Raw genomic sequence first — 144179 nt, 5'->3', positions numbered from 1 at the left:
TTTATGTTCTCCATAGTTCATGGTGAAAAAATGGAAAATGTTTTGGACAAAACAGAACAGGCAAAACCCAAGGCAGCTGACTAGCTCAGCTGGTAGCATGTGGGACTCTTGCTCTCAGGAGTGTGGGTTTGAGCCCTATGCTGGGCACCAGCTCCAGCCAGTGGGGGAGCACAGGGTAGTGCACTCTCAGTGCCAGTCCCAAGCCTGGAGAAATGGCGAGGGTTGCTTGTGATAATGAAGGAAGTTTAGTAAAACTTACCACACTAGATGTCTTTAAATTAAACATCTTAATCTTTTTTCATTTTGTTCTAAGTGGATGCAAACTTTTATACATGTCTGTATAAGCAGTGGCTATTAGAGCTTAAGTCATAAGGCATATGGGAAACCTTTTAGGGTATTTCTTCAGACATCCACGTAAGCACCTGTTGCTTTTATCCGGAAAGGATCTAGTGAAATAGTAATTTGTCTCACAGAGGAAAATGTGATATGCTCTTCTTCAGGTGGAAGAAAGAGGGGAAAAAGCCCTGGAAAGAGGGTTGTGGTATATTCTATTTATCTTGTGTGTAGAGGAAATCCTGGATAAAGGGTCTCCCTCCCTAGGGAAATCTGCTCTCAGTTCGGTGGCTGAAATCTTCTTTGTTTGTGTTCTCTCTGCTTGTCTGCTGATGAGAAAACCAGCTAACCTCTTCGTGAAAAATTGAGCACTGGTGAAGGAAGTTTTACAGATGTTATACAAGCTTTATACGTCATCTATGAATGATTATTAATCATGGCATTTCAAATCCTAATATGTCAATCTTCAGTCATATTTTGATTAATTGATGTACTGAGAGTGACTGAGATTTCCTGAGCGTATGAATTTTTAAGAAAACTTTAAACGGAACAAATTCACATGGAATAAAGTGTTCCATGACTGGATGTGCAGAGACATTCGGACATCCGGACCCTTACATAAGGTCATTTCCTGACATGATAAATGAAGTCTGTTGAACAATAATGGATTCTGTCTACATGCTTCCTGAGAAATCCCAAACACATGCCTTTAGGCTGTTGAGTCCTTTTCACCATGGCCGCCTTCCATATGGAACAGGTTACCTGACACATAACAGAGGTGTTTCAGTTAGCATTACCTTTCTATCCCTCACACCCTTGTCCTCTCTCTCTCTCTTTCTCTCTCTTTCTCTCTCTCTGACTACTGTAGATACAGTGGATTATTTGTTACAAGATGAAAGACAGTGAAATCGCCAGGGCTGAGCCATCAAGACTGTGAAATAGGACTTCCTGTTAAGATTGCTGCTCTGTTCAATTTCACCGGCATTGCAATGGCGAAGAACGTTCTGTAAAAATTTATCCAAGTGGAATTGTATACAAAAGTTTTATAACCACATTAAAAAGCTGTCTGGAAAAATAATAGCTGAAGGAAGTTTTAGCACTTCTAAGAGGATTAAACTGTTTACTGCATTTCTATTGTTAGAAAGCTTTAGTGTGTTTTAAGTAAGGAACAATAGAAAAATAACCAACAACAGGATGGTGTGATGGGAAGCCCATAATTACATGTTATATTTATTAAAGAATAACAAATTGTAATGTTGTGAACATCTAAAGTTAGTTCCTGTTATCGCTTATGTAGCAGTAGGTATAAACAGCCTTTTTTTCCCCTCTCTTTGTTAAAGTTAATAAGGCAAAAGTTCAACTTTTAAAAACAAATAAAAATTCCTCTGCCCTGGAATAATCAAAGGAACAGCTTTACTTTTGACTGTTAATGACATAAATGTTGAATAAACATTCTCCTTACAGAAGGCATCAATTATATGATTTACTTTGTTGTAACGCTTAAAAAAAATTTTGTTTATTGTTGGACTTAAATTAAGTGAGCATCCACAATACAAGTCCCAATGAATTCTGAGCATCCTGAGATGCTTTTCTGTTCACCATTGTTGTAAAGAGCGATTATTTGAATTACTGTAGCCTTCTTGTCAGCTCAAAACAGTCTGACCATTCTCCTCTGAGCATGGTCAACAGGATCAGCGTCAACGTCATCAAAAACTGCCACTCACTGGATGTTTATTGTACCATTTTGTGTAATCGCTAGAGACTGTTGTTTGTGAATGAGATCATGAGATCAGCAGTTTCCGAAATACTCAAACCAGCTTACCTGGCACCAACAATTATGCCATGGTCACAGTCACTGAGATCACAGTTTTTTCCCCATTCTGATGTTTGATGTGAACATTAACTGAAGCTCTCGACCTGTATCTGCATGATTTTTTATATTGTGCTGCTGCCACATGATTGGATAACTGCATGAATGAGCAGGTGTACATGTGTTCCTAATAAAGTGGTCGGTGAGTGTATATTATGATATATTAAATTAAAACCACGTATAAACCTTTCTTCTATTCTGCATTTGCACTATTGCCAGAGCCGCTGTTCAAGAAAATTAACCAAAACCTTCCTACCAATCAGAATCGAGAATTCAACAGCACTGTGGTATAATAGACTATTCATGTTGATTTACACCATATACAGAGAGCTATAAGTCAATGTTAACAACTAGAACCATATAACTTTAGCCCATAAATGTGTTTTGCATTAAAGAAAAAGAATGTCTGGTATAGATGGTAAACATGCATTCTGTATTTCCATTAAAAAAAAAAGAAAAATGAGAAATGTCAGTAGTGGTATGGAGGAGTCATCATAAATAAATGTGAGGTGTCATAATTCAGACAAAGGCTTTTGCCTGAACCAAGACAATCTCAGCCTTAGACAAAGAAAACCCATTCACAAAGAGCACAGTAATAAACCGCAGCTCTATGTTATCCTTTCTACAACACGGTTGTAGAATTAGATCTGGCAGAATCTTAATGAAAACCTGAAATTGGACGCGATCGAATTCCCTGTCCTCCTTTCATCAAGATTAAACATGAGTGAGAAGAAGAACAGGCTGTCTGTCAGCTTTCAGGCCTTAATGACCCTCAATCAATTTACACACCCACCACTCAGCAGATAAACACATTATAGGTGTTCATTCTTGTTCATGAAGTAGGCTTTGCTCATTGCACTTGTCACTCTTGATTCATTCATCTCTCGACACTCCAGCAGCAATATATGACATGCACTTTTTATTTTATTTGCTCATATCAGCCCGTATCAGTTTACAGAATAGGACAGAAGTGTAGCTTCCATAACTATATAAATATGTGACTGATAAAATAAATAAACAGTGTGCTGCACATTATGAGTTCTGAATGGATGCACACTTCAAGAGCAAAATACAATCCTTTTTTATTTATTTATATATTTATTTTTTGGCCTTGTGTTAATATGAACTGGACTGGTTCAGATAAGGAGCTCGCTCTGGGGCTTACTGATAGCAGGTTATTAGACTTCATCCATCCTCTGAGCTGATAGGCTTTGAGTAAATGAATAAAGGACTGATAGCAGACTGATAGCAAAGACTGGGAAACATATATAGAATGAATTATTATCATCATGTAATCACTGTTAATTAAAGTGTAGGATCAGAAACTATCCTCAACAATCCTCAGCTTTTATTTAAGAAAAAGTGACCTTCATTGATTTATTTCATTCCGCCTTTGTGTTTTCATTAAAGATTATATCAGTAAATGTTGATATTAAAATGCATCTACAATACACTATGGCAGGGCTCATGCAAAATATATAAAATATAATATCTTTACATAAAAGAAAAAAAAAAAACATTATCAGTTGACTGTGATGGGTGTAGTGCTGCCTCATCTCCCGTGCTACACTTCTGAATTTAGTGCAACTCTCACCAGGATAAAGCATTCACTGAAGATGTGTGAATGAATGAATGAATGAATGAATGAGTGAATGACATTAGCTCATTTGGTTGATGCTTACAATTGAGATTTTGCTCAAGTACCCAACTATGGTAGCTCGACAATGCTGGGATTTGAACTCAGGCACAGAGCCACTACTTCCCCAATTATCAGTTGAATAACATCAGTAAGCTTTAAATGGATTTTTAAGCAAAAAGCTTACATTTCTAATGGCCACAATACAGTAGTTTCTTCAAAAATGAAATACACACTTTCTACCAATGACAATGTTTCCAGGTTTGAGTGAAAGGCAAAAGGTTCCCATATTGGTATTTATGGTGGTGCAGTGGATGTTCCTGGGTTCGATCCTGAGCTCAGGTTAGTGTTTGTGCTGAGTTTTTCATGTTCTCCCAGTGTCTGCTTGGGTTTCCTCCAGGTTCTCAGACCTTCTCAGACGTTCTTAGGTTTCTTCCAGTTTCTTAGGTTTCCTCACAAAAACATGCCTGTTGGTGGACTGGCTACTCTTAATTGTCCCTATGTGTGAATATGTGTGAATGATGCCATGCAATGGTCTGGCCGATGTCCAGACTGTATTCCCACCTCATGCCTAGTGCTCCCAGGATAGGCTCCGAATCCACCATGACCCTGACCAGGATAGAGCACTTACTGAACATGAATGAATGAATGAATGTGTAATTAGCTACTTTCTCTTTATAGGCTTTTAGTTTACTACAAATATTTGATCTTTGTCCAGCACTGGAAAAAAATGACATCTTAGCAAGTGTGTTTATTTTGAAAAAAGTAAAGTTCACCTAGAATTTCCTACTATAAAATTACAATAGATCAAAAATATGATTATTAAACCTATTTCCAAACATTTTTACTCATTTCAAGGTTGAAAGGTTGTTTTATTGACAGATAATTTTTCATTTTAAGCATTTACTACATTTCTAGAAAGAAGCAAATTTATCTAACAACAGAATAAGAAAACGTAAAGCTTGAAATGTATAAACACATCTAATAATACTGAATAGTATTATATTTGATTTATAATAATTTCATAATAAGAAATATTAGATTTTTTTTGGTGCCATTTTCACCACATTTTCACTTGCTAAGAAATCATTTTTCGCTGATGTTCCACAACATCAATGTTACTATAAATCAAAGCTGTTTGGTAGATTGCCTGTAACCACAAATCCTTCAATTGCCAATTGTCCAGATAATAGTTGGGAGGGTGGTGTGAAAGGCTCTGTCCCAAATCAATTACTAAGCAACATACCACTGAATTGGCAATCTACACTTCCTCAGAGACAGGATTATCAGCCTCTTTATGCCCTTACGACTGTTCAGATGAAGACATGATAGCTTGGGAATCTGTAAAAACACCAATATTAGAAATAGAAATAGACCAAAATTAATAAAAATTGTGTTTGACACGAAAAAGAGTAATAAATCATGCAGAAGACATGACTGATGCACAAAGCCTTGCAAGTATCTTGTCTTGTCTTTTCTGTTGACTTTATTTTGACTTGTGTTTACAGCTCCATTTCCCTTCTTCATCCTGAGAGAGTCTGGGTTTGAGAGATAGGACTGGGGCCATCCGTCACACTCAGGCGAACATTGCAGGAAACCTATACCAAATCTTTGTTAAATCTTCACTTGCTTTTGTAGGGCAAGCTGGAAATTGCATAACATTTTCATGTGGCCACTTCCTCCCACTTTCCTCCCCAACATGAGGATGGAACACAGCAGGTTATTTATTTTTACAAATAGCCATCTGCTGTGGCAGATTGTCAGATGGCTGCTTGCTAAATAACCTACCTGACCCGAACCTTGGGAACCTAGCTTAGTAAAATTGCTCATGGAGGTAGAGAACTCTTTATGTTTTGTTATATAGTAAGATATGCGAATCTAGGGGGAAAGACATTAAGTAATGCTCTGACATTTCTGTTCAGTTTTAACTCAAAAAAAGTGTAAATCTTTTATTTTGTCACATTGTTAAAGGTTCAGCGTGCTCCAGGTTTATCTCAGAGAACCAGAAATAAAAAAAAACAACATCTTGAAAGAAATAATTTAGTTTAATGTCTCTTGGACCACTGCCCCACAGCCTCTATTGCAACTTCACAGAACAGCTCCAGAGATGTGATTTAGCTGGAACTTGCAGATAACATCCTCTGAGTCACAGCTACGGCATATTTCCACTCCATATCATTTGACGAATGCTAATGATGACCCACCTAACTCCCAGAGTACCCATCTGTTGTTTGGTGAGTCCAGAGGGAGTGGCAGAAAGACAGAGAGAGCAGCAGGTAGTGAGTGAATTAGCTCTGAACCATGACCTTTGCTTGCAGCGAGGAGCCACAGGTGTGCTGGAGAGGAACGATGCCAAACCCGCTGTGTCCTCTGTAGCAGATTGCAGACTGGACGTCTATTACTCAGGCCTGATGAGAGGTGCGGCAGCTTAGACATTCTGTGTACAATGGCACTGGAAAGGAAATTGAGGAATTATTTCATTCATTCAACTAGCCTATCCAAGAATTCACCCTGGATGGGATGCCAGTCCATTGCAGGGCACCATGCATACACACACATTCACGCCTTGGGGCAATTTAGAGTAGCCAATCCACCTATCATCATGATTTTAGACAGCGGAAGAAAACTAGAGAACTCACAGGAAACCCATGCAAAACACGGAGAGAACACTCAGACAGTAACCCGAGCTCAGGATCAAACCTAAAGTTTGTAACTACACCTAAACCCTGATTTACTAAGATTTCAGATAAACAACACCTTGTTCAGTCAACTAAACTGTATGCTGGTGGGCCTGCTGGTGGTGATTTACAAAGAATTATTTGTAAAAGAGTTGTAATTATTATCTCATTGGGGTTTTGCATGTCCTAATTTTCTCAATAGCTGTGGCGAGCTCGGAAGAGTGACCTTAAACTTGCCAAACATACTGTACTGTATGCACGAATATACAGCAGTATGTCAAGTATAATGTTATAAAACTTATTGCATGCTCTCCATTTAAAATGAAGCTCAGTTTAGTGCTATTATAAGAATCCATAACTTGGAGAAACTCATTATTTTCAGATACTGGCACATTTTTATAGAAACGTAAAAAAATCATAATTTCGTACCTGCCCTCTTGGTTGTATTAATTTACACGTGCAATTAGTGTTTCTGACGTGGCTTTTACAATCACATTGCAAATGCTAAATGAATCAATTAGCATTGACATCTGTCTGAATTTTTTAGGTAGAAATAACCAAAAGTGTTAATTGTTAGGGCAAAATAGGCAAGAAGACGGTCATCTAGAATTATAAATCTGAAGAAATCCATACCACTCTGAAAGTCCCAACTCATTGCCAAAATGAATGATCTTCTGATTTTACCCTTGTTTTATTGAATCAGCCGTTAAAGTGAAGAACTACTGTATAATATTTCCTGAAATCCATCAACAGGATGTCTGGACCCCAGCGAAGAAGCAGCCAGGACTGGATTACAAAACTGTCAATCAAACCAGGATGTGAAGATGAAACATCCAAACAGATGGCTTGCCATGGTATCTTGAGAACGAAACCTCCACACCCTCCCCCAGCACCAATCCAGACAAGAATAAACCATTGGATGGATGCTGTAAGCCCCTTAGATTCGCTTAAAGTCCTTCTCCTCATCTACCTAGTATGATGAATGTGTGTAGATCATTTATTTAATGTTTGTGCTTCTAATCTGTGCAGACAGACAGATTCTTAGATATTAGATCAGGTAAACCAAGCCATTGCTTCAGGGTACTGCTTTTGGCATTTAGAATAGCAAAGACATTTACTACGTGACATTATAGAGTACATGCATATTATTCATGCATGCATGCATGGTGGAGGTTTGGGCTTGATTTTCAGAGACAGGAAACTGACCCTGTCGGCCTAAAGTAGAAAATAAGACCGGGTCTTATCCTGAGCAGGTGTCCTTGCTGACATCTGCCTCAATTCTCATCATCATCAGCGAGCAGCAAAATCCTCACAATAGACGGCACGCTTTTGTGGAACCTATCTGCATATAAAAAGGTACATTTTCATTGTTTTTAAAGGGAAATTGCTTTTTATGATAAAGCACAGGCATTCTGATGATTGAGCATTTTCCACATTTTATCTCTATTGTATAAATTCTTAGCTTTCGCAAAATTCGAATGAGCATGTTTTATGAAATACTGCTGAAATTACAAGCTTTTGACATCCTGCATGCTTTGAGCTTAAACTGTGCAGTACAATTTCTTGTCTGTGTTACACTGTTATATTAAGCCTTTATCATTTTGAAGATATGGAAATGAATTTAGTCATCAAATATTCCTTGTCATGAACCCATTTTTTCCCCTCAAACCTATCTGAGCAGAAAAATATCATTCTTTTAAAAAATATCGATCTTTTCCTGTCTAAATTTAAGCAGTGACCTACACTCATTCACCATGGAGCAGCTGGTTGCACCCTCCCCCTTGACCTGGATAATAAGATTTAAAAAAAAAAAAAATCTTTTAATCACCAGTGCATCCAAAAGTGCAGTGTGAATATTTTGAAGATGTTGGGATTCTTGTGTAGTGTGTTGGCAGCTCCATATTGACTGCACGTGACAGTTATGAATAGTGGAGCCACATTACAACTGGCGATGACAGCAAAGTAAAGAGCAGTGTGTATGGTGAAGACCATGAATACCAAGAGGATGAGATAGAAGAGGCAGAGACAATGGAAGAGCTGCTCATAACAATTCAAGGCATGCATGTATGTGATATTGAATCTGAGTCTCATGTACAGCCTATAAATAAACATCTACAGCAAACAAAGACATCGCAGTATAGATTTAAGCCGGCCGGAAAGACAGACAGTGAGGAGCAGAGGATGAGAGATTGAGGTAGATGGACTGCAATCGAACAAGGTGCTTTGGTATTCAGTGCAAACAGCTGCTCAGAGAGGGGGTTTGACTTTTTGAGATCCGTTGCACTGAGAGGGGTCACTGAAAAACCCACAGCTTCCAGATGTTCTCTTAACTGCGAGTAAGCTGTAATGAGACCAGCATACACAGACATATTCATGTGCACATGCTGATGAGAATAAATGTTCTCTTTTTGGATGTAGTCCCAAGGATTCTTTTTAATTTTGTTTGAATACCAAGTTTTTGATTTTTCAGGCTGTATTTTTTTTTTCTGGCAAGAAATCTGATCAAACCATTATGCCTCATCTTTGATTAATGCTAATGTATGAACCAGTTAGTGCCCTTGTAACTCTTAAACTCTTAAACTTTATGATTATTTCTTTTTTTTCCAACTTTGAATCTAACAAATCTTTTGTGCTTAAATGAGTAACAGGGTTGAACTTTTACATAGAATTAGCAAATACAAAAAATATAGTTAACTAGCATCCATGAACTTTATTTTATTTTTATATTTTCAGTAAATAATGTGGGTATTATTGTGGGTAAATAATGTGATTATCATTCATTATCACTGAAAATAAAGAAAAAAGAATGAGAGAACTTCTTCTTCCTATGATCTTCTGATAGAACTTATTTTTCTTCTTCCCGTGATCTTCAGGGAAATCTGGATGATGCGACCTCCTGTTGAATATGTAACTTGTAGAATTTTCCAAATATTTCCTAATAGGTGTTCAGATAACACGGTAGAGTGATATGTTATGGGACTATATATATTTTTCATAACCTGTTATAGATGACTCATGGATATTTCAATTAAATGTCCAGTATTTCAATATTAAATAAATTCACATTTAATGCAAAAAATATATTTTAAAAATATTTTAATGCTTATATATAAGGTACCGTGCAGTTATATTTGTTTAAATAGGTTTTGTTAATATTTTCAGGCATTTATCAGAAACATGCACATATGTCGTTATGAAGAAAACTTGACCTGTGTTTAAAATGCCATTAGACATGTCATCAGTACATATTCAACACATAAATGTAATATCCATGGGAGACAAATGGCACCCCAATTATGGAATCATCCAAGTAAATGACCAAATATATTAAGAGATGTATTAAATAGCTAGTCCTAGGTACAGATCTGGTCCATAGTGGACACTTTGAAATGAAGTTGTGCTGTGGTTGAGCTGGATTCAGTCTGTCTGGGCTTGGGATTACTGGTCTGAGACGGCAGAGGAGGATTTGAAGGCAATAGCCCTGAAGTCTTTTCCATGGAAAGACAGGGCATTTGTGATTAGCAACTCTTCTGGTGCCATCACTTATTGGTGAAATGCAAATGTCACTGTTTACGTGAACTAACCGACTGTGGGTTTGCAGTGATGGATTGACTCTTATGATCTGTTCATCTGAGGATTGTCCATCCCTAATGAAGTAACTCTTGAAAATTGCTGTGTGGTTTCCCATGAGTTGGACGATAGCATGCACACTAACTCAATGTAAAAATTTATCTAGTGAATATTTTGAGGTGTACCTCACCACAAGCCAGTGCATTTTCACATCACGTTTGAAAAACCTACAATTTCCTTTCATGTATGTTTAAGTCTTCAGTTTAGTTGGTTGTTTATGTTGCCGTGGAGACTGGGTGGAGATTGAAATGATGAAAGATGCTCAGGACTGGAGATTTTCAGGAATAGAAGGCTGGAGGCAAATTTGCCATTGAATTCCAGTCTTTGTAGCTTTGGAAACAGTAGCCTGCAATTTTGACTCTCATTAATATGATCTATGGGACTTCCTAACAAATACAGCCTCAGATGACCTTTTATAAGTTTATTTTAAGTTGCTTGCTTCTGGCTTGTGTAAAATCTAAATTACTGACTTGTGTTAGTAAAGTGCTGGCGCCTGATCCTGACACACTTCCACTGCTGTGGCTCGTCTTGCCCTCCAGACATACCTGATCCATCCTGATGCTCTACTTCTGCTTGAAGCTTTAGCAATTCTGACACACTTTCTTTCTTATAGATAGTCCCACCCAGATACCATAAAAATTCGAACTTCCCCAAAACAATCTCACTTTTCACACACTTTACAGTGGATAATCTCAACTGGATACTTTTGACTTGTACCTAAGAACTGCTGCTGTAATCCTAAAGACTGTCCTGTGCTCACCCCAGCTTTCTTATGTACTCACACTGAACATTCTTTCAACACACTTAGTACTGTTTGAATTTATAATATACAGTTGTAGAAGAGTAACAACTTATAATCCCACTATCTGGTATCCCCCAGAAGAGGATGGGGTCCATTTTGAGTCGGTTTCTTCTCAAGGTTTCTTTCTCATGTCATCTCTGGGAGTTTTTCCTCACCTTTGTCATCTCTGTTTTGCTCATTACGGACCTTAATCTTCCTCCAGATTTCTGTAAAGCTGTCACAAATTGAAAGTCCCTTAGCTACATTATTCTAAAAGGGGAATTTATATGCAATGCATTCTGTAAATACTATTACAAAATATTTTTTGTTGCCTGTACTTCAGTAGATTTGAAATGAAACAAATTGACATTACCATGAAAGAGCAGAATGTCTGCTTTAATTTATGGTATTTATGGTATATGTATTATGTAAACCTTTATAGGAATTGTTTTATGATACTGAACCTCATTGTCAATCATTTAGTAAGTTTTAGTAACTAAAACTTCCTGTCAGATTTACAAAAGTTTCATTAACACTGACTTTCTCTGTACATATATGTGTATGTTGATGATAAATGCCAATCGCCAGTAAATTACCAAGCGCATTCGTGGCACAGCTGATTTGCAATTAATGCCACCCACAAGACTCTATAAAAGGCAAGCTTACAGAGAGCTGAAAACAACGAAACAGCTAAATCTTCCAGTAATGCAGCTCAGCCACTGCAGACACACACTAACTCATCCTCCATTATAATGCCATTCCTTTGTCCTAACTGAATAGCTAGTCTTATTAGTTTTAATTTATGAATTTGTTTTAGATTGCTTTCTTTCAAGTCATTTCAAGTCAATATGAAATGAGTGACTGTGTTTTCCGTTAAACCTGACAGCATACTCTGTATATAAAATTGCAACAACGTGTCACCAATTATATGATTTGAAGCAGATCAGACAAGGTTTATATTAGTGAGTTTTTCTTATATGTAAATTTTGGACAAACTGAGATCATATGTTTTCATAGGGCTTCTTGGACAAATGAACATAATCTTTGTATTCTTTGCAATTCAATGATATAATGATCTATTTGAATTCACTGCATATTTTTTGCCTCATATTTAGTATTCAGTCTCACTCAGTTGCCCTCAGGTCAAGAGATTACCAAAATTTTCACTTTTCTTTTTCACTTTTCCGCACTCATAGATTTTGCACCCATAGCAGCATGTTAGACGTCCTCAGTTCTCTGCAAGGTTAAAAAGGATATAATTAAATTCAAAGCCTTTAGTTGCATCTGAGAAATTAAGATGCTTCTGTTCACTTCAGACTTCATCCCACTGCTGCTGTTGGCATAAAATCATTAAATCGACATGAGTGAGTCAGTTCTACTGGTAACCTGACATGCCCAAGTCACCATGTTTTATAGATAAGGTGGCAGGCTTTGGATAAGGAGAAATGCCTGTTTTTTCCCCACACTTCATTCTGGTACCTGTCAATGTTCTTTCATTTTGTTCATAAGTCTAAGTAGTCAATTTTGTTTAAATTAGCCTTTCTATTCTTGAAGCTTATCAGTGGTTTGAATCATGGGGTGAACCCTATATTTATGCAAATATAGATATTTTAGTCTTGTCTTTGGCACATCTCTGCCTCCATCCTGAGAAGTATTATTAACAGTTCAACAGTTGCTCTTTAAGACTGGAAGTATTCTTGTCTTCCACCACCAATGTTCTCTCCTCTGTGGTCTGCCAGGGTGTTTGCTGGTTGGGAAGATTGTCCATAAGGTTAGATGACATTACAGCTATCTGATTATCTAGCTACAATATGCTAATAACTATATGAACACACTGTTTTGGGATGACAACAAATTCAACCATAAATACAATTATGGAGGAAAAATAGCTTCATACCCAGTCTAATCATCTAAAGCTGGGTACACACTGTAGGACTTTTGGCCTGATTTTGGTGTTGTGAAGAATTCTTTGGTCGTGAGATGAGATTGGTGGTCTAAGATTATTATTATTATCTGATGTTTAGTGCCAATGCAACTAAACACAGTCAATGACACACAGTCAGTTCTGGTAGAGTCAGAATTTTTTTTTAAATTAAAGTCTGGGGGACCACTGCTATGATGTTTGTATAAAAGCCACCAATAGGAGAATGGAATAGGATTAACTCGTGAGACTCATGAGATGGTAGTGGTGTAATGGAAAAATGGAAATAAACCATACTAATGGACAGTAAAAATATCCTTTTTGCCTCAAGCTCAATTTGAAAAATGTTTCTTTTGATGCGAGCTCATTTTCTGCTGATTTTCCTTGAAGTAAGAGTTTCCTTGAATCACAGGTCTGTCATTAGAGGATCTTCACTGTATAATCTGACATGTATAACGAATGTATGTTATAGCAGCCTGTTGGAGAATTCAGTGAAGATTTTATTGGGATCATGTCATACAGTGTGACAAGTCAATCCTAAAAGACTGCTGTAATCACACAAGCTTAATTTCTTGCTTCCTTTGCTTTACTCACCATTTGGAAAACTCTTCATTGGCAAGCACCTCTACTGCATGATCAAATTACAATGTATGATTAACAACCCTATAATGTTATGTTTACGATTTAAGCCATGATCTTTACAACATGGGAATGAGCGAACTGTAATTATAATAAGATGGGACATAAAGAACTGTCACTGCACTACAAATGAGATTTTATTTTATTATTCAAAGTATCACAATTAAGTATAGGTCTGTCGTCATATTCTGTTTACTTTGCAGTTCAGTTTTCATTGGACTGATTTCAGTGAAGTGAATGAACTGTTTTTTTCTGTTCTGTAGTTTAGCCTAGAGGAACTTCGATCCAGCAACAGTGACATAAACCAGAAGAGATGAAAAAAAAAGATGGCAAGACAAATATTTAATAAGCCACAGAGCTGTCAGTTAGTGGGGAAAACTTGTGTGTGAGTATTTTTAATATATGTGACAGCATGTATAGCGTGTGTGTGTGTGTGTGTGTATGTATCTGCAGGAATGAGCAAGAGTAAATCTTATCAATACATGGTAATGCCTAAACAAAAATTTCCCTATATACATCATTCTTTTAGCATCCTAAAGGTTCTCTAAAGGATCTTCCAACTGGGAGAAACCTTGTAGCTTTCAAATAGAACCCCTTTAGGAAACTAGAATGATTAACCATTAAAAAAAAAAAAAAACAACGCATAAGGAACCATTTGTCTAAGAGTGAAAAAATAGCCTTCATGAAAGCTTTCTACAAATATGTTTTGCATAAACACTTCTTGATGCTCCAACAGCTGTGCTTCATTACTTGTGAGTTTTAGTCTATTCTTTTCACAGGGAAGAGAGGCGTAACTTACACTGGAGAAACTGGGGACATGTTGGGGACAGGGGACATTTTGATATACCTGGTTTTGTCTTTTTTTTTTTCTTCAGATGTTTAAAATGTTTTATATAATCCAAATGCTTTCTAAAATCTGTATTCACAGTTTCTCAAGGTGCCATCTGTCATAAATTATCTCCTCTGATAAGTGATAAATGATAAAACGCTCAGATCCTGCTGTCTAAAAATTTCCATTAGGTTTCTTTTTCTGTGAATCCTGATGGTTGCATCACACGTGGCGATACATAACGAATAAAACTCTCAGGGGTGTGCTGTTATAGAAAAATAATCAACAACAGGGTGGTATGATATGGCTTGATGTGATGTGGAGTTACTCTTACCACACCAAGGTTGATTATTTTCCAATAACGGTACGTCCCAAAGTGTTTATAGTTATATTTAGTGTTGTGGAACATCCAAAAAAAAGTTAGTTCCTGTTATCACTTACATTATTACACTAGCAGGCTCAGTGAAGAGAGTACAGTATGTAATAATGTAAACCATATCAACTAAATTTGAAAATACTTCCAACGAATCCATCCTTCAGTGATTACTGGAAGTGTTTAAAATACTGGTGTGGATTTCATTATTTTTTCCTTGAGCGGTGCTTGATCCTGATGACTGAAAATCACATCAGAAATGCTTTTGGTTAGTGGGTGAGAACTGGCAATGACCAAACGGTGAGAAAATAGGGAGCTGCTTTTCCTTTCCTTATTCCTGTGTCTAGTAGAGAAACATCTCAATTTTTGTCCAGTTTTTGACACACATGCAAGGGTCTACTGAGATTAGGTTTAAAAACTGTAGTATTTGCAGTACACAAGACTAAATGCAATGGAAATGAGCAGAAACGGAATGGAAAGCTCTTCATATTCTCTAAGTGACCAAATATGATGAGATTCAGCTCTCCTTTTAATACTTAATGAGCTTAACGCAAAAATAGTAGATGAGACGGAGGCTGAAACTCACTAAGGGAATCTACACACACTCCTGTGGCTCATGGACTCCTGAAGATAACAGTCAGCTTAAAACCTGAACTTAGCTGCTTCAGCAAGATGCTCACCAGAGACCGGAGGCTTTCCAAAGCATTAAACTGCATTACGCCTGCATTACCATGGTATGCGTGCAGGTTACTGTCCTCTGGGAGAAGGCTGAGGGGGTTTGTTTTAAACACGAGCCAGTGGGTATTATTACTATATCATGTTTAAAAGGTTTTCAGTGTTTGCAAACACTCAGTCGTCTCCGTCATGCTAATGATCTTCTCATTCTCCATCTCCTCTTTATTCCTGGTAATTTCTTTTTCCCTGGCATTAATGCATGAAGGAATTTTGTTTTAGTCTTTTTGATGTGTGTTTTTGGATGAGTATGAAACTCCCTCTGGAAGTAACTGTAGGACGTATACAAGTAGCAACAATTAGCCGGAAGCAACACAGCTGCATGGTAAAATATGTAAAGACCCTTTTTGGCTACACTATGATCTCTGACATATATTCTGAACCTTTGAGGCAGGTTTTAAACATTGAAAGATGTTATGATAAGATGCTGGAAGTCATATCTATTCAAATTAATAATGAATAGCAGATTTTTGCTGTGTTACATTTTGGCATCTCATTTGGACTTTGCTTTACTTTGTATTTTCATCCTCAAACCCTGCAGTTCCTTCATTTCCTCATTTATAAAGTACTACAATAAAAGCCAGTACATGGTAAATGATCAGCTTGACTGCTATTTGAAAATCAGTTCCCTTTGAAACCAGTGACAGATGCATGTAATGATATGTCGCAATGAAGCAGGAAAAAGATTGAGTTGCTTGCCTGCTTATCACACTGTAATGAACAGCCATTAGGTAGTTGAAATGGGCAGGTTAATGTGTAGTGGCTCTGTACAGCATCAGGAAAAGATGGAAGAGCAGTGACTGAAAAGCGTTTTCACTTAGTGCTCATGCTTAGCCTGAGAATCTAACCTTGTTTAAATACTGACAGAAATGTGAAGGTAAAAGGACATTTTAACATGTTACAAAAGATGCAAACAGATTTCATCCCATTTAACTATCCCATAAAGTCATTAATATGGGATATCGAGCTGGGACTGAGATACAAGAAGCAATAATCTTACTCTGTGACAGCTTGGAAAATAATGGGCCCATGAGCCACTGTTTTCTTCAGCCTCTTAACATCCAAACAACTTTTCCTGCAGATGTGGGATATCACTTGTAAGCTGATACTAATGGAATGACCATAACTGTCAGGATCATGAGGATAAATGCACTTAGAGGTGAAAGAATGACATATTTTTGTAAACAGAATGTCAATTGTGAAGAGTTTTCAACAAACTAGTTATCTATGCAATCTCTAAGCAAAGTCATCACAGGTCAATAGTGTTTACAGAAATCCAGCAGCTTGGCCAAAGTGGAGAGGGACAACTGCGCTCCATTCCAATGGCACAAAAGAGACGTTAGACTAAATAAGCATGTGCTTGTAACTGAGACCGACCTGAAGTGCATGCAGCAGCTAATGCCTGGACAAAAAGAACTGGCAGCATTCTGGTTTAAATCCCAAGTGGGGCAGTGAGACAATCTAATACCTTTGGCTTTGTCCTGACCAGTCCTTTGGACCCAAATATAGATGGCCGAGGTGGTTCCTTTAGTGCTTTGAGAGTCAGTTTTTTTAATCTATGTATTATCATCTTATCAAGTATTTATCAAAATTCTTAACTCAATTAAAAGTGTAATTATACATCTAAATAAATCATCTGGTAAAAGTTCTTCAGTACATTTAACATAGAAAACTATAAACTGTTAAATTTATGTAACGTATGAAAGTACAAGAAATTCACAAAAGAAAAAGATGTCTGCTCCAAAACACACTAATTTTACTTACTTACGGTACATGAGTGCCTCATTCATCAATAAACCAAGGAACGTGGGAATCATCAGCTTAGGTTAATTAACAACAGCTTTATTCGTAACCTCTGAAATGTTAGCATGATAATAACTCTGAATTAGCTTGCTATCACAGTGCAATCTACCATGATAAATGCAAATTGTTTGTAGCAGCAGATAGGTTACAGCGATGTGTATTAGGTCTCTTTCTTTGTCACATCTGTTAAAGTTTAGATTAGGAATTTAGGAGCTCCTTGAGGTTGCCTGATACAAAAAAAAAAAAAATAGTTGCATTATGACTTCACAAATAAATGATCAGTGAATATAGTGAGTGGAAAGTAGAGATTTTTATTTTGAAATGTATTAAGTAAAAGTCAGGTAAACAGTTGCAACAGGTGCAACAGTTGTTTTTTTTTATTTCTTACTAGCAGAAATAACCTGGAAAATATGTAGAACATGATTAAATCATAATTGTTTAAGCAATATCATCAGCACGAGTGTATTATATGGCTGAGAAAACCTGTTTGGAAATTTTAATTGTTTGAATGGCCGGCTTTACATAATGAAGCAGATACACTTGACTAACAAAGTAATCATATTTTGATATTTCCAGTCTTGGCCTATATTTAGATAGCATTGCTGCTCACATTTTGCAATCCTCTTCAGTGAAATTTCTCATTGGTCACAATCTCATTTGGCTCCCAAACTGAAGAATTTCATTTGTGTGACACATAACGGCTATGTAAAGCCACTGAATACACACCGCCCAGCTGTCCATGTGCTCCCCACTGGGCACTGGCATGAACAAAACTCATTTGGCTCCGACTCCGGTGAATCAAACACAGTGTTCATGGAGAGAGAGGTTTTCATCTTTTCACAGTCAAGTGCATTTGGCAGCCAATTACTTCCCAAACAACACCTACCACTACTTCCTCTAAAAACAAAACCAGGTAGCACCACAAGGTCCTTGGGGCTCAATTAAATACCTGTCTCCATTTTCTTGGTATCGATTGATGACTTTCAGTCTCTGCAGAGCATGAGGGTTTTTTTTTTGCTCACCTCTTTCGAGGGAACGCTGGCAGCCCGATCCTGTTTAAGATCTCTTTCTCTCTCTGAGAAAAGGAGGCACTCTGCACAAACTGGAGCACCAGCACTTTTTCAATTCTTTAAAATCAGTTTTGGTGTTAGTCATTGTTATTCATCTTGCTATGTAGCTAAAACAAGAGAACTTTCATAAAGGCATCATAAAGGCATATATTTAAAGAAATGCACTTCTAGAAATGACTACTTTCTGATAAGCTAGACAAGTTGATTAAGTTTGTTAGGTTTTGTTTGCTTTCTTTTGAAATCGACATCTGCAGAACAGCACTTTTGGTGATATTAGAAAACAGAAGTTCAGTTTAGACTTCATAATTCATTCAAATTCAATGTATATCACATAGCATTGCCATGAATCAGCTCTGGTCTTAAGTGACCATTCTAGCATTACAATTCTTTTTTCACTTTGGCAAAATGACCAAATGAGCATATGCAGGAGCAGGACCCTTCGTGGTACAAACGTGTCCTCGTGTGCTTGGCCCTGTGTTTGGCGTCTGTTCTGTTTCATTCAGTAAGTAATGCTAATGACCAGACGCTGGCTAGTCTTCACTGAAGGCCAAAATAGGATTTAGCGTGACATGGATTCATGCCCTCTTCTTAACGACAAAGGGATCCATGGCTACTCGACTTTCTTTTGGCAACCTCAAGTGGTGCAATCTGATCTGTTGCAGAATTTGCAGGAATTCTAACAAACTACTACTTCACACTCTGCCCCGAACTCTAACCCTGCTGAGTGCTGAGGCAATTTCTCAAATAAACTTATCCTTATGTCTCTCTCAGTCAATTTACCAAAATGAACAGTTTAGCACAGTTAGATATTATCTTTGACAGCACATTACATTATACAGAGCACCAAACGATACTCCTGGTGGTATATCCACCACCTGAGCATGAAAACTATCAGCTATGTTATAGTTTGGATGTAAAGACCAGTGAAACAATATATTTTAAGGCTTGTATGAGTTTCATAAAAATGTTAATATCCTGTTTCACATTCCTTTTCAAAGAGCTTCATGAAATAACATTTGCCTTGATATTTAAGAAATGTGGCGACATTTCACAACTCAGACAATGAGTCATGAGAAATGCTACAGAGACTGGACTAGGGAGTAGAAACAGAGGTGATAAAAATACTGGGTCAGGGTAGAAAAATATGTTCATATATTATAGATAGATAGATTCACGCTGGAATTTTATTTTAGTATCAGACTATATATTTACATTGCTTGGTCAATAGACAAAACATTAATCCCTGAACTCGAAAAAGTAATACTGCTAGGCCATTTAAATAATTGAAACAGACTCTAAAAGCCACCAGAGAATTTCATGTAACCCCTTTAAACTTGTGTTTTAATGACCTGAAAAAGCTGCAAGTATCCCATTTAATGATATGCCTAAAGGAACAATTCCACAGTCCCAACTGGGAGAATTATGAATTTCAAAATTACATTTACATTTATGGCATTGGGCAGATGCCCTTATCCAGAGCAACTTACAGAAGTGCTTAAAAGTCGCTATCAATAAATACATCCTGATACTGGTTCACTTTGTCACAGACTAAGAGTACTTTCAGTTTAAAAGCTCTGTTGGGGATGTAATATAGTAGAAAAAACACAGACAACACAAAGACATTTGTGATAATTTAAGTTAGTTAAATTACTAACATAGAGTATTCATTTCCAGCTTGTCATTTCCTACTCATCAGTCACAATCTGTGTTACATAAATGGTAAAATGAAGAGGTAGGAGATGTAATATCCCAATTTGTGTGAAAAAACTAATTCAGCTCAAATTTACGTTCCCATTAGACCCCCCACTTGGTGGAAAACGCTGCAGGATAAAGATTTTGCCAAGATAATACAGCTCAGGAATAACAAAGTTCTAGCCAAGATAAGAACACACTCATTATCACCTTGTTGACTCACAGGTTTATCTAATCACTTTCCCATGTGGGTCTACACGCCTTCTTGCATCTAAAGTAGGGTTGTACTGGTGAGTAGAATGCATTAACTGCAATCAAAATTGCTCACAGAAGCAGTGTTAGTTTCTTAACCAGAGGCCATGGAAACAGGTTGAGTTGTTGTTGAGTTCTCCATCAAGGTGTAGCTGAGCATAGACTTTTTTAAATCCTTTATGTCATTTCATCTACACTTACATCTACAGGGGTCCTAGGGGTCTGTCATATAGATCCAGGGGGTCCATGACTGTATTGCTTTTTTATAATCACATGACCGGGGTAGAGATTTGTATCAAATAATATCAAGGTTGTTAGGGTTATTATTTAATTGTCATAGTTATAAGTCTAATTGACTGATCAAAATGAAATGAAAGAAGTTAAACTAAAACCCAATAACTATAAAACAAGTGTATATAATGTTCATTTTAATCTAACTGCAATTTTAATAAAACCTGGAAGTGCTGGAAATTAATATTATTGTAGATATTTGCCCTACTGTTCTTAAAATTAAATCTGTGCTGTGATCATAAGGGGGTCATTAGTAATGCTTTAATTCTGGAAGGGGTTACTGCAAAAAAAAAAAAAAAAAGTTTGAGAACCCCTGCTCTAATGGGTTTTTTGACTCATAATAAGTTTCTTAAGATCTTTCAAATATGATTGCAATGGTATCAATTCTCCATGATGGAACTAGTCAAACTGAATATGGACCACTTGGCGATGAAAGATACAAGCAGTCCGACACCATTTCTTATGAAACATCTTTTGGTTATTGTGGCACTAGAGTCAAGAGTGACGATTATTGTTTGGGATTCTCAGTGTAATCTTTGGCCATTTATTGTTCCTATATGTCCTGGACTATATGTGCAAGGCTCAATTGCATGCAAATCAAGACAAGTAGGCTACATGCTTAAACATGCTTACAGCTAATGGGAAAACATTCTGGAGGAGGTCATAACTTAGTTTTTCAATAGCCGGCCACATCTCCGACTCAAGTACTGTGCAGCCATATGTCTGCCTCCAGAGGAGGGCTCTTGTAATAAATGTATCTTAAGGAGGCCCAGGCAGCCAGGGTGATTGTGGGGAGACAATCACCCAGTCAACAGCCCCCCTATTCCTTCTCTATGAGTGATGGAGAGGAGAGGTGGAGGGGAAGGATGAGGGAGGGGGCAGTAGGGTATAAGCAGAGGATAATATTTCAGGGCTTAGTGATTTAGTACCATTCACAAGCACGTAGAAATGCTTTTGCAGTGCAGGTGACTGTTTGCCAGAGGGAAAATGATTGAACCCATTCACTGGCTTATTAGGCACAGGATGCTTGGAAGACACAGGACTATCCGTCTATCCATCTGAGCTATATTACATGTCATAGAGCCCAGGTTGATGACCCGAAGCTTCTTATCTCTGAGTACACTCCAGTGGTCTAGGGGTCCAAGCAATGATTGGAGTGCTGGGCCACAATGGAAATCTACCACTCAGATGATTTTAAGTGATAGCTGCTATAAATGTGCTTGTCTTACATTTCTCTAAGGCATATGAGTCATTGAGGCTTGCAGAAGCTTTAGGTAGTGGTGTCTCAGTCTCTTAAGTCACAGTAGGACATCGGCCTTATTAGAGACACCCTGGTTTAACTTTTTATGGCAGTTTGGAAGTTTGACTCAGTCTCTGTATTGACATAATCAACAACAGTTGTATATTGGTATCCTTGAATAGCACGCAAAGCTCAATGTAATTTCCACCAAACACCACATGGAAGTGTGTACAATGTCGCCACTGCATTTTTCCTCAAAAAAAAAGAACTTTTTCACAGAGCTTGCAAGAATTAGTACGTGCTGGTGTGTGTTTTTTTGGTTGCTCTTACACCTTGAGCCTGAAACAGTGTGTTCTTTGTTTTGAATCCTGCCCAGTGGTACACACATGGGAGGTTACGGGTGGAAACCAAAACAAGAGGACCACCATGCCCATTCATTCCTCATGATACTCCTTCAGCATTTTAATGCACTGGCTCTTTTCAGTAATGGACTTTGCAGGCGTCTAAAGCTTAGACCCACAATGGGATCGGGGGTCTGCTGTGCATGTCAGTCACACACGAATGAATCATGTAAGCCTAACCCCTTTAGTCATTCTTAGTGCTTTAAAGGAAATATTAAGATAAATGGAGGGCAAAGAACAGATATGACAGACTTGTGAGAGTGAGACCAGCAGGAGGTGAGACCAGTATGGTACTTAGTGCATATAAATTTAGAGAAGTTCCACAACATTTCCTCCAAATCCCTACAGCAATTCCAGACCAAAAGATCAAATATTCATAATAGTACAGTATACTCGGACTGGACTGTTTATCAGCTTTAGAATGATGCCCAGCAGACTGATTGTCAGGTCTGATTGTTGAAGTCTGGAGACACTGAGAGAAAGATCTTAGATCTGGTCAAGGAGAGTACTGACAATTGCTAAGGCGAAAGAGAGAGCGATATGTATTCACCTCAACTGTGCTCAATCAACCTTAATTCCTGTTGCCAAGCTATCATTTACTCTGCTTTCTGTGCATTATTCATAAGCTCTTAGTCTATATTTTAGTGCCTGTCAGAGATGCCCTGATCTCTCTTTAATCCCTTAAACTCACAGGATCCTTTGATGCGTTCAGGCTCCCATTCCTCATTGTAAAGGTAACTATGTACCCTACCTATTAGTTTGATTTTGATTACAGAGTAATTCATAGTAGGAACATATGAATAGCTGCATAGTAAAGTAGTGCAGTGGGTAGCATTGCATCTCATAGCTCCAGGATCCCCCAGGTTGATCCTGAGCTCAGCTTACTGTCTGTGCAGAATTTGTAATTTTCGCCCTGTCTCTGTGTGGGTTTCCTCCAGGTTCTCTGGTTGACTCCAGCTCCCAAACACATGCGGCTGGATCAGCTATGCTAAATTGCCTCCAGGTGTGAATGTATGTGTTCACAGTAGACAGGCGTCCCATCCAGGGTGTATTCCCGCCTCACGCCCAGTGATCCTGGGCTCGGGTTTGGGTCAACCACTACCCTGATCAGAATAAAGTGCTTATAGAAGATGAATAAAAGAATGAATGAATGAATAAATGAACAGCAAGCTAGAACTTAACCTAATGTTAACCTCATGTACACTTTTGTTGGGTGGATTTTGGCAATATTTCATGCATGGCCTGCAAAACATGAGCGGTTCATTGTGCCCATTGAGCATAAATACTGTACTAGAGTCTCTTTTTATAGGTCTTTATGGTAATCCAACAACTTGGAATAACAATATTTGCTGAAGGTTATTGTGAAGGTTTTCAGTTAATCTCTCATGGTTAAATTTGCATGAACTAAACAGTCAGATATGCATTTATGAACTGAGCATTCGCAACAGTACAATAATAAGTACAACAACAATGAAGACCCAGTAGTTTGAGTGATTTTTTTTTTTTTTTTGAGAACGATAGCTGATTCAAATTGAATTTGATGATGTGTGCTGGAGCACAGTCAGAGAAATCTGTCCAGTTCAATTCCTGTTTTACAGTCACGGAGGTCTGTGAGAATAGGTGGTTATGGAGTGACGGAGACAGGCCTCGGGCAGTAACCCAGCTGGACTGTGTGTTCTGGTTTTGGGCCACCACGGAGGAGTTTCCTCCACTGTTAAGCAAACCTCAGCTTTTGAAGCTAAACACTCAATTATAGAGGCGCTCTATGAGTGTGGCATTTTGAAGGGCAAAGGTCCTGTCCTGTGCCAAGTTGATGTCATGAAATAACAAGTTGGTCATTGCAAGAAATCTTTTTTCGACTTACACATGCACTGAGAGATCCATCAACATCAGGACACAAATATATCCTGCTTTGCTATTATGGCTAGTCCATGGAGTAATGGATATGAAATAGAATTGGGTTTGTTTGGGTGCATTGTGGTTTCATACTCTTGAGAGTACTTTGCTCGAAGGTTGTTTGCCCTGGTAAGTGTGTATCTCAGATTACACTCACTTTTGGGTGCCAGCACTTTTGTGTTCCTTCCATAAAGTGATTTCACCTTCATTGAAGAAGAAAACAGCATCAGTTCTTACAATACCTGAAATATGAATGCTTAAAATATTACATTGAAGCCTCAGCCTCAGAAGAAGTGCAGGTCCTCATACTCCAGCACAAAAGATCCACCATCTGAACTGACGGCCTTCATGGAGCCAAGTGCAAAAGTAATAACACGTTGCCATGGCAACCATGCTAGGTGATATATCGCACTGTAATTGCATTAGCGACAGTATATTTTCCAAGATTGAATAACTGAATGATTTTTTTCTGCAATAAATTTTCATTTGCTCTTTTCCCCAGAGTGGGAAAAAAATTATATATCATCCTATTGGGTGTATAAAAATGAATTTGAACTGGATTTACTTCCCATACCATAGATAAAATTGCCACTGAATTTTAAACATTCACTGAAATATAAAAATTGTTTCCTCAGTACAAGATATGGGCATTTATATATGTTACTTGTGTTTGTATCTTTGCCTATGCAGGATTGTTGGTCCTGATTGACCCGTATCCTGGCACTTCCTTTTTATTATCACCTGCACCTGTTCCTTATTGACGACTCCTATACTACTTTAGCTGACAATCTGTGTTTCTGAACTGCCCTGTTTTCCTGTTTTCCCTTTGTGGTTATTTATTCACCTGCATTAACCTTGTTAATATTGTTAATACCTATATTACTTTGCCATTGTCTGGGTCTACAATGTTACATTACCAGAAATATTTATGTGGTCATAGCACTTCTTTGTGTATGTCTTGACACAGAAATGGGCACTCATTCATTCATCTTCAGTAAGTGCCTAATCTAGGTCAGGGTTGCCTTTCAGGGAACACTGGGTGTGATGTGCGAATACACCCCGGATGGGACCACAGTCCATTGCAGTACACCATGCACACACATTCAAATACAACTAGGGGAAACTTAGCATAGCCAATCCACCTACCTTGTGGAGATGGGAGGAAACCAGAGAACCCAGAGGAAACCCAGTATGGGGAGAACATGCAAAAGTTCAAGAATCAGAGACACTGGAGCTGTGATGCAGCAATGTTACCCAACTGGCAAATTTGCAGACAAAAGTACATTGATTTGTGATAAAAGTCCAATAATCCTAGCTGACAGTCCAGTTCTTGTGTTCAGTATCTGAGTCAAGTTTAGTTTTATTTTTACATCAGACTCAGTAGGGGCTATCATCTAAAAGGATGATTTCATTCTCTATAAAGATTTTATTGTGAAATATATTGCAAATTATTTTCTGAATTGGCCAGTGTAGGCTCTTTGTTTCATTCAAATGGCCCTCAACATTTTGGCACAATGAACTCCTGTGGTCTCCAGGAGATGGCTATATATTATAACATGCAGGAGGGACTTTAGCTGCTATAAATTGTTACACTTCTCAGACAAGGCTGTAACCTTTCACTGCCTTTTTCTAGTGTTCAGGGACTGAGTGACCTGGCCAGGAAGTGGTGGGAACCCAAGGTAGACGATAGCAAATCTTTGAAGTATGTCCAATGATATAGATCTGTTTTATTTATAAAGATAGACAGTACTGTGTAGGGAATAATTTATCATGAAATACAGGTATATTTGAAATTGAAGCACAGTACTCTCAGATTCACTGTTATTTGTAATCCTGTATTGCTTTAGCAAGATAGAACCAGAGATGCAGTTGTCACCTGGGATTGTAGATATTTGTGTTTGTGTCTTTAAACGCATTCAGGATAAGCAACAGCCTTGAGGAGTAAATTAACTTGACTCCCTATTACTGTACCAAAGTCTTGTCTGTAATAATTCCTCTCACGGCTCCATGCGGTCTTTTCTCTCACTACATAAACACAGCGGCAGGACTGTAAAGTGAGAGAAATTAATATATGATGCCAGCATGTGTAGCATCTCAAGAGAGCTATACAAAGAGAAAGCTCTTTTCTCATCTTTTTTTGCCACATTTTCTAACATGTTATTTAAAAAATAAAGGTTTTTTATTGAGCTGCTGCCAACAAGGAGTAGCAAAGTAGCCAAAGAATTTTTCTCAAATTTATATTTAAGCCTGGGAGCTTAATGAGGAGATCCTGTTTTTCTTCAGCTTAAGGAAATTTGAGATTAATGACTCTTGCTTAAGTGTTGCTAAGCAGCCAGAAGCCCTGTGGATGCTGGGCTAGTGCTTGGTGAACGTTTTCACTATGTACAATGGAAAAAGGAAGGAGTATGATTCAGCAGGTCTGGTTCTGGCAGGACCGTCTGTCTGAATGCCGGATAAAGAGTCATATGAGTCGGATAAAAGTCCTTACTGCCAAAACGCAAGCTGTGGTGTGGTGAAAGCCACTTTTGCAGAGTTTGAACATTCTTTATGAATTATGCTCAAGGTTTTCACCTGAACTACAGCACAGCTGAGATGTCTTTGTAATGAGCTCTCATGAGTTTTTCAGCAGATCATCATTCCCATTGTTAGCTAGTTAGCCTTGATAGCTGCAAGAAGGTTTGATGTAGGTATCTAGCATTAAATAAATTCCAATGATGGTATTTCATCCATCAAAGCATTAACATACCTGGCTCTCTGTGATAAAATAGTATCTGCTTTATTTGATATGTAAAGCCAGCCATTTGAACAGTTCAATGCATTATACATATTGCATGCACATACATATCAAGGAGGAACATTCTGTGTCCAAATTCATCTCCTTCACTAGTAATAAATTTCTTCATCTTTGAAAAATGGTAGTTTTCTAGATGAATTACATTTCTTTTTTTTCCCCCATTTTGGTCACCTGCTAATTCCCACCCACCAGCCAGTTCTCCACTATCATACGACAGCTACCAAATGGGGAGCGTGAAGTCTAACACATGCTTCCTCTGAGACGTATGAAGCCAGCCAATCATGTCTTTTCAAACTGCTGCTCATGCTGCGTCACAGGGCAGTGTAACACACTTGCTGGAAAGCGCTATCTACCCTCTTCCACATACACAATCACACAGACACCCATGATTGGCTTTTGTTGCTGTGATTGACAGGAGAGAGTATGCCATCCCACCCAGAAAGCATGGCCAGTTTTGCTCCCTTAACTCCTGGGATTCACTACATTTCTTGTCATTACGTATTTTGGAGGCGTGTTTTTTCCTGTTTTTTGCTCATGTATCTGGGCACTTATGAATTCATTTTCAAACTAACTGAGATGGGAGCAGAGTGAAGAGGTGTTGGGTCGTGTCTATAAAAACACTGACAGGAGGTCCATGTAAACACAGATAAACATTTCACACCAGAATGCAGTTTTCTCAGCCACATAACACACTTGTGCTGAAGTGAATGTTTAAACAATTGCCTTTTTTTTATCATGTTCTACATATTTTCCATGTAATTTGTACTAGTAGGAAATAAAAATAAAATAAAATAATTCATCTGTTGCACCAAAAGATTCAGAAAAGGTATGTGCTAGTAATTTACAGTGTTCTGTAGAGAATAAGCAAGAGCAAATACACATGATGAATACTCTCTAATGATAGTCTAAGATTGCATTGCAATGTATGTAATTATGCTAGGCCTATTTGTCTTTTTTTCTAATGTATGCTCCCCTGAGAAACTGTAGAGAATGTTTTTGCTCTTCAGACATCTCTGAGAATGCATGCATTTGCATTTGTGAAGGCCATTTACACGCTTTTCCCACTTTCTCTCGCACGTACATGTAATGTAGATGCATATAGATGCGAACTGGCAGAACAATGGCAAGCTGCACTGCAAAAATACTGCATACAAAGGCCATGAGGCTGGGTTGATTTTTTTTCAAGAAGCATATGTGGGTTATAAAAAATAAAGAGCAGACTCAACACTCCACGAGGCAGCCAGGACCTGGCAGGAATCTCAACTGTTCGTTTATTGTAAGTGAACATATCAGGGTTTCTACGACTACCACCTGCTTTGTAAAAGGGAAAAAAGAGCAGTTATGTGGGGGAAAAGCAAATGTAACATCACTCTGCTGGAGGTTTTACTATCACTTACAGAGTGCAAAAAAAATCCTTACTAATACAGGATTAGATGTGTAAACCATCACTGTTGGTGCGGTGGGATTTCTTAGGGATTTGTGGAGCATTACCGCTAGAAAGTGTTCAGTCGGTAATTGCACGTTGAAATTTCTCTGGAGAAAACGTAAGCACAAACAATAGCAGTGATTGGCACTTGAGGTGCCTGGAGCCAATTTTATGTTCTGAGTGAGGACATGAAGAAAGAAAGGAGGGAGTACAATAAAATGGCTGCAGGGATGGCAAAAAGGACAAGTGAAAGGCACAATGGGAGCAGTGGACACCTGGTGCTGTTCAAGCACATCTCTGTTTGCAACAAACATTGTTAACGTTTTGATGACGGGCCACAAAATGTACCACTTCTACACGGTGTGCATTTGTAAAGCAGCACACCTGCAAGACTGGTGCCTTTAAATCAGAAACCTTCGAGAGGTTAAAAAGAATTAAAAAACACACCAATTGCAATTTGTGGTACCAAGCACTGTTTTCTCTAATGTAAGTTTTCACGCATCTGATCATTTATCATATGGCAGGTTGCTCTTCTTGTCTGATTATATTTGTCCATCTTGGTGCTTGCTTTGAAAATGCCACAGCGCATTGTGCATCTTGACCTCATCTTGCATCCATCTAATGGTGCATCCATTTTGTCCATCTGCCTTCCCGTAATGAATGTTTGAAGCATCACTCACAGACTCTCTTGAAAGCACCTCATCAGATCTTCTGTGACGTTGCCTTCATTTACCCAAGGCTCCTCCTGCCCTCTCCTGTGACCCCTTTTGCCCTGCAGCTGTCCGTTTGTTTGAAGTTGCAGAACTCCTCTCTCTCCATGGCTCAGCACTGACTTAGTTATTGTGAAAGCTGCTATTAAAAAGCACAGCACAACAGATTCTGTAATTGAAGGTTTTCTTCTCCAGGGACAGACTTTCTTTATGGCTGCTATGGTAATCGTCAAGCAAAGTCATATGGAGATATACGATCAAGCCAAGCTGAGATGAAAGGTCCTGAAGGCTCCTTAGCCACCACTGCATGACCCTCAACAACCGCCTGTTCTTTGACCCTAAACCTGTAGGCAAAGGAAGACTGGTTAGAAATGCTGCCTGCACTCAGATAACAGTGAATGCCATTGAAGCTTTCAGTAATGTACTTGACATCTTATGAAAAAGGTTACAAAAATAACCTGCAACGGTTTGAAAATGTGATATAATAATAACTGATGTCACATCTTTGAAATGAAACTTCATGCTGTTTCTAAATAGCTGGCAAATAAACAAGCAGAGCATGAACTAGCTAATCACTGAGGCTATTATTTAGCTAGCTATCATCTCGCCATTATATGAACAATGTAAAGGCAGCATGACAGATAATAGAGACAAAAAGATCATAAATATCATCATTTTCCTCAAATATGCTGGTAAATTACTAAGAAAATATTCTATACCACTAAAAATATGCTGTAGTTACACCTAGACCAACTGCAAACCTAATTTCATGGGCTGTCATATTGAGAAACATTACATTACAATACATAACCTCAATACATGCAAAAATGATGACAATGCTGTTTCTAGACAAATGGGAAATAGAGAAGCAGAGCATAATAACTGAGGCTATGATAAAGCTAGATATCATGTAGCTGTTAAGTCTAGCTTTTATATGAAAGATATATAGGCAGAGTGACAGTGGAAATGCGCTAAACATTGGAAATGTAAATTTTTCTCAGATGTGTTGGTAAATTATTCAGAAACTACTCTGTAGAAATAAAAATACACTGTAATTACACCTAGCATCGAATGCAAACTGCGCTTTCATAAGCTGCTACGTTTAGAAACAACATTGTGTCACGACACTCAAGACATCGCAAATGAGTCCAAATGTTGGCCAAATGGTCATTTTTCTCAGATGTGTTGATAATATATTATGAAAATGCTCTGTAAACTAAAAAAATATGCTGTAATTATACCTAGTACTGACTGCAAACCCGAACATTTATGGCCTGCCTTACTGAGTAAAACATCATTGTGTCACAACACTCGAGAGAATGGAAAGGAGTAAAAATGTCAGAAATATCCTCCATTTTCCTAACAAGTGTTGGTAAATTATTTAAAAAAAATATATGAAACTGACACCTAGCATTGACTGCAAACCTAACGTTCATGAGCCGCCATGTTGAGAAACTACACTCGACCTCATTTGCGAAGTTGTGAAAATGCTGTTGCTAGGCAACTGGAAAATACATATGGCTAGAATAGTCTTTTATTTAGACAATGTCAAGCTATAGTGAGAGTGGAAAGAAAACAACACTGTTGGGAATATTAACAGTTTCCTCAGATATGTGGGCAAGATTTCATACGACTAAAACTACACTGTAATTACACTTCACATCAACCACAAACCAAATTTCCATTTAGCGAAACATCAACATTGTGTCACAGCTTGAACTCTGATCTATCAGAACATTTCCACTTCCTAAGTGGAGAATACCACAAAGAGAGGGAACACACAGCACTGTTTGAACACATTAACATGCATGATATGACCACTGTAAAGTAGTTGCTAGGCAACAAGGAAATATAGATGCAATATCAGCTAGCTAAGACTTTTTATAATGACAGTGTAAAGGCATGGTGACAATGGAAACAAGACGAAATCAGGAAAACATTGACTTACAAACATTCTGTTAACGTGAAAGCATAGTTTTCAACTTTTACATTAAACTCTAAGTTCGCTTTATAGTTATGATCTTTACCCCTTAAAAGTATCTATTTAAATTATTTGATATTTAATATTGAAAGGCTATTTAACAATATTTCATTATTGTTATTAGTATTACAACTATTATTAATATTACAGTGCCTTACACAGATATTCACTCCCTTGAATTTATCCATAATTTATAGTGTTACAACCTGGAATTGACTTTTTAACCATTTGCTCCAAACAATATGACTAACATTTGAAGGTGTCACAAAGATTTATTTAAAACAAAACAAACAAACAAACAAAAAAAAGACAGACATTCATTCCTTGTATAAGTATTATGCAGAACAGGGCAGTAGTTGGTAGAATTACCTTTGACTGCAGTTACAACTGGGATATACTATATCTCTAGTAGCTTTGAACATCTCAATCCTGAAATTATGCCCGTTTTTCTAGGGGAAATTGCTTTAGCTCTGTTAGACTGAATGGTGAACAGCAATTTTCAAGTTTTTGAGGAGGCCAGAAAAGCAGCCTACGTTCCAGTTCATCCCAAAGGTTGGGCTCTGCGCAGGCCACTCGAGTTCTTCTACACCAACCTTGGCAAACAATGTCTTCATGCACCTCATTTTGAAATTATAATGCTATAGGATACAAAGACACTGTATACAGTTGAGTGCTTCCAACATTGTGGCAACAGTTTGGGGAAGAACCACATATGGGTGTGATGGTCAGCTGTCCACATACTTTTGGCTATATATTGTATTTATTGTGAAGAAGCAGCAGGGTCACTTACTTAAAGAGTGTCAGTGTACAGAATGAGCTCTTTTCTGAAGTACCAAATACTCAGACACTGACCTTGGCTGCTTGTAGGTTAAATTTATTGAGTTTCTGGCTCCGTGTGTAAATCTGATCTGGTGAGATCACATAGTAGAGGCTGCGCAAGACAAGCTGTCTGGAAGCAAACGGATTTATTGTGTAAATGGTGTGGAACATAGTTATGATAAACTCAGCATCCATCATGGACCTTCATTTACTCTCTAATGTAGACATTTGGATCTGATCAGAAAGAATGAATTTGCAAATGGAAATACTCTTTAGTCAAATTTCATAGGTTTAGACTCCACGACCTTAGCTTTACTTCACACCTGATTGCAGTAAAATAGCGTATTCAATCATTTTGATGAGTTGACCTTGTCATGCTACAGTATTGTGAAGGTGAAGATGACTTTATTGTTTTTTCTCCAGTAGTTATTATTGTATATATTCTGTATAGGATATATTATCAGATAATATGCATTTGTGGAAATTAACTCCAACCCGATGTAGTTTGTATTTGCACTTGTTTATGAAGTAACCTAAAGCTAATGCCGACTTCCATTTATTGCTGAAAGGAAGGAGATCATTAAGGCTAAAATGGAATGTGATGGTGATCATTTATACTGCGTAGTCTGTGCTTTGAAATTCTCATTTATCTTCATGTTTCCATCCATTTCCATGGATGAGTACACCTCTGATGAATTTCATGTCATTAAACAGCTAACACTGCAGAAATGTATACCGGTCTTTCCAGTATATAACGTGAGAGAGATCTGAGGCTGTGTGTGTAGTAAATGATAAATGTTGGATAATCTTTTAATAATAATAATAATAATAATAATACATTATTCCTTTGATATTTTTCTTTATGTAGTGTATATCCTGCAGTGTCATTTTTCATAAAAAGTTCCACATTCCTTACAGAGTTACATAAGGGTTTAAAATTGGCCATAATTATATGGCAGAGATAGTACTGCATAAATGTTTGAATATGATAAACCCGCTCAAATTAATTTAAAAAATTGGATAAGAGTCAAGAGTTATTCACAGAACACCAACTGCTACCTAACCAAACACTGCCAAGTTGCAGGTCTTCAGAGATAAGCTATATTTGCATGTGTGCTGTGTATGCAAGCATGCTCTAGTATGTGTGCATTTATGTGTGAATACACACACTCTGTGTGTGTGTGTGTGTGTGTGTGTGTGTGTGTGTGTGTGTGTGTGTGTGTGCGCAGCAGAGAGAGAGAAAAAGAGAGCTGCCAGTCCTGGTTGGTGGTGCTGAGGCGTGACTTGTCCTCTATTTAACACCCTGCAGGATTACTGACACAGGGATGGTGATGTGCAGATGAAAGGAAGTGGTGATAAGCAGCAGAACGAGAGAGGATGGGAGGTCAGGATTGTGGGAAAAAGAAATAGATGGAGAGAGAGAGAGAGAGAGAGAGAGAGAGCATACCAACATGGCTTTGCCAAGCAAGGAATTTTCATTCGAAATTTCAGAGGAGGGATGAGAAAAAAATGAAGGAAAGATGAAGACACTCTGAATGACAAGCTATTATATTGAAAAATGACATTTCAGGGAATTGAGGTCATTCCAGTTGGCAAAAGAGGTTATCATAAATGCATTTATGGGGTTAATTTTTAGTCTTGACGTTATAAATGCTTGAATATACAAATTTTGAAACTCCTTTGTTCACTATGTGGTATATCATAATTCTCTTCAAGTACATATTTGCATTTACATTTATGGCATTTGTCAGTTGCTCTTATCCACAGTCTCCATGGAAAAATCCTCTGTCTTCATGCTAGGACTAAGAATACTATCAATCTCTAGCCACATATCCATCTATATTTGCTTTAAAAAAGCACACAACTTCTTCATGTCTTAATATTGTTTGAATAAAAGCAGCAGATAGACCCATCAGCATCCATCTCACACACGTCTCTCTGGAGATTTAGCTTTATCTGGCTTCTTGGAAGACTGCTATGTGAAACACAGGTAGGAGGAGTGTGTGAACCTGAATATATATATATATATATGTGTATGTATATTTTTTTACTAGGCTGCAGAAGAAGCCCTACCCCAAGGACAAATTTTCTTATCGCATGATTACAAGAAGTATCCATCAGTTCATGAAAAGCCTGTTTTACTCTTCAAATTACAAGCAATAGAGACTCAGAAAAAGCTACAAGATAGTTTGGTCTCATTGGAAAGTAACCTACTTGAGTCATTTGTTCATTGTTTGTGTACATTACAAAAATGATAAGCGATATTCCACCTACTCCATTAAATAGTTGAATTAATTACTGGTTACTTGATTTAAAGCACTAGTGACATCACTAACTACCAATGTAGTTAGTTAAATCAGAGATTTAGGTCTACACATTGAAACACAATCAACATTTGTCTGGCATCAAATAAGAAAGAAATCATGATGGAAAGTGCTGTTAGAGGAAAATAATCAAAAATGAGTTTTTGATTACAGGTCACAAAGTGATTACAGGTCACAAAGTGTTTTATTCCTTTTATATCACAACAATTAGACAACTACACTTTTTATTTATTAATGAATGACATAGTCATAGTTTTTATTTGTTTATAGTTGTGTATAACATCCGTAAAACAAGTTCCCATTATCACTTACATTATAACAGCTATACACATTTGTTCCCTCACCAGCTATGTTTTTTCTCAGTTGTGAAGTTAATAAGACACAAAATGCAGCTTTTTACCAAGAAACCACAAAGCCCTCTGTCCTAAAAAATTATGTCAGTGTCGGAAAACTTTACCACTGACTGTTACAAAGTGCTGACACTGGAGACTCCTTCCAAAAATTCTAACAAACATAGAAAACTTCACCATATCAACAATTACATGTAATTCTTTTGTAATCCATTTATGTTGAGGTTCCACCACAGAAGTTGCTGTGTTAGTTGTTCATAAGGATATGATAACTTTCTAACCATTCAGAATCGAGCATTCAACAGTGCTATTGTATAAGTTAGTACAATGTTACATGTATTTATTATTATTCAAAGAATAGCATTATGTTGAAGTTTAACGGTTTAAGGTGATATGGTTATAAATTCAAGTTTATTGAAGTGGAATATTAACCCTGATCTGAAGTCTATTCCATCGTATACTAGTGACCACACAGGTTTGATTGAGGGGAGTCGACTATAGGTCAGCATTAAAAGGAAACTGCTACCAAGTGCTCCACAGCAATGGGGGCTATATCCTTGGCTAAGCTGCTCTGTCCCAGTAAAGAGCCCTGATCTGCTCTTTGTTCCGCGCCTGGCTATCCCATTCAGTCACAGAGAGATGCATCGCAGCGAGTAGACAAAGGGCACGGAGGGCATGACTCTCGCCACAGACAGGGTGGGGAAAACAGACGCACAAAAGCCGCTTCCTCAATGAGACCATCCAGGAAATCTTCAACCCTGCTGAGAACTCAGCAACCTCAGCATGTTCTTTAAATCTTTTAAGACTTGTGTTTTTTTTAAATAGCAGGTGCCATAGTTCAGTGTACAGAGGTAGTCTCTGTAATCAGAGTGAATTGCTGTGTACTTTGCCTCATTGGCAAGAGGATCGCTTACATTGTAAAGCTTCTCTGTGTAGCTTTTTACAGTGTGCTGTCAGTGGTGGCTGTCGAGCTGAAAACAAGTTTGCGGCTTGTAAACCTCCGGGACATCTTAATCTCACCAGAAATACACCCTGACACTCAGCTCCGAGGCTTTACCTGCATGGCATTAATAAATCAACCAGCCTGCCTGTCTTTCCACCGCTTGTGCAAAGAGATATGGCATCTTTCTCGATTCTGCCAGAGACATGCTGTATTCTCGAAGGGCTTCTACAAACAAATCTGTCTGTCCTAGTGTGGATGCGGTGGCTAACTTGAAAAGAATGACTGCGTAGCTGTGATGAAAATGCCACAGCATGCCAACATATTGTGATGTATTACATTGTTTATTTTATGGATTAAGGAGAGAAAGGCAAGACTCATGTCCTTGACTTAGAAGTCACAAAAGGTGCCAGTCAACTTGCCTTACAGTAGAATAGTGACGTTTCAGATTATCTGGTTGGTTTTTAGCCATAGCATAATGAAATCAGATAAGAGTGTGGAAGGAGAAAGACAGAGCGAAGTATGAGACAGAAATATTGGACAAGCTGGAAGGTCCTTCCAAACAGATCATCAAAATTTTATGTAAAATCAAGGCAAAAGTTCTTAGTCACTGTCTTTTGAGTCATGCTTTCCATGACACAGTGGTGTCTTATTGGTCCATAGTGTCCACTTTCACCAAAGCTATGTGGCAGCATCACAGTTGACTCATTTGTTGAAGTCCCTGGGACCCAAGGTCAGGTCTCAGGTCCCTCAGGTCAGCCTTTTCCTGCATTCCTTCCTCTCTCTGCCCACATTTCACAGCCCTCATCAGATTAAGTGGCGCTTTCCAGTCCCTAGGGCCAGTTTCTTGAGCAGGTGATAATATTGCATCTCAAATTCCTCTCAGCTTCAATCGAAGACATCTTGTTCGATCATCTTACAGTAATCAGATCCCACTGTTGTTAAACACAGCTGTCACATGGATGAATTATTGCCCTTAAACCTGTCTGATCTATTCATAGGATTGCTATAAAAGGGCTCTACTTTGGACAAGGGTCAGTGATGTCTCAGGACTGCTTGAGGGAACTGTTATCAGGAGTAACTACTAAGTTCTTTCTCATTCCTCACAATACAGTTCTCTTTCAGCACTTCCATTTTTGGCCCAAAGGTCTCATTCACTGAGCTGCCATTGTTGCAAGCCATTTGAGAGGAAATCATTTATTTGTCTTTGTGTGTTCAGCTCAGCCCTGTTTGCTTTAAAGTATTGCATCTCTATCTCAGTGAGGGAAAAACATTAAATCTTCACTTTTGCAAAAATATACAGAGCATGATTAGAAAGAAAGATGTGCACTTTACCCACAGGATTGTACTCATGACTTCCTTAAATCACCATGATCCATTGTTAGAGATGTTCTCAGCAGTCCTGGACCTCATTCCACCCCCTATGATGAAATGGAAAAGAATAAAAGATCCTTCATAAGGCAGGAAAAATGATGGCGCGTGTTATGTACAGTGAAGCTTCATGTTCTCAGTGGTGCAAATCCACACCGTGGTCATTAATCTGTGATATTTATGGGTCTCCATGCAGCGATTTCACCAGTTCATGGTGCTTTAATGAAAAGCTGGAAGCACCATGGAAGCAGATAAAGCTCCCCAAGCCTGAGGAACGCTAGGCTCGCAAGGTCACAGGGGTCACAGTAAAGTTCTAATCTCCTGTCACAGTTGGCAGAAATTTACAGGCTTTTTATACACACATACACAGAGGTTGCTGACCTGTGTGTGGTCCAGGACATCATTCAGTCTGTTTTACCCTGCCTTTGCAATTAAGCCTGGGTCTGCAGCTAATCTTTCCCATATACTATACATTTTACTTCTGTTGTTTTTTCTTCAGCTTAGATTTCCATGTAGATCCAATAAAGGTTGTTTTTCATTAGTCTAAACCTAATGACAATTTATTGCTTAGCCTCTGTAGGACTAATAAGCAGGAGATATAGGCAGGAAATAGCTCTTTGCTTCTGTATGTGACTCCTGATTTTTCAATTTTTTTTCATCCTTGTCTTTGTTTATGAATGACAAATCCCCGATAGATCACTTTTCCTTTCTTTAACTCACCAAAGGCATGGCCCTCTTTTGCGGAGAGTCAATTTTTTTACTTTGTCTGCAGACTTTACACTTTAAACAGACCATTAGTGTTAATATCTGAGCACTTGAGCCAACACTGGGGTAATAAATGTGGCAGGAAGTGATGGTTTCTGTAGCCAAACTGGCCAAATGACCTTTCTTGCGTTAACTCACCCGTCTCTCGCTCCCTGCTGCATAATGGATGACCACAAGGCTGAAAAGGGAAGAAGGGAGGATGGAGAAATGCCAATATTACCTGGGAATTCATTTTTAATGAGGTAAACAGGTCTGTGCAGGTCACCGGGGTGCCTGCGAGATGAGGCCACGTCCCTCCAGTCCTCTGCTCTCTTATTGCAGTCTTGCGGCTCCTGACACTCAACTATGCCTTAGGCAGGAGCCACTTCCTCCTATAATTAGATCCCACTAGCACTGACAGAAAGTGTCTTGCAACCCGTCGAGCCCTTGTGCTTTTCTTTCAGTGGACTGCCACCAATTACAGGGAGGAAAAAGTACTGCCTGAACTCAACAACCTTTTTTATCCCCTAAGACACATACCTGTGGATGGATCTTTGTTATGGCCAACACCATGTAGAAGAAAATTAACATAGTAATTGTTTTGCTAAAGTGCATCACAAATATATGGTTGCATAATGGCCTGTTTCGTTGGGATCAAGAATTTTGCTTTAAAAGCCATTAGGAAAACTGTTGAAATCAGGTCTCAGCAGTTGAGAAGCAAAGCTCACACCTAGTCTCGCTGTAAAACCCACATTATCTGTCAGTGCTGCTGTGAATAAACCTGGATCACGCAAGCGAGCACCTGCTATAGAAATTGGAAAACGGGGGAGGAGGTGAGCAACATTGTCATTTGGGAAATCAGGACTGCAGGATACGTCTTTCTCTGAATGCCTTAATCATTGGGAAAGCTTGACGAACTGAGGCACGTGCTTCTCTGAACACGGTTCCTCATGAAGGACGAGGGCAGAGAGAACGTGTGAAAGAAAGGTGAGAGGCGGAACAGATGGAAAGAGCTGCTATGTGTTCTTATGAGGGCAGGGAACTTGTCTACCTCCCCCTGAAGACATACACTCACACACACAGAATAACAACCAGTCATTCTTGCAGGTGGTCTACTGTGGTGTGAAACAACGTTGGGAATACTGTCAACTTCTTCTTTTGGTGTGAGTTTGGCCATTAGCAGGAGACATGGCTTATTATGATAGTGTGATATATGTGGGTTGAAAACTGTAAGAGAGGATGAGAGGATGAAGAACTAGAAGTGCTTCCCCTGTTGAGAGACAATATTGTTCTAATTTTCTTTGTTTGGCATTGATATGAATTGAGCTTGAATGTGCACAGGCTTTGCATCATTTGGTAGAAGAGTGGTGTGAATTCCATCAGCATCCTGGTTTCTCATCTTCTCCAAAATGAATCCCAGATTAAAATCCCACATGGATGGTGCACATCATCAGCAACATGTGACCCATCAAGCCCGTTTTGATCAAGCTTGAGTTCCCTCATCAGAGAGCACATTTCCAATTCTTCCCATGGGGAAAACCCTTCTGGTCTCCACAACCCCCATTCCAGGCACTGAAAAGCTCCAGGGTCAGATTTCCCCCACCCAAAGAGTGTCATCATCGCCAGAGCTGATTAGGCTCATTGGAAATCTTTGAAGGGCATTTCTGCTTGGCAGCTTAGAACCGAGAGTGTGGGGCGTCTTTGTTAGTGAGTTTATTTCAACCGGGGATCCTGTTTACTAGAACTGGAGGGGCACCGCGTGGGATGGTAATTGAAGCCAGCATGGTTTGGGGTTCCGTTCTACCTGCAGTGTGTGTGTGTGCGTGCGTGTGTGTGTGTGTGAGATGCTGGAGGGGTTTCAGAACTCTGATTAAGTGCTGTGTGTTTACAGAAGCGCACCAGAGAGCTGCAGTCCAGCCCTTCTGAGGTAGAAACAGTTCAGCTTTCCGGAACATCTACCTTGACTAAAATGACTTGTTTGTTATTTTTTTTTCTCTTTGAGCTGTTGGAAGTGGGATTATGCTGATCGGCATGCAAATCCTGTCATTGGCGGTGTCATCACCGTCATCGAACACATAGACATATAGACAAGCTCATTCTTCTTTTCACCCCTCGTTTATTCTAATCCTGAAATGTATGTTAATGCAGCCTTGGGTTTCTTCCTCCCACCATTTGCTGCTCCACTTTGTAGCTTAATGCTCTCTCTCTCTCTCTCTCTCTCTCTCTCTCACACACACACACACACACCCTCTCTCTCTCTCCTTTCTCACATAGCCTCTCTCTCTCATTATACTTTTTCTCTCACGCACTTTCTGTCACCCACTAGCTCTCCTTCTCCCAAAAATCTTTCTCTCTCACCCCCCACACTCGTTTTTTTCTCACACACTCTGACTCTCTCTCATGCAGCTCAGCCTAGAGGCATCCCGTTTCAGTTCTCCAGCTTCCAGAGTGAGAGAAAGCGAGAGAGAGAGAGAGAGAGGGAGAAAGAAGGAGGGAGAGGAGAAAGAGGAGGGGGTGATATAAGAATGGTAGGTGGGAGTGGGGTCTGACCGCAAAGTGTCTACTGTTTAAGAGAAAGGGACTTCTCCCTCCCTCTCTCTCTTTCACTGGCTCCCTCTCTCCGGCTGCAGCGCCAGCAGGCTCCCTGCCTCCGTGGATCACTACTGCTGAGAGGGAAAAAAAAGAGAGAGAGAGAGAAATGACACAACTTGCATCTCTCTAGGGAAAACAAGACAGCACACAGAAAAAAGTCCCAAAAAGAAGCTTTGCAGAGATTTGAAGTTTTTTTTTTTTAATATTTCACTGAATGCCACATAGTAGATAAAGAAGAGCGCATCATTTCAGACACTAAGGTAAGTGCAGAGCTACTGACATTTATGTCAACCTGTAAGAGTTGTGTTGAGTGACTGTGAACAAAAATGATCAATTTTTCCACTTTGCTGTTGCTTGATGTCTTGACATCTTGTTCTAAATGGTATTGTGATTACTTAGATCCATTGCAAAAAACTTAAAGGATGTATACATATCACATGCTTTAATATTTTTACATTGCATTGATTGATGATTGAGTGATATATTTGATATACTTGAGAGTGATAGAAGATATAGACTGGTTTTTAAGGTTCATAAGGGAAGGTTTTTATTTATTTATTTACTTATTTACTTATTTATTAATTTATAAGAGTGAATGCATGCACAGTGTCCACTTTGGGTTAGCCAGTGTATATTACCTGCCAGGATATCTGCATCTGGATTTTTCTCTGCTGCTCATCCATGCCAGGAAAGTGTCAGCTGGTTAGTGTTAGCACTGTTATTTAGTCTCTTTTCAGCTCCCGGTAAACAGCGGGCGTCAGATTCCACTTCTCCTCTCACATCCTTTCACGGCAATGAGACAGTACGAATGCCCTGCCTGCTTAGGGCATCATTATTGGAGAGATTCGAGAGAGAGTGTTCATTCCACTGTGTGTGACTCTATGAAAGAAAGAGAGAAAGAGAGAGAGTGAGGGAGAGAGAGAAAGAGAGAGAGAGAGAGAGAGAGAGAGAGAGAGAGAAGGGGTGGGGGTTCTGACAGAGACCCCCAGGATCTCCGGGTTCATTTTAAAGAGACAGAATGTCATCAGATAACTTGCTATTCGTATGTAGAGCTGCTCACACAGTTCTATAGACATTCACACATTCTATATATTTGTATTCAAAATTGAATTGAATTGAATCTTTTTAAATGTCAGTTCTGTATATGGGTCAAAGATGAAGGTTAGAAAGAGAGTAAAAATATATTAAGAATATGCCACAGAGTTCAAATTTGTGGTAAAATTGTGAATGAAGATTACTTTAGAACCTACATAATTTTTCCTGGACACCTTTGTAAGAAGTAAGTGTGTAATGATATAATGATGTCATACAATACTTAACAATGTTAATATGTTCTGGACTTTTGGAAACATCTCAAAAGGTATCTTTGACCCATATCAGCTTATATTTTAGTCTTTCTTTGTTATGTGTAGATGAATGAATGGCACATGTCCATCAGTTTTGCTTTTTTTGTCATTATTGCCACTCAACTTCTCAGATCTAATGATTAGAGTTTAGATTATGACTGCCAGCCAGCCAGGGGCAATTCCCAGGCACACACTGTGAATGTTTTATTGGTGCTATGTACAGGGCATTCACTGACACTGGGTACAGACGAATGGGAAAGCAGGCTTTGTTTCAACAGCTGCTAGCATCAGAGCATTAGCCACTCTGATACATTTAGAGCAGATGTTTGTGCCAGAGTGGTCTTTGCTCATGATTAAAAAAAAAAAAAAAAAGAAAAAAGAAAAGAAACTGGGGTGATAAATAAATGTGTCATTGAGGCAGAACTTGAAATGCTGTGTCTTTTCCATCTTTAGTTAGAGGAACATACCTGTAGAGGATCATAGATAATTGGATCACTGTACATTAGGGAACAAAAAATCTCCACATGTAGTACATTTTTATTCCAACAGTTTCACAACTGTTGGAACCTTACAAATTTACACACAAGGATACACTTTTGAGGAAAACGATTACATAAATAACCCAGTTTTAGTTTGTCCTTAAAAAGATAGAACTGTTAACCAATCAAAGAACCCTTGAAGAACCTGTAACTTAAATGAGTATCTCAAGGTACAGTGATAAGGCTTGAGGGTTACTCAAGAGTTCTTTGGAAAGAACACATGGTACTAACAGTTCAAACTTTCTAACAGGGTTCTACCTGTAACCTATTCTGGAAGAAAAACCCTCTGTTGTACAGTTCTACATAGAGTCTTCAAGGGTTTTTCCAGAGGGACCCACCAGAGGTGTGTTGGATGCTAGATAGAACCCTATCATTTGTTGTTGTTTTTTCTGAAAATATCAAATAAGAAATTATAAGGTTCTAGCATCCAAATGGGTCATCTGGTGTAGGGTTCTATGTAGAGCCATGAAGGGTTTTTCCAGAGTGACCCAAGAGACCCCTTTTGGATGCTAGACAGAACTTATCATTTGTTTTTTTTTTCTGAAAATATCATATACCAAAGGTTCTATCTAGCACCCAAAATGATCATCTGATGTAGGGTTCCACATAAAACTTTCAAGAGTTCTTCCAGAAGGAAGCACTAGGGGACCCTATTGGATGCTAGACATTGGCTTTTTCTGAAACTATCCAGTAAGGTTCTATCTAGCATCCAGAAGCTGTAGGATCCTTGTGATGTAGGGTTCTACATAGAACCTTCAATGGTTCTCCCAAAATGAAGCAGCAGAGGTTTATTAGATGCTAGATAGAACCTTATCATGTTTTTCAAAAACTATCAAATTCCAAAGATGTCTGCAATGGTATCATTATTTTATTAGAAGTTTGTAAGGATTTAACAGGTTCTAAGAAGGACAGGATGTAATATTTCAAAGAATTAGGTTCCTGAAGTGTTCTAAAACCATCTGGTGTGATGATGGTTTGCTTAACAATGTTATTAGAAAGTTGCTCAAACAGAGTTTCATATCATCATTGTGTTAAATGTTGGAAAAACTTCAAAGAATGAACCAAAAGTTCTTAATATTCAGCGAACGTTCTGCTAATCAAAAACTGTTGAGCCTTAACTTCACATGATAGTATTCAGGCCTTGTTGTACAAGTCACTGCTTAGATCATGATCATCTCATTTCATGTCAGACAGACTATAAAGTCTATAAAAAAATCACTTTTTTCTTCCAAAATTAGCCACAAAGGCACTCTAAATGATTCATGAGAATCCATGAACAAAGATTTCCTCAAACGCTCTGATGAGTAAAACTCCAGATGGTTTTAATGTCTGTCTGATGCTAATGCAAGAGGTCTAGCGAAAAGCCGCCGACTCAGAGCTCTTTATACTGCCAGTGTCTGTTCTGCTGAGATCCAAAAGATGAGCACACATGCCTGACTCAGTGCCAGTGATCCCTCTAACAGGAATGTGCACCATTACATGACCAAGACAAAAGCAGCAGACAGTTTAGTCTGGAAATATACAGATTAATCACAGAGTACAGTTAGACCTGTCGTTCAGAGTTCATTGACCTAAAGGGACGGAGTTCTCTGTCCTGATGTGTGTCAAACTTTGTGCCTTTGCTACAGAAGGCAAAACAGATGTCCACACCCCACAGCCAACATTCCAGCTGCTGGAAAACGGGTGTTTTCCTGTCAGGATGGCGGCAGTAAAGTTAATTCTGGACATTCGGGTTTTCACAGATGCATATCAGCTGGCAAAAATTGAATTTTTTTTTTTTACAATGTCCTTGAACAACCCCACAATTGTCATACTGCAATATGGTGATTTGAAGCAGCATGTGTTTCTCATCACCTTTTCCTTTTTTGAGTGTAAAGTCCTCCAGGAAGTCTCCTTCGACTTGTCAACTTGACATTTTTGCCATGGTGCAAGTTTCTGATAAGTGTACGCGTTGTTCCGTAGTCGGAATTGTACGCATGCCGGAGTCATTGCCTTTTACTGCTGTGCAGCTCAAAGGAGCAGAACCAGGACCAAGGACAGAGAAAGTCCTCCAGCTCCGAAATGAACAGACGCAGCTGTGGAGTCAGACTAGTGAAGCGTTTGTCCACAGTTCTCAGACTGAGAGTGAACGCTCCATTATCTGTAAGTGCTGAACAGCAAATTCCTCACTTCTCACGCAAACAGGAAGTAATCCGTCTTCCTTAAATCATCATATTGGCAAGATTGAAGAGCTGGAGAGGAATCCATTGGAGAGAGAGTTACATTATGTGTAATGCTGTTATGAAATTTGTATATCTAGCAATCACTTGGAGCCATATTCAGAGTTCACATCTGGAATCCAAAAATTATGTCAATATTTATGCAGGGAAAGTTACGTGTATTCAGAAATGGGTTACGCAAGTTGAATTTCAGATTCATTCTGATTATGGAATTCATTTGTGTGTGGTGCATGCATCTAAGTGCCGGAGACAGGGTTTTTCGATAGCTTCTAGATTTCCGCAGATTAAAGAAGCAAAGGCATTCTTCTTTCTTAGTAAAGCAGTTTGATTTGATCATTTAATAATGAATAAAAAAATGAATATGATGATATAGAAATATGAAGAGGGCAAGCACTGAAATAAACATCTAATAGATCCTTAGTATCTTAGTGCTAGTCCTAGTAATTACCATATCGATCCCAGCAAGTTTGGTTTAATTTACCAATATGGCTTTCACCTTCATTATTTGCAGCTTATAAAATAGCACTTGACGAGCACATTAAAATATTTTGCACAGTTTCAGTATTAACTCCGCACTAAGCATGCTTAACTCAGCTATGAATATGACCCTTGGTGTTTAATATTGGTGTATTGACACATACATATATACTCCTGCTAGAAAAGAACTGCATGCAAAATTCAACAGAAATTTGACTTCACCTGGCAGAGAAACCTGATCCTCTCACAGTCACCCCATCTGGAAGGTTTCCTTCCCTTGCGGTTTTCATTGCTCTCCAGGACGACGAGTACAGACCCGAACTACAAGAGTCCTTGTCAACCAAATTAGAGAGAACTGTAGTTTTTTATGCTCACTGCTTTGGGTTGTAAATGAAAGCAAGAGGTATGGGAACAGGCATAATAAAGGCTGTTGTGTTATGAGTTTTCTGAAAATAGGGGGATAGGTTGTGTTGTAAACAGAACATCTGAGGATTGCTATTCCGGCTGCTTCAGGGGGTCAGGCTAATAAACGTAAGGTCACCATGGCTTTTTAGGTAAAACCAGACTGCAAGTAACAAATGTTCCTTCCTAATTATACCATATGGGATGAATTTAAGGTGCACATGGGTCTCAGGTCAGGAAAGGTTAGCCTCAGTTCCAGGGTCATGGTTAGTGTCAATTGTATCTGTTTCACCATTATGTCTAAAGTAGATATGCTGCTTGTTTCGATCATGTTCAGTTTCACTGCAAATGACAAACCATAAACTACAACACGTCTTTAGTATCCAGTTTGTCAGAATGTTTGTTGGATGAATAGACAGAAATATAAAGCAGAGGCTTGGCGTCAGTCAAATTGCTTAAGTGCTGATGCTGAAATGCCAACAGATCCAGACGTCAAGGCATCTGGATTCAACTCGACTACCTTCCCTTAAGCAAACCTATTATTTAGTCTTCTTAACTTTCTAAGTCCTAAGTTTTACTTTCCATTTCCTTCACAAAGTCATTCAACCTCCAATCTATTTAGCTTAGCTTTAACACTGCTATTGTAAAGCGCAGTGATGTCAGCGAGCTGTTAGACCTCTCGGAGCAGTGTGAACGCAGCTCTTTCTCCACACACCCACCCTCTTATCACATGTGCGCACACACCAACCCGCTTATCGATGCCATCTGAGCCTCCAGCATCATTAAAGCTCTATAAATGGGGCTTGGCTGGCATGAAAATCAGCCTTCCATGCTGAGAAACAGCCTTCACTCACTTTCAGTTACTGCGCAGACGGAAAATGTTCTGTAACCTCCAGGGAATTATATGTCATGTATGAAAATAGTGTAATATTTTTACATAGTATTCAGTCTCTGTGGCTTGTCATTTTTGTAAATTAGATTACTTGTTATTAAAACAAGAAAGATTTGATTTGTTGTGGAATTCTGACATTGAACTCAGTCAGTTTATAACTGCATTATAGTGGAATTTATAACATTTGTTGATTTTCTACTCATCTCACTATTTTTCATTTCAAGCCAGCAACTGATGCCGTAAGAGCTTCTGTATTTGTGGGTAGTTCTCTGTGTGTGTGTGTGTGTGTGTGTGTATGTGCTTATGCATGATTATCATCACCCAAGATATTCATTTTCTTCGATCTGGCCACTGGACACCAGCCAAGGTTTAAATGAGTGCCTTTTCTACAGCACATTGAGCCAAATAAAATAAAGAGCCAAGAACGAATTGGCACCCGCTCTGAAAAGACTTATTTGGAGCCAGTGGACTGTTGCAACCCATAAGCTAAATCTCAGCAAACCAACAATATATCAGCGCTCTCTTATTTCTTTCTGTACTTATTTCTTACAGACATAATATTTCATTTTTCACTGCTCCATATTTACACAGTGAAGAAAATATTCAAGTAATATGGAAAGAAAAAAGACTACCAGCCAGACAGTTAAAAAAAAGTGAGAACGTATAAATAAAGGAAAAGTGAAGGAAAATGGAGAGCAAAAAAAGAAAAGAAAAGAAAGAACCTTGCACTAGGAACTCCATGCTCATTTCTCAGGTGACTGACAACTTGAAAATCCATTTATGAACCGATAATATGAGCAAGTGCTGCTCGCGGGGCCATCGATCCAAACTCACACACGCAGGCAGACAGCGTTATGAGCTAGCCTCGAAATCCATCTCTTTGTTTGATGATTAGGAGGCGTAATCATGGTTCTATCCACAGCAGCACTCTGTCTCCGATTGTGACCTTCCGGGTTGGCAGATCAATAAAAACTGACTTTTGTGAGGCAGATAAGTAGGTTTCTCATATCTGAAATAGCTTTTCATTATGATATGTCCAGTTTCATTGTTGGCACTAAGCTAGCCTTCTCAGTCCTTGCGCTTAAACTTGACCTTGACTGCTTCGGGAATTGAACTATGAAGTATTCTTAAATTTATGTCCCAGTTGTAGTGTCTATAGCATACACACTTGCTTTGCGAGAGACATTTCTTTATGACTTGACTTTTTCTTGCTTTTACAGTGAGTGTCAGTGAATCTGTATCAATCTGTATCTCTCAAGGTGACTAAAATCTCCAGACATTACCACTTCATTCAGCACTGCCTGTGACCCACATTAAGAGAAGACACGTTCTATCACGGCTGACCTACATAACCAAGCGAGCTTGACGATTTCAGACAGAAAGTGTTGTGACGCTTTTCTTTACCACAGCATGGGGTTGATGTTCCACATAACTGAACATTTACAGTATTTTATACAGTAGGATGATCTGTCACATTAAATATGATGTTGCTTTTTGAAGGTCTGCATGTCCAAGCAGCTATGATGATGCCTCTGGTTTATTTTTTACTTATCAAGAATGTATACCATGCGTTACAGTTTTTAGAGTGCATGAAAACACAGCATTTAAAATCAGATTAAGAAATACTTTTCATATTTAATATAGACAAAACTGCATCCAGTATTGCTAAGCATCTGTGTATGGGCAATACCACTTAAAAGTTTTGTATAAGTACTAATAAGATTGAGTTGTAGTGCGGTATATCAGTATTTCAGTAGCCACTAGTTCTCACCTGAGGTATGTAATTACTTTGAGCGTGGAAAGCCTTATCATCAATCATCAGCCGCCCAGAACAAATTAGAAAACTGCGCCGCACAAAACAGGTCACTTTCTGTAAGACGGGCACCAGAAAAGCAATCACTGAGGGAAAGCACATTTACAAAATAATTTCATTTCAGTTGGATTTCTGCTCAAAATAAAAACAGTTCCTTACATATGTATATAAACATAAGGAATAAAAAAAAATGACAGGTTGTCTGTGTGGTTAGAAGAAAATAATCAACAATGGGGTGGTATCATTTTCCAATAGCTGGAGACCCCTTCCATGCTATATGCTATAATAAACATCTCCTTACAGAATATATCACCATATCAATGGTTACAAATGTTTTTAAAATCTGTTTAGCATATGGTGTTGTGCCCACAATACAAGTTTCTGTATAACATATTAAAAAGAGCACATTTATATAAACCTAGCAGCCAAAACTACTGTCTGAGATGCTGTTATAGAAAAGTAATCAACATTAATCTGACTAAGCTTTTTAATGATCCTAAATTTATCTATGTAATGTTCTGTTTAATATATGACAAGGATACGCTAATATAAATTTAGTAATTTTTACAGATTGTAAAATACAATGTATAAGAGTTACCATGGGTATGAAATAAGCATCAGTGCTGTGGTGCATTAAAAAGCCCAGGGAAAAAAAAAATCCCAGACGAGGTGCATTGACTAACCCCAAATTACACCAGACTTTCATTTCCCATCCGATAATTTATGCATGAGGCCTTTCCATCTGGCCATTTCACGAACTGTTTGAGTAATTCCAATCTATTTTATAATAGCTATTGAGATACCGATGCCATTGAGAGTGATTTTATTTTATCCACACAATAACTCTTTAATCTTGCACTTAGCAAAGCCCATATAAACTTTTCCACTCCATTCTCTATGGTTACAAAATCTATCCCCATTTGAAAGCTAGTAACTACCTGACGAAATAGTAAGCTGTTGGCATAACTGCTAATTATTCATATATTGTGATGCTCCCTGAGCACAATGTATCACCTTATTTACCATAAAACTAGCTTCCTTTCATGAACCTAACAACCTGCAAGTTAAGCAAATAATATTTTTTATTACAGCAGAACGTGGCCAGTAGAGCTTAGATCTAATTAACTTTTATACCTAAGCTTAACGATGTATTAAAGTTTTCATTTGGTCTCTGTGTGAGGTACTCTTTCCTTTTCCAGCTGCTGTCATAAAAATAAAGGAGCAACACAACATTGAATGAATACTGATATATTGTGCTAATACAGATATACTGTGCTAAGAATAAGTGCTTCTAAGTTCAGCTCTAGTGAATACAATACATGGAGGCCAACTTTCTTAGCAGCAGGAAGTTAGAAAGTAGTAATTGTTTTGGTTCCATCTAAAAGTATGTTCTGGCCATGGTTCAGTCCTCATGATGATCTGAAAAAAAGGAAAGATTTCTTTGTCTGTTTCTCAGCATTGGAAAAAAAAGCCCTAGTACTGCTACTACTATTGGTTTTTCATTCATAACCACTGGAAACTTTCCGTAGCCTTGTTAACTCCTTTCTGGCACAGATGAATGGCTTTTCGTTTATTTTTCCAAGAAGCTCCTTGTTATCTTTTAACTTTGCGGTATTCATCTGTCATATAGCAGCTCTGACAACAGAGGCTGGCTGGAAATGGCAAATGCAGTCACAAAGAGTATCTTGGGGCTTCTTCTTCTTCAAATTCCTGTGGGAAAAATTATGCTTCAAAGTTAAGAAGCCAGTTATCTACCCAGAACTAAAACCCTAATAGTGACACAAAGAAATTTTCTGACTATTTTGTTGATTTAATCCTAGGGATGAGGTGTAAAACAGGCACAAGTGGTGGGGGTTGTTCCTGACACCCTTGAGAGTCCAAGGAATATCCATCATCAGAATGCTTTAGCTCTCTATCACAGGGGCAGTCATCCTTGTCTGTCTAATCAGGGATGTGTGGTGCAGCTATGGGATCTTTCTCATTCCTGCTAATCACATGTCAAGACGACTCTGTGCTCAGAGCTCTGCCTCTTAGACCATATTACCTGCAGCTGACTTCACTAGCTGTGAATAGAACAGGTGTGTCAACCATCTACGCTGTCTCGGTCAGCTATTTAACCACAATATATCACTCCTTTGTAGTTGAAGGACACATGCCACAGGGAAGGTTCTGATTATAAAAAGTATATGATCTCTGTAGAAATGTGTACAAATGTGATCAAATAACAGAAATCTGGTTGGATTGCAAAGACCAAAGAATAAATATTGTAAACATATTGGTTATTAAAAATATGGCAGGTTTTAGGAGTAACTGTTAATTGCAAGTCAGTTTCATACTAAAAAAATGTCATATCATTGTATTTGAATTAAACAGCAATGATTTTTAATAGGTTGGCAAAATAACATAGCATTACCCATTTTACTAGGTGGTTAAAACCATGCTAAATAGATCTAATATAGTGTTCATAAAAAGATCTAATAAAGTGTTCAAAAAAAGCCTCTGAGAACTTCTGTGGAGCATGTCCAGCTATATTATGGAAATTCAAGTTTATGCTCCCTTTCAGAAATTTTGCAGAAAGGTATGTTTCTTGTCCCAAAAAACACATTATAAAAAAGGAGGAACATGAAAAATATCTCCAAAAATCCAAAATGTCTCCAATTCATATCAAATAATTTTCCAACAGACCATTGCTCATAAAAGAACTATGTCCTCTGAGCCCGGAAAGATTTTATTTATTTATTTTTACAAAGAAAGAATTATGTGAGGTTGTATCTTCGTCAGGAGAGCAGTAGGAAAAGGCTGAGTAGCATGAACCCTAACCAGCCATGATATTGGGGGCACTGCAGATGTCTCCTTTATACCAGTATTAATCTGTCATCTTGGATTATGGAAAACCAAGCCAGGAGAGGGACTAGATGCCTAGATGCAAGTGTTGCCTGCTTTGTGATTACAGAAGAGTGTCAGAAGACACACACAGGATTAGGTAATGAAACACAAGTTTATGTATTCCTGTTCCATTTTTAATTGCCAGAGTAATTCCTGAGGGAAATGTAGAAGAAAGAGCTTAAGGTTGGCAGCTGAGAATGTGTGTCCCCTGCCATGTGAACCATGTCACTGATATGGATTGTTGCAACCTGATAATGTATTGAGTTGTCTTTTTACAGATAGTTGTCTAAGATCAATTATTTTTGCTGGGATGCCTTGGCACTATGCTGTCCCAAACTCCTTGGCACTTATGCTGTCCCATAAGAAATGACATTCCCCCTTTTCTGTCTTAAATTCCAGTTCTAAAACTCCATCCAAAACAGAAAAGTACCTTCTTCTACACTACTCTTTACTGAATCAAGCGTCAGACTGAGTGTGTCATCATGGGGATGCGAGGCCTGCTTCTGGCCTATGTCACTATGGCCATTCTGTTGGATCTCTCCATGGCTGGCCTGCTGAGGAAAGTGATCAGGCACAGACGAGAATCACTAACGCCAGCCAAATCCGAGAACATGACCTTACCTAATCCAGAACAACCAGTGGTCTTCAACCATGTATACAACATCAATGTCCCAACTGGATCCTTGTGTTCTGTGGACCTGGATTCACCTGGAGGGTCGGAAATGAAGCCCAAGTCTGTCCCCTCTGAGCAGCACATTGAGCACACTGTGGATGGAGAAAACCAGATAGTCTTCACACACAGAATTAATATACCCAAGCAGGCTTGTGGCTGTGATAACCACATGCCAGACCTTAAAGATCTCCTAAACAGGCTGGAGATGCTGGAGGCTGAAGTGTCTAGTCTGAGGGAGCAGTGTACCAGTGGAGCTGGCTGCTGTGGAGCTCAAGTTACAGGTGAGTATGATTAAATTAGAATCCTCTGAGAAGAGTCAGGGTACACTTTTTGACCTTGGCATCCTTCATAGTCTAAATTGTCTTGTCAGTGGTCTTATCTTATGCAATACCATTCTTTTATTACAGTCTATGGTTGTGATTTTATAACCTTAGGATTGCCTTGTGTTTCTTAGGTGAGGTCACTACCAAGCCATATTGCAATGGTCGTGGCAACTACAGTATTGAAACCTGTAGCTGTGTGTGTGAGCCTGGCTGGAAAGGGCCCAACTGCTCTGAGACAGAATGCCCTAGTTTCTGCCAAGATCAAGGCCGCTGTGTGGATGGGAAGTGCATCTGTTTTGAGGGCTTTGGGGGAGAGGACTGTGGAATTGTGCTGTGTCCTGTGGATTGTGGTGAATATGGCCAGTGCATCGATGGGGCTTGCATATGTGCAGAAGGTTACATGGGTGAGGACTGCTCCATGACCAATTGCTTAAACAACTGCCTGGGTAGGGGACGCTGTGTGGATGGCGAGTGCTTGTGCAATGAGCCATGGACAGGCTTTGACTGCTCAGAGCTTATATGCCCCAATGACTGCTTTGACCGTGGTCGTTGCATCAATGGGACCTGCTACTGTGATGAGGGCTTCACTGGGGAGGACTGTGGTGAACTCACCTGCCCAGATAATTGTAACAATAGAGGTCTCTGTGTTAATGGTCAGTGCGTCTGCAATTTCGGCTATAGCGGAGAAGACTGCTCCAAACTTACATGTCCAAATGACTGCAGTGAGAGAGGCCACTGCTTCAATGGGAGATGTATCTGTGATCCTGGCTTCCAAGGTGAGGACTGTAGCATCCTCTCCTGCCCTGACAATTGCAATGACAGGGGTAAATGTGTAAATGGGAAATGTATATGTGATCCTGGATACCAAGGTGACGATTGCTCTGAGCTCACCTGTCCCAATGATTGTCATAACCATGGACGCTGCATTGATGGAAAGTGCATTTGCAAGCAAGGCTTTGCAGGAGAGGACTGTAGCATCAAGACCTGCCCCAATGACTGTCATGACCGTGGTGAATGTGTGGATGGCAACTGTGTCTGCCATGTTGGCTTCACAGGTGAAGACTGTAGTGAGTTGACATGTCTTAACAACTGTCACAACCGAGGACACTGTGTGAATGGTCAGTGTGTGTGCAACGAAGGATTCACTGGGGAGGACTGCAGTGAAAAAACATGTCCCAACAAGTGCCTGGATCGTGGATATTGTGACAATGGACAGTGTGTCTGCTATGAGGGTTACACTGGTGTCGACTGCTCAGAGATGACCTGCCCAGGAAACTGCAATGACCAAGGCCGCTGCTTGAATGGCATGTGTATCTGTGATTTGGGATTCACTGGGGAAGATTGCTCTGAAAGTAAGTCAGTTAATGATTTTATTTTTTACAAATACAACTTCACATTGAATGATTAGTCCAGAAACATGTCATTATGTCCTCTCCATTCACAGTCTCCCCACCAAGGGACCTGGTTGTGACTGAAGTCACCCCAGAGACAGTAGATCTGACCTGGGTCAATGAGGTACAGGTGACAGAGTATCTAATCACTTACATGCCTACTGCTCCTGGTGGTCTGGAGTTAGATATGCGAGTACCTGGTGAAAAAAGGTCTGCCACTATTAGGGAGCTGGAGCCTGGTGTTGAATACTTAATCAGTGTCTATGCTGTTCTAAATAACAAGATGAGCATTCCTGTGAGTGCCAGAGTGGCAACACGTGAGTCATCAGTTATTGGTTTTCAGACGCTTTGAAATATTTTAGGAACTGTTGTACAGTTTTGAACAACGGAAAGAAATTTAATATTTGCTCGATTACTTTGACCACATCTTTAGATCTTCCAAAGCCTGAAGGCCTTAAGTTTAAAGCCGTGAGAGAGACATCAGTGGAAGTTCAGTGGGATCCTCTTAATGTCCCCTTTGATGGTTGGAACCTCATCTTCAGAAATACAGTGAGTACATTGCCTCTTATTGCATGCCACAAGCCATGTCAGCATAAGGATGGTTATGGTAGCATTTCCCTGAAATCTGTGGTAGGAATACCACATTTATTAAGGGCTCTGCCAGTAATTGTTCAAGATGGGAAACTGTATGAGTATCCTGTGGAAAATCATCAGTTGGTGCCAATATGCAAAAGCTGCTGTCTGAAAGTCTAGGGTTTTGTTCCATAAAACCTCCTAAGAAGCTTCTGGCGGCAACTCTGGTGACCATGTGCAACAGGACTGCACTGTTTTCACAATGCTTTTCTTTTTCAAGGGCTTAGGCAAACTCCAAAAAAATAGCTCCTGTCAAGACATGCAAACCATGTCTTCCTATACTCCATTCTTTCAGACTTGGCAGCTTTATTCATACATCAAGTTTGAGGCTGTCCATGCCAAACAAGCCCTTCACTTTGAAGTGCAGCACTCACATCGAAGTGGATGCGATTGAAAGTCCCAAGTGTTTACTTTCCAAGATCTCTCTAATTTCTCTGTATTTCATGGGACTGTTGAGTCCACAAAGCCTGGAGTCATATCCATGGTGCCATTTGTGGTTTCTTTTTGTTAAACAAGCACATAAATAGAACAAAGATTTTGTATCCAGTACCACAAAAGATGCATTGTACTGTTTTCAGTACAATGTTTTGTACAATCCACATAGAAATTATGAACTACATGTACCAAAGACAGCAAATATTGTCTTCATTATTCGTTTGAAAAGTTGACAGCATGAAATGATCAGTGTTATGTGTCACATTTTACATTGGCTGTGTGGTGTTCTGAAATTCCAGAAAGAGGAGAATGGGGAGATTTTGAATCCATTGACTCCACCCGAGACTAGCTTTGAACAATCTGGCCTGGGCCCTGGCCAGGAGTATGAGGTTAAACTTGAGGTGTTAAAGAACAACACCCGCGGACCTCCAGCAAGCAAGAATGTGGTTACAAGTAAGCAACTCTCATCACTTTCATTAATTTAATTCATTTTGGTTTTGTTTCCAAATGTTTTCTTTCAGAATTATGAAAATCTGTAACCTATTGGGGCAGGTAACATTGCCCGGATTTCCTCTGGATTCTCTGGTTTCCTCTTACATTCCAAGAACTTGCATGTAGTATGGGTTATATTAAATTGCCCGTCGGTGTGAATACATGTCAACAAGAATGTGTGTATGGTGCCCTGAGATGGCCTGGCAACCCATCCAGTGTGTATTCCTGCCTCATACCCAGTGTTCCTGGGATAGGCTATACTTGGTATTTATTTCATCCTATGAATTCACACAGAAAATTGTGGTTAAATAATCATTCAATTAAGTGATAAATGTTTTTTTCAAAGACTTCCAGCAAATCCAAAATGTTTTCTGGCACAGGATCTGCCCTGAACCTTTATGACTTGAGCATGGCTGGAAAAAGCTTTTACCTTTTGTGATATTTTGGAATACGTTCCCTTTCCTACTGTGATTTATGCTTAGCTTGTAAAATGCTATGCTTGCATTGAGGTGATCCCTTTTAATGTCACTGCTACCAACCAGTAAACCATTTGTAGCATATTATTTCAGGATAAAATTTCAGGAAAATGCCTCAAAGACCTAAAAAAAAGTAAAGAGCTTGCAGGAACACAATTAATTAAATAGAACAGTAGGCTCCATTCATAGGCTATAATAAAGAAGGCTACTGTGTGCTCATATGATACCAGCTGAACAAATCTTCCACTGTGCTTCTCACTCAATTTCGGAGATATGTGCCAATAAGGAACTGCCCAGAGAGGAAGCACTGATTTTTGAAAGAAAGGTTCTACCTCCTTCTATTCAAGCTGCTCAAGAAGCGTTCCGCCCTCCAGAGGATGAGAGCGTTGCTTACCCACAAATCAGCTCCAAGCTGAAATGCTGATTTTCTATTTTATCAACAGCTCAGGGAACTGTGACATTTCACATTTCACCGCTGTGCCTCATGTGGCAAACACCCCCCCATCCTGAAGAGCCTCATTTCTCTTTATAGGAATACATAATACATTATAAAATTACCATATAATTAAGTTCAGTGACCTAGTGAAATAGTATATTTAGCTGTGTAAGCTTAATTTTTTGCTTCTTTTCTGTCTCCTCCATGCAGTGATTGATGCTCCTAGCCAGGTGGATGTCCGGGATGTAACAGACACTACAGCTCTGATCACCTGGTTCCAGCCCATAGCTCAGGTGGATGGCATCTCTGTGTCCTATGGCCCAAACACTGGCTCCTCAGACAGCCACACAGTGGAACTGTCATCAGTTGACACCCAGTACCACCTGGCTGAACTCTACCCAGACACAGAGTACAGTGTGTCTCTAATGGCACACCGAGGGGAAATGACCAGCGTGCCTGTCTATGAGACCTTTACCACAGGTAAGAGCATCCTTTTCTTTCCAATAAGAGATATTGTTAATAATAAAATAATGACGAAACTACTAATCTAAGACAAGCAACCTTGGCTAATCACTTAGCTCTGGAGCATTAGCACCCACAGGTAGTCGCTAGAGAACTAATACTGTATGTGAAATGATGTTAATGTGCTCCAGACCTAGATGCACCTACGAACCTGCGGGCAATAGATCAGACAGATGAGAGCATCACACTGGAGTGGAGAAACAGCCAAGCCAATGTTCCCAGCTACCGCATCAAATACGGACCACTGTCAGGAGGGGAACACGGGGAGCTTACCTTTCCTACAGGCCCACAGGACATCACTCAAGCCAAGATTTCAGGTAAGGGTTAGAGACAATCAGACTATCTGTGCAGAGAATATTGAATAATTCTAGGAATTAATTATTACGAATTACTCTTTGTTTTCTAAAACAATACTAGTAAATATTTGTATAAGTGCATTAAAATGTGCATCTTTGATGACATATTTGCTTGCCCAAAGGCCCATCTTTATGTAAAAATATCCAGAGCAAACCTCAAAAATGAAATAACAGTTATAGTACGTGCTTCAGTTAGAAAAGTATACATGGGAAATGTTTTCTCATTCCTATTACACACATTGCTTTGAGCCAATCTCATTCTGTAAGACTATATGTTACTGCGCACAGGGATTAGAATGTGTATAAATTCAAAATGTGTAATAGATTCTTTGTCTGGTCGGCTCTATTGTCCTTGGGTGGCCTGTGTCCTACATAAGCCAGTGAGTCTATTTGAAAAACTGAGCATGTCACACATACACGTGCACACACACACACAAACACACACAGACACACACACACACACACACACACACACACTTCACTAATACCTCATTCCTTTTACACGGTTATTATCTGTAATTGCCGTCACGCTTGTGATTTTATTGGTAATAAGTTATTCCTCTGTTTTAGGTGTAATTTCATGCTGAAAGCCTCCTGAGTATTGACCTTTATAGGGGCCAATGGAATCAATAAGAGGGATAAATACAGAAATTTGGACTGGGGCCTTTTATCATCTTCAAGAGCCTCTTGGAAGACAGTAAATTCTGCTTTTAGTCCAATATGAGAGCCTTTTCAATGTGGCTACTGGAAAGACCATAACTGAAACAGATGAAATTGAAAATTGACCGATGGCAATTATGACTCATGATGGACAGGCTGAGCAGTCAATATACCCCCCTCTGTAAAACTACAAGAAACCTTAGATTTGTCTTTTTTTACCCTAACCTCACAGCTTTTCCCTTTTGTTCTTAAGAAGTAGTTTCTTGACAAATACATGGAACTGTATTTATGAAGTTCTGCGTTTTTGTCTGCAGGTCTCAGGCCTGGTATAGAGTATGGCATGGGAGTGACCGCAATCAAAGATGAGAAGGAAAGTGCTCCTACCACCACCAATGCTGTCACCGGTGAGATGCTCCTATATGATATCAGAAATCAGAAAGAATTTTATGATTTGTCTTGCAAGGAATTTGACTTAAATTAATAAGAGGAAACTGTGTGACAGGTACAGGAAAAAAGTTTAAAAATGGGATAAAATTAAATAAAAATAAAATAGAATATAAGATATAACTGTAACACAATGCCACTATCTGTATGTGTATACTGTTTAGTGATCTAAATATTCGTATCGCTAACCGTAACTGGCAGTTGCTAAGGATGAATGAATGAACTCTGCACTTTGATGTTAATGAGCATGGTTTTTGTTTGCCTTAAAAAAAACAAATAATATGCCTACTATTTATTAGTGCCTGCATTTATTCACATAATTAGTTCAAACTATGGACAGATATATGCATATCTGTTTTATAAGATAAATAATATTATATACAACGCTACAACATGTACAGATAAAGCAGTATATACAGAATAAACATGTGAACATTCTAAACATGTCAAAATGTGCAAATGTGAACTATATGTGGAAAATTATGACTACTGTATCATCTAATCTGACAGAATTTGCACTAGCTGTGAGGATACAGTGCAGTTTTCTGACACTATTCATATCACACCTCATCACACATGACATTCCTTTGCCAAAGCAATCTTTACTGTAGACGTTAATTAAATGAAACTCACCCTCCTTGTCAGACCTTGATGCTCCTAAGGATCTGGAGGTGAGCGAGACCTCAGAAAGCACAATCGTGCTGATCTGGAGGAGACCTGTGGCTAAGATCGATGTCTACAGGCTCGTGTTCGTGGCCGCTGATGGCCACAGGGCCGAGTTTGAAGTTCCGGACAGTGTCAGCACCTACATGCTGAGGAACCTGAACCCTGGTATGCTGTACACCATCACCCTGACTGCAGAACGAGGGAGGAAGCAGAGCGTGCCAGCTAGCATTCAGGCATCTACAGGTCAGTCTGTTTCTGCTTTCACTGTTTCACTGGGGCATTGTGCTCACTATTACCTGATGCTTGTCTAAACCATGCTGAATTTTTAAAGATAAAGAGAAATATTTTTTATGAAATTGGGATTCTACATAAATCTCAACCACAGGCTTGAGTTCTTTTCTAAAGAAAGGAAGATTTGTGTGTTTTGTAACTTTATCAGGCATGGCAGCCAAAATGAGGACTGAATTATCTTTACTTTTTCTACCAAAAAAGTACCAATATTTCTTTTGGAATGTGAAGGTTTCAATTTAGTGCTGTGTATAAAATTTAATTTGTGGTTCCCTCTGTTTCCTTGCCTCTTGGCCCCTTCTATACAATGTGCCTCCAGGCGTCTAAGCCAAGCTCAGGAATGAATTGAATTCATTGTATGTTCCAGCTTTACATCCTGTGTGAGTCCCTTTTCAGCAACAACATGTGGATTTATTTGACTTCTTAAAGCAAGGGGAAGACAAATTCAGATGATTATGGCTTTTGTTTATGGTTCTGTGGTTGGAGTGTTGCTTATACATCCAAACCAAATATTTCATTACATTAAGTGCCTCTTGTTAGGTAAAAGGAGAGTTTTGAAGGGGGGGGCAATTTATATAGTAGGAGAGAGAAGCAAGCATGGCAGAGAATAAAGAGGAAAACAAATGTAGATAGGTAGAAGCAGGCAAAGTAAATATTTTTTTCTCTATGTTTAAAAAATCTGCAAGTTATAGATAAGTATTTTTTAAAAATCGTTTCTTGAGAAAAGATTGGGATAAAATTAGGAGTATAAATATGGAAGACACACACACACACACACACACACACACACACACACACACACACACACACGCACAGCTCATTCATGTGATAATTGTCAAAATGAGGCCACTCCCCTCTGGTTTTGTGTGATTTGACCAGGATAAAATGAGGGGTGGGATAATAAATAGGCCCCTTGCTGAGGCAACTGTTAAAACATTGTCTCCGAAATCAGCAGTGCTATAATCCCACGGATTCATTTCTGCTGCCATTATCAGCCTCAGACATGAAGTACAAACATGGAGCATAACACTCACCACAGGCCCATTATAGGATGAGAGAAGGCGGGGTGTGATGAAGGGAATCCTCTCAATTTAGGTCTTTTTTTCTGAAAGACACACATTGAGTACACAGCAAGGATTACATGAATCACTCGGGACCAATATAGTGCTATCAGTATGGAGCAGTATACCCTGAGCAAGCATCCCAAGGCAGTTTAATAGAACCTCATTACCAGAATAATGTCATTCAGGTGGCAAAATGAACAGTGATCTTTTACAAGGTATTTGCAAAGCCTGTATTGTAAGGTCCGTAGGTTGACTCTGATGTGAGAGTCATAAAACCACTTTGCTCCATATGCATGAAGGCCTTACCTGAAGCTCGGCATACACTACATGACCTTTAAAACCGCAACAGATTTCGAAAACAGAAGGTCACTTTCTTGTTTTTTTGCCCTCATATCATGCATACTAGAAAATTAGGCAAAGATGAAATTTTGTACATATTTAATGTAAAATATCATACATATCAACATTTCAGGCTTAGCACTTGTTTACCTTCTCATGCCACCAGATGATCTAACTGAGAATCTGATCAAGCTCCAGATGTAGAAATTCACTTCCAATTTTCAGAAAAATATAATTCATATAATATAATAAGTCATATAATTCAATATACAAGGAATAAAACACTTCAGAGGATTCTGTAATAGGAAAATGATGAACGACAGGGTGGTGATCTGGCATGATGCGAGCAGAGTCACTCCTACCACTCCAAAGTGTTTTATTCTTCTTATTCAAATTTTCACCTTACAGTCACATCTAATGTTGTGGCACAAGTTAGTTCCTGTTATGACTTATGTTACAGCATCTATAAACAGTCATATCCTCACCAGCCTCTTTATTTTCACTCTCTTGAAGAGAGAAACCAGGAAACTGAAAACACAAAGTCCTCTGTTGAAGACTTTCCCATGGCAGAAAACTTACTGCTACAAAGCACTGAAACTGGGGACTCCTTCCATAAATGTTAAATAAATATCTTCTTACAGAAAGCATCACCATATAAAAAAATAATTTATTATCAGCCTTAGATTATGTGAAGCATCAATCATACAAGTCCATATCAAGGAGTTACTATAGAAAAGATAATTCATTAGAATGAGTGCATTAATATAAACCTGTGATTTGGATCACAGCCAGAACTACTGTCAGAGCTGCTGTAATAGAAAATGGATCAACACCTTCTGATCAATCAGAATAAAAACTTCAACAGTGGTTGAAATATTTTAAAAAATTCGTGAAAGAATTTGGCGAAACGTCCTGTAGTGTATGCTTGGGTTACGATTGAATGTTTTCATCAGTCATCATGGACTAGCATGGCAATGATTAATAGTTCTGATCCTCTAACGCCTCTAATTGACAGTGTTAAATTTTCCCAGCAATGTTAGTTTTAAATTCTCATGCCTGGGAACTGGGAAAGTCTTTCACTCCATCCTCTTTGTCTTTCACTCAATTCAGCAGTACGCTTGTGTCCACTTGATTGTGCATTAAGAGGATAATGGCAGCCTATGGTGCATCTCCAAGCTCTTTGCTCCCATCTCTTCATGAATGCTGATGGGGCGCAAGGATATTCAATTATGGGTTGCGCTTCCCTGCATGGCTTCCTGCATTATTTGAAGCAATCGGCGTACTTCTGCTCAAGCAGACTACGCAGAACCTTCAAAAAATTAATGGCTTCATTCTGAGCCATTAATACTAGAGCAAGCTGCAGTCAGGTGCATGTTTTTTTATTCATGAGGTTCGACCAAAAGGATGCTTGTGCAAACAAGCCTGTTTATTATTGCAGCAGGCTTCATATACCAATTTTTCATTGCATGGGCAGATGTTTGTTATGCATGGAACAGATGGAACTGAACAGAATATCAACAGAGACAGATGTTTGTTACATGTGGTTTATAGAGGAGATGGGCTTTTTCCATCAAACATTTGACATAGTTGGTTGGTGTTGTTGATGTTTAAAAATATGCGTTTACACAATTGCTGTTGTATCTGTCATAGAAAAATCTTCAAAATTCTCCAACCCAATATTTGTTTTGAGACATTTCCACTACTAATTGAAACTGCAGGGAGTCCCCAAACTCTCCATACATAGGGGAAATGAACACTTTTTAGCAAAATGTAACTTTATTTATACAACATCCTCTAGATCATTAAATAAAATCTTTGTAAACACACTCTCCCACTCATGATGAACTTGTGTTAACACGTCCGGTGTTACGCATGTAAATGCATGTCCATCACAACCGTGTGACAGCTTGCCGATGCAGCCATGAGAATCGTCTCAGTACGTTCTTCTTTTGTCAAAGGCATTCTTAAAGACTATATGAAAAAATATATAATATAAACTAAGTACGAAAAATTTTGGAGGATTATTACCCCTATGTATGGGCACTTTTGGGACACCGTGTACCTTGGTGGTAGACCTCCTAGAGTACTGTTTTCCTAGCCCTGTCATGCTAGTCTTTTCAAAGAGTATGGAACCGCTATTCTACAGAGCATAGTAGTAGGAATGTCATAAAATGAAAATAATCAAGAAAACGAGTTGTCACAGCATTCTGGTAAGTGTTTCAGTTCTTCTACATGTGTAGTGTTCATGAATGTATTGACTGCTTTATGGATGTGCCATGTGAAAGAAGACTAGACTCTCTCTTTACACCAACATTTCTTCTAAGACTGTCTCTGGTCGTCTTGCTCATCCTCTTGCTGCTCTCCATCTGATAGTCAGATCACCGAGTTATACTCGTGCTCCGCTGCCTGTTGCTTAATCTCTTCTGTTTATCATCCAGACAATGAAAAGCCCCTGGTGGGCAACATCACCATCTCTGCGGTATCCTGGGCTGGCTTCAATATATCCTGGGAGCTGAAGAGGGGCGAATTTGATGGCTTTCTGATCGAGGTGGCTGACCCCGATGGTCTCTCTGAGGGCCAGAACCACACTCTGTCAGGACAGGAGTACAGCTTGGCTATCACTGATCTCTCTCCTAGCACTTTCTACAGGATCACTCTATACGGCCTGTACAGGGGAGATCTCTTAGAGCCAGTGTTTGGGGAGGCTTTCACAGGTACCGCCGTTCGACGGGTGCTGGTGCATCGGTTCCCCTACGAAAATTCTAACGTATTATCAGGAAGCAGCCCAGAATAAATACTAACGGGTTTATAACACACTGGATGCTTCAAATGAAGACTAACAACTAACATTTTCCTAATAGCAATTTGTCTACTAATTATATCACTCCAAAGTCTACTTTCCCCAATAAAACGGGGTGCAAAACCACCCATTTAAACAGGTATTAGCACTTCTTTCTTGCCAATTATGTATATCTTTCCATCCAAACATGCTATTACACCACTCTTTGATGTATACATTACCCCTGTAAACTGCAAGCAGTCTTTTTATGTCAGCACCGCTTTTGTAGATCCGGTGCTAATGTTTTAAAGCTTCAGACCACACTTTCCTGCCAATTACGTGTTGGAGCATGCTGATATTCAGAGCACACCTGCAGCAGGGTATAATAGAACCCTGCACCTTCTGCTATGCCTAAACACAGACAAAGCCTGCAGGTGCACACGCCGACCTCCCTCTATGATCACAGCCTTATTTATGCTTACCAGCCAACAAAAAGTCAAGTGAATAATACCCTTTTATTTTTAACCACCCATAATATACAATGCACATGCTAAGCATGCCAGTGAACTGTCGTTTACGGTTAGGAAAACACCGCCTTCCAAAGACAGGAGATTAAAATATTCTCAGTCACTGAGCTGTAATACCGCCACCGCCCACAATAGTACTGCTGCTGGTTATTAGCTCCAAATCGTAGTTTGGCCTTTGCTCGATTTCTCGCCGAATAAAGATGCCGACTGGGCAGAAGCAGTTTGCCAGGGAAGTGATCCTAAGGAGTTTTTGTCACTTCTTGTGAAAGATCTCGTCAGTATGCAGACCCAGTTTTCGAGCTCTGCAGCGGTCTTCATTCTGAAGCGCCACTTTCACACATTTTCTTGGCATTTATCAGGCCATGGCTGCAAGTGCTGCAGTTGTAGTGGATACTCAAGCGTGCTTGCTAATAGGTAACATTTTTTTTTTGTCAGATTATTAAAAGCCATTTTTTAACTAATTCCTACATATATGTTTTGGAAAATGGATTCAAAGGCTAAAACAATTTAAAGTGAAAATACCTATTGAGTTCTTGGTTGAGTCACGTCTGACCATGAAATACTGTATATATCCTCCTATTAGCTCATGAACATCAACTATATCCGAATGCCAAAGCCTGTCAGGTTACCGAGCTGAGCGTTCCATTCAGTAGCATGACCTCCTCTTTTCTGCAGGTTAGCTGGCGCCTTGTTCCTCCTTCATGAACAGATGGCTCTTTGTCCCGGCCGAAAGACTAAGAGAGACCAGTTTGATGAAAGTGATCTGCAGTTACCACTTTAGCACTCTCACAACACCCACAAACAGCACCCCCCTCTAATACTCCTTCTGACAAACCCTCCAGCTAGCACTATGCTAATGAAGAGTGACGGCTCCACAGGATCTGTCCCTGCTCCAGTTCATTTCCAACCACTTCTCCTCCTCGGAACAACAATAAAAAAAAAAAAAATAGCGAACCTCATGTCAGCCCAAGCTTGAGAGAGAGAGAGAGAGAGAGAGAGAGAAGAGATTTAGTACGTTCATGTGTTCTGAGGCTCTCCCTCTACTGTAGTGATAAGTATCTTATCTTATCTTATAAGAGTTACAGCAATTACTGTATAAAGGAGTCATATTAGGATATGCTAGGTTTTGCCTTTTCTTTTTTCCATCCAGCCTACCTTCTAAAGCTAATCTTCTTGTTATACTGCCATCATGAAGAAGATTCTTTTTCGCATTTAATAACATAGGCATATTGTTTTATTGTTTATCAGGTCATTTTTGGGTGTAGTGGCACTCGTATATACAGCATATCATTTCGCATTAATAAAATGGTTGAGCATTTCATCGCTTTTAAAACACTGCAGCTCTCAGACCTAGCATCATTAAAGAGGAAGCAGCACTTACAACTGCCCATGCATAGAAAATGGTTGCTACATCATATTTCATGTGGTAAAGACTCTGGGTGACTTGGCAGGAATGGATGGTCAAGCTGAGTGGTAGTAATTGCATGATGTGATGGAGACCAAGGGAATTACAGAACCAACCAGTTACTATTAATACTTGACCAAATTTTATTGGCAACAACAAAATTCTTTGTTGAACACATGGTTGTTTGTTTGGTTTAGTTACCCACAATGTTCTAAAATGTTCTCAGTGTTATATACCACATTCCCACAGAATAAAATTTTGGTAAGGTTTCATCAGATATTTTTCTTTAAATATCAATTGTAATCCAATAGCAACATTCAACAGTGCCATCTGAGAACACAATACGGTCTCTTGCACAAAAATAGAGAATGTTTAACATGGCAGATGAGTATTATATTGTTATGCAGAAGCCATCAGGGGTCATCAAAACACTTGCAAAACATGGTCCAGATGTGTACCCAGCAAAGAATTTCAGTGGACCAAACCGAGTACTAGCAGAGCAAGTAAACATGAAAAACACTGGCTGTTGTTCAGTGACTCTCGTTGTCTAAACATGATCAAAATTACATAATTAATTTACATTTCAGACCCTTTGTTGTGGTCTATCCAAACACAGACATTAATGTAAATTATTTAGGCAGCTCAATGGACCAGAGACTAGCTACAGGGCTAATAAATCTGAATCATACATGTTTTTCCATTACTTTCAAACTTTTCTCTTTGCATGTTCTTCTAACCGGATGGTGTTCATTGGAAGATCATCACAGATAGCATTGCCTAATGAAACACCTCTCCTCTACATAACAAATGTAACTTACACAAATGATGATTAACCCAGAAAAGCATGCATAATAATCAGTTGTGGCTCTGGGGCTAAAAAGACCTGAGCATGTTTGGAGACCACAGATGAAAGAACACCTGTATTCCTTTGTCCACCTAGAGGCAGAACCTGAGGTGGAGAATCTTTTCGCCTCCAACAACAAGCCAGACGGTTTTATGCTCCAGTGGACAGCTCCAGAAGGAATCTTTGAAACGTTTACAATCAAAATCTCTGACGAATCAGGCAAGCAAAGGCAGATGAGTGTATCGGGAGACAAGAGAACAGAAGTGATCTCTGGCCTCGATGAGGCTACAGAGTATGAAATTGAGCTCTATGGGACAATTGCAGGACGGAACTACAAGCCCATTTCAGGGAAAGCTCTAACAGGTATTTGGATACATCTTGGACAAGCAAGCCGGTGAAGTCAATCTTCCATCGCCATCTTTTCACAATGTCTATAAATGTTACTGAATAAGTTTAACCCAAATAGTAACCTGAGCCATGTTTCCCAAAAGTATCACAGCACAGTTATGATAATGGCAGTTACGATGATGCTTTTGGAAAGCTATGAGTAATACTGGAATCACTTATAGTCTTTCACATAGTTGTTTCAACTTTTACAGTCTCTTTTGTATGTCTTGTCTGTTGTTTGTCCTGAGTTACTAAATTTCCAAATCCATTACCAAATCCTAACCTCTTAAAAAGGGAGTTGCATGTAATTCTATAGATTTGCAGAGGAAACCTAGATATACTAAAATCTCTTTTGTTTCTACACTTTCTTCTTCTTTTGTATCTGACATCTTTCACCAACTGTCCAGTCACGGGGTTTACCCATTGGACAGAGCAATTGGGTCTGTGTTTTTACTGAATATGTGTCTGTCTCTGGTTGTCTGGCTCTGTCCCAGGGGGCCTCTCTTCCCTCTTGAGTCTGACGTTGGCATGTCGCACCATTGTACTCATGTAATGGGGGCAAGTTAATCTCCCCATGTCTGTCACGCAAGATTCTGTGGCCCGACATTGAAAAATGCCCGAAAGGCTTGAGCTCTTTTATCCATTTGTCTCAACTCTGTCTTTCTCTATGCTATACTGACTTTTAATATTTCATATGCTTCATATTTCTTTCTACATTTTCTGAAATAGCTGGCCGGTGTCTTTTTGAAGACACCACTTCTGTGTACTGGACTGGGTTCATCTTGGACTGGCATCAATAACACTTGTCCAATTTGTGTTCACACAGCCTCTAACACTTTGTGTTTGTCTGCTTGTTGTCTCGTTATGTGTTGTCTCCTGGAAGGTCTGGGCAAACCAAAGGGTATTCAGTTCTCTGATGTCACTGATACCTCTGCCACCGTTCACTGGACTATCCCCCATTACCGCGTTGACAGTTACCAAGTCACCTACGTGCCCATTCATGGAGGTAAGTGTTCCCTCTATCATAGATATGTTCTGGCTTTCTGCCTATTGCTACATGGCCTTCTTTGGAGATTAATATTTGATTATTTGTTAAGTACTTCTCCAGCTGAAGGTCAATGTGGTATGGGCATTGTAAATGCTAGAAGAAGATCTATAAGCTTAGAGCTTGCAAATCATCCATCATCTGTGCTGTTATAATCATTATAATTTTAGTATCCATAATCCGACACATTTATATTTCTAACAAATTGACTTTGGAACATCAGTTCTTAGTTTGTCTTCCTTGAATGTATGATTTATAAAGTATCCAATATATAAGAAAATTGTCATCTTTTTGGCACAATATTTTAACCAAAAAAAGAATTCAGAGCTTCTAAAACTTGCAGAGTTACACAATGTGCTTTTTGACATGGAAATGATCTGCTCAGGTTTTCAGATCAATCAGCATGTTAACGGATGCAATATATCAGAGCAGTCTGTTTTACCAATCAGGGCAGTCTGTCTGATAGTGCTGCCCTCTTGTGGTGCACTGTATTGAATGCATGACTCTGGTGCACTCCATGGTCAAAAGCTGGTTCTGTACCCCCTCTACAGGCAGTCCCATAACAGTCACAGTAGACGGAGGTGAGTCCCACACTGTTCTGCCCAACCTGACACCCGGGGTGACCTACAGAGTGACTGTCATATCATTCAAGGGTCTGGAGGAGAGTGAGCCAGCCTCTGATACATTTACAACAGGTACAGTTTACACACACATATTTCTATGGTGAATCTTAAAGGAATACACCACAATTTTTCAGCCATATGTGTAGTATATGTGTGATTATCACAGAGTCTTTGCTCTGCTTGTTGTCTGCCTATGTGTCGTATCCTGGAAGGTCTGGGCAAACCAAAAGGTATTCGCTTCTCTGATATCACCGATACCTCTGCCACTGTCCACTGGACTGTCCCCCATTACCACATCGACAGCTACCGAGTCACCTACGCACCTATTCATGAAGGTAAGTGCCTCCACTATCATTCCACATTCTGGCTTATTCCCACTTTCTACACAGCCTTCATTGGAGATTCATATTCTATAATGTGTTACTTACTTCTCCAGCTAAAGTTCAGTATAGGATGGGCATCGGAAATGCTAGAAGTAGATCTTCTCAAAGGAGGAGCTCAAAAATCATCCATCACATGTGCAGCAAACACAGTTTTTTTTACACAATCCATTCATTCGATTGACTTTGGAATGTCAGTGCTTGGTTGGTCTTTCCTGATTTATAAAGTACCTTTTACAGCTGTCTGCAAAAGTTTGTGTATCCTTCACCAAATTACACATTGTGCTCCAAAAGTTTGAACAACCTACTAAGTCAGTATAACACACCCTTTGGCAGATATCACGGCAAATGCTTTTTGTAGCCAGCCAGGAGTTTTATATTCTTGTTTAATTAATTGTCACCCACTCTTCCTTGCAGAACACTTCTAGCTGAGATATTCTTGGGCCTTCTTGCATGCACAACCTGTTTTAATTTTGAAAAGATGTTCAAGGCAGGGGACTGTAAGGGGCCATTTCAAAAGCTTCAGTTTGCATTTCTTGAAGTAGTTCATGATGGATTTTATGGTATATTCTGGATTATTGTCCTGTTGTAGAAGCCAGCCTAAATTCTCTCAGCTTAAATTTCTTGACTGACTGTGTCACATTTGCTCCCAGAATTTTCTGTTATTTACTAGAATCCATTCTTGCTTCTACCTGTGAAATATTGCCTGTTAAACTGGCTGCCACACGACCCCAAAGCATAATACATCCTTACCCCCCCACCCCGTGATTAACAGTTGGCAAGGTATTTTCAAATGCTGCTCCTTTTTTCTATAAACATACTTTTGCTGATTGTGGCAAAAGGTTTTTTTTTTAACTTCATCAGTCCACAGCACTTGTTTCCAAAATACCTCTGGCCTATCTAGATATTGTTTTGTTTACATCAGATGTTCTCTTTTGTGATTAGGTCTCAGGTGAGTTTTCTATGTGATGACTCTTCCATGCAGATCATGTTTGTACAAGAAATGCTGCCCCACCACCACACCACTGACAATTCTTTACCTGCCTAATGAATGAATCAATGAAGGCCTAATGAGTTAATTAAGTTCTGAGACTTTTCAAATGGAAGGATGTCCAAAATTTTGCACATGACACAATTACTCTTTTATTGTAATTTTTTCTATTTCTTAAGTTCATTATATATAATATATTTAAATAGATTGCTGCAGAGGTTGTGTTTACTTATTTTCATTCAAAAATCAATAATGTCCAAGGCTTCCCAAATATTTGCGTACAACTGTATATAGGAAAATTGATTGAAATCTATTTGACATGATAAATTAACTAAAAATCAGAGGTTATAAAAGTCTAAGAGTTGCACAATGTGCTCTTTGGCATGGAAATGATCTGCTCAGACTCTCAAATCAATCAGCATGTTAATGGATGGAATTCATCAGAGTAGTCTGTTCTACCAATCAGCACCTTCTGTCTGATAGTGCTGCCCTCTTTTGGTGCACTGTATCGCATGCATGCTTGAATCTTTTGCACTCCACAGTCAAAAGCTGGTTCTGTACTCTCTCTGCAGGCAGTCCCATAACAGTCACAGTAGATGGAGGTGAGTCCCAGACTGTGTTGCCCAACTTGACACCTGGGGTGACCTACCGAGTGAGCGTCATATCATTGAAGGGTCTGGAGGAGAGTGAGCCAGCCTCTGATACATTTACTACAGGTACAATTTACAAACACATACACAGTCAATTGCATTTTTTTCACACAAAAATGTGCAAAATTCTAAGACAAATCCAGCCTGTAAAACTATCAGATCCTTCACTAAACAATTGTAGTCCTGGATATGATGCTGAACTGAATGTTAAAGAAATACTCCACCATTTTTCAGCCATATGTGTAGCATATGTGTGATTATCACAGAGTGTTTGCTCTGCTTGTTGTGTTGTCTCATTATGTGTTGTCTCTTGCAAGGTCTGAGCAAATTAAAGGGTATTCGCTTCTCTGATGTCACTGATACCTCCACCACCGTTCACTGGACTGTCCCCCATTACCACATTGACAGCTACAGAGTCACCTACGTACCCATTCATGGAGGTAAGTGCTTCCTCTATCATTCCACATTCTGCCTTATTGCCAATTTCTATACAACTTTCAATGTTGATTTATAGACTTTATAATGTCATAAGTATTTCTGCAGTTAAAGTTCAGTGTAGTATGGGCATTGTAAATGCTAGAAGTGCATAGATCTACAAGCTTGGAGCTCACAAATCATCCATCATCTGTGCAGTGACACAAATTTTACACAATCCTTCCATATAATCAGAGTCTCCCCAGTCCAACTCATCTTACATATTGACTTTGGAATGTCAGTGCTTGTTTGGTCTTTCTTCAATGTGCGATTTATAAAGTACCTTTTACAGTTGTATTCAAAACTTGGGCACCCCTGGCCAAAGTACATATTTTGTTTGGACACCCTACTAAGTCAGTACTTAGTCACCTCTGGCAGATATCACAGCTTGCAAACACTTTTAGTAACCAGCTAGGAGTTCTCCTATTCTTGTTTGATTAATTGTCACCCACTCTTCCATGCAGAATGCTTCTGGTTCTGAGATATTCTTGGGCCATCTTGCATGCACTGCATGTTAAACATCTACCTACATATTTTGAAAGATGTTCAAGTCAGGGGACTGTGAGAGCCATTCTAAAAGCTTCAGCTTGTGTTTCCTGAAGTAGTTCATGGTGGATTTTGTGGTATGTTTTAGATCATTGTCCTGTTGTAGGTGCCAATCTCTTTTCAGCTTCAGTTTCCTGACTGACTGTGTCACATTTGCTTCCAGAATGTTGTGATATATAATGGACTCCATTCTTGCACCTACCTATGCAATGTATTATGTGCCACTGGCTGCCACAAAAGCATAACAGACTCCCCCCATGCTAAGCAGATGGCAAGGTGTTATTTTGACCAACTGCTGCTCTTTTTTTCTACAAACATACCTTTGTTGATTGATGACAAAGAGTTAAATTTTTACTTCATCAGTCCACAGCACTTTTCCAAAATACCTCTGGTTTATCTACATATTGTATTGCACACATCAGACATTTACTTTTGTGATGAAGTTGCAGGTAAGGTTTCCTTCTGATGACTCTTCCATGCAGATCATGTTTGTGCAAGCAATGCTGCAGAGTAGAACAGTGCACCACCACTTTTGTGTAAGCTAAACCTTCCTGAATGTCCTTGGTGTCATATGGGGGATTTGCTTTTACTTTCTGGTCAGGATACATGCAGTTCTACTTGAACGCTTTCTTGGTCTTCCAGATCTCACCTTGAGTATCACAGTCCCCTTTAACCGACATTTCTTACTGGCATTTCAGACAGTGGAAATTGTGAGCTAGATGTACTTTGATATTTTTTATAGCCTTCTTATGCTATGTAGTCATCAATTAGCTTCATTTTCATATCCTCAGTTGCTTAGAGGAGCCCATGGTTGTTGAGCAATATTTTATATTATTATAAAAATAGCTTTTTTTTTTTTTTGCTAATGTTAATGCACAGTTATTTTACATTTAATGAACTTAAAAACAGAAGAAAACAGTACTTGTGGCATGTGCAAAAGTTTGGACATCCTTCTAGCTGTAACTAATTAAAATATCTAATTTACCCAGGGTTGCCCATACTTTTGCATACAATTGTATATAAGAAATTTGATTGAAATATTTTTGGCATGATAAATTAACAAAAAATAATCCTGGAATTGTTAAAACTTCAGGAGTTACAAAATGTGCTCTTTGGCTTGGAAATAATCTGCTCAGACTTTCAGATCAATCAGCATGTTAATGGATGCAGTCCATCAGAGTAGTCTGTTTTACCAATCAGCACCTTCTGTCTGATAGTGCTGCCGTCTTGTGGTGCTCTGTATTGCATTCAAGCTTGAATCTGGTGTACTCCATGGTCTAAAGCTGGTTCTGTACCCTCTCTGCAGGCAGTCCCATAACAGTCACAGTAGACGGAGGTGAGTCCCAGACTGTGCTGCCCAACCTGACACCTGGGGTGACCTACAGAGTGAGCGTCATATCAGTGAAGGGTCTGGAGGAGAGTGAGCCAGCCTCTGATACATTTACAACAGGTACAATTCACCATATGTGTAGCATTTGTGTGATTATCACAGAGTGTTTGTCCTTCTTGTTGTGTTGTCTCATTATGTGTTGTCTCTTGCAAGGTCTGAGCAAACTAAAAGGTATTCACTTCTCCGATGTGACCGATATCTCTGCCACTGTTCACTGGACTGTCCCCCATTACCACATTGACAGCTACAGAGTCACCTACGTACCCATTCATGGAGGTAAGTGCTTCCTGTATCATTCCACATTCTGCCTTATTGCCAATTTCGTGCCACAAGTACCATTTTCTTCTATTTTTTTTTTAAGTTCATTAAATATAAATAACTGTGCATTAACATTAGCAGAAAAGGCTATTTTTAAAATAATTTGCTTCACAGGTTTTGTCTTCTTTTCACTTCAAAAATAATTAAAATACCTAATTTACCCAGGATTGTCCAAACATTTGCACACAACTGTATATAAGAAAACTCATTGAAATATTTTCGGCATGATAAATTAACAAAAACCTCTAACCCTGGAATTTCTAAAACTTCAGGAGTTACAAAATGTGCTCTTTGGCATGGAAATGATCTGCTCAGACTTTCAGATCAATCAGCATGTTAATGGATGCAGTCCATCAGAGTAGTCTGTTTTACCGATCAGCGCCTTCTGTCTGATAGTGCAGCCCTCTTGTGGTGCTCTGTATTGCATGCATGCTTGAATCTGGTGTACTCCATGGTCAAAAGCTGGTTCTGTATCCTCTCTGCAGGCAGTCCCATAACAGTCACAGTAGATGGAGGTGAGTCCCAGACTGTGTTGCCCAACTTGACACCTGGAGTGACCTACAGAGTGAGCGTCATATCAGTGAAGGGTCTGGAGGAGAGTGAGCCAGCCTCTGATACATTTACAACAGGTACAATTCACAAACACACACAATCAAATGCATTTCTTCACACAAAATGTGCAAAATTATAAGTCAAATCCTGCATGTAAAACTATCAGATCCTTCAATAAACGTACTCCTGGATATGATGCTGAACTGAATGTTAAAGAAATACTCCACCATTTTTCAGCCATATGTGTAGCATTTGTGTGATTATCACAAAGTGTTTGTCCTTCTTGTTGTGTTGTCTCATTATGTGTTGTCTCTTGCAAGGTCTGAGCAAACTAAAGGGTATTCGCTTCTCCGATGTGACCGATATCTCTGCCACCGTTCACTGGACTGTCCCCCATTACCACATTGACAGCTACAGAGTCACCTACGTACCCATTCATGGAGGTAAGTGCTTCCTGTATCATTCCACATTCTGCCTTATTGCCAATTTCTTGCCACAAGTACTATTTTCTTCTATTTTTTTTAAGTTCATTAAATATAAAATAACTGTGCATTAACATTAGCAGAAAAGGCTATTTTTAAAATAATTTGCTTCAGAGGTTTTGTCTTTTTTCACTTCAAAAATAATTAAAATATCTAATTTACCCAGGATTGTCCAAACATTTGCACACAACTGCATATAAGAAAACTCACTGAAATATTTTCGGCATGATAAATTAACAAAAACCTCTAACCCTGGAATTTCTAAAACTTCCAGAGTTACAAAATGTGCTCTTTGGCATGGAAATGATCTGCTCAGACTTTCAGATCAATCAGCCTGTTAATGGATGCAGTCCATCAGAGTAGTCTGTTTTACCAATCAGCACCATCTGTCTGATAGTGCAGCCCTCTTGTGGCGCTCAGTATCGCATACATGCTTGAATCTGGTGTACTCCATGGTCAAAAGCTGGTTCTGTATCCTCTCTGCAGGCAGTCCCATAACAGTCACAGTAGACGGAGGTGAGTCCCAGACTGTGTTGCCCAACCTGACACCTGGGGTGACCTACCAAGTGAGTGTCATATCAGTGAAGGGTCTGGAGGAGAGTGAGCCAGCCTCTGATACATTTACAACAGGTACAGTTTACACACACCCATGATTCTGTGCTGAATGTTAATGGAATGCTCTGCCATTTTTCAGGCACATGTGTAGCATATGTGTGATTATCACAGAGTCTTTGCTCTGTTTGTCGTGTTGCCTCATTATGTGTCATCTCCTGCAAGGTCTGGGCAAACCAAAGGGTATTCGCTTCTCTGATGTCACTGATACCTCTGCCACTGTCCACTGGGCTATCCCTCGTTATCGTGTTGACAGTTACCGAGTCACCTATGTGCCAGTTCATGGAGGTAAATGGTTCTGCTATCATTCCACATTCTGGCTTATTAGAAGAAAAGAAAATAAAGAAGAAAGTCTTTATCTTCACATATACATGTACAGCTTGTTAGGAAGTTGGGGTCAGAGCCATGATATGGCACCCATGTATTAGTGCTCAAGGACCTGAAAGTGACAGCTTGGTAGTGCTGGGGCTTGAACTCATGACCCTCTGATCAGCAGCCTAGACCATAAACCACTGAGCCTCCACTTCCTGCTAAGCCACCACTGCCCACAACTTGCTTATTGTTACATAGCCTTCCATGGAGTTTCATATTTTATTTGTTAAGCGCATCTCCAACTGAAGTTTAGTGTAGGATAAAAGCAGATCCGCAAGCTTGGAGCTCACAAATCATCCATCATCTGTGCAGAGACACAATTTTGACACAATCCATTCATTCTAATCAGTGTCCACAATCCAACTCATCTTATATTTCTAACAAATTGACTTTGGAATGTCAGTGCTATTTTCTTTGGTATGATATATTCACCACAAAAATCATAGGTTATAAAAGTTCCAGAGTTACAGAATGTCCTTTTTGGTACTCTCAGGTTTCAGATCAATCAGCATGTTAATGGATGCAATCCATCAGAGTAGTCTGTTTTACCAATCAGCACCTTCTGTCTGATAGTGCTGCCCTCTTATGGTGCTCTGCATCACATGCAAGCATCTAACACCCTCCATGGTCTAAAGCTGGTTCTGTACTCCCTCTGCAGGAAGACCTATGGCAATCACAGTGGACGGAGGTGAGTCCCAGACTGTGCTACCCAACCTGACACCCGGGGTGACCTACCAAGTGAGCGTCATATCAGTGAAGGGTCTGAAGGAGAGTGAGCCAGCCTCTGATACAGTTACAACAGGTACAATTCACACACACACACACACACACACACACACACACACACACACACACACACGCAAACTTGTACTCCTGGATATACCCCTTTGCATCTTGTTTTGTTTGTGTGTATATCACAGTTTTTTTGTTGTTTTTTTTTTTTAGCTTTGGACAAGCCTCATGGTTTGGTGGCAGTCAATATCACGGATACCACGGCACTGTTGCACTGGCAGCCTACCATTGCCACGGTGGATGGATATGTGATCACCTACAGCACAGAAACAAGTAATTAGCTGCCATAGTTCACTAAGTCCTAAACTAAACTGAGATTCTTGTATTTTCTTTGGTTTATCACAAGAGCTGAATAAGATATGTTGTCTAGCAGGGGTGAACAAATAAAACAAATAGATTTAGTTGCTAGCACACCAGGCAAATGAAGGCTCTGATGTACTGCCAAATCTCATGTTTTTATTTAGGTTAATAGGCTAAGAAGTTATAGCTAACATAATATAATAACTTATAGCAAGCTAGTTTGCTAGTTAAGTACAATAATACAGACCAAAGGAAACAAATGAATATATAAAACATTAGCCAGCGTTTCAGCTATAAGATTTAGTGTTGTGTCCTCACTCTCATGTAAAATATATTTTTCGATTCCGGCTAGCATCTTATGTCTATAGATCTCTATAGATTGACCATGAGTGTATGATATGCTAGCAGGAGAGTTTTAACTGTTCTTTATTTTACTCAGTTGTGTGTTAATGCTTCTACATACCTGCGTGGTCCTGATTCTGAAAAGTTTCTGTCAAATAGCACACACAAATAGCACACACTTGACTATAGTTACAGCATCAAGGTGCATCATAGTTCATGCATTAAGTTTAAATATAGCTACACACCAAATGAAAACATCTGGATGTCAATAAGGATTTTTTTTTTCTGGTTCTGTTTCTGGTTCTGGTTCTGGTTTTTCTGATCCTATTTTTCTGCCAGGCAACCACAAATTAAAAACTAATATCCCGGACACGAAATCTGCTTAGCCTGGACTAGTAATTTGTCCACCCTGTCTACACTAAATGAATTTCCATATGTAGACGCACAGACAATCCAGCTTCATACAGTTATTTGTTAATGCTGTGGGTTATTTTTTAATGTTTTTGTTCTGACAGTGCCCCCCATAACAGAGCAAGTTTCTGGAAACACTGTGGAGTTTGAGATGAGCTCGCTCTTCCCTGGCACTCAGTACACTGTTAAAGTCTACGCAGTGAGAGAAGCAGCCAAGAGTGCCGCCACAACCACACAGTTTACTACTGGTAAAACACACACACACAAACACACAAAAACACTCACCGTACCTGCTTGGTAACATAAAAATAAATAATATTTGAAATGGCATGCTCTATTTTGACATAGATGGCTAACAAGACTTATAACACCTACAGTACATAAACTCCTCAGGACTGCTGTAAAAAAAAAACAAAAAAACAATAAAATATAGTAACACTTTACTCCTGACATTAAGGTTCCCTTAACAAACATTATCTACTGCTTTGGTTATTATAATGTAATAAGTAATTTATAACATTTTAACATTTATATTATATTATATAATATATTACATTATATTATATTATATTATATATAAACATTTATATTAAAATTTATAACATTTTAACATTTATATTATTTTTTATATAATAAACCAAATAATAAAATTAATGACTTGACTGGTGAGAAACTCAGTGTGTATATTTGTATCTCGCTGAGCTATTTTACATATTTAAATATTTTAAATATTACATCTTTCTGTACTGTATGCCATATAAAGCCACTGCAAACGTTATACATTATTACATTATAACCATGTTATATTATCTGCTTTTTATTCAGTCATTCATTGTAAAGCATGTTACTCAGTAATTAGTATAAATTATTCTATTCTATCGAAACAACAGAAAAGAGTATGTGTTGAAGAATGTAAGTCTGGACCTGGTCGATGGTGCTGAGTAGGGATGGGCGATATAAACTTAAAACTATATCACGATATTTTATGGTATTTTTTGCGGTAACGATATAAATGACGATATGAAAATAGTAACATTCAACACAAGTCACATCGGCATACAGTTTTGAGAGCTTTCTGATTGACATCTGCTCTTCTGTGTCCGAACCACTTCCATATTGCAGAGAAAGCTCCTTTTTTCGAGATTAATTCTCCTTCCTCGTCTAGGGTTTGAACTCCACCTTCCGCCATGCTTGTTCTCGTTCTACGTGTGAGATGCCCATGTTTGCGGCACGTAAACACGTCATCAACTATATCGTCAATATCACAGAATGACAAATTTTTATCATGGAGAGGAATTGTACCAGTATATCATGGACGATACGATATGGCACAGCCCTAGTGCTGAGGGTTTTTAAGTGGTTAATCCCATACCCATTTCTGCATGTCCATCTCTCCATAAAAGCCAGCTATAAGGCCAGTCCTAAGTGTGTGTCCTCTGCTGCAGATGTTGATTCCCCTGAGGACCTGGAAGCCAGTAACATCCAGACAGAGAGTGCCACACTGACATGGAAGGCACCACAAGCACAAATCACTGGCTACATCCTCACCTACGAGTCTGCTGATGGTACAGTCCGGGTCAGTGGTGCACATGTGACAAAATCTTCTTTAGGTGTTGATGTTTGATTATAATACTGCAGTAAATATTTTGTTTTTACAGTAAAATATCTACTACAGTAGATATTTTAATAAGTGATAGTGTCTAGCATAGATAAACCATGTTTCCATGTTTCAGTCCTGCACAGTTGATATGATGTGTATTTTCCCTGATCAAAACTAATCAAGTCTTTAGATAATTACCTAACAAAACTAAGGCTGGAGAATTCGTCCTTCTTTTGCGTGATAAACATTCCTATTTTGTTTTGTTCTGTTCTGTTATACAGTATATTTTGTTTTGTTTTGCTTTATATTATATGATTTATGGTTGTTATGTATATAAGATCAATGAGATTAATGATACTTTTATTTTAAAGTCTACAAAAATAAATGAATGATCATGTAATGGAAGATGAAAATAAGCATTGGGTACAAAAATATAAATATCCATTCAGCTCCCTGTCACTGTAAGAGTCAGTGATGTCAGTCTGTGTTATAAAAATAGTAGGGATCTCTGCATTGTCTCAGAACAGTGTATTGTGATGTTGGTCACATCCTGTCACTGACTGTCCTGTCTTCTTTCAGGAGGTCGTCCTCAGCCCCACATCCACGTCATACAACATGAATCAGCTAAGCGCCTCCACTGAGTACACAGTGAGCCTGCAGGCCATCTCCGGCCCCCTGCGGAGCCACATCATCTCCACTGTTTTTACCACCAGTGAGTCCACACTTGTCAAAAAGTCAAAGGGTGAAAAATTATCTATCTTTATAAAAATACAGTCAATACGGTATAAAGCCATTTATGAAGCGGAAAGAAATCTGAATGTGCTGGTTACACATATTTTCCTTAATATTTTCACGTCTACTACTGTCTAACACCATACAAGTAAAGTCCTGCAGTGACTACCAGGGGTTCTCAAACTTTTTTATGCTGCCAGGGATTCCTTTAGCTGTAAAATTCCACAGACTCCTCAATACAGATTTAATTTTACTGAACACAATCTACTATTAAAACTATTCAAACATTAGACTCATTATTTAAATGTGTACAATAATTGGATATGTCTATTCACTGGAGCCATAGAGCGTTCTGATCATGAAGTCTCCACCATCAGAACACATTAGATCCGACTTGAACTCAATCAGAAATATAATACATTTGATAATTGTGGGTTATGATTTCCAGCATTTTAACAAAATCCCAAAAAAAGAAAATGCATGGAAAATTCATGGACCTCCTGGCTATGTTTCCCAAACCCCTGACCTCACTTTGAGAACCGCTGCTCTATGTATTATGCGTTATTATCATTACTACTAATAACTGGCAAAGAATGATGTAATATTATTATTGAAATACAATATGACCATTCTGTGTCATACTGTTAGTCACATCAGTCCTAGTTAGTAGAATGTAGATGCTACTTTTGGCACCCATCTGTAATTAATTAACTATATTGTATAAATTGTATGTTTTGGGAAAATGTCTGGACAGTTAATCATTGCCAGATTGTGAAAGGTCCACTTACTTTCTGAACTGTGAAGTATACAGGAGCAGATATGTCCTACAATTCATAAGACATGATACTATTTATGTAGTTTTATCCAACATTCTCACAGTAAAAAGCTTAATTTGCAAAAACATTTGACTAAAGAATTCGGTATTCAGCCACTCAGTACCACTCCCTCCTCAAGTCTTTGTTGTACTAACTTCTTCACTAACTCCTATGCAGCAGAGTTTCCTATTAAAACTATTCAAACATTAGACTCATTATTTAAATGTGTACAATAATTGGACAATAATCGGGCAGTCGTGGCCTAATGGATAGAGAGTCGGACTTGCAACCCGAAGGTGAACCTGAAGGTCGTGGGGTCTGGCAGGGATTGTAGGTGGGGGCAGTGAATGACCAGCGCTCTCTTCCACCCTCAATACCACGACTGAGGTGAGACCCTTGAGCAAGGCACCGAACCCCCAAACTGCTCCCCGGGCGCCGCAGCAAAAAAAGGCTGCCCACTGCTCCGGGTGTGTGTGTGCACTTGGATGGGTTAAATGCAGAGCGCAAATTCCTAGTATGGGTCACCATACTTGGCCACAAGTCACTTCACTTCAATTCGTCAGAACACATTAGGTCCGACTTGTTTTTGAGGTTTGGATTAAACCTGGTTACTTCAAGTGACCAATCAAACTGACTAATAACTACAAGAACTCAATCATAAGTATAATTTGATAATGTGATAATTCTGACTTGTGATTTCCAGCACTTTAACAAAATCATAAATTTTTTTTTTTAAAAAGTCATGGACCTCCTGGCTATGCGTCCCATTGCCCTGACGGTCCCCAGACCTCACTTTGAGAACCACTGCTCTATGTATCATGCGTTGTTATCATTACTGGTAAAGAATGATGTAATAGTATTACTGAAATATAATAGTCCTGGTTAGTAGGATGTGGGTGCTAATTTTAGCCCTGATTTTTGGACACATCTGTAATTAATTAACTATATTATATAAGCTGTATGTTTTGGCAAAATGTCCAGACAGTTAAACATTACCAGACTGTGAAAGGTAAACTTATTTTATATATGAACTGTGACATAAAATAACGAATAATAATATTCTTGTTAGATTACACACATTACAGATGCCGCTCATCTCCTGTATTGAAATGTATCGAAGCCTCCTTGCCATCTCTTTTTGTTTGTGTGTGTGTGTGTGTGGCACAGTCGGAGTTCTCTATAAACACCCGAAGGATTGCTCCCAGGCTCTGCTGAATGGAGACACCACCTCAGGCCTTTACACCATTTACTTGCGTGGTGATGAGAGCCAGCCCTTGCAGGTCTACTGTGACATGACTACAGACGGAGGCGGCTGGATTGTACGTAATTAACTAACCTCCATTTAAGTAAGGAATAAAACACAACAGGGCATGCTGTTATAGAAAAATAATCAGTGACACGGTCATGTGACTATGACAGTGTTTTTTTTTTTCCTATGACAGCATTTTATTTCTCTTATACCACAGCAGTATATGCCAATGATGACATTTTTTTTTTTATTAGTCACAAAATGACACATTCTATTGTATGTTTATCTGGTTATAGTTACATTTAATGTCGGGGACTAATGTCCATGAAACAAGTTCCTGCTTTCACTTACATTACAGCTGCTATAAATAGATGTTCCATCATTAAAAATTGCAAAAAAATGTGCCTTGTTTCAGAGAAACCAGAAAACGCAAAGCTCTCTGTCCTGAAGACTATCCCGTGTCAGAAAACTTTCAATTATAGCTTTACTTCTGACTGTTACAAAGCGCAGACACTGGAGACTCCTTCCATAAATGTTAAATAAACATCTTCTTACAGAAAACTTCACCAATTACACACAATTTTAAATGTGGAACGTCCACAAGTTTTTACCATAGAATTTTAATATAAAACTATGATTTGCCTTCCAGTCAGCACTAATGAAAATTAATCAACACCTTGACCAAGATGACCAATCAGATTTGAGAATTTAACAGCACTGTGGTACAAAGCTCCACCTTATAAATGAACACTGGAACTATGGGATGTTGTTTCTGTTCTGTTCCTGTGTTGATTCTAGGTTCTTAGGTTTTTGTTTACTCATACTTGTCAAACAGGTGGAACGTGAAACATTTGAGGGTTCATGGTTACGTGCGTTAATGTGCTATTTGCCTGCAGGTGTTTGTCAGGAGGCAGAGTGGTAAAGTGGACTTCTTCCGTAACTGGAGGAACTACACTGCAGGATTTGGGGACATGAATGATGAATTCTGGCTTGGTACGGATCATGTGAAAATGTTTGCGCATAAAAACACACAATTATAAATTCCTGAAATGCGTACTCAAAACTAACACATGAGTCACATACTGTGAAATAGTATAACTAAAGTGAACTTTTTTAATGACTCATATCACTCCCATTGCATCTAGGTCTCTCGAACCTGCATAAGATCACCTCCCTCGGTCAATACGAGTTGCGAGTGGATCTCAGAGATAGCGGCGAGCATGCATACGCTCAGTACGACAAGTTCTCTGTGTCTGAGCCACGCAGTCGCTATAAGGTGCACGTGGGAGGCTACAGCGGCACGGCAGGTAACAAACCTTCGACGTAGACATGTACTTGAAAACAAAACATGTATTGTTCACAGTAAAACTCTATATAGCTAATCATACAAAAGAGATCTGGTTTATTGTTAGTGATATATTCATAGCCCTTTATTCCAGTTTGCTCACATGACTGTATGTACAGTATGTGCATGTATTATATAATATAGTATGTCTTCTATTGATGCAAGTGACATTGTTTTGTATTGAGTTACTTCCTGAATGCACTATGCTGGAAGATTATCCCATTTCCTGGGTGCTGAATATAAATCAATTCCCATTATAATAATAATTCTTCAATAATCCTCTTTTCTCATTTCTAGGTGATTCAATGACGTACCACAACGGCCGTCCTTTCTCGACTTATGACCACGATAATGACATCGCTGTCACCAACTGTGCCCTCTCATACAAGGGAGCTTTCTGGTATAAGAACTGCCACCGGGTCAACATCATGGGACGATATGGGGACAACAGTCACAGCAAAGTATGTCACCTGTCTAAGGATTTTTCTTCAAAACAACACACATAGCACAATGATAAGTGTATACATTTTAGACCATGCAGTTTTAAATTTTGCTTACAACTGGATAAAAAGCAGTGTTCAGCATGAAACTATGACACCAACATGACCACTGACATAAGCCTATACAAACGTTCATGAAAAACTTATAGTACCACTTTCTAGCGCATATTCATACATCATTATAACTGTGCTTATAAAGTTGGTAATGACTCTTAGTAAGCATTTTTATAAACTCTAATAATGCCTCATAAAGCTTATAATCATTTTGTAATGAAAGTGTCACTATTCATTATAATTCCTTGATAACTTATGGTCATGTAACACAAGTGCCACTATTTGTAATAATAACGTGTTATACGGAGCAACCTTTAAATCTAATAATGACATGTAAGCAATTATAAAGCAACTGCAATATTTTATAAGAACAGTTATAATGATTTATGAATATGGGTTTCATAGAAAGTAATACACCTAGCACAGAGTTCAATACATTTTAGACCATGCATTTTTAGTTTTTTAATTTGACATTAAAGACAGTGTTCATAAAGCCTATATGAACCTTTAATGACAAGTGATGTAAGCCTACATAAAAATTCATTTAAAAATGTCTTTTATTTTTTACTCCTTTTGTCAGTTTTGGTGTGAAGTTAACACCTATAACACCTATTTTTTTCCAGGGTGTGAACTGGTTCCACTGGAAGGGACATGAGCACTCCATTGAGTTTGCCGAGATGAAGATCAGACCGTCCAACTTCAGAAACTTTGAGGGAAGAAGAAAACGATCATAAAAGAATAATTTACAAAAAACGCCCTCCTTTCTGCCATTCTGCCCTTACTGCATCAGTCCAACTTTTTCAGCTACCAAAGCAGAATCTTAGCCGTATCTCCCCCCTCTCTCTCCATCTCTTTCTCTTCCTCATTTAATAACCCAGTTATAACTGACATCTATGAGTCCTCGTTCCAGGCTAGAGCTCGCCATTGATCGCGTGCGGCGCCAGTAGCTTAAGTGCCGGTTCACAGCTTCATTCACACACTGTCTATATATTCACACACACACATACACACACACACACACACACCAAAGACCACAATCTCGAGTTGCTGTCTAAGAAATCTTTCAGAAAGCACATTAGTGGGAGGGGTGGCTCTGAAACGCTTTTCAATTTACAAAATTAAAATATCTGTTTCTGTACCCCATCTGGCCACGGTAATTCAAGTACGGTTTGCGTTCCAAGGGTAGAATGTGTGTGTTTGTGTGTGTGTGTGTGTGTGTGTGTACTCTTTTTTAGTGTTTGGTGCCTCTTCACTGTTTTAAGCGCCTCACGTTTAATTGTCATCCATCCAGTGGAGAAGCTGAAACCCATTTTGTGAATATTAGCCCCAGTGTGACGCATCATTTTATCCCTGTCTTTCATTCCACCTTCATTCCAGCAGACCAGACAGGAAGAACGTTGGCATGTAGCACGTTTCGCTGCAACAGACATACCACACACAAGTCTCAGTTTTCAGACCTACAGACACTGCTTACTCCATCATCGTCCATGCACAGTGTGGTGTGTTTTTTAAAGCTTATTGCATGCTACATTAAAATGACTGGTGCTGAACCTGATCAACTGATGACCTGACGTTCATTTCACACTGGTGATTTTGCAGTGTACTGCCACTGGGACACACAACTACGTTTTTCATTTGATTTTAAGCAACCGTGTCTGCTCAGACGTAAGGCAGGACCTATATCAGTACGTCACTGATGTAAGCAAGTTCACACAGGCAGATTATGAGTGAGTGATGATAAAGAATGAGAGCCATAAGGTTAATGTTGTGCAGCAGATAAATACTTAAGAAAGGCCACTTTCATTTTGTAATCAACATTGTACATTTATATAAAAGCTATTGTACACAAAATGAATTAATATACAGAGTGAGTCCTCGTGTCCCCCCCACCATCCCTCCTTCCCTCCCCCTGACCCTCCTATAGACTTTCCTGCTATAGACTAAACCACTGACCCTATAAAATACCTGTGTAAATTAAAGTCTCTTGTTTGGTATTTGAATATGATTTGTTTGTTCGTTTGTTCGTTCTTTTTTTTTTTTTTAATTGGGTGAACAACAGGTGTTTCTCTGTAACCCATATTACAATAAAAAGGGATTTTGTTTTTAAAAAATAGTGTGCCGTAGTAATTATTTGATCTTTTTTTTTTTACTTGTTTTTGTATCAGAGTGTACAGAGTGTATATTTCTCATGTAACTTTGTCTGAAGGTGTATGTCCTGAAGATGTTTTCATGTAAACAAGGCACTGCCAAACCACATAATGGAAGCTATTCATATTTCTGTTAATAGTGTTTATGTAATCTAACTATATTTTGAAACCGGAAATCAGAGTGAAGGCGTGTTGAAGTGCTTGACTGATTTAGACATCAGACAATAACGTTCGAAGTAACAACTAACTTGATAGTATCTTAGCAAACTAGCTAAATATACAGAGAGTTTAGCCAGAAGCATGTTTGCTGCTAGCAAGCTGCTAGTGTGAACCAATATCTGCCCCAGGTGGTGAGACATATATGTTTAGACAGAGCATTTATTTGGACGAATATCATTTTTGAATATCATTTTCCTATGTGATGAATTCTAAAATTAAAATCAGAATATCTCCAAAACTATTTTCGTACTTTTTTTTTCTAGATATATTATCATATCTATGATATGATATGATATATAATGGTTTACATAACACTAAAGGACAGGTACAAAACGCCAGGTTTGAGCTCAGGGGCACTTTAAGCTCACCTCGATATTCCTGCCTGTGCTGATCAGTCGGCCATGTTGAGTGGGGCATCACGCATCACTGAGTGGGCGTGGCGAAGACGGTCAAAGGACGTGTCACTCCACAGTCCAGCTGACCAATGGACGTTTACTTTGTACGTCGTCTTCTTTTAAGCCCCACCTACCTGTGGAAAAACCAGTACGAAGTCAGAGAGATAGCGAGTAGAGAGATTTTGGATTGTATTTCCAAAACAAAAGCACGTATATTATATTATGCTTGTGGCTCATGTATTTTTGTAAATACTTCCGCCATAAATTTAACTCCATACACGCTTAGTGTGTGTGTGTAAGGGTTGATAGGGAAGTTCAGAGAGCACTATGGGTGTGTTCAGAGTACCTGTTCGTGCTGGTTAAATGATGTGGGGAGGCTTTTAAAGCAAGCTCCAAGCCGCTCCCATGGCTCTGTGTTTAGCCTTTGCAGGGATGTAACCTGCTCATAAAGGAAGTCAGAGATGAGCGTGTAGCTGTTTTTATAGGCCACTGAATGTTGTAGTCGAGCGGAAATTCTACTGTTTACAGTCAAACACGGAATCTTCCTGGACTCGCGCGCTGCTCAGCACTATGGGAAATCGTGGCGAAAAGTGAGCGAGTATGAGGTTTGGAACGTCTCCCTGGAGTTGTCATCCTCGCGCGTGCTTGTTTTGGTCGGAAATGACGCCGGTCACTAAGCCTCTGAGATCCCGGCTGCTGAAATTGCTCGTCCTGGCTGCTCTCATCGCGCTTTTCCTGTATGTGTCTGTAAAACATACTGCTTCTTTACCACCTAAAAGCTCTCGGCTTCTGCCAAAGGAGTTATACAAGCTAATCTCTCCGTTAACTTATAAATATCTCCTCAACCAGCCTGACTTGTGCCAAAACAGGAAGCCATTTCTGGTTCTCGTGATCCCTGTGACGCTTCAGGACTCTGAATCCAGGACAGCCATCAGAAAAACATGGGGTCAAGAGAACCTGGTCCCACATGTGGACACCGCCAGGGTGTTCTTCATCGGAGAACCGAGAGAACGTGACCCAAAGCTTGAGGAGGACCTTGAGAAAGAGAGTATGGCATACAGAGACATTGTACAAATGGACTTCCTGGACACTTATCACAATCTCACTATCAAAACCATGATGATCATGAACTGGCTGGCCAGCTACTGCCGTTCTGCCCAGTATGCCATGAAGATCGATGCAGACATCTTTCTCAACTTGCCTTATCTTGTAGATTACCTCCAAAACAAGGCTAAGCACAATTACATCACGGGGTCAGTCATCACCGATGGCCGGCCTCGCAGGAACCCCAACAGCAAGTGGTACCTTTCAGAGGAGCTGTACTCGGAGAACTTGTTTCCACCCTACTTGTCTGGAGCTGGATATGTCTTTTCAGTTGACCTGGCCAAGAAGATATCAATGGCCTCCAAGTTTGTGCGTCCAATCCCAATGGAGGATGTTTATGTGGGTATGTGCCTGCACTTCCTAAACATTCGGCCTGAGTTTGCATGGACGCTGTTGCCTTACAAGAACCTGTTCGAGATCCGACATTTGGACTATGACAGATGCACCTTCGCAAAGCGCGTCATAGTTACGGGTTTTACTTCCACGAAGCTCATGAGCATGTGGACTGATTTCCAGAGTGCTGCGTTTTCATGCTGATGATCCAGCGCCTCTAGAGTCCGAAATATATAACCAAAGTCATTTGAAAAGAATACTTGGTAAACAGTGGCCTTTATGAAGGATGTATAGTTTACTTGTTGACCACAGCACTGCAACGTCATGGAGAACTGCCATGCTTTTAACAGAATATCAGGATAAATTATTAATCACTGTCAGTGTTGAACACAATTCTCTTAATTAATATTGTATGTGCCTTATTAACTCTAAAAACTATATGCACTGCATATTTATGGAATATTTTGTTTAGTTTTTTAAGTTTTTGATTATTGTTATTATTTTTATTATTATTGTCTAATGTCATTATTGTTATTATTGTTATTCTGTAAAAACAACAAAAATATTAAACATTCAAAATATTACAGGTGTCTAACAGATGAGGGAGCTCTTTCCCTTTCAAATGCCACAATGCTGTGTATTATTACAGGAACTGTACTGAAATAAAGTTACACTGAACTATATATATATATATATATATATATATATATATATATATATATATATATATATATATATATATAGCAACTTCCAAAAAGTTACATAATGTCCACCTGTTTTTATTAAACTGCACCACCAGTCCAACTTAGACAGTGGTGCTAGAGAAATAAATATAAATACAATAAACAAGCAACAAACACAAATTATTACATAGAACTTTTTAGTAATTATACATTGTAATTCTACAAATTATTAAGTCAGAAAAGTGTCACTTCAAGGAAACCAATTCTTTTTATCCGATTAAATTAGTTTACACAATTTAAAATCGCTTATCACAAGGGTCCTAAGGCTTATCTCTCCACACTGTTGCATTTCATAATAATAATAATAATAATTATTATTGTTGTTGTTGTTTTTGTCATACTCTGCCTTCTTCAAATTAGGTCTTGAGACTAAGAGCATCATGAGAAAATGGTCTTGTTTAGACTATTTTTCAGTTTCTCTGTTCTATTCTTCTGGTGTTGGATTGTTGTGTTGCTGCAGGATACATATACATTTTTTTACTTATTTCAGTAATAATAATAATAATAATAATAATATGTATGCTGCAGTATGTTCCGTTTGACCACAACACCTCCAACGAAGTCACAGAAAAGCTCTCCAAGACCTGAAAATAGGGATAAGCTAAATGTGGGGTATAAAGTCTGAGACAATCTTAGTTGTCATCGGAGCACTAGGAATGGTGAGGAGAGGACTGGGAAAATACACAGTCTGTATCCCAGGAAAGATCAACATCCACATACTACGCTCCTCAGGACAGCTCTCATCCTGAATACGGAGCTATCCATCAACTAAAACATCATCATCTCCCCTCTAGTGTCCCAGGTCCATGGTTTGGACCCATCTCTAATGGACATAAACAACCAGAAATAAAGGGAGACTATACTATTATTATTATTATTATTATTATTATTACTACATGTTTAGGATTGTTCATGGTAAATGCATGTAGGTTATGTGTTGATTGAGATCTTTAACGCATAATGCTGCCTTATGTATGAATACACACATTATTCGCAGTTCTGATCAAAACACTCAGGCAAGATTGTAATGATATTAGTGAGTCTCATCCATGCTCTTGCTTCGTGAATGTTAGATATGGCAGAAATAGCCTGATGAATCATTAGCACTGCAGTGTATGTGTCAATCTGAACAGGTGGCTGTAACACTGTGAAGCATCACAGAGAGGGAACACAAGCCAAAAGACAATGTGCTATTTATGCCCTATTTATTTATTCATGTCTTTATTTGTTTGTTTTAAAACATATTCAGAATGTTTTGTGTGTGTATGTGTGGTTTCAGGCCCATTTACATTTAACAGTAGTTGAAATGAATACATTTTAGAAAGAAATACTCTGAACTGAGCTCTCCTGGTGTGAACAGCCACTGGTTTCTATGACAACCGATCAAACTTGCATGTGTATTAGCATATTTGTCCCCGCCCCCGCAGTGGTGCATGAGAGAGAGAGAGAGAGAGAGAGAGAGGAAGGAAGGGAGAAAGACAGAGTCGGTGTGTATGAGCGGCTGTGCTGAAGCGATGCTGCTTTGAACACACTGTACCTTTCATCTAAACACTGCACTTCACACTGAACCTGCACTTCACGGTAAGTGAACACTTGCTTCACTTTCTCTCTTTAACCCATTTCATCCCAAATGTATTCCTTTTTCCATAGTTATGGAACAAAATGCATGATTCCTTATAGTAGTGAAAGTAGTGAAAATGGGGGTGTGATGTTCTTGGTCACAGTCAGGAAACAGATTTAAAAGTTACTCAGTTGATCAGTTATACTAAGTTGTTTAAAAATGGTTAAAGCCATACAGAGAGAAAGTATTTTCCTTTGCTGTGAAAACAAATCCTGGAAAAAGTGCCAAAAATTTTCTGCCATAGAAACAAGGAATGACTTTGATGTTAGTTTTAACATTAACTACCTTGTTTCATGGTCATTCCACAAGATTGTATATAACTATAAATGGATAAAAAAAATTGTGTGATAAAAAAAAAAAAATGTTAGCATTGGCAAACTGCTGTGGTATAAGAGGAATAAAAAACATCAGCCATAATTGGTAAACTACAGAATTAAAAGTGGTTTGACTAAAGAAATGGTTTTTAAAGAAATGGTTAAAACCATACAGAAATGTAATTGTTTCATAGTAACTCCACAAACATAACAAACAAACATTAAACGTAACTATAAATGTATAAAAAGAATGACGTCATTCTCTAATAAATTTTTTAAAAATTAGCATTGGCAAATAGGAAAAAGTGTAGGAGCTGTTTTATAGCTGTTTAATTGTAATCTATAACAGAAATGTAATTGTTTACAATGTTAAATTGTTTCACGGTCACTTCACAACATTACACAACTATAAACAGTTAAAAAGAATGATTTAATCACTTAAAGAATTTTTTAATCACTTAAAAAATAAGAGGGATAAAACACTCAGTTGTTTAAAAATGGCAGAAACATACGATAACCAGTAAGGTAATGTATTGTTCCTTTACTGTGCATGCAAACAAACAAACAAACAAACAAAAAACTTCAAAAGAAAGTGAGGGAACTGTTTATAGCTACTATAACATAAGTGATAACAGGAAAAAAAATTGCTTTGTGATTGTTCGACAACATGAAACATATCTGTAAATGGCTAAAAAAAAAGCATGATTCATTCTTTAATAAATAAAAGTTGTTAGCGTCTGCAAATTTTTGTGGTAAAACCACACTGGCAAAAGAAAACATCAGTTGATCAATTAGACTCAATTGTCTAAAAGTGGTTGATAATGATAATGTGTGTTCTTTACTGTAACCAAAAAACTGTGAATAATTTGTGATAATAGAAATTTAAAGTAAGAGTAACACTATTTTAAAAGTAAGTGTAGTGTGAATAAACAGCATTATCAGCTACTGGTGTATTTACAACAAGCCATATGTTCAGCAAGTTGACACAACTGTCACTGTTCTTGCTTCCATTTTCTGTGAAGAAGATATAAATATGGCAGTGCAGGGTTTAATATCCATAACAGACCCTTTAAAGGTTGTATGCACCAAGTATGATCATATGTTCTACCTACCTGCTTTCGTTGATCTCTTCTTTCTCATGTGCATGCTTGAAGTAAATGGCTCTGGTCATGTGACCAGTTACGCTACAAGACATAATGTTCAAATGAAATCAATACATCTTACAGTGCAATTTAATTTATAATATATTTAACAACTGTTGAGTATAAAACTACATCAGCAACTCTTTAGAGCTTGAGAAACTCTGTTATAATTGTGCCTAGTGGGATTAAATGGGTTAAGTCTCACCTGCTCCAGCTTAGTTGCAATGATATTATACAATGGTGTGTAATTAAACCACTGCTTATGTTGGCCATCATTTATCTATCTATGCATACTTTCAGAATTCGGTTTCAGTTGTGTCAACCACAAAAAATCTTAAACATCGACATCTATCCCACCCTTCATATGTTATTCACACCTTCTGGTTCAGCACTGCAGTCAAGTTTCATTAGTCAGTTTCTTCGTCGTGCACTTCTTTGTTCTTGTGTTCAGTTGTTGCATACAGTTGCTTTGCTTGTACACTGTGTTCGTGCATGTGTGTGTACATGTTCATTGTTGCATATGTGTCTGCTTTTCCTCTGCACTCTTTCATTAGGACTCCATCAGCTGTCCTACACTGTAATGCTCTGACAGACTGTTTCTACATCCAGCCTCAAGATGAATGTGAATAGCTTATTAAACAAATGGAGTAAGTAATAAATACTTGAATTGCCCACAGTTGGAGCTGATTGCTGATCAGTTTGATTTTAGGCTTTATATGATGTTGCATCTCTCCTTTGATCATTGATCATTGATGCACTATTCCTGGCATTTGCACTATTACTCTTCTTATAAATACATTAGACAGAACAATAACATTTTATAAATACAAATGCAGTTTCCTGCTATCCTAATGCAATACTTAACCAAATATTATTACAGACTTAACCACTGTCTAATATATTACAAGGTATATATACAGTATGGAGCAGTATAATCGAAGTATAATATTTTGTCCTTATACCACAGTGCTATTAAATTCTGTATTCTGATTGGACAGAAGGTGTTGAATAAGTTTCTATAACAGTGGCTTGGGCAGTAGCAAGGTTTATATTAATGCTCTCATTCTAGTGCATTATTGTTTCTATAGTAACAATTTACACAGGGACTTCTATGGCTTCACATAAACAGATTTAAAAATGTAAGTCGCCTGTGAGAAGATATTTATTCCGCATTTTTTTTAGAAGGAGTCTCCAGTGTCAGCATTTTGTAACTTTAAGCTTTCCGACACAGGAAAGTTTTCAGAACAAGTTTGTGAGTTATAATGCAGTTTCTGCATTACTACAACATGTACTTTTGTCTTATTTGTCTTAACATCTCTTGTGGATGTTCCACAATAGTAAATGTTACTATAAATGGATAAAAAGTTTGTTTAATAAATAAAACATTTCATCATTGGCTAATTGCTTGATATAAGAAGAATAAAACAAGACCAGACATGCTGTTTTAGGAAAATATTTAATGGGCGAGGGTCTTTACCACCCCAAAGTTGATCATTTTCCAGTTAAAATATTGTTTATTTCTCTTATAACACTGCAATTTGCTGAAGATAATTTAATGTATTCTTTGCATATCATTCATACTAGTTTGTATCCACTTTTCTGGGATAAACATAACTGCACAAGACACACACATATATATCTTTTGTCATTTGTGTGTGTATAGACAGACTAGGTGTCATTCTGGCATGGTTCAGGTAAGAGCAGAGTCAGCGTTGCTGTCTTCTAATGTTACTCAGAAGTGTTGCCTCAGTAGGGTTGCAGCCACCATATCCTGTGTGGTTTGTGCCTGCATCACATTTAGAGGGCGAGGAAGCATATCGCTCTCATGCTGCTGTTGATGGAACTATAGCAAGTAGTTATTGACGAACAGCTATAAGAGCAAAAGACCAGATGATTGCCACTGTAGTGCAGGATATAAAACAGCAGTATCTGCTCTTTATAAAATAGCAGTGATGTCCGCAATGTCATGATGTGTTGTCAGATTGAGACAGCAGGAACAATACAGTGTCAACAGCCTGTTTACATCAATGCGCTTATTCTAATACAATGTTTTTTCTATGTTTACCAGCTCATTCACATGGACTTGTATGCTAAACACGCTACATAATCTAATCCTAATAATAAAAAACTGATTAAATATGCGTTGTTATGTAACAAAGCAAAATGTAAACTTGTCGATATGGTGACGTTTTCTGCAAGGAGATGTTTATTAACATTTATGGAAGGCGTCTCCTTTGTAACAGAAGTAAGTTTTTGCAAATAGGGAAGTCTAAGGACTGTGGATTTTGTGCTTTGCGGTTTCTTAGTAGCAAGCTGTCTTATTCAAGACAAAGCAAGAGAAGAGCTCTTTATTGCTGCTATAACAAAAGTGATAACAGGAACTTACTTGTGTAATGGACGTGCCACAACATTAAATGTAAATATAAACCTATCAAAAGTATGACATTCTTTAATAAATTTTAAAAAATTGCAATCCATGGAAAATCGTTGTAGTATAAGAGGAACAAAACATTTTGGGATGTGCTGTTGTTGAAAAATCATCAAATTTGGGGTTGTAATCTCTTGGCATAAATTATTTTCCTATAATAGCACTCCACCAAGTGTTTTATTCTTTATTTAATGCCCAAAAAACTACTAAAAATGCATTGGAAGATTAGTCATGGCTCTTGGTTATATGTAGTAACCATGAAGTAATTTGGAAACTGTCTTCCTACCATCCCAAATTGCTCACCGGCTAGTTAAGTGCTAGACCATATTTAACTAGCTATTTAACTAGACCATAACAACTGACTGGTCCGAAGCGTATTTAATAACATCACAACCTGAGCTCATATGCAACCTTTCCTGAATCACTGTTATACAGTAGTGCAGAGAAAATACTGGTGAAATTTATGACCTTTGCTCTGTGATGACAGATTTGACCCAAACACCAATCTATATAATCAAAATCAGCCAATCAAGAGGAGCTGAACTATTTAAATATCAGATTTTTCTGAGTTCAAAGCAGTTGGTAAAAAAATAAAAATAAAAAGCTATTTAGTTTAAAAAGCTCCAAATCCTGCCACCAAGCATTTTTTAAATGACACTCTCTCTGATGTTAACTTTACAAAGCTATTCTGCTCTAATGTAATGTAATGGGTTTAAAATGAGCAGGACCCAAGAGAATTGTGCCCTTTTTTTCTGCCATTTACCTTATCTCTGAGACCAAGCTAGTGACTTAATTCAGACAGTGGCAGTGATCCAGTAGTCTACAATGACCCATGACCCACACACTCCTCAATCCTCTTTCATTTCTTCTCTCATTCCTTCTCTACGTCTGTATACTTGTTTGTTCTAGGTCTTAATTAATGAAGGCAAATTCCTAAAGTAAGGAGTAATTCACTCGTCTGCGTGTGAGAACCTCCCTGTCTGTATCCTGGACAGCCCTTCCCTGTCCGTTAGCATTAGGCAGGAAAACTCGCTCGTCCCTCTTCCCCTTTCCTCACATCTCACTACACACACACACACACACGAGACCGTATTCCAGGATGAGGACTGACCTCTAAACTGTTTTGTGTTCATTTTCTCACTTTTGAATCCTTGGCCTTGTCAAGGTTTAGCAAATACACCTTTCACTGCATTACATTATCAGTGATAACATGTGATAAGGCTGCGTTTGAGCTCTTGAATTAATTGTACAACGTGGCCCAAAAGTCTGTCCACTACATAAAATGCATAACTTAATTAAAATATAGTGCAGGTTATTAAGAAATGTATCATTCTTATCAATATGTTAGCATTTGAATTAAGTATATTGCATCATAATGATTAATAATTGAAGTATAAGATGTGCAAAGAGGATTAAAAAAAAAACAGTTAGAAGACTTTCTCTTACTGACTGTAAGAGGAAGACTCACAAGTTCCCTCTGATACTACTTCACCTTTTTCTGTTCACGTTTCTAGTTCACTACCACTCATTCGTAAGCATGTGAAAGAGTAATAACAATCAGGTATGTTGCATTCACACGTCATTGTGCGACCTTTCTCCACCTTTGGCCTCGCTCCAGTTCCAGAGGCGCAGTGTGACTCTCAGGAGCAGAAAGCATTTAGCATACCATTGATCCCTAGTGGGGACGTTTGGCTGCTCATGCTGTTGTTAACACGACAGGCAGCTTTAAAAGGAGGCTTTGTGGGACTGAGAGAAATGCCTCAGTGTGTTGTAAAGAGTAGTGAGTTAAGAGCTGGCTGCTGTAAATCCATCTGCAGATAAGAGTGTATTGAGGAAGTGCATGACGTGTGATTGTGTTAATCAAGTAGAATAGGGGGAACCCATAGGAATTTGATATGAGATTTGTCAAGTTGAGCGGAAATGTTTCAAAGTACCTCCATACTCAAAAATGTAGTTTTTTTTAATTGGTTCCTCCATAATGGCTAATTCTGATTTAGATTAGTTTGAGATCTCATGAAATAGCCTCAATGATATGCAGATAAATTATAAGAATAATATCTTAGCCAGTAGCGTTAAGCTAAATAATTTGCGTACTAAGCAAATAGCTACCTTCATATAATGTTCATTCATTCGTTCATTCATTCGTTCATCTTCAGTAAGTGCTTTATCATGGTCAGGGTAATGGTGGTTCCGAAGCCTATCCTGGGAACGGTGGATGTGAGGAAGGAATACACCCTGGATGGGATGCCAGCCGATCACAGGGAATTAAAGGCACACATTCACACCTAGCTATCCACCTACCAGCGTGTTTTAGGAGGTGTTAAAAAAATCAGGTGTATTGGCTACTCTTAAATAAACTGAATTGTCAGAATATGACAGTGAAATCCCACTCATGTCTACCTGTGAAAAATGGTAACTCATATAACAGTTACCTACCTCGTTAGTTATATGCTAATGTTACCAACAATATAGTGCAGCTGTACAGTTGTAGTAAACATCTTTAACTAAACCTTCTATTCCAATGTGTCTGCATTTCTCTGATTTATTGACTGTATGGCTCCCCTTATATTTGGACTCCGATTTAGTCTAAGGTTTAGACATTACAAGGTCATGTTTTTGTAATAGCATAGTGTCTGTGTCTCCTCTGACAGTTCCACCCCACACCACCAGAGGTCTACATCACCAGAATATCAGTCAAATTCATCAACTCTCATTTGATCCCCATTTAATCAATGATTTTATTCTCCTGGTTTTTATTAGGTCATTGCGAAGTCTTGCCATCTTTCCAATTGCAGCTTTGAGCCTTTATATCCCATGTTTGCTTTTTTCTGATAATTTATTTCTGATACTTTTGACTTTGACAGCATTTAGCTGTTCCTTTTGTTTGTTTTGTTTTGATTCTCTATTGTTTTTCCTTTTTGTTTTGACCTTGTGGTAACAGTTTGGGGAAGGCCCACATATGAGTGTGATGTCAGGTGTCAGCAATATTTTAGCCATACAGCCATCTCGCTCTCAGATTATTTAGGACTGTTGTTCCTCTTTGCGTTCTCTGTGCATCAGTATTGGTTCATATCTAACCTAAAAGTGGCACCATTTGCCATGTATTTGTGTCATGTAATGACACATGGCACATTGTTTTCAAATGAAGCCTTTGTCTAGGAGCAGCTGTTGATGTAAACATACCCAGAAACAGAAAGACAGAATTTTGCCACAGTTGTTAGGAATGTCATGTTGCCCACTGGTTTGCCCTTTTCTGTAGAGCTGAAGTGGGAGAGAATGTGAGGGGGAGAGCACTGAGGCCTTTGCCAAAGCTTTCCTCAAACACGTCTGGTACCATGCCACATAATCTGAGCTCCATTTCCACATTAACTCTGTAAACTCCCAGGTTATTGTTCATTCATTCATTCATTCATTCATTCATTCATTCATCTTTAGTAACCACTTTACCCTGGTCAGGATTACCAATTCCAATAATAAAAAGAATAAATTATAGAAATATGCAGTACAAAAATATAATTTTTCAATAAGGACCATATTCAGAGTCGAGTTATTTAACTAATATATATTTTATTAATTTGACAAATCAAAATAATGATTAAAACCTCATCAATTAATAAATTCAAATCGCGAGTTGAAAGTTGACAAATCAAAACCTTCATTAAGTTGTGTGCACAAACTGTTGGCATGTGATATTTTACAAAAAAGAGCAATAATAGATGTGCTGCATCAAGTGCTATTTTATAAGCCATATTGTTACATTAAACCAAATTTTCTGTAATTGATGCGATTAATGTGATAATTGCAACTAGGACTTTTCATGTAGCAATACATTGTCAATATACTAGACTCCTATTAGATATTTATTTAAATAATTGCCATCTTCTCTTTCAAAAATTATTGTATTAATCTTTATTATTTTACAATTTGTAAATTATCTCTTGCTTTATATTACATTTGACAGCAAAATTAAAAAAAAAAAAAACTGTCCCGGGTCCTTATTTTCTATCCCTAGGTGCAGGTAATTTGCATAATCTGAATGGGGAGTCCAGAAAATTGATTGAGAATATGAATAACTTTCTCTGTGTAAGTTTTGACAAAACTTTCGGACTAAAAGAATAAAGATATAAATAAATGGTATGTACAGTTACATTAAAATCGCCGCATTAACTACAATTATGATACAGTATGCACAATGAGTATTGCGTTTATATACAGTACGTTATTAGTATTGTTATAAAACATACAATGAAAATGTTTCTCTAATGTTTTCCACATCAGACACATCCAAAAATCAAAAATCCCATGTTGAAGCATGATCATTTAAACCACCATTATCACACTGTGAAAACAACATGAGAGCAAATCTTGTAGACACAAATTAATGGAGATTTGCACAGTTTGTGAGTTGTGCACATTTGATGTGTGAGCAATTATTTCAAGCAAATAAGACTCTTTTGGACAATTTGTTCCTTGAGCTAGAGGAGAAATGACGCTGTCATTGCTGACACCGTCATTTCTGTCTTCTCTCAGCTTGAATTACTGGAATGTCAGAGTTGTGTATAGATGCTTTACTGCCTCTCATGTATCTGTGAAATCCGCACATCTTTCCCATGACGCCATGCTTTTACATGACTGGACCCTAAGCTCGACTTGTAAACATTACGCATGTCTGCTGTCATCTATTCACTCCTTTTTTTCTTTAGTTTTGTCCCTCAGTGAGGATGTTTGCACTCAGGGTAGAAAATAATTTAATATTTATAGAAAAATAATCATCATCGAGGTGGTGATTGGGACCCAAAGTGAACCGGAGTTATGATTATCGCCCTGAAGATGATTATTTTCCAGACAGCATGTTCTGAAGTGTTATACAAGAATAAATATCCAAAGTCAACATTTTTCTAATTAAAGAACAACACACAATACATTTTATGTTATAAGCAGTCATTCCCTCTTTTTTCTATGTCATCATGTTAATAAGAAAAATAATGCAGGAACACTTTCCACTTTACAGCTTTAACTCTGACTGTTAAGTACTGACACTGGAGACTCCTTTCAAAAACACTAAATAAGCAATTTTATTACAGATAACTTCACAATTACACGCATGTAAATTTAACCAATTTCTATTAGTTGTTGCTATAGAAGTTGTTGCTATGTCAACACCCCCTGACCAATCAGAATCAAGCATTTAACAGCACTATGGTATAAAACAAACATATAAATGTATAAGAAGACACAATACGATTCAATACAATTCAAGAATACCAAACAGAGATTAAAAAAAAAAACAAAAAAACATGGTAATCATGAGCACAGTTAAGAGGGAGAGACTACATAAAACCAGACAGCACTGTGCCACCATGTCTCACACCATATATCACACTTCACAAAAAGGGAAGTTCATATTAACAAAAGAATGGGCTTGTAATCATCACACATCTACAGATAGGCATCTCAGCATCCCTGTAGGAAGAAGTTGCTATTTAGTTAGTAAACTGCGGTTTCAGAGCAGAAGCAGGTGACTCACTGTGCTGGAATTTACTCACTTGTGTGTAAACTCTGGGTGTGTAAATTCTTGCCCTCACCCTGCAGAAGGGTGAAGTTTCAGAACCAAGTTAAAAACTAATCGTAAAACGTAATGCTGTAAAACTTCTTTGCAGATAACGTCACATCTTGATGTAATAACTTACATCATGTAATAAGTTGTGTTTCTGTGTCATTTCTGAAAATGTGTCAGATATTGCTGGTATAATAATGTATTTACACACAAAGTGTTTTTTAATTCAAGAATAACTATATTTGAGTAAACCCAGAAACAATGCTTAGGCTCTCTCACATGCTAAATGCATGCTGGGAGGTGGACTGGCTCTTCTAAATGACATACATTACATTACGCAGATGCACTGGTGGGATCCTGCTGATGCTGGTTCATGCCAGGGAATGAGCAAATCAGTATAACCTTTGATCCAGAAATGTCCTTTAAATAAACTCTAACATCATCCTGTATGTACATAGATACTGTACTGCAAAGAGAACATTAGTGCAAGAGAGAACAAGGAACTCCTTGTTTCCTTATTAGCTTATTATTAGCTGTGGTTTTTTGTTTTTTTACACTTCTGGTATGTCTGTCTGTGGGTGGGTATGTGCCTGAGAAGCAGGATAGAGGGAGAGGGAGAGATAGAAAGAAAGAGATAGATAGAGAGAGATGCAGACAGACAGGGGACAGACAGAGATAGACAGAGAGGAGAGAGTAAGAGAAGTAAGAGAAGAGATAACAAGAGAAACACAGATATAGAGACAGATGGATAGAGAGAGAAATACAGAGAGCAAGAGAAAGAGAGAGAGAGAGAGAGACAGAAAGACAGCGAGAAAACAAGAGAAAGAGACAGGTGGAAAGAAAACAGAAAAATACAGATAGACAGACAGACAAAAAGAAAGAGAGAGATAAACAGAGAGAGAGATAGACAGAGAGAGATCATGTGGTAGAGAACATGTGAGAAATAGAGACAGTTCTATAGCTGCACTGTAAGTGTTTTCTACATTGAGGCTGTGATCATCTGTCCATAACCACAAAATCAGGCCACTTGTGTGAGAGTGCCAGTCTGTAGTTTTGCCCAGCTGTGAGCTCCTCACTGTAACTAACGTCCCCGATGACACGAATGACTGCAGCCACATGTACTTATATCACCTGCAGGTTAAACATGTGCATGAACCAGCACTATCCTGCCAATCAATCTGAGTAATACTGTGCATGCTAGATAGTAGTGAGAATATTGTCCTCATGCTCAAACAAACCTGCTGCAGGACCATCTGGTCTGAGTTGTAGATTCAACACTTGTGACCAAAAGTCTACTTTACACTATTTTTCCTTTAGTGTAAATAAAGTCTAGCAGCCAAAATCGATTGGAAGTGAGTCTCAAAGCCAAGCCAAAGACAGAGAAACACAGTGTTTTAAATAACTGATTTGTTAAAAATGCTTGGTTTTATTTGACTTTGTAAATATTATATTAAATTTGAAAATGATTTTCAGGATTTTAAAATTGAAAAGTGTATGAGTTTGGGAGAAGGCACATTTTGAGTTTTGGTTTTATTGACCATTAGGCGTGTTAGACCTGGCAACCATCATGCCACTTGGAGTTCTTGTTAATCATTGCAGATTTTTAAAGGTAAAGGCCACACTGAACATGTTGCATATTAACCTTTATAATCAACTTGTAATCCTCAAAGGCGTCCAAAAAAAAAAAAAAACGAGTCAACCATTTTAATTGAAACTTCTTTCATCAACATTTTGGTTTCTTTTCACTTTGGTTAACAAATTTCTAAATGACCCACAATGCCATTTGACTACCAGGAGAAAGTTACCCTTGCTTCATCTCTACCTAAAGACAGCGATGCAGCAGTGCTTTAGTACTTTAGTCTGTCCAGCCCTCTCACTTCGTCATCTATAGACTCTGCTCAAACGGATCAGCCTCCAAAACTGATCCACTGTAAATAGTATAGCTGCTTGGAGTCCAAAGTTTGTGCCAACATCTCCACAACTTTTATGATGGATTTCTCATGTTGAACATTGCTAGAAAATGGTAAGTGGGAAAAAAGAAGCTCTTGCTCTTTTATTTTTAGACACGAACAGCAAAACCTGACCATTATCCCTTTTGTTTGGATAATGTCGAATTTGTTTTGTCTGTTAAACACTATTATAACAATGTCTCCATGTGACATCAGTGCAGCAGACAACTGCTAACCTCTCACAGCAATAATACAGCACCAGCTAACAAATTAGCACCAGAAACGCTAAGCACATCATGAATATTTCAATATTTACATATTATTGTGTTTCCTTTCATTCATTTAAGCCAGGAATAATTCTTAACAATCATGCCAAATATAAGGTCTAAATTTGCCCACCCCTACCTCTGATTGTTACTTTGTAGTGATTGAAAGTGCATTGAATGGGAACCTGTTCAGAGCTCTGCTCATCACCATTTCAAGACTTCATTATCCTCCAGCATTTTGTTCCACACAGCTCAGCTAAAAAAAAAAAGCTAATTGAGCACTCCTGACATCAAAATCAGGCTTTTGTGCGAGTTCGCGTTCATCTGCCTACACTTCCACCTACACGAATGAAGTGTCTGTGTGTCGGTTGTGATTAACTGTTCAGACTGAGCTTCAGGTTTGCTTTATTAATATGTTGCTTATTCAGGCTTATGTTTTTGATGTGAAGTGGTTTAGACGTTACAGAGTAGTGCGGGATGTAAAAGCTCAAGTATTAGCTGTTAATCAGCTAATAATTGCTATCATCAATTATTACAACCATGAAAAGTGACTTCATTCATAAGCACAAACTTGATCACTGTCCGGGCCAGTTGATGTGCGGCGTCCATGGAAAAAAAATCACATGATGAAATTTTGGCAATTTTTCGTATATATACTACAGAGTGTTTTGAATTGCAGCATGTTTCTCTTTTGCATATAACCAGAAATAAAGTTCAAGAATTTTAAAGTCTGGTTTCCCAGAGCATTTTGCAGATTTCATTCCAATTTAACTGAAAGACACCAAAACGCTGTCTAAAAGAGAATGCTATAAGTGAAGCATAATACACATAAGGGAGTGCTGTTATAGGAAACTAATCAATGTGATGCGGCCTGATATGAAGCGCAGTTACTGTTAACATCCTGAAGTTGATTATTTTCCAATAACAGCATGTCCTGAAGTGTTTTATTCCTCTTACACTACAGTAGTTTGTCCTTACTGTATTTATTTATACAATATTGTATTTATTAAAGAGTGAGATGTACTTTTGCAGTTTATAGTTATGTTTAATGTTCTGGAACATCGATGAAACAAATTCGTTCCTGTTGTCACTTGTTATAGCAGCAATAAACCGTTGGTCTCTTTTGCTACCTCTCACTTTTCTCTCTCTTGAAGTTAATAAGACAAAAAAAACCCACAGTTTTTGTTACAAAGAAACTGGAAAGTGCAAAGTCATCTGTCCTGAAGACAAAAAACTCACTGTTACAAAGCACTGACACCTAAGACTTCTTCCAGAAATGTTAAATTAACAGCTCCTAACAGAAAGATTCAGCATGTTAATACATTTATACATCTTGCTTTTTAAAATCTGTTTATTTCTAGGCATACATTATGTTGAGTTGTTGTAGAAAATTACTCAACACATTCTGACCAATCAGAATACAATATTCAACAATACTGTGTTACATATTGATTGAATTTGCCTTTACTTTGACATGTAATAAATAAAATCCTAAAATAATAACTATGACCATGAAAATGATGTCTATCTTTATACCCGGCTTTATTCAAAGCCTACAGCTGTTTTGAATGCTTAACTACCTAAAGTGATATTTACAGGAAACCTAGGCAATATACACGATTTTGGGGGGAAATATGTAGGTGTTTTCTTAAAATAGAGCTGTGAAAGTATGTTACAGGCTGAAAAACCCAATTTTGGTCTAAACCAGCACACACGTGAACAGGTTTTTTTTTAGTTGTGTCTTTGCACTGAGTACAGGTTTAACGTCCTCTCTACAACATCTGTGTTGTAGCTCAGATCCACAGGATGTGTGAAGTGGACGTGTCGTCTGAACCGAGCAGTCCAACGCTGTACAGCGAGTCAGCAGATGCGTATTACCACGTGGACCGCTGGCAGAAGCTGCGCACAGCCGTGAGGAAACTCGAGTTCTGGGAGAACTTCAGCCATGAACTTATCGGGAGTGGCTTCTTCTCCAAAGTCTATAAGGTAAGAAACGGCCATGCTGTGTGTTATAGATGTTGGGATGTTTGCTGGCTTCTCTCAGATAGTTCTCAATTAAGTAAAAGCTTTTTTTTTTAATAATATTGTCTTCTTGTTTAAAAAAAAGTGTGAAAAATATTACATTTCTCTACTATTACTTTAGAATTTTGGAAAATATGAAAATTTTGGTTGAAAACTATATCAAAACAACAATTTTACGCATGTACCTACCAAAGGAAGTAAAGGAAAAATATAGGTAGCGCTTTATATCTCAGTACAGGAAATAATATAATAAATTATAACTAGTAGGTACTTAGACTGGGTAAGTAGGTAGGTACTACAGTTCAATATTTACTTAGACTGGGTAAATATTTAGATTTACTCTCAATGACCACTAGTACCATACTAGTACTGGGTAGGACTCGACTTTGCATTCAGCCTCAATTCTTCGTAGTATGGATTCCTTTGAGATTTGGGTCAATGTTGATATGATTTTATCACATAGTTGCTGCAGATTTGTCAGCTACACATTCATACTGTGAATCTCCCGATCTTCCACATCTGAAAAGTGCTCTACTAGATTCAGATCTGGTGACTTGGAAGGCCACTGAAAGCCCAGAACCAGTTCAAGATGACTTGTGCTTTGTGATGTGGTGACATCATGCTAGACGCAGCCATTATAAGATTGATGCTTTTGGGGGTTTTTTTTTATTCTGGGCAAACTGTAGACAGTCGTGCATGGAAATCCCAGGAGTTTCTGACATACTCAAACCAGCCCATTTGGCACCAACAACCATGCCACAGTCAAACCCTCTGAGATCAGATTTTTTCCCCTTATTCTAATGTTTGATGTGAACATAAACTGAAGCTCTTGTATCTCCTTATAATTATAATTATAACATATCATTTCAAATTCCAAGTTCTCAGTGTACTGACTTTGGAATAATAATATTATTATTCCAAATACATTCACTGAACATTTATAAAACATAAATTTGTGTAATAGTGTCAATATGTCAATATCTGAGTAAATATGTGTTCACTGTATGTTTAATTATTTTTAACATCAATTTGACATTCCAGCTGCCATGTGTTTGTGTTTTGAGGGTGTGGCTTTAGAGGCATTTAAAGTGTGGTACTGAAATCCTCTATGTAAAGCTATATCATTTGCATATGGGATTTCTGTATACATTGTGTTATTTGCCTCCTGACGTCCTGGTTGCGTGTGTCCTGCATTTCAGGTGATACACAACAACACGCACAAGGTGATGGTGGTGAAGATTTATAAAAATGACGTGGATCAGGACAGCATCGTCAGAGAAATCAGCCTCTTACAGAAACTTTCTCACCCCAACATAGTCAGGTAACTGTTGCTCTTTAAAAATGTTAGCCCTGCCCTGAATGTTTCATACGCAAGCTGATCCGTGCAATTAGACCTTTCCTGATTTCATCAGTACCTGGCCTGCTTTATAACAATGCAATCTGTTTTTTGGTTGATCTTAATCATCACCCAGGACAGAAGGACACAGTAATGCTTTTTTCCATCTGACTTCATTGTCTCTGAGTTACTGATACATGTGAACAAACAGAGCCTGTGACATTCAGCACTGCCAGTATTGAGTCAGAGGCGATATGACATCATGGGGCATTTTATTTGTCTAAGCAATCTCAAAGTGGTCTGTTCCTGTGCGTTATGAAAGCTCAAGACTCTTATCAAATTGTATCACAGCTCTATAGTTACCTGGTACCAGGAGCAGGTTGCACACAGTTTATCAGGCCATTATGAATTTAACGTTGCAATGCTTTCTGGAAACAGATTATACTGCAATTAGATCTTTCACTATACATCAAAAATATCAGGAATTCAATATTTTTAACTACACAACTGTACATCTATCCATGCATGCACATCAGCCAGTCACGTAGCAGGAGCACAATACATAAATTCACAGAAAATATGTGATCTCAGTGACCTTGACCACGGCATGGCTGTTGATGCCAGACAGGCTGGTGTGAGTATTTCAGAACCTGCTGATCTCCTGGGATTTCCGCATCCGACAGTCTCTCGAGTTTACAGCAGCAGTTCTGTGGGTTGTTGAAGATTGAAAATAAACCAGGTGAAGTCTTTCCTTTTGTGAGGCTCTTATCTGATTGGCACTTAGTTGCATAATGTTATGCTGTAAACTATGCTGTAACCAAACACACAGCATGGCAGATTTTTTTTTTTTTTTTTTAACAATAGATAGGATGTAGCAAGGCAGATTTGCAAGCCACATGTTGGTCGGTTACTTTATAGCGCTGCTCTTGTACTATCCACTTTTACTATCTGATGGCTGCATATGTAATTTGTGATTGCTTATGAAGTTTATCTGCTCTCATTTAATGGAAGATTTTTTAGACCAAATATGGCAACATGCATCATACAGTGAACAGATCAGACTGAACAGTGACAGAACAAACCTCATTAACAAACCTCAATAAACCAGGTGATGTTTTTTCCAATCTTCATCTGTCCAGTTTTGGTGAGCCTGTGCCCACTGTCGCTTCAGATTCCCATTTTTGCCTGACAGGAGTGGAGCCCAGTGTGGTCTTCTTCTGTCGTAGCCCACCTTGTTTAACTTGTTGTGATTTCTGAGATGCTTTTCTGCTCACCCTGGTTGTAAAGAGTGGTTATTAGAGTTACTGTAGCTTTCCTGTCAGCTGTAGTAGCAGGTGTACAGGTTTTGTTTTTGAGACAGAGGCACATGGACAAAACACAAAACATAAGGATTATAGTCAGTACTATAGTCAGCAATCACATAGGGCACACCTGACTATTCCCCTTTTCCGTCATCGTTTCAGGTATCTTGGTATCTGTGTGAAAGAAGACAAGCTGTATCCCATTCTAGAGGTGAGATCCATGTCTCTCTTAGATATTTTCTCTTATATTATGTGTCCAGTTGCACATTTTGTCACCTCATGCACCTGATGTCTCTCTCTGTCACTGCCATAGATTTTGTCATGTATGTTTAAAAGTCTTTCCTTTTGTGAGGCTCTTATCTGATTGGCACTTAGTTGCATAATGTTATGCTGTAAACTTTAACCAAACACACAGCATGGCAGATTTTTTTTTATGTGAGGCAGATTTGCAAACCACATGTTGGTGGGTTACTTTATAGCGCTGCTTTTGTACTGTCCTCTTTTACTATCTGATGGCTGGATATGTAATTTGTGATTTCTTATGAAGTTTATCTGCTCTCATTTTATGGAAGATTTTTTTAGACCAAATATGGCAACATGCATCATACAGTGAACAGATCAGACTGAACAGTGACAGAACAAACCTCATCCAACAACTGAAAACCATGCTAAAGGGAAATTTACAAACGCTAACCCAGATGTTTCAAAGAAAAGTGATGACCCAGTTCAGAAGCTAGTTTTTTATTAAGACTGTCAGTGTGATGGAAATAATAAATAAAGTTAGTACAATATAATAAAAACATTTAGTATACTTGTGCTTTTTTTTTACTAGCCAAAAGCAAAAATATGTGAGATGTGAGTCTGTGATTTAGAGAGCTCATTTCAAGCCCTGTACATGGGTTTTTAGCACTTACATTCCCTGAACATATGATTATTACTAATGAATTGTTATTATTACTGCTTGGAATTTTATGCCCTTATGTTTGTCTGCCTCTACTTGCGGATCTGTGTCTAGTATGTTAGCGGAGGCTGTCTGGAGGAACTGCTAGCTCGGAAAGATGTTCCTCTGTGCTGGAGGGAAAAAGTAGACCTGGCCTCAGACATCACCAGAGGAATGATCTACCTCCACTACAAGAACATCTATCACAGAGATCTCAACTCCAAGGCAAGCCTTAGAGCAATGTCTCTTATTTCTTCTTCTTTTCTAAATTCTAACTGTTTTTGTTTATTCAGAATGCTTTACAATATACAGAACTCCATGGAGCAGAGGCAATATTCATATCTGAGCTTTGTAGATGCACAGCACTAGATATGCAGTGTATGTGTGTGTGTGTGTGTGTGTGTGTGTGTGTATCTGAGGGTCATTAGTTGCCAGGATTCCCACAAGTGTTCACCAAGCCTCTAGTGATGAGCAGCAGAGCTAAAGCAACAAGGCTAGGCCATTCTTATGCTAATACACTCACTCCCACTCTCAGACGCACTCTCTCTCTCTCACGCACATACACACACACAAACATGGCCGTTCCCACATCATCTGAAAATGCATAAGGCTTGCTGAGTGTATAGTCCTGCCTCACACACCCACCCACTCTTTTCATGTTTACGCTGCCCTCGGGTGAGATCAGCAACCCATTTGTCAGCCGTTTAGATAAGAACAATTGAGCAGCGGGGAACAAAACTAAGCTCAGAGCTCACACACAGCGCTGTGCTGTCCGACACACCAGCTAACACAATGAATAGGCGCCTTTCACACACAGCACTGTGCAGTTGCATAAACTTCTGCCAGCTTGTGAAATATGTGAACTCTGGTTTCCCTTGGCATCACCACTTAAAAAAAAACCAACCAAAAAAAACGGGCATTGTAGAATACACTCCGCTTGTGCTGGTCTCCACAAATATGCTGAATTTTGGAGTGACTGGCCTTAATATTTCCAAATTTCATAACAGCAATGTAATAAAAGCTAAACAATTACAGAAGGGAGTTGTGAAACTATGGCTGGCAAGACTAGCTCTTTCAATTTATTCTATTTCAAATAATATGTCTAGTTAAAGGATTTCAAACAAAATACCACTAAAATATTTGGTAACACTTCATCCAAGGACAATGTTCATAAGGCTACATGATACCTAAATTACGTAAGCCTGTATAACAGCTGGCATAAACCTACATAAGTAAGGAATATTCCTGTTATAGGAAAATAAATCAACAATAGGCATGTGTGATATAACCATATTATTGTCCCTACATGATGTTATGTTGCCACAATATCCAGTGACATTTATGACCAATTATAATTACATTACCAGACAATTGTTATTCATCGGTGTACTGCATAGTACGCTTGTACAGATTATCACTAAAATACGCAAAAAGAGCAGTAATTTTCCCCCAATAAAATGAGAGATAAGCAAATTGACCTGTGAGTCTGGAATAATCTGTGCAGGTGTTTTGAACTCCTTCCCTCATCTTATGCACGCTTGCTTTCTGACATGGGAAAAATGGAGAATATTTTGAGCTCTTTAATGTGAAATAAAGTCTATCATTATATGTTCAACTTAGCTAACATTAGACAAGCATATTTAACATCTGTGTACTAGATCCAAAAAAAATGTGACGTGTATTTATTTTACTGTTAACTGTGTAATTACTGCATATTACTGCAGATTCTTGTGCAGTATTACTGTGGCTTTTTAAAAATGCACCATCCAGCTGAGTTTTTGAGATTGAAACAGTTCCCAGCTGCGCAACTGGTAATATTATTTGGAAATAGAAATGGTGAAAGCGTTAATTTTCCTGTCTTTTTTAGGCAGTTCTGAATGGTTAAAGCATTTATCACAACATTTTAAAATCTTTATATCATCTATATCGCACAAGTCTAATCAACGTTAGAGTTACTGTTATCACCCTGAAGTTGATATTTTCTTGCAGCATGTCCCAAAGTATTTTATTCCTTTTATCGCAGCAATTTTCCAATGATTACAATTACATACTTTGTTTTATCAGTTTATAGTAACATTTAATGTTGTGAATCATCCACAAGATGAGTTCCTTTTATAGCAGCTATAATCGCTTTCTTAAGCTATAAACTCTGTCTGTCTTAAAGTTGAGATGACAAAATGGCAACCAGAAACCACAAATTTGACAAAATATACTTACACTGGAGACTCCACTCCATAAATGTTACATAAACATGTCCTTAGAGAAAGATTCGCCATATCCCTGATACTATGCTTTTATGCTAAGTAACAAATCATTTTTGTCAGTTTATTATTAGCCTTAGATAATGTGGAGGTTATTATAGAAAAATTAACGTATTCGAATGAGTGCATTATTATAAACCTGTGATTTGAATTACAGCTGTCACTACTGTCAGAGCCACAGTTCTAGAAAAATAAACACCTTCTGACCAATCAGAATCAAGAATTCAAGCATGTGGTAGTATGCATGTTTACAAAGGCTTTTTCCAAAAGTTATGTCAAGTTGATATAAAACCTTAAAAAAAAAAAAAAAACAGATTAAGACAAATGACATGCATAAGGTTGTGTTATGATATTTTACTTAACTGACTTTGTAGCTCAGTGTACTTTCAGTATGTCAGTCATCACAAGATCCAAACTAAACTCACTCTAATTTAGGTTTAGTGAAAATATGCATAACTCTGTCATTACTGGGTCATCGTGGCACTATAAAAGGTTTTCATTAAAATCCGAATAGCAAAATTAAATTTGCTTTATTTAAAGGTCAGTAAAAATAAACCAAACTCTGTCATTACAGTGTCATAGCATTGCCAAAAATATTCATAGAACATTGTAGAAATATGAAACTTTGCTTTAGGGCCAGAGAGAAAATGCAAGCTGCTCTGTAATTCTTGTCAGTATTATAACCTTCTCTGTGTCTCAATGTTATACAGCAGGTTTTCATATTGATGTTTTCACCAAAACTGGAAAGTTCAGGAGACACTGCAGAGCAGCTTCTGGGAGTGCTCGCCTCACCTTTGCTCATTTTTTAAAATTAACATAATTTAGACACATTATGCAAATCTAACATACAAGAAGTGCATTGAGCTACAGTTGTAATGATGTTCTAAGTTCTAAGTTAGTGTTACTACATAACAGCGCTGATGAATTCTCAATTCCGATTGGTCAGAAGGTGCTGACAGCTCTGACAATATTTCCGGCTTCAGGGTTTATATTAATGTGCTCATTTTAATATGTTATCATTTATATAGTAACAAATTACAACAGGGACTTGTCTGGAGGAAACGCCACATAAACAGACTGAAAACATGCGTAACACATATTTAGCATTTATAGAAGGAGTCTCCAATGTCAGTGCTTTGTAACTGTCACAGGAAGGTGTTCAGGACAGAGGGCTTTGTGGTTTCTTGGTAATATTACATGCTGGATTTTCTGTCTTATTAATTTAAAGAGACAGAGTGAGATAAACAATGGTTTATCCTTATGAAAAATAACACCTGGAATAAATATAACTTTTTTCTCTCCAGGTTTAAGTCAGATGACATGAAGGGCTCATGTATGTGCCATGTAGTCTGATGAACACTGTATTTAGTAAAGTGTTACCAAATATTATACCACCAAACTTGATTGAAATTATTATAATTATCCTCTGAACAGCTGAGAGCTGCATTTCTATTGGAGAATACCATTGAGCTCGGATCAATATCAGGGTCCACAGTATGCTATAAGAGATTGGAGCACTGCAATGCATTAAAAAAACAAACAAAAGCTGTTTTTTTGGTGTTAAATATCATTTGCATGACTGCAGGACAAAAGCCTGTAGTAAGCTTCAGGGCAGTCAGTAGTCATTAGCGTCCTATTCTGGATCAACCAAAGGGAGAAATACAGTATTAGGTAACCTTTTTTTATTTTTTTTATTTTTGCTAAATTGCCACTGTGTGCTGTAGTTTTCCTGGATTAACAACAAAAAAAAAGATGTAGCTATTTCATGCAGCTAACATTAATAAAATGTAGGCTAAAAGTTTGAGGGATCACTGATTATCAGATTTTAATGTAAGCTTTATTTTTTCCTCTTTAAAGTAAAAGTAACTCAAAATTCTCTCTTATGTGGTTCCCAATTCCTGAGTTAAAGGCTGGAAGATTCCCCGAGTACTCACATAATCAGAGGCCGCTGCATCTGGAAATAGTAAAATAACAGTCATGCTGGAGGCTCTAATGCAGACCAGATGCTGAGCTCAGAGTGAAATCCATTCATCAGCACTTTCTTCCCCAAAGCTCCCATTAGCCCATGTTTTCAGTGGGACTTTTGGAGCAAAAGAAAGCTGTTACTTATTTCTGTTTATAAGTGATTGGCAGTGCAGCATTTATAATGCTGCAGAATGAGAATCTCTGTTGTTTTTAGGCATTTGCTTAATTTAAAGCATGCAGTAAATTTTCAGTCTCACTTGAATGACAAAAATGCATATGAATCGCATGTAAAATGTGTTTGTGTAGGGTGTTTTTATGTCCTTATGTAATGGGTGAGTACCAGTATATTAGAGGTATAACGAAAAGCCACTGACTGTATCTGTTTCTGTTTCCTGCTCCAAATATTCATATCTGGATCTGGATACCCAAAGTGGGTGTGGCCTAAACCAGAAGTTGTTTGTTTGTTTGTTTTTAACTGAGATGTGTGCAGGACTGTTTTTAAATACAACTCCCTCAGTTATTGTTTCTGTTTGTATCTGCCTGCAACCTTTTCCAACAAATTAAGTTGGTTCTATTTCCCAAAACATAGTCTGATTTAATCCACCTGAACCCTGACCAGGCAGCTACTAAGGATGAGAGAATGAATGGTGTAAATGCATTGTTAACATTCACTTGTGGTCTGTCTTTGTCTCGTGAGCTGAAAAAACCTCCGGTTGCCCTGTGAACATCTGTGGCAAGCTTTTTTTAAAGACAAAAATAAATAGTGCACCTCCTATTTGTATTTGTATCCATTTAGGACACATTATCTGTTCTTTCCGAATAACATATTTTGTATTTGGTTACATCTGTACAGTATGTGTATTCATCATATCCTGCTGGTGCAGGTCCAGGCCTAATTTCTCGCTTTCAGCAGTAATGCACGCAAAAGCTAATTGAGCAATAGCTTCCGCTTGTGGAAAACCTTCAGCCTGTTAACAATGAATGAGTTACAAACCAGATTCATGTGGTGCTTTGTATCATAGTATCTTTAATCTTTAATCGATTCCCTGCATTTCTTTCCTCACTATTTTTTTTTCAAACCCCACCATTCTTTGCTCAATAATGCTGGACACAACATAAATCTTTGGCTAGGTCTCACACTAAATTTAGCACTTGGGAGGCTATAGGCCAGATTCCCAAAGTACTCACATAATCAGAGGCAATCTGTACAATCTGGACACACTAATGCAGACCAGATGCTGAGCTCTGCGTCTGACCTGCTTACCAGCACCTGTTGCCCCTAAAATCCCATTTGCCCCTGTTTAACATACCTCAAACAGGACAGGAGTTCCCCACTGACTCGTCTGTGCCACCCTAACAGGGTCTGGGGTTTTTTTTTTGTTTTTTTTTTGACATGATTTAAAGTCATCAGGCTTGGAAAGAAGTGTCACTACTGATCTTGAGTCAGAAACCTCAAGTGAGTCATGTGTCTAGACAGGCCTTTAATAGAGCATGCAAAGAACAGGGCTTAGATGGAGGCTGTTAATATGCCCTTTGGAAGCCCAGGAACATAGCGGATAAACCAGAGGGGTGATGAGTAGTGAGACCCTTTGGAGGAATACAGGGTCAGGATTGAATAATTCATGCAGCTTAGATACCAGGCTTGCAGAGAGATCATGTAGGAGTTCTGTTATAGCTATCAGTGATGCGCTTCTCTCTCAGACATCAGTTCTGCTCTTTTAATGGATTTCATTTACAGTGCCTATATTTGATCATACTGGCTAAGCTTTGAACCATGGCTGTATCTGTTTAGTGCTCCAGATATCTGTATCTGTATTCGGAATTAAGCCTGAAGTGGGAAGGTTTTGCCCCATTATATTTTCTTTATTAGATGGGTTTTTTAAATGGTTCTATTTACCAAAATATAAACAAACTAGCAGCCTAATTTAAACCACCACAACCCTGACCAGGCAGTTACTAAGGATGCTGAAAATATATCACTCAGAGCTGCACATTCATGTTCGTTAATACAGTCTTTCTTTGTCCTGCAAGCTTGATAACCCACTGTGCTTTAAAGTTTTTGTTGCATCCCGTGGCGTCCCAATCCTCTAGATGCCTTGTATACCTTCCTGGCAAGCATTTTCTCTCCAATTTGGTCTCCTGCCAGTTCCTACTGACCAGCCAGCTTTCCCCTATCATGACATCAACCAACTGGGAAGGGTGAAGGCTAACATGTGCTTCCTATGAGACATATGAAAACTAGTCAACCTCATCATTTTAAACTGCTGCTCATGTTACGTCACAGGGCAGCGTAACAGACTTAGAGGAATCAATGGTCTATTTGCCTTCTTCCGCATACGTGAGCTCACAGACGCCCATGATTGGTTAGTGTCACTCTGATTGACAAGGGAGAGAGTATGCCATCCTTCCCACCCAGAGAGCATGGTCAGTTTTCTCCCTGTCACTGATGGCAGTGGCATCATCTGGATGATGGGAAGCTTTCTAAAAAAAAAAAAAAAAAAAAATTCATTCTGTATAATGTATTCACATTCGATTACATAATACACTGTATATTGCATAATATACTGTATATGTAATAGAAATAGGTATGTAAGTAATAGGACATGACAGTGTGTGAAGGCCATGACCGCTACACTCCTTGACCACTTTTGTTGTTCTGATATAATTTTTTTTTCTTATACGCCTAAAAAAGATTTTTAACCTCTCAAGCTACAATAATGAAAAGGTTCCAGATTTGAATTTAACATCATGTTTAGGTGTTTTGTGTTTGTGTGTGTGTGTGTGTGTGTGTGTGTGTGTGTGTGAGAATGAGAGTATGCAGAGATGGGAAGTTGGCTTACACTGCCCTCTTCTGGCTCAAAATAAGTGTTACACTGGACATTAAGAAGGTTGAAAGTGACCAATGATTCTTTGTTGAATTACATGGAATTCGTGGTTGAAACAATATTATCCTCCAATTCCAAGAACCTGTCTAAATCTAAATATCATATCCATAATCACCTGAGTAATTCAATATTCAAAGCTCAAAAACTTTCCACGTTAATCTTTCAATATTTATTCTACATCCCGCTAACTGAGACATACTGTAGTATAAAATAATACCTCTATCCACAGCTATGTTTAAACTGTTTGATGTTTTCCTCCTACTGATTTGTCAATTGCTTTTCTCCTACAGAACTGTTTGATAAGGGTGACAGCCCGAGGCAGAGAGGCTTTGGTCACAGACTTTGGTTTGGCCAGGGAAGTAGTCGAACTTCCTGCCAAAGACAGGAAGCTGTCACTAGTGGGTTCAGCCTTCTGGATGGCACCAGAGATGCTGCGTGGAGAACCTTACGACCGCAAGGTGATGACAAACAAATATTCATACAAATAAAACTGTTATTATAATAACCACTGCACATTTAGAACATCACTGGCAAAACACTTTGAGAAGTGAACTTAAACCGACTTTATGAGTTATTGTGCTTGTCTCGAGCATGTTGTTGTTAAGGCTGATTTGGCTTTTTGTGTTCTAATTAGGTCGATGTGTTCTCCTTTGGGATAGTATTGTGTGAAATCTTGGCCAGAATCCCAGCAGATCCAGAAATACTTCCAAGAACTCAGGTAAACATCTAAATAACAAAAATAAAACCATGGTCAAATACTCTCAGGGTTTGATTAATAGGGAAAAAATGTTTATATTAATGTAAAACATTTTAATATTATATAAAAATAGGTGATTGATATTATAGGTCTGACTTTATTGCAGCATGTTGTCTCCTTTTAATATTTGTGTGTGTGTGTGTGTGTGTGTGTCTGTTCCAGGACTACGGCTTGGACACCTCTGCATTCAAGATGATGGCTACTGGATGTCCACAGCGTGTACTCGACCTGGCAGCTAACTGCTGTTTGGTATGTACCAGGCCTTCATAGCACATGCACACACACTGCAAGAATGCTTTATAACCTGATACTGGAGGATTTACTTAAAACTTGTGTTTATGTCTTATGTCTTATTACTTATGTCAAACTCATGAAGAGATGTTAATTTTTTTATGTAGTATGTGACTTTTTACATGAATGAGGGTAGAACCCTAATGATCATCATGTGTAGACTGTTCAAAACCACTGTATCTGTGATTTCTGATCCCCATACTACAAGTTATTCACTCGTTTTTACTAACAATCCTGTAAATAAGGAAAAAAGCACAATAACGCATGCTGTTCCAGGAAAATAATCAACGATGGGGTGGTGTGATGTGACTCAGTGTGAAGTAGAGTTACTGTTACCACCCCGTAGTTGATTATTTTCCTATAAAAGCACATACCAAAGTTTTTAATTCCACTTTATACCACAGCACTTTGACAATTCTGACATTTTGTTTTTAGAAATTAAAGAACGACATTTTCCATTTATACTGTAGTTACATGAAATATTGTGGAATGTCTGCGAAACAAGTTAGCTCCTGTTATCACTTACATTATAACAGTTATGAACAGTCGTTCCCTCACCATCCTCTCTTTCTTCTTCCTTCCAAAAATACTAAATAAATGTCTCTTTCCAGAAAACCTCATCATATCAACAATTACACAGTTTTCTTTGTTAAATAGCAATGTATTTTTTTTCATTTATTTACCATTAGGCTTAGTCATTGTTTTAGTCATTACAATAGAAATGTAACATTATAGAAAATTAATCAACACCTTCTAACCAATCAGATTTGAGAATTTATCAGTGCTATGGTACAACCCAATATATGGGTCAAGGACAAAAACAGTTTTTCAGTTTCCTAAATGAAAGGAATATAACCAAGTAAGCTTGGGTTAAAAAACTTCTGAACATTTAGAAGTTTTACAAACAATTACTCTGAATGACACATTTGCACTTTAGACTTGTATAAGACAATGTTCAAGTAGAAGTGTACTGATATATTTATTTATCTTTTTAAAAAAATTTTGGATTCAAAGTCATATTTTGTCATTGCGTGTCAAATATATATAGTTTAAGGTTATAAATTTGAATAAGAAATTAAACAATATAATATATATTACACACTATTTCTCTTACCCCAGTCAAGACATGTTCTGGGTTTCACATTTGCTTCTTACGTTTTGTGCTGGACCTAAAAATAAATAAATAAATAAATAAATAAATAACAAGTTAAAAAAAAAAAAAAAGCTTATAACCTTCAGTACATTGTGCAAACTTTAAACCTGAATCATCACACAGTCATCTCAAAAGCACTATTTTGACTCAGTAGTTCTATAAAACAGCAGAATAAGAACAGAATTTTCCTTACTCCAGTGTAGAGCTGTTCACATCACTTACTCATCTTAACATACTGTATTTGTCAAATTACTGATTCAGATAGAGGCATTCCGGAGGCCATCGTTCACCGAGGTGCTGGATGAGCTGTCGGAGATCGCAGAGACGCTGGAGCCGCCTACACACACAGAGCTGATGACTGGCTGAGCTTCATCATACACACCAGTCCTACAGAGAATACTGCATGCTTCTGTACATACACCTGAGCGTCCGAGCAAAATCTCTCACAGAATCCAGCCAGACAGGCGGGAAAAGACAGAGCTGTGAGCCAGACTGGCATTGTTAATGAGGTGCACAATATTCTCAGAGTTCCACTGCTGACCTAAAATCAGTTCCATACAGTCATGCAGAAATATCAGAGCTGCTGCTAAATGGACTTACATATATATCACCAAATTCAGATTATATTTCATGGACAGTATGTTCTAATTTGATCTTTTCTTCAGTGTGTAAAATTTTTCGAGCATTAATCAGTCACAGTTTTGGGACCTGCTGTTTTGCACAGGTTTCTACCTCTTATTTTATTATAATCCGGACCTGGAGGATTACAGCCAGAAATGATGATGATGATGATGGTGGTGATGATGATGATATTTCTCCATCGATTCAGGCGAAAGGGGGAATCTATTTGATATTTTTGTAAATTTTTGTACATAAAAAAAAAGTCATGTATATACGTTAAGTATTTTGGTACACAATCCTCCATACTGTATTTGTATTTTGCTTCTTGCCTTTTATTATAGTGTGCTTGTGTAAAATAGTTCTTATATAATACGAGAAGTTATACAAACATGACTTCCTACCTAGTGAGGTGTGCTTTTAGTGCAGGAAATCTCCTGCTTCCTGAAAGGAAGACCATTTAGACACACTTTCATTCCCACCAGCGTTTGTGTTTTCTTACCCAGTAGGTCAATCCATGTTTGTTAGAAGAATCAAGACTCAACAGGATAAAAACTGTGCTAGATTTTCCCTCTTGTTGTTTGTGTAGCACCTTATTGATCATCTCAGCTCCCTATTTTATTTTTATAATGTATTAAGTATATTCATTTTTTTCTTGAATGAGGAAGTCTTTGCTTTATGAATATTGCACAATATTAAATGTATAAATTATATACAGACATGGCCAAAACTATTGGCACCCTTCTGTTTTATCCAGACAGTGAAAAGTGTTGAAATTAAAAGATCTTTTTGTCATCTATACATGCATATTTGGTTTGCAGTGATTTAAGAGGAACTGAATTTTTACTTTTTTACTGTCTACAGTGTGGACGTTGCTAAATGACCTGGATAATATTACTTACATATATTCATATTAATTCATTATGTATTTGTTAAGATCCTGTTACATAAAATCCCTTGCTTACAAAGGTCCATATAAGCAACTACAATGAATAAATGGTGAGAACAGTTACCCTTTAATGCTTAACCATTAGTGATTATTCCATGTCTCTAAATCAAATTGAAGTGGTCATGTTTGGTTTCATAGTGCTGCTTCACATTCCCACATTTGACTAGCTAACCTTCAAACGTCAAACAATTTTCAACAGTTTCAAGTCACACCATTTGTCGTTGTCAGAAATGGATAAAAAAAAGTTATCCTTTAATAAATTTACAAATTGTAATCATTAGCAAATTGCTACGGTATAAGAGGAATAAAGTGAAGTGACATGACATGTGGCCAAGTATGATGGCCCATACTTGGAATTTGTGCTCTGCATTTAATCCATCCAAGTGCACACACACAGTAGTGAACACACACCTGGAGCAGTGGGCAGCTTTTCTTGCTGCAGCGCCCGGAGAGCAGTTTGGGGTTCGGTGCCTTGCTCGAGGGTCTCACCTCAGTTGTGGTATTGAGGGTGGGAGAGAGCACTAGTCATTCACTCCCCCCACCTACAATCCCTGCCAGACCTGAGACTCAAACCCACAACCTTTGGGTTACAAGTCCAACTCTCTATCCATTAGGCCCATCATTGGTTATTAACAGCATGACAGCATGCCCTATAACAGCATGCCCTGTCATGATTTATTCCTTACTTGTCCTGTTATATTATAGATGAATAGGGCTGTCACGCTCTCTCTGATCTTGAAGTGCATTGAGGCTGTAACACATCTTCAATCACACACAGGGCCTTATTAGCTTTCATATCTGATTACCTGCTATTTTTCTCCATGGTCTGAACTCTTAGCTATGTTAATTACATAAAAAAACAGGTTTGTTTTACTTTGAACCTTCTGTCCCCAGGCCACTCAATGCAAATGTGAAATAATCGTGTTCTATAAGCACCTCAAAAAAAAACCAAAAAAAAAAAAACCACTATAAACAAACCCCAAAAACAAAAACAGTACCAAAAACATCAAATACTAATTGAAGATTGGAAAAAGACACTGAAGGACGATGATATTCCAATCTTCCAAACGGACCAATTTCAGTGAGCATGTGCTCACTGTAGCCTCAGATTTCTGTTCTTAGCTGACAGGAGTGGAACCTGGTGGAACCTGCTGTTGTAGCCCATCCACCTCAATGCGCAACATGTGCATTCTGAGATGCTTTTTTTTTTGCTCACCATAGTTGTAAAGTTTGGCTATTTGAGTTACTATAGCCTTCAGTCAGCTCAAATCAGTCTGGCCATTCTCCTCTGACCTCTCTTATCAACAAGGCATTCTGCCTGCAGAACTGCTGCTCACTGAATGTTTTTTTTGTTGTTGTTTTTGGCAGTGTTCTGTTTAAACTCTAAAGACTGTTATGTATGAAAATCCCAGGAGATCAGCAGTTTCCGAAATACTCAAACCAGCCCATGCATGAGTTTCTGATATCACATTTTTCCCCATTCTGATGTTTGATGTGAACATTAACTGAAGCTCTGGACCTGTATCTGCATGATTTTATGCATTGTGCTGCTGCCACATGACAGATTAGATCATTGCATGAATGAGCAGGGGTACAGGTGTTCCTATTAAAGTGGCTGGTAAGTGAATATACTGTATATATAATGTCCATGCAGTAAGGAAATGCACCCATTTCCCATCTGAGGAACAACTCTAGTGCCACTGCTGAAAAGTACTACAGTCACTTTAATTCCTTAATATGGCCTAGGTCTCACTGAGCTAATTAATTACAGAATTATCTCTCATTTCAGTCTCGTAGCTTGTTATGGAAAGTGCAACATGATCCCAGGCTTGCCAATTCATAAGAAGTAACACTCCTGGATTTGGATGAAAAGTTACTAAGATAAATTAGGAGATGGTTTAGGAGTCATTTCTTTTCATAAGACCCATAAAAATCAATCCACCTCCCCCTTCGTTCATTCAATTTCTTACAAATTCTCCATGAGATCAATTTCACTGAATCACTGAAACAGTCACTGAATTTTCAATAACTTCTATGAGCTATCCTAGTCTAGTCCTTGTCTCATCTCATAGCACCGACACAAGGATCATTAATGACTTCCTTATTGACACTGATGCCCCTAATATGCTCATGTTATTGATCTTAGCTCAGTTCTCAGTTCTACCATCATTACCTCCCACCTCATTAAAAGACAATATTTCAGCTCTATCACGAAACATATTCTTCAATGCACAATCACTCATGGTGTCCCTCAGGGATCTGCTCTTGGCCTCTTCTTTTCAGGATTTACAGCACATGCTTCAACTTGGCTACATAATTCAATGAGAACATGAATTTTTACTGCTATATTGATGATAAATACATTTTTATAAGTAGGTGCTCTTCTCTAGCCATGCCACAGACCTCAGCAAGCGCCTGGTTTGTTGAGTAGATTCTATGAACTCTAAGATTAGATCCCTCATGTCTTGATATTGGTAGAACATACTGTAGACTAGTTTTCCTATATTTCAACTAATGATAGGGGATCAAACCAGCACAAAGCTGCTCCTCAAAGCCATCACTCACATCCCCATGACTTGAAAGAACACAAAAGGCTTCAGAAGATCATAAAAGAATCAGATTCATTCAGAGATTATACAACATCCTCAGCTTTCAGACAGTATTAAAACGCTGAATAGACAAGAATGAATAATTAAGCAGTTTCTTCATGAGGTTTTTGTATTTTGGCCTTTGTTGAGTGCTAGCGTCACACGACATCAAGAGACGATATTCTTTTGTCCTGCTGTATTAATTATCACAGCTTTACAAAGCACACTCCATCTTTCAGTGTAGCATTTTAATCTTGTTTGCTAAACTAATAAATTCAAATCATGGAAATTGGTTGAAACTACTCCACATCATTATGGTAAACATATTTCAATGATGTGTTAGTTAGTGGATGATACAAATTGTTCTTTAATGTCTCCAGAAGATGGCAGTGTCTTTTAAGAGTAGAAGTTGAACCCATTTTCGAAGGCTCTTGACCTGAAGCCAATTTCCTTCTTCTATTAGATTTAATATATTCCGACAAATTGGCCCTTATGCGAACAAATCTGTCTCTCTGCATACCCCAATTTTAATATATTCTCAGGAACAAGTTTTGAATTCATTCAAGCAATGGTGAAACAATTTTTTGGAGCTACTATTAGTCAGGCTAGTGCATTTCAGGCAGGAGAGATTTTATCTGAGATACATAAGATACATAAGGTAGCCGAGTATCTCTCTATAACAGTGAACACATTTAGTTACATTTTTGGATGTATTCAGTCGTTTTGTCTTTTTCTTTTTACAGAAAAAAAAGCACATGAACTTCACGTGTGAAATTTAAGAGTGGACTTTGCACACGTAGTGCATATGTTTTTATTGTCAGATCTGATTTCTCATGATACATTTAATTTCACATGTGGAATATGTCATTATATTTTTCAGATGTCATTTTCTCACTACTAATAATGCTCTTTAAGAGGTTTCATTGGTTGTTTTCCCAATTTTCTCAACAATTTGGTCACTTGCCAATTGCCACTCTCCTCTATCATATAACAGCTAGTGTGAAAGCAAACGTGCTTCTGTTAAGACACATGAAGCCAGCCATCCATGTCTTTGAACTCCTGCTAATGCTGCATCAAAGGACAGTGTAACACACTCAAAGGAAAGCACTATCTACCCTCTTCCGCATACATGAGCTCACAGATGCATGTGATTGGCTAGCATCACTGTAACTGACATGGGAGAGAGAGTATGCCTCGCTCACCCAGACAGCAAAGCCAATTTTGCACCCCATGGCTTGGGGCCACAGATGGCTGTAGCACTCATGATCTCCTGTGAAGATGGCAGTTTTTCATTAATATAACTTAATAAATGGGCTTTCACACTAATTCTTTTATCTTGTTTAGTGCAAAAACCCAGGAAATGATTCGTGCTCCACTTTAAATAAGTGCTGATCACATCCTTGTTCATTTACCACCATCTAAAAGTGGCACGCTGCACCAGTCCTGGGGAAAGAATGAATCATAACACATGATTAGCCATTCGGGTTCATGACAACAGCTGAAAAATGAGGCACTAGAAAAAGCTCCATGACCTTAATCTGGCTTTGCAATTAAATTGCTGAGAACCCTCTGAGTGGCTCACACCAAACTCACAGACTCGTATCACTATCTTAATTAAACTCGTCATTGTTATTGTGCTCTTTATATCTCACGCTTCCATCCATCCTGCTCAGTCTTTCTTTATTGTGATCATAGAGCCTCAGTAGGTTCCTAATATTGTGCAGTCTATGCACCATATTTATATGACAAACCAAATGCGTCAGTGGTGGAGTGATTGTATTTTGAGGTTTATTTGAATCTAATAAAAGCTTGAAAAAAAAATATCTGGGTCTCTTGCTGTGAACCGAGGCTGCAGGGAACATTTGCATAGAGAAAAGCATGATGAATTGCTAGAAGTTTGGCTTCCAGTTGGCTGAGGTTATATAATCTATTGCTGTATAAATGCCTTTAATAGGAATTGTAAAGTCTGAGTTATGGCGGTTTTACGTGTGCAGCTCTCAAGCTCTTTGTGCTAGTTAAAATGATATGCAGGACAGATACTGTGCGTGCTCTATAAAGATGAAAAGGGTATGATTTACCTGAAAAGGATAAAAAAGGTCATAAAAGAGCAGTTTCTGGCTGACAAATAGGCTATGGTTTGTCAGTGTTATTATCTGACTGTTGTCTACAGTATCAAAGTAATGAAAGATGCAAAAAGGCAGTGTATCTGAAGAGCCCATTTAGTAAAAGGAATCAATGACACATGTTCAATATCTTTATTTAACTTCTGATCTCAGTGGTGTGTGTTTAAAATCCCTCTGCATTTTAATTGTGCTAGAAGTGCAAGCACTTCAAGGGCATGATCACTCCCAAAAGTGTCATCTACTGCTCATGATATTGAATGGGAGAACTAAAACAATTCCAATATCAGTAACTCACTGTTATTATTTTAAAACCATTAAAGGAGCCTCATAGTAGAGATAGGAATGAAACTATTACATATGCACAACAGTCATAGAAAGAGAGATAGGCAGCACAATTCATGCTATTTTTTTTTTAATCAGGTTTTTCAAGTCTGTAATTAGAAATGCCGTGCTTGCCACTAGATATATCTTTTGTTTTTATCCAAGGTGCATAAAATGTACAATTCTGTCATTTGTACCATTGCATACTTGGATTTCAATTTGACAATGGATGCTTAGTCTGTTTACATATAGGGCAGCATAAGACCCGCTATCTGCCTTCTTCTACATAAATGAACTCACAGACACCCACGATTGGCTAGTGTTGCTGTGAGTGACAGGGGGCAGAGTAATACTGCCCCTCCCACCCAGAGAGCATGGCCAGTTTTGTTCATTTGGCTCCCTTGGCGTCATCAGGATTCACACTAATGTTTTTCTGTTGCTTTTCTCAGGAGGAAAAAAGCTCATTTTTAAGTTGACTTAAAATGGGTGAAGGAAGTGCAGTCACGAAGGTTCTTGGGAATGGCATTCCAAAGATTTTGGGGGGGTATGGCACTAAAAGTTCTGCCTACCACTGATCTCAGTCTCGTCTTAGACAGAAAAAAGTGCTTATATAACTGTTTACACTTTGGACACTAAATCTAGGGAGCATTTCAATTTGTGTAATCAATTGACATGACTGACAATGACAGGGTGTGTGAATCTACAGTCTGGGCTAGAAAAAAATCAGCCCCAAGCTTCATATATGTAATTGTTTTTTATGGCCACAGTGCTGTTATGGACACATGTGCTGTCATTCTTTGTTCCAAAATGTAAAGAAGAATTTACATTCAGGCCATTTGTTAACAGCAAATAAACATGCAGATGGAAAAAAACATTTTTATTTTTTCTTCTTTTTTTTTAAACAGAGGGAGGCTTAGCCCTACTTGCCCATTTATACCCTGATCTACTGACATATCATTGGAAGAGGAACTTCTCTTTTAATCTAGAATTGAGTGAACGGTAATTGAATATAAAAGCAGATTGTTACACTTTATTACTGAGTCGAGGCTAATCATTAACACTCTACACCCCATACATATGTATTTACTTAATGTAGTGTATCCTACTGGAGCAATAGTAGTCTGACCTTCATCAGACCCTGCTGAGCCCGACCTTTAATTCATCTCCTCCTCTTTCCTTTTGTCCCTCCTCCACTTCCCTTCTTCCTCCATCTCTCTGGTAGTCAAGGTTGCCTCCTCCTTCTCCTTGGGGTTCAGGCTCCCTGGGGTGCATTGCAAAACCTGTGATCAATTGAGACCTTTCAAATGTCACAGGCAAATCTAACAGGTCTAGTGTTCAGCAGGGAGCCTCACGCACCAAGAACTCTCATTCTACAGAGCAAAGGGAGGGTCGACTTTAAGAAATGCAGGCTAATGAATCCTTTAAGAGGAGAGAATGTAGTTTTTGGTGAATGTAAGAGACAGGGGGTGGAATGGCATTAAAAAAAAATTCACTGCATGATTCTGTACAGTCTAATATCACACTCTTTGCTATTTCAAAGTAAGGAATAACACACTTCGGGGCATGCAGTTATAGGAAGAAATTCAGAGTCAAGATGGTGTAATACAGCCCCAAAGTGTTACCATCCCAAAGTTAATTATAATTTAGCAATAACAGCATATCTCATTGTGTTTTATTCCTCTTATACCAGAGCAATCTGGCAACGTTAACATTTTCTATGTATTAACGAACATATTTAATTTTATCCATTTAGAGTTACAGCTGCAAAATTGAACAGCTGCAAAACTTGTATTATAGTAGTTACAAACAGTCGTTCCCTTATCAGCCTCGCTATTTAAGGTAATAAGAGAAAAACAAATGCAGCTTGTCATGTTACCAAGAAATCACAAATCTCTAACCGCTCTGTTCTAAAGACTTTCCACTTACTGAAAACTTCCAGCTTTACCTCTGACTGTTACAAATCACTGACACTGGAGACTCCTTCCAAAAATGTAAAATAAATATCTCCTCAGAGAAAACTTCACCACATGAACAATTACACCCATTTTTATATCTGTTTATTTGGAGCATCCGCCATACAAGTTCCTGTGTATTTTGTTACTATAGAAGCAATGACGTATTAGAACAAGCACGTTAATATAAACCTTGCAGCAGGCACAATTGTCAGAGAGCTGTGATGTTATAGAAGATTAATCAACACCTTCTGACCAGTCAGAATCAAGCATTCAACAGCACTGTGAAGCAACAATGCTCTAACATTTGTGAAACAAACCATTAGGGCATTGTTCTTTCACCTGCTCCCGTTAGGGGTCACCACAGCGGATCATTGGTCTGCATATATGATTTGGAACAGTTTTTACGTTGGATGCCCTTCTTGACACAACCCTCCCCAGCTTCATCTGGGCTTGGAACCAGCACTGGGAGCGCACTGTTTTGTGCAACCCCGTGGCTAGGGTTGGTTCCCTGGCTGGGAATTGAACCCTGAGCCGCAGCAGTGAGAGTACTGAGGCCTAACCACTAGTCCTCCAGGAACCCAGTCATGCACTTAAATAACAATGTAAAAAAAAAATAAATAGTTTGTCTGATATAACACTACAGTAGTAAAGCAAGGATTAAATTATTTTATTTCAGCACAAATAGTTTAAAATGGACTTAAAAGTATTACTACAAGCCTTCAACAGTTTAGCAAAACAACATATAGCTACTAATTTTGCTCTTGGCCTGTCCATTCTTTAAAAAAAAAGTAGGTCTTTGTTGGAAATTTTGTTTAGCCCAATTCAAAAGCTTTTGTCAAGTGCTGAATAATTTTATGGGACATCATCATTTAAACTGTTGTGGCATAACTTTACTATTATAACTAGCTCTCCTTACCTTTTTAGCACAACATTGATATTAGGAATGTTTCATACACCAGTAGCAACTATGTTTCTTTAAGAGATGATGATATACTCAGATAGAGCTGTAGGGTATGTGATGGACACCCTGGGAAAAGCAGGTCAAGGTTATGAATGATTGGACAGAGGGTGGAGAAAATACATAGTGGATTTCCAATATGGTGTCCAGCTGAGGCATTATTCTCAAAAGAGATAAGCAGTTCTCATTTACATATAAAACATATAAAACATATAAAACGGGATTTTTTTTTCATATATATGTAGAAGTGATTTGGAATGAAATAACCATGTGGGTGAGAGATAAGCATTACTTTCTATGTGAGTACTAATAGAAGATTGAGTGTTACTCAGCTTAAAGCCTTCGAATATATTGATTGTTTTAGTAAATAAGAGGAACGGGCCAACAACCTTGTAGATCTTGGTTTCATCTGCTCTGATGCCGGCACATTTATGATGATGTAGTGTTGGACAGAAAGGACGCCGACTTCATTGGTATTCTGCAGCTCAGTTGTAATAACCCATTAGCATCTGTGGTGCTGAAGTCAACTAATGCTTCCCAAGAAATGGGGGAAAAAAAATCCAGCCATACAGGGACCTGCTCCACTGATGGATCATGAACCCATTGGGAATAAACCTTATTCATTTCATGCCTTAACACTGACCTCGAAGCCAGTGAAGCTTGCCAAGGAAGCACTTTCAAGCTTTGCATTGGTGATAACGTCTACTTCCCAAGATCTATAGAGTATGTGGGCTGTATAGGCTATAAGTTCCAAGAGTGTGACCCCCAGTTCTCTGTAATTTGTATTCCAGGAAGCCACCTCTGTATTTTATGTAGGTGTAAATAGGGTTGTACATTATCATTGTTTTCTGTAATTGAAGCACAGCGATGGTGGACGATTTACACTTCTCCACATAGTGGGGGTTTGAAGATAGATCAGAGTGGGCAGATTGTGCCCGACTGGATGACATGGTCGTTTGTTATCCGATGACTGCTGGCCAAATTCTTTTAGCCTGCACTTATCTGGAGTTTAAAAAATGGACGAAAGAGCATGATGAAAGGGGATTTGAGAGGGGTGGAGATGAGGGTAGTGATGCTGAGAGATAACTGGGGAAACCTTTAAAAAGGTCTCACATTCAATTAAGTGTGTTGACAGAATTGGGTTCTTTTTTCATGCGGGCCAAACTTGCTAGAATCTAGTCGATTGTGGTGTGTTGTTTACTCAAGAATCAGTTTTATTAGTATTCCACTTGCATTCAGTATGTATCTAGTGGGGTATTTGAGTGTAACAGTAAACTGTAATAAGATTATGTTATGTAAAGAGTCAAGCATGATGGGACATGCTTTTATAGGAAAATAATGAATCAATGACAGAGTGGTTTGATGCAGCCCGAACCAAAGCAGAATTACTATTACCACAGCAAAGTTGATTATTTTCAAATAACAGCATTTCATGAACTCTTATACAAGAGCAATTTGTCAATGTTTACATTTTTTTAAATCTATTAAAGAATGACATGTACTTTGTACCCTTTTAGAGTTACATTTAATGTTGTGGAATGTCCATTAAATAAGTTAGTACCTGTTATCACTTACATTATAACAGTTGTAAACATTTCTCTCTCTTGACATTAATAAGACAAAAAAAATGCAGCATGTGATGTTACTGAGAAACTGGAACACTGTCTGTCATGAAGACTTTCCCATATTGGAAATTTTACTGATACAAAGTGATGGTATTGGAGACTCCTTCCAAAAATGCTAAATAAATACATCCATATCATACATATACTGTACATATCCATAAATAAACACACATTTTTTTATCTGTTCTTGTGTCCACCATACAAGCGCCTTTGGAAGTTGCTATTATAGAAATCATAATGTATTAAAATGAGCGCATTGATATAAACCTGTGATTTGAATTACAGCCGACACTACTGTCAGAGCTACTGTTACAGAAAACAAATCAACACTTTCTAACCAATCAGACTTGAGAATTTAACAGCACTGTGGTATAGACGTTTATAGGTAGTGACATCACCAAAAACAAAAAAAATCTACATTACATGATGTTTTTTAATTAATATCTTCAGGATGAAGACTGAAAGCCATATTAAATATTTTATTACTATGATCACAATTTTACAAATCTAGCATCCTTAATATTTCTTTGGCTTGCCGTTTTGGGGAACCTGCAGAACTCCTTTTGAAAGATTGAACCATTCAATATTCAAAAACCATTAAGAAAGCCTTTTTTTCTAACAGTGTAGAGAAGATAAAAATCTCAAATTCCAATTTTAAAAAAATCTGACATCGTAGTGTGAATGTTTACAGATGATTCTACTAAAGACACACACCTTCAGTGATACTGTTTTCACTTCCTCTCTCACTGACTGAAGCAGTACATTATCATGCTGTGCGCAGTTAGTTGTGAAAAAAAAAGCACATCTCCGCAATCAATACTAATCCAAGCCATGTGTGACGAGAGAGCGATGCAGGACTTGACTTCTGGGTCAATAGTAAACAAATGGAGGATAAGAGAAGGAGAGTCAGATATAAACAACCCAGTTTCTAGACCAACGAAACTGTGTCAGGCCAAGACAGAGACAGGTCAGAGAAAGGACGCAGAAGTGGATCAGTGTTGAACCTCTCCATCTCTGTCATGGTTCCATCACGCCGCTCTTGTCTGTGTGGGGGATTTAGAAGGCTACTAAATTTACCACAGAGTTGCAGGACACAGATAGGGACAGTAATCTGTGTTAATGCTGCAGTCCCAGCAACCCTGATGCCAAAATCCTCACACAGGGAACAGACTCTTCTGCCAGCAGCTCTCATTTGTTGGTAGAGGCTTGAGGCACATTCAAGTGGCCTGGATCAGTCTTGTTTTTGGGTTGATTGTTTTGTTTTTTTCTTTTTCCTGGTGAAACAGATTGCACTCTCTCCTTTCTATATTGAGGTTACTGAAATGATACTTGATATTTTACAGAATAATGGCCTAACTAACAAATTTATTAGAAATTAATAATTGAAAAAAAAGCTATAACAGCCTGAGGGCAGAGGTGCCATTATACCTCAAGGCTGTGTGTCTTTCTTTGTCCTTATGAGTGACAGGTTTTCCACTGCACAAAGTACCTGAACCTTTAGCACAACACACCTAGAACTGGTATTGGTCAAATACCAAATTATATAGTTTTATGGGGTTTTTTTGTACATTCATAACATTGACCTTAGTCAGTATTATACTAGAGCTATCTGCCATTCAATCTTAACCCAGATAGAACTTTGCAATACTAAGGTCCACTTGGTATAAACAGGAATTAATGGTATTCAGGGATGCAGCTTTCACCACTGTTCATGGCTGATGTGACATACAGAGTCACACAACCTGCAACACCACACATTTGATTCGATTATTTTTATGAACAGTTTTGTCATAGAGGCAAAATTTCTTTTCAAAACATATTTGTATTGATGAGAAAAACTTTGAGTGGATAGTCTGTGTTCTGTGGCTACACTTATAGCTGATAAGATCATTTTTCACTTTTAATGATGCTCAGTGCTATTTATTAGACCATACTGAAGTCTCAATCCACAAAATAAGTATAGAGTTGTATTTTTTTAAATAAATATTTTATAATAAACAATGTACCACCCACCACGACCATGCTTAGAGACAAACACTAAACACTAGTTTGTGGAAGAAAATACCCTTTAAGATGGATCTAACGTCCCTCAAAGCCATTAGAGGGCTAGTCTCTGAGGTACAGTGAGTTGGTGTTTGGACTATGTTTAAAGAAAGCTCTGCCATTTCTCTAGTAGCTCAGTGGTTAAGGTTCCAAGTGATCTGAAGACAGTAGTTTGAATCTCAGGCCATTGCCAGGCCTTCAACCATCAGCTGGAAGGGCTGTAATCTCAGTCAATTGTAAGTCACATTAGACGTAAGCATACATGTACGCATGTCAAATGGATAAATGTAAATAGTCATCTCTGATTGAGTATTCAGGTTCTTGTTCAAATTGGAGTGTGACAACATGGACAAAACCTGGGTTAAGAAAGTTCCGTTCAAGAGGGATCAATTCATTTTGCTCAAACAGTTCAAGAAAATTGCTGTTATCATCAATATTGAGAGCATATCAATGGACTTCTTGCTCGCTACAAAGACCACACTGAAGACTCTCAGGAATAAACAACGGCTCAGAATTGAGCAACGCGTTAGAAACTGAGGGTTTAAATTGACAGAGGGAGGTAACAAGCAGCAGGTGAGACTAATGAACTCAAATGGTAATAAGGTAACAATAACAGGAAATTGACCATTTAAGGAAAGTGAGGGGCAAAATGGGACAAATGGTGAGGTACGAGAAGCCAACAGGGACAGAATCAGTGCTGACAAGACAAGTCACTCTAACAGCAGTTTCATTTTCATCAGTTTCATCAAAGATTTCTGTAATGATTTTGAAAAAAATTATGTTTCTACTTACTATTATTGATGTTTAACGGTCAATGTGTACAATTTAAAACTCACAGTAATATTGTAAGGAAATGAAATCTAGAGAGTGTGCCCACTGTGAACTATTTGAAAGGGCTTTAATATCTTGTTGCAGGGACACAGAAGATGGGGAGTACATAATGGAAAAATGTAGGAAGGTTGTTTATACTACAAAAGCATGATGAAAGTGGCACAGCCACAGAGGAAGGAGGGAGATTTGAGAAGAGAGAGAGGGAAGAGGGAGTGAGAGAATGCATGGGTGATAAATTTGAGATGCTGCAGATAGCCGGTAAAGTGGGCTATACTTTCTGCTCATGTGATGAAGGAGTGACAAGCGATAGGGCTGGAAATATAGAGAGGCTGAGAAATAAATAGAGGTCAGATTTTTCTGTATGCAGGTGTGTGTGTGTGTGTGTGTGTGTGTGTGTGTGAGGCCAGCGATAAGCTTCAGTGTACAATGTGATCATTGCTGATATCAGTATATAATGGGAGTTTCATTTAAAATGGGAATGAGAGGGAGTTGAAGTGCAGTAATACAAAAAGTGAATCACCAAACAACATCTGTTTATGAGTGTGTGTGTGAACATGGTATAATAAAGGGGTCATCAGGTATTTCAGCAGACCGAATTGAGTACTAGAAGAAATACTGTACCAGAGCCAAAAAACTGGCTGTAGTTCAGTGACTCTAGTTTTCTAAACACAAACCACTGAGGTTTCTAGGACAGAGCCTCTGTAGCAACCAATGACATGCATTTATGTAAATTATGTAGCTGAACGCAGTTCATCAGACCAGAGAGACTAGCTACAGGGCAAGGGTTTCATGAATTTTTCATTTCATTTACCCCTCTCTGGTCTGAGCCAACTGATGGCACAGCTTGTTTTAAAAAAAAAAGTTGATTACAAAAATAAAATGTTTAAAGACAAACTGACAGAAAAATGTGTGTTTATTCTCCATGCATGACATTTAAAACCTGACACATCTCATCTGTTCTGAGTTTGTGGCAATAGTCAAAAGTGGCAACTACCACTACAAGTGCCACTACAAAACAAAACATAACCACTTCAAATTGTCTGATTGTATAGCCATAAACTAATCATTAATTGTTAAGCATCAACTGTTGTCTTCATTCAATTGTGTTAGTTGCTTATACTATACTTTATACTTTTCCCTGTATTGTTCTTATGAAGTTTTTATGTAGCTTTTGGCCCAAAACTGGGCCAATGCATTCATTCATTTATCTTCATTAAATGCTTTATCCTAGTCAGGGTGTTGGTGGTTCTGGAGCCAGTGCCAGTAACACTGAGCATGAGGCTGGAATACATCCTGAATGAGACACCAGGCCATTGTAGGGCACCAGGCGCACACAGACACGCACACCTTCACATATAGTGGCAATTTAGAGTAGTCAATCCACTTACCAGCATGTTTTTGGGAGGTGGGAGGAAACCAGAAAACCTGGAGGAACCCAGAGCAATATAGTATAAAGTAATTGTGGTTGTATATATTTTCAGCAAGGTTCTCCTCTGCAGAATAGTCCCATCGTCTTCATGGATCAAGATTTTGTGATCATGAACCTCGGGTTATGTCACCAGAAGCTTAATGCTCCCAGAAGGGTGAACAGAGTGATCCTAAAGATGCCTAAGAATACTAAAACTAAAATCTATTTTGCCTGGATGAGGATTACCAAGACTCTGCAGCCCGACATGGTGGTAGTGTCCACAGGCAAGCACCTGATGACCAGGCCTTCCATATAACCTGGTTGGGCAAAGACCTTGATAATCCAGAAAAGCATCGGAGTGGAGTCGCTGGTCATCCAAATCAAGAGGAGCTAGTTGAGGTAGTTAGAGCACCTTACAAGAATGCCTCCTGGTCAGCTCCCACTAGAGCTATATCAGGCAGGTCTCATTGGACGGAGACCCTGGGGGAAGACCCAGGACCTGTTGAAGAGATTATATCCCACAGTTGGCTTGGGAATATCTGGGGATCTGCCAAGGAGAAGCTGGAATCTGTGGATGAGGATAGAGAAGTCTGGACTGACCTTATCAGCCTATCACCAGGAAAAGCAGGAGGAAAATAAATGAATAAAAAAAAATAGTCAAATCTCTGAAAGGAAGAATTTTAGGCCTCAGATTATAAATACTTTTAATTAAAGCAGCTACAAAGGCATTCTACATAAATGTTTATTGATGCCCCATCAACTGACCTTAAACTTCCATTCTAAGTGAGTTTCAAGTAAACACGTTTTATGTTCTTTTGAGTACAGGTGAATGTGTCAAGGTTCTTGTCTGTGGTAATCATATATACACTACAGATGTGGTGGATAGGGGTTAGTGTAGAACATGCTGGAGTATCCTTTTAACGAAAAACTGCCACCTCAAAGGGAATAAGCTGAAACAGAATGCAAGTTGGCAGTGAGTCCTTTTTATCATCCAAGAAGAGAAGCGAATGTGTAAACATGACTCATCCATCCACAGCATACACCTTTTACATTACACCACCAGATCAGTGCCTGCTTCATTTTTATAAACGCCACAATGCAACTTTAACAGGAAACCAGATCATAATCTGTGCTGTTAAGGTATGTGCAAGAACAATGCAGGCCAAAGCACATGAGTATAATCTGGTAGTTTGCCATGTTAATGAATATTTCATCATGCTTCTCTTTAATTAAGATTGTGACACGTTTGCAAATTGCTGCTTAGGCCATGTGAGGTCATGGACTGGAGTTTTGAGATGTGTGTCGTAAACCAGATTGGATTTAATACCACTTGGTATTGGATATTGGCACTTGGATGTTTTTATTGTTGAAACCCACAGAGACATCTTTTAGAGTCTGACTGTAACAGCTTTATGCAAATGTGGGCAAGTGCTCTAAAATGAAATGAAAAGGTCCATCACAAAGGGCATTTTTACCAGAAAGAGATTGAGCCTTTATGCAGATTAGTGCTGAGCCTTGAGCCTCTTATCAGCTTTTATCAGCCTGATAGGAGTTATCAGTTGTCAGCCAACAAATTGGCTGAAATTAGCATTCCAACAAATACAAATAATAATAAACTACAATAAGTAAATATACATAATTATCCATCACTGATATCATCATCATATTTAATCAGAGGGTTTAAAAATTCTACTACCCATCAATAACTCAGTGATATTATGAAACCATTACAGCTGACTCTAACCATAGGCATAAAACTATTACACATAAACACAGGAACACACTAACAGAACAATAGATCTGTGACTGAAGAACAACATCCATGTTAATTATTTTTAAGTGTTTCAAATCTGTAATTATGCTGTGTCTCTTCTGGATATTAAACACAGTAAACAGAAGAGCGGTGCTTGCTGTTAGCCAGCTATTTCATTCAAACCACACAAAATGTACAGTTCTGTTGTTGGTCCCTTTGTGTAATTTGTACTTTGATTAGTATTTATTTCTAACTTCTGCTCCAAAGGCATTTTGAAGAAAAAAAAAAAACCAATGATTTTTCGAGATCGTTCATATTTATTACACCAAGTATTGTACTTCAATAAATACACTAAATATAAATCTACAGTATGGGCTAGAAAGAAATTAGCCCCAGCCTCTACTTGATATCATTATGTGTATTTTTAATTATGACCATTGGTGATGTTTTTATGTATTTTTCCTTAAAAGAGAAGAAGAGCCCTGCTAGCCTGTTGATACCAGCCAGCTCTGAAAATTATGCATGACTATGTGTGCGTAAAGAGAAATACCACTGGTAAAAATTCTACTACCCATACTACATATGAGATATAGAGCTAAACAGTCACACAGAGAAACATCAGATGCATAAAAGAGCTGAAATCGCAGCTGGAAAATTGTCACTGTGGTTGGAGTGGGATAAACTTATTCCTCCACTTGCACCAGTACACTAAAACACTTCACAATATACAGGGACAAGCACTGTGCAGTGCTCTTGAAGTCAATAACCTCCTGGTGTCATCTGTCTAACAACACTAATCACAAGTGACAAATTTTGTAAAGAAACTGACCATGAAAATGTATTGATTTCCTGCTCCACAGAACATGAAATTAGATGTCCTGCAGGTCTACGTGACCGGAATTTGTGATGAATTCAGCCATTCATTCCAGCGCAACAAAAGTAATGTTCCTGTATAATTGAGTCAAACAGCAGCACACACAGTTCCTGCTTCATCAAAGTAAAGGCAAAGTCTCTTTGTGAGGAGTTTAGTTTAGCACAACAAAGCCCTCTCAGGACTCATTTGTGTTCTGTCAGAGGGGCTTGATATCACCACATCCTCATAGACGGAATGAAGAATAGAACACTGCCTACTGAAAATGAACCCTGAAGCACCAAAACATCATGTCCCTGCTACTGAGCGGCTTTCTGTCACTCTCGGTGAGGCGGATGTCCATGATGAACAGACCCGATTTAGCCGCAATGACACGCCTCCTTGCGCTGCTTCCCTTGGGTTTTTCTGGGTTCAGGAGGGCACGTCCTGTGGTACTGCCATGATATTTTATATAAATACCACTTATGTAACAACATGCCAAAGCCTGCTCAAGCAACAGAGCTCCAGTGCTCCACTCTTATTTATTAATAAACATCTTAGACGACCACCTGTTAAGACTCGGCAAGTGTTTCTAGAGTATTAGAGTGCTTTCACACTTGGCATTTTACATGTAATCCTACGGGAAGCAGCCACAAGGCATGTGTAATGCAGACACTTTTAAAAAGCAGTGCTGATGGAATTTTATTTGTCACAATGAAATGCTTCCAAAATTGAAAAAGTTCACATTTTCCACAAAGTACTAAGAGACATCAAGCGCTTCTTTTCTTTTTTTTTTTTTTTTTTTTTTTTACCCTTCGACCTTTCAGGTCATAAAAGAAGTGCACAAAAAAAAAATATGGAGGACCTTGTTAATGATTGAATAATAAGGAGATTTATTACATGCTTAAACTAGCTAGCTTGAGTATAAACAACAAGCTAGATTGAACTCAGTATTTCAAGTCATGAAAGTTCATGGATGAAAGTTCAAGCATTTTCATGTTCTATACATTGGTATACTAAGGTATTGGTATACTAAGCTAGCAACTGTACTAAGATCATTGTAGCAAACATATTAGCATGACACTGTTCTTTAAAAAAATTACTGAAATTAACACACTTCAAAATTATCACTGCTTTTCTCTCACATGTGACAGCATAACATGGCAGACATTCTAGCTAACTTGTTAGTAATTGGCTAACTAGCTATTTTTGTTAACTTTTTAGTTAAATATTAGCTAAATATTACAGCTCAAAAATGGCGTGAATGCATTACAAAGAACATTTCTGTCCCCAAATAAATGTATGAAGTAATTCAGTACTAGGAAAGAAACCCTAGGCACTCACAGGCAGGCTTAATCACAGCCATTCCAAAAAAGCAGGGTTATTGTGGGTTATTTCTGCACAAGCCATTAGATATGATATTAGATGCACCAATGAAGCCGTCTTGAGAAGTGAGGGAGACATGTTGTCTGCACAAATCAACAATTCTTAGGAGATGTGTCGTCTACACAAATCCAGAGCAAGCACTGCTCAGAAGTCTTGCTGTCTATGTATTGCCTCAACAAAAGCTTCTTATGAGACTTGCTGTCTACACATAAGCCAAACAAACACTTCTCAGGAGATTCACTATCTACATATAACCTCAACAAACAGTTCTAAGGAGACTTGCTGTCTATGCATAACCTGAACAAACACTTCTCAAGAGACTCGAACAAGCCCTTCTAAGGAGACTCGAACAAATGCTTCTTAGGAGACATGCCGTCTAGGCATAACCTGAACAAACACTTCTTATGAGACTTGCGGTCTATGCATAACCTGAACAAACCCTTCTAAGGAGACTCGAACAAATGCTTCTTAGGAGACATGCCGTCTAGGCATAACCTGAACAAACACCTCTTATGAGACTTGCAGTCTATGCATAACCTGAACAAACCCTTCTAAGGAGACTCGAACAAATGCTTCTCAGGAGACGTGCCGTGTATGCATAACCTGAACAAACACTTCTCAGGAGACTCGAACAAACACTTCTCAGGAGACGTGCCATCTAGGCATAACCACTTCGAAGAACACTTGAACAAACACTTCTAAGGAGACACACTGTCTAGGCATAACCTGAACAAACACTTCTCAGGAGACATGCCATCTAGGCATAACCCTAAAAAACACTTCTAAGCAGACACTGTCCATGCATAACTTCAACAAACACTTCTCTGATTGCATTAAGATTACAGCAATCATATTCAACCTCTCACTGTGCTGAATGTGTTACTGAATTCAACATGCCTAATAAACTGTTTTGCTCCCAGCAGGTTGGTTACTCAGACACCCATGATGACCTCATTATACATAGCAAAACATACTTGGCGCTGGAGAGAATATCTGATTTTTAACAATCTTTTAGGCCTTTTGTTTCATTGCCAAGTTGAACAACTCAAGGCATTTAAGAGAGCAAAATTAAGAGTGAAGGAACTGCACTTGATGGAAGGATGTACTGAGGTCAATCTAAGAATCATCAGAAGACACAGCATGGACCACACACGGGCTGAGCAATCACACAGCACCATCATGAGAACAACTCAAAACAAGTGGCCATTAGTTTCAGTTGGAGGGATTTGAGTGCCAGTTTAAAACACAGGACTCTACAGGTGATAATTACATAATCAGGAAAGAAGATCTGATAAATTGCAACTCCAGTGGTTTACTCCAGCTACACAGACAGCAGCACTGAGCGAGCAAGTCTGAACATGATGCCAAGCTGCATCTATAAGGAAGAAATACTGAGTGAACAGACCTCACACTCTCCACTCTCAGGGCATCCTATTTTCTCACATTCCTCATAGCTTGAATGAGACCACATGCTTATGTTTTAGAAGAGTTCTGGCAACTTGTTACACTTATAGAATGACATGCTTCAAAATTCCACAATAAAAACCTGAATACTTGCATACCAAATACATCAACATGGGCAGACAAATGATACATTATTTAGCTAACTAGCAATCTCCAATGTTTCACCCAGTCCCATGAATTCATTGCCTGGAAACTGACTAGGCTAAAAAGTGGTCACTAGCATAAAAATGTAATAACATATGGCAAGTTAGCATTAACACAAACCAAGGGAAACTAATAGGTTTATTATTAATATCCTCTTCTAATGTTTCTAATGTAGCAGATCGTGTTTGCAACAAAAATTCAGCAAGTCACTGGCCAATGTGTTCTCACATTATTCAAGTCTGGCTAGCATCTTTATGTTCTGTTGACCGCTAAGTCATTGCATATTGCACTATTGCACTAGCAATATAACAAAGTTATGTGACATTTCTGAGACAGATTTTATTTCCTCAGTTTCTTCAATGTTTCCACATACGTACTTGCATATTTCCTGATTCCAGATCATCTATCATCTGTGCATTCTGACTAGTATATTATCTGACTAGTAAAACTCATTCTACCAACATGGCCAATGTGTGTAGTGAAGCAGGCTGTGGGATTCGAATATATGAGCTATAGTTACAGCATCGAGGTGCATTGTACCCCTGTGAGGTGCATTCATTTTAAACATAGCTACCAAATGAAACTTCTGTTTTGCAAGTCAATAAGGAGCATGAGTTTTTTCTGGTTGTATAAAGAAAACAATTATCTGAAAAAAATAATGCAATATCTGTGGCATGATTCGACAACCCCTGCTCAGGTTAGAGGCAATTAATTGTTCACAAATTATTTGCAATAAAGTCAAAATATTCTTCATGTTACAACTTATAGTAATTTGAATTATTGAAATTTTTTCATATTAAATTGTTAGTGTTTACATTGTATTCCATTGTTAATTGTTAGTGTTTAATAGTATTGAACATTAAATCTAATTAGGTGTATATATAAATAAATATATATATATATATATATATATACACACACACATATATATATATATATATATATATATATATATATATATATATATATATATATATACACATACTCTCACAATCCACTATATTAGGAACACCTAGGATTAGGCGTTCATAATATTCATGCAGTTATATAATCAGCCAATCATGTGGCAGCAGCGCAATGCAAAAAAAAATCATACAGATCAAGAGCTTCAGGTGATGAGGAAACATCATAATGGGATGTGATTTTAACCATGGCATGGTTGTTGGTGCCAGATGGGCTGGTTTGAGTATTTCAGAAACTGCTAATCTCCTGAGAATTTCACACACAACATTCTCTAGAGTTTACAGAATGGTGTTGATAACTGCATGAATGTGCAGCTGTACAGGAGTTGCTAATAAAGTGGACAGTAAGTGTATGTACTGTATAGATAGATAGATAGATAGATGAAATAACACGAATGTCCTGTTAAATCATTATACAACTTCATACTTTACTCTTCTCTTTAATGCCATCATGGCCATATTATGGTTCTAATTCACATGTAACTAAGGAACACACACCCCTGTCCCTTATAATCTTGATGGATGTATCGGGGAAAAATATCTCACATCACCACTTCTCTGATGAGCCCTCCTGCCACCTTCCCTCTAATCACATTAGACACAGTGATGCCGAAACCAATTAGAGCTAATAAAGTGTGAAGAAATAGAAAATGTCAGTGGGCAGGTTATGTCTCTCTCTCCTCTCTCTCATTGTGGGAGGAAGTTCCCTGGAGCGGTCGTACTGTATATAGCACAAAACAATTTTAATCATCCTCACTGTGAAGATGTGGTCCTGCATTAGACCAATAGACCTGCGAAAGCGGTACTTTGCTGTAAAAACTCTGCAGTCTCTCTTCTCCTCCCACGTGCTCTTGTACTTTCTCTCAATTTAGCGGATTGAACAGATCCATACGCTTCAATCCAATTAACCTCCTCACACCCGCAATGAGCAGGAGACGTGGGCAGGCAAATGCAGACGGGTTTGCCATTCGTCCCCGTGTTAGTTCACACTATCACAGCTCGCTGGTATGCAGAAAACAGCTAGAGAGTCGCGAGAAGCTAAATTTAGCAAACACGGCTTCAGACACTGCCTTTATCAGCCCAAAGGTCACTACAGTCCAGAGAGCTCTGATTCCATGATTAGGGTGCTATTTAGTCCTTTAGCCCTCTTAAAATTTTATTTTTAAAAAATAAGTTCAACACTGAAGAGAACATGTATTTAACCATTTAAAATGTGTTAACCCATCTCTGTATCTCATTTTTACATGGTTTCTTTGCTGTCAGTGGCTGCATTTTGCTCTTAAATGAGTAATGGGATTGGAATTTTTAGCATAGAATTAGCAAATATACAAAATGTGGATAATTAGCATTCATGCTAATAGAATGAGGATATTAAGGATGTTCTAATGATATACTTGAAAATGTTTTTAATTAATAAATTATTTTCAATCTATAATTTGCGTAAGAGTGTTGTAGGTGCCTTGCCCTTTGATTTAGATTTTTGAGTTGATTATTTATTTATTTATTTATTGGTTGTCTCTCTCTCTTTTTAAAAAAAAAAAGTTTACTCTTTAAAAAAGTTGACTTTTTAAAATAAATAATTAAATAAATTTGACAGTTTTAAAGTTGACTCTATTTAAACATTGGCTCTTTTTTTAAAAAGCTGATTTCTTTTTTTTTAAGACTCTTTTTAAAGTTCACTCTTTTTATTTAAATTGACTTTTTTTACAGTGGATTTTTTTCTCAATTTAAAATTGCCCCCCTTTTTTAGCACCTTGCATTTCATGGCCACTGTACTGTACGTTCAATACAGGACCTCATCAGTCCATATCACATCAAAAAAAGAATGAGAGAACTTAATTTTTTTCTTCCCATGATCTTCAGGAAATTTCAATGATGCAAGTTCCTGTTGAACATGTCATTTATAATTGAAACTCTCCAAATATTTCATAGGGGTGTATGAGTTCATCTAAAATGGTTGAGCGAATGTTGTGGGACACTAAAATAAACATTTTTCGTAACCTATACAAAAGCATGTATCAAGCACAAGGTTTTAAATGGATTCACATATTAATGCAAAAATAATATGAAGTATTGTATTGATTTACATTATTTATGTTTAATATGCACGTAGGTGGTTGTAAAGGATGCTTAACCCATTTTTAAAATGTTTTTACTTTCACTGTAAATACGTATTTGTAAATATAACATCAGTGGGAAAATGGCACCCCACTCATGGAAGCATAAGACATTATTACATAAGGCTTTTCATGTTTACTCACTAGTTCTTCATCCTTATTTAGTTTGTGACATGCTTCTATATTACAGCTCCTCTGCACCTGTTTAATTATCTCCAGTGCTGTCCTGGTCCCGCTCCCTAATCATCATTTACACCTGCGTCTTGTTACTTAGCTCAGTTTTCCCCATGGTCCTTGAAAATTGTTGCTGGTGGCTGTTTGTATAGCTCTAGTCTGCTTCCTTTTCTCCCCAGTTTGAGATTATGGATCAATGTTAACCCCTTTCTGCCTTTTTAACCCATTCAGTACAATCAACATTGTAATCTAACTCAAGGAAGAGCTGCAGCATTTGGCAGAAACCTTTATCCAGAGCAATTTACATTTATCGCATTTTATACACCGAAGTAGTTGAGGGTGAAGGGCCTTGCCCAGGGGCCTAGCACTGACAGCTTGGTAGTGCTGGGATTTGAACTCATAATCTTCTAATCAAACATCCATTGGCTTAACCACTGAGCCACCCATATCCAGCCTTGAAATACAAATATGAATATTACGATTATATAGACGCTGACTGAAGGACAAAGTACAAAATCCTGCACTTGAGGGAAGGTGGATTAAAAATAAGTCTTCTATTTACATTTTCACTCAAGTTAAAGTACAGTTAACGCACTTGATTTTTACTCTCTTTAAGTGTCAAAATTAAAAGTAATGACATTTTAGTTATATTATTTTGCTGATTCGTTTCGACGTACCTCTCTGACTGCAGACTAAAACAAGACAGTACATATCCACCGTACATGGCACAAATATCTCCCGTCACTCCCTTTGCCAGTGCCGGGGCATTCTGAGCTAAATATTTTGTGACCTATGATAGACCGTGTTTGATTGATCTGCTTCAATCTGAAAATGTGTCGTATTTAGATATTTTAGCCAATCCAGTTTTCTCCTACTTTAGAGTGACAAGCTGCAGAAAGTAATGGAGTAAAAATAGGATATTCTGCTACTAGGGAATGTTGTAGACTGAAAGTATAAAGTCTGCAAAAAATGGAAATACTTTAAGAAGGTACAGATACTTAAAACATTTACTGAAGTACAGTAACAAATTACATGTATACTTCATCACTGTCCACCACTGAAGAGGCTTTATTATGAAAATGATGTTTTTTTTTTTTTTTACGTTTTTTTTTAAGTTACTGCAGTAGTGAAAAAAAGTGAACATTAACTTTCAGATCATCTGTGTCAACTCTATATTTATATGTTATATATTTTTTGTATAGTAGATCAATTACAAAGGCCATAGCCAAGCTTAAATATAGGCTTACCCTCATACAGTCCTCCCACAACCCATGGAGTGTCTGATATTATTGTACACTTATTGTACACTTAACTGCCACAGGGTTTAGATTGCAGGATGCAATCTGCAGTGCAATCTGGCTACTCGCATTCTCATGCACCAGTTAACGCAGTGAGCTTTTCAGAGCAAGATAAAGTCACTCAATTTAAAAAGTTCAGAAAATAACTTTAAAATTTATGAGAGTGTTGTTTGAAGCAATGTAGGGGAAAAATGCCTGGCTGTTTCACCTATTCCTCCTTTAAGTTTAAAATTAGAAGTAATGCACATTTAGTAGTCTCTCTCTGCCAGCCAATCAGAAAGGAGTATTTCCCAGGTCCATGTTTGAACATTGGACATTCAGGGTGTGCTTATAGTGATCAGGATGTGCTGTAGATTAAAGAAGCACAGAAAAGCAGTGTATAATTTATTAAACATTTATTTATTAAATATATTAGAAATATATACAATTTTATTTTTCATACACAAGAAACAAGCCTAAGAGTGAAAATTGTAATATGGAGTGTAAGGAGGGACCATATTTTATAGCACCTGTATGTCCATCCTACAGTGCTCAGCACAATGTGAAGCTCCTATAGAGTAAATACTCTGATAGGCATATTACAGGAACAAGCTTCCTCCACTGCTTTTATGTCTTCCTCCACTGGGTTAATGGCCTATGAGAGCCTGGGGTGGAATACGTTATGAGAAAATACAAGCCACAAAGATGTGTTATATGAAGGAGGTATGCAGAACGTTATGTGTAGACTTTTACTCCCTGCATTTCAAAACAGATAAATAATACTTTTGGAAGTCATAGGGAGTTATTGCATCATACAGCTTCCAGCAGCTGATTAAAACTGCGAACAAATCTATGTGCAAACATTTTTGTATTTTAAGGTATACACAAGGGATCAATAAATGGTGGTCAATAGGCAAGCTGTCTTGGGTCCCAGTCTCATCACCAATGCATTTTTCTAGTTATATTATAATTATGTAGAATTTGTAAATAATAATAATAATAATAATAATAATAATAATAATAATAATAATAATAAATGGACCAAACTGAGGTTTAGGTTAGGGTTAGATTTAGCTACAGCATTAATTATTAGCTGCATTAATAATTATGTCAGTGGAAGGTCCTCAAAAGGGTAGTAAGACAAATGTGTGTGGGTGGGTGTGTGTGTGTGCATGTGTGTGTGCGTGTGTGTGTGAATCAAGGACCATAAATCAAACTACGCAGTCTCAGAGAATATAGGTTTTGTTTGAGTCAGCAGCAGATTGATGTATGTGCAATGTTCCAGTGCCATTCACTCACTCACTTACACACACACACACGCACACACACACACACACACACACACACACTAGGTGTCAGAGAAAGATTTTTTGCTGACACAGAGCATGTGCTTGTTTACACACATCTTGCGGTATTCCGATTACACAACAGAACATTACATTGATGAACATCTCTGACTCATTATTTTTAATGAAGCAGGAAATCCCAAGGGGCAGCTGTTTTATATCACCAACACCAATTAAATGTGCAAACTCTACGAGTATGCCAAGAGATTCAGTTCGCTGGCCTTTGGGACCGGAGGTTGGAGTGGCTGTGAGAATAGAGAGGTGGAAAAAGAGAGAAAGAAAATATCACTAAATTAATGTATGCATTGTCCTCCTAAAAGCAGCATGGTGTATTTTTTTTCCCTCAGAAAGGTGTTTAAAAAAAAAAACTTGAGACGATAAGTTGCTTCATGGTGCTATTGGGATAAAGGAACCAATTTTATTAAAAAAAAAAAAAAACACACACACATGGGGTATAAAATATGAAAAGATATTACATTGAAAGATTTCCCAAGGTTACTTCATAGGTCAGAAGTCTTCATCTTGGGGTAAACTGCATTCCAGGTTTCAATCACTGCTCAGGGAGATATATATATGTAAAAACCACTGAAAGGTGAAGTGAATAACAATGATTATCTCATTACAATAGAAGGCTGTCAGAACACACAGTGCATCACAGCTTGCTGCGTCTGGGACTGTGTAGCCGCAGACCAGTCAGAGTGCCCATGCTGACCCCTGCCCACCACTGAAAACGTCTACAATGGGTACATGAGCATCAGAACAGGATCATGGACACCTTTCTATCATAGCCAGCATTAACTTGTCCTTCCTTGGACTATTTTTGGTAGGTACTAACCACTGCATACTGGGAACACTCCACAAGACCTGCTGTTTTGGAGATGCACTGACCTAGTTGTCTAGCCATCACAATTTAACTCTTGTCAAAGTCGCTCAGCTCCTTACCCTTGCCCATTTTTCCTGCTTCCATCACATCAACTTTGAGAACTGACTGTTCACTTACTGCCTAATTATATCCTACCCCTTGACAGGTGCCATCATAAGAGGCTAATCAGTGGGCAGTGGTGGTTCACTTGTTAATGATCTGGGTTGCTGATCAGAAGGTTGGGGGTTCAAGCCCCAGCACTGCCAAGCTGCCACTGATGGGCCCTTAACCCATTCTGCTCCAGGAGTGCCGTATCATGGCTGACCCTGTGCTTTAACCCCAGCTTCCTAACAAGCTGTGATATGTGCAGAAAAGAATTTCACAGTGATTTTGAAGGCTGCACATGATGCTTTGTCCTTTTAACAGATAAAAAAGCATTTATCAAGAATTCTACCTAACAGCATGCAGCATGGTTCAAACCATGATATGTGAAGTTCCCGTCTTTTCTTTTAGGTCACGTTATGTGTTTTTAGTTACAGTTTATAGTGCCTCTGTTTTGGTACTGTCTCCATCCCTGTCTTGTCACTGGTCTGTTACCTAATGTGTGCACCTGTTCTGAGTTCATCCCAGGATTAGTTTGTCTTTATATAGCTTCATGTTCCTTTGTCTCATTGAGAAGTTCATTGTGGTGTGTGTTTCTGAGCCTTGTTTTCCCTGTTTCCATTATTCTAATTTATGATTATGGATTATCCTGGTGAATGTTGCCAGCCTGTTCTCTGACCCCACTTGTAAAATTAACAATGATTACTGGACTATCCCTAATAAACAACTCATTGTTTTTTACAAACATGTGTCAGTTAGCTCACTTTGCTGTCCCTCTATTCTATCT

General features: G+C 38.3%; 3 protein-coding genes and 1 long non-coding RNA gene across 6 annotated transcripts; 3 read left to right on the top strand and 1 right to left on the bottom strand.

Moving 5' to 3' along the window:
* Nucleotides 1-26827: 26827 nt before the first annotated feature.
* On the bottom strand, nt 26828-40193 carry LOC117595932 (uncharacterized). Of its 2 annotated transcripts, XR_008300822.1 has the most exons (3): nt 40077-40193; nt 36747-36832; nt 26828-29341 (listed from the first exon to the last, which is right to left on the bottom strand). It is a non-coding gene; the product is annotated as an uncharacterized LOC117595932 (long non-coding RNA). The 2 variants fall into 2 exon arrangements; XR_004577121.2 differs by lacking the exon at nt 26828-29341 and having other exon boundaries at nt 35120-36832.
* On the top strand, nt 40088-84518 carry tncb (tenascin Cb). The gene is made up of 33 exons (XM_053228787.1): nt 40088-40378; nt 51092-51646; nt 51820-53040; nt 53133-53396; nt 53513-53628; nt 54447-54600; nt 55762-56031; nt 56205-56390; nt 57404-57493; nt 58179-58442; nt 62329-62604; nt 65542-65808; nt 66716-66838; nt 67429-67572; nt 67713-67835; nt 69444-69587; nt 69839-69961; nt 71848-71991; nt 72085-72207; nt 72735-72878; nt 73122-73244; nt 73770-73913; nt 74061-74183; nt 74926-75069; nt 75213-75332; nt 76217-76360; nt 77558-77688; nt 78292-78424; nt 80427-80578; nt 81405-81501; nt 81654-81815; nt 82151-82314; nt 83031-84518. The coding sequence occupies exons 2-33, from the start codon at nt 51175-51177 to the stop codon at nt 83139-83141; spliced, it is 6396 nt and encodes a 2131-aa protein (XP_053084762.1). The 5' UTR covers nt 40088-40378; nt 51092-51174; the 3' UTR covers nt 83142-84518.
* A 790-nt stretch (nt 84519-85308) lies between these two features.
* On the top strand, nt 85309-87288 carry b3galt8 (beta-1,3-galactosyltransferase 8). The gene has a single exon (XM_026931347.3). It carries the CDS (start codon nt 85769-85771, stop codon nt 86807-86809), a length of 1041 nt encoding a protein of 346 aa, XP_026787148.1. The 5' UTR covers nt 85309-85768; the 3' UTR covers nt 86810-87288.
* Nucleotides 87289-88792: 1504 nt separating this feature from the next.
* zgc:162952 (PKc_LIMK_like_unk domain-containing protein) lies at nt 88793-117701 on the top strand. 2 transcript variants are annotated; one of them, XM_026931103.3, is made up of 10 exons: nt 88793-88929; nt 90980-91072; nt 102418-102611; nt 103847-103968; nt 105447-105495; nt 106300-106449; nt 113626-113793; nt 113970-114053; nt 114255-114341; nt 115798-117701. In XM_026931103.3, exons 2-10 carry the CDS (start codon nt 91042-91044, stop codon nt 115900-115902), a joined length of 990 nt encoding a protein of 329 aa, XP_026786904.1. In that variant the 5' UTR covers nt 88793-88929; nt 90980-91041; the 3' UTR covers nt 115903-117701. The 2 variants fall into 2 exon arrangements, with proteins under 2 accessions (XP_026786904.1, XP_026786905.1); XM_026931104.3 differs by lacking the exon at nt 90980-91072 and having other exon boundaries at nt 88796-88929; nt 115798-117511.
* The last annotated feature ends 26478 nt before the right edge of the window (nt 117702-144179 follow it).

The sequence above is a fragment of the Pangasianodon hypophthalmus genome, chromosome 24 (assembly GCF_027358585.1).
Source record: "Pangasianodon hypophthalmus isolate fPanHyp1 chromosome 24, fPanHyp1.pri, whole genome shotgun sequence".
NCBI classification, from domain to species: domain Eukaryota; kingdom Metazoa; phylum Chordata; class Actinopteri; order Siluriformes; family Pangasiidae; genus Pangasianodon; species Pangasianodon hypophthalmus.
This window is presented reverse-complemented; position numbering and strand designations above follow the sequence as displayed.

Coding starts and splice junctions, on each gene's coding strand:
- zgc:162952 (XM_026931103.3), top strand. CDS start 91,042: ATGAATGTGAATAGCTTATTAAACAAATGGA. Junction 91,073..102,417: donor TAGCTTATTAAACAAATGGA/GTAAGTAATAAA, acceptor TCTGTGTTGTAG/CTCAGATCCACAGGATGTGT. Junction 114,054..114,254: donor AAATACTTCCAAGAACTCAG/GTAAACATCTAA, acceptor TGTCTGTTCCAG/GACTACGGCTTGGACACCTC.
- b3galt8 (XM_026931347.3), top strand. CDS start 85,769: ATGAGGTTTGGAACGTCTCCCTGGAGTTGTCATCCTCGCGCGTGCTTG.
- tncb (XM_053228787.1), top strand. CDS start 51,175: ATGGGGATGCGAGGCCTGCTTCTGGCCTATGTCACTATGGCCATTCTG. Junction 53,397..53,512: donor GAGTGCCAGAGTGGCAACAC/GTGAGTCATCAG, acceptor CCACATCTTTAG/ATCTTCCAAAGCCTGAAGGC. Junction 73,245..73,769: donor CTACGTACCCATTCATGGAG/GTAAGTGCTTCC, acceptor TCCTCTCTGCAG/GCAGTCCCATAACAGTCACA.